The 144,179-nt window shown below is 34.4% G+C and overlaps 1 long non-coding RNA gene and 1 pseudogene across 1 annotated transcript; both read left to right on the forward strand.

Moving 5' to 3' along the window:
- Positions 1-11,450: 11,450 nt before the first annotated feature.
- LOC119239040 (60S ribosomal protein L9-like) lies at positions 11,451-12,111 on the forward strand (annotated as a pseudogene).
- An 11,000-nt stretch (positions 12,112-23,111) lies between these two features.
- LOC119239041 (uncharacterized) lies at positions 23,112-118,726 on the forward strand. Its single transcript, XR_005123728.2, has 3 exons — positions 23,112-23,183; positions 56,916-56,984; positions 118,568-118,726. It is a non-coding gene; the product is annotated as an uncharacterized LOC119239041 (long non-coding RNA).
- The last annotated feature ends 25,453 nt before the right edge of the window (positions 118,727-144,179 follow it).

Consider the following 144,179-nt stretch of genomic DNA (forward strand, 5'->3'; position numbering starts at 1 on the left):
GAAACCTGTTAATGTTGGAAACTGAGAGCTCTCCTGGGTATGGTTTTGAAGGAGACTGATGGCCTAACTAACTGGTTACTTGATGGTAAGAGTGAACTTGAAATAAAAAGAGACGTTCGTATCGGATGGTTTCACTTATAGGAGGTATATTGGGGAACCACATAAGACATTGGGGAAAAATAATAATACAAAGCACAATAAAACAAAAACAAACAGACAATTATAAACCAGAGATACCCTGCAGGGGAGGAGGAGGGAGAGGGATCAGAGGAAGGGAGGGAGGAGCACAGGGGATTGAGGTGATGGTGCATGGGTGCCTTGGTGAAGGAAACTCTATGGGGACTACACTGGGGCGGCGGGGGGGGGGATAGCAAATGTTGTTTAAAAATGAACAATAATGCAAAAAAAAGTTCAGAAACGCAATAGCAAGTGAGAGACAGTAGAGAAACATCAAGAATGGGAAAATCCTAGGAAAGGGATAGTTAAAGGACATTCCACACTCAGGTTTTTTTTTTTTTTTTTTTTTATTGTGAGCTGTATTCAGCACCATCTTGCTCCATTGCACACACCTTCAGAGTTTCTGTTGTATACAAAAATTACTTAACTGAATGGTGTTTTGATAAATCACAGAAAAAGATCCCATGCATGTCTGAGATACTAAGCAGAGAGAAGAAATATGTTGAGTTCAAAGTAAGTAATTGTTAGCTCCATGACTGGGGGCTACCCAGGGGCCCCAAACAAACAGGATGCATGATCTCAAAGGGGGTCTGCCATCTGCAATATAAAGACAAAGCATAATCTTATTGTGATAGAATTTTAAAAGAATTAATGTATAATGGGAGAGCAACATTTCTAATAAGAGTTTTCCAATTAAGCATCCCAAATTACCTATCCCCTCATGAGCAAATGCCCAACCAAACAGGATCAGCCCAAATTCGTGCCTCTGAGGCCTGAAAGCTTGATAGAAGTCTGGCAGGACCTTCTGGCGGGAGCCATAGGGGTGGGTTTCTGAAGCAGGTTCTAGAAAACTGGGACAAAAGGAGCAACATTAAAGTACAAATCAAGAGACAGGCTGCCATTTTCAGCCTCCCCTTGTCTTCTCACTCACACACCTTTTTCAAGTTTCTCTATAGGCAACTCCTCCATGTGTCTCCTTCTGTGTCTCCTTCCTAGCAGTACCAGGGTGCAAGTCAGGCAGTAGAAGAAAGAGGTTGGCCTCCCCAGTTACATAGCTGTACCTGGTAACTCAACTCTTCCTCCATTGTTCCCAGTAGATAGTCCAAGGGGGTTGCATCTAAGTTGGGGCATGGAACATGGTACCTAACATAACAATGAGAATTTAGTAGGAGAGAATGTCAGATTTAGAGGTGATTAAATGCAAGCTTGGCAAAATTCTGAGTTTGTTTTTCTCTTGCATGTGAGATAAAGATTAGAGAAAAATCATCAAGTAGAGGTATCTCATCAGATACCTGGGTTAGACTTGCTTTGGTTGTCTTTTTGAATCTTCACACAAATGTCTCTTTCATATTCAAAATGCATAAATTACAATTTACACAGAGAAGGATTTGTTATAGTTCTGTTAGTGGATGCACCTTGGCATTCCTGGGTTCCTTGGAGTTTGGGGATATAATAGGGAATCTGAGACATTTCAAATATCTAAAAAGTCTAACAAAAATTGAATAGTTTCTCGTGATAAGGTGTCATGATCTAACTACTCTGTCAAATATCTACTCTGTAATAGAATTATATCCAGTCAGTTGATAATTCTTTAATGGTATCTCATGCCTATTAGAAGCTCTGATTAGCAGTTAGATATCTTTGATGGAAAAAGAAAGGGAAAACAATGATTAAAAATTCAATGTCTATTTTTTTCTCCTCCCTCTTGGGCTGAAGCCAGCTTTCTATTTTGAAGTCATTTGTGTTCCCTGAGCAGACAATGAGACTGCAGAACTCTAGCAAAGACAGGGGCCTGTTGACTTCTAATGTCAATCCTCTCCCAGAAGTCTACTTCACTGTGAAATGTGTCGAAATGACTCAGTTGTCTTGCCACTGTAGAGAGCTTCTCATGAGAGCCAGTAAAATTTTTCATATGGCCGTCTACAAATGTATGATTGTAACTTTTGACCCAGAGCCCTTGAAAGTTCTCTCACATCTCCTGTTGTGGCTTGAAGATAAGAGTGTGCTTTGCAGAGCATCTGAGATATAATCAATCATTAGCAAAGAATATTTACAGCAGAAACACAACACAGGATTCAGTCTACCTGCAGTTACCTAAACGAATCTTAATTTAAAGCAGGCTTTTTAACCATGTCTACTAATTTCTCCCTCTGGAGAACTGTGCAATATATGTTCTTTTTTGTTGGTCTGTATTTTCTTTCAAGTGTTATTATTGAAAACTATGGTCTAGAATCTGACTTCTTGATTGTATTTTTAATAAAATTTTCACATAGTTACTTTAAATACAAAGAAAGAGCTACAAGTGAGTTGAATAACCAAGAGAAGATATCTAGTCCCCATTCTCATTGATCAACTCTTATTGAATACCTGTTTGTGCAGTAATGCTCAGTGGAACTTTTTGACTATTATCAAAATGTGAAACCTCTAAATGTGACCCTCTAAAATGTGACACCCTTGAATATAAACATTTTGTACCCTTCCCTAGTAGAGGAAGTGTTCAATACATGGGAATTGAGTGAAAGAGACTACGTTTCTCTAAGGACTTGAGACCTAAAGAAAATGACATGTAAGGTGTTCAAATGGTGGATTTGAGGGATAATATAGCCCTTGACTGGAGGCAATGACTGAGATCTTGAATGTGCAGAGATGTCTTCTCTTTGTTGTAAATAATTTATCACCTTAATTGGGACCTTTGAGCCAGCTCTGAGAGCTCTTAGCAGTTAATCCTGCCAAAGTATAGATGCTTTACTGAGTCAGAACTACAGTACTAAATTCCTCTTTATTCTTATTGTGAGCACCCTATTAAGAATTGTTTTAATTCTATTTTTTTGCTATCAATGATTATATTTTTCAGAACATGTTTATGGAGTTTTTGGGGGAAATTCATAAAAATGGTATTTGAAGTCACAAATATGATTTCATCACTCATTAGCTAGCATTGTATACTCTGACAACACACTTGTGGTATTTAGAGGACCATAGCATGCCAATGTTTTGTTGTAAATTGTAAGGTGCTATATAGTTTAGATCTTGCTCCTGAACCTTAAAGTCAGATCCTAGATTAGAGTCCTGTTTGTGCATGTACTAATTGCACATCTTTGGGTATGTCACTTAACCTCCTGAGATCCAGTAACCTCACTGGCTGGCACCTACTAAGTAGTCAACAGATATTATTTATAATTACAGTATTGATTTGTCGTATTATACTGCAATTGATTTTCAGGTAATTCTAGTCCATAAAATAATAAAAATAATCCTTTGGCAAGCATTTAGATTATCTTGGGGATGCATTATCAGGTAATGAATAGAATCTTGTCAAGAAGAGTAGACCGTCTTCTCTATTAGAAAAAAAAGTTATATTTAATTTTTCTTAGTAAGGAATAAGATAAAGTTCTAATGTGTTACATAAACTGTTCAAACAATCAACACAAATTAACATATTTTTGGCACTTAGGAACCTTAAAATGTTTAGAGTAGCAGCCATGTTATTTATTCCCTTACAGATAAAACATTGAAAATCAATTAAATACAATTTTTTCCTAAATTCTGACTAAAGTATACAGAACAGCACTATTTCATATACTCCCAATTGTGGCAAGTAATGATATTGTAAAGGTAGTAGACTGTGTGTAGCATATTATTGCACCTGTCTGGTTTTATAAAATGGCTGGCAGGCAAGAAAACATCTGTGCTTAGGGACAGGTCTTGGATATGAGGATGGCTGGAGTCAGAAATACCCTTTTTAACTAAGAAGCCATATTATTGATTATATTTAAAGACAGTTATGATGAGAACTTGATAAATCAGTTCCTAATATTTAATAAAGTTTTCTGATTTTGATCTCACCTATCTTCTAAACATTACCAAAGACAAATATTATTGTATTTAAAAAATGAGAGATTTTAAAGCAACATGAAGTTGGTCATTGAAATTTTCCCTTTCATATATTATCCCATGCACACAATTGCACATAATTTCCTCCAGAAATATGGATCTCACTAAGTAATTCCCATGCTCAAAAGACTTTATGGTTACTCACTTATTATAGAATAAGCTATATTCCTTAGGACTGCATTCAAGGCCCATGAACATCATCATCTGTGTTCTTAAATAAAAAAAAAAAAGAAGACCTTTACTTTTCCTTGTTTTTGTGCAATCTCCTTCCTACTACTCCTTGTCAGATATCCTCATTCTTTGTGCCACTATAGTGCTGTTTTATAAAAACTCTTAACACAACCTATATTAAATTTAACTTTATTCTTTTAAAAGCTTATGTATTTTTAGAAGACAGAGTAGATCTAGTTAGCTATTGCTATGTAATGAATTAGCCCCTACATTTCTCAGCTTAAATAACACATTTATTATCTCACTGTGTTATGGGGTTAGGAATCCAGGTGCATTTTAACTAGCTCGTCCTGTTCGTGGTGTGTTACAGGTTTGCATTCAAAGTGGGAGCTGGGACTATGATTATTTCAAGATTCAGTTGGGCTTGGATCAACTTTTGAGCACACTCATAATTATCACAGAATTTTAGATAAAATCTCTTGAAAGTTATATAATCTTAAATATATTCTGCATAGCTTTTTCATGAGGATGGCACAAAAAGCAAAGAAGGAAGGTTTTGCCCCTCCCAAAGCTGAAACCAAAGAAAAAGCATTGAAAGCCAAGGAAAAAGTGCTTGACAGGCATCCACACACATAAAAAGAAAACAAGTTCCACACACCCACCTTCTTATAGCAAGATACTGTAGCTCTGAAAGCAACCAAATATCCTCAGAAGAGAACCCACCAGGAGAAACAAGCTTTTCCACTCTGCCATCATCAATTCTCCCTGACCACAGAGTCAGCCATGACAAAAGTAGAAGACAACAACACACTTGTGTTCATTGCGGATGTCAAGGCCAAATAGGCACCAGATTGGACAGGCTGTGAAGCAGCTATCTGACATTGACATTGACATGGCTCTGATCACATCTGATGGAGAGAGAGGCATATGTTTGACTGGTTCCTGGCTATGATGCACTGTTGTTGTTGTCAACAAAATTGGGATAATATAAACTGAGTACAGCTGGCTAAATCTAAATATAAAATTTTTCACCATAAAAGACAAACCAAAACCAAAACACTTCTCATTTATGCTATCTACATTACAACTAAGTGAATGAATGAAAAATCAGAGTCCAAAAATTAAAAAATCTCCAAAGAATATGATGTACTCCAACGAACAGAATAAAAGTGGTGTTTATATCAAATATGAACTGAAAGAAATGTTTTCATATAACATTTATAGATAAAATTAAGTAATGGAAAGATATTTAAGGACAGTGGTATAATTGAAAAGGGGGAAAATTGTAACATAAATTTCTAAGTGGAAAAAAAAAATCATAAAGATCCTAAATATGATCACATATTAATCTGATCACAGAAAAATAAGCAAGAGGATATTGAGAGTAGAACCAGTATTGTACCTCATCAATGCTTGAACCTAATTGTAGTTTGGGATAAAAATTCAGCCATCTCCTGACTGATTTGCATTTTTAGGAACCAGTTTAATCTAATCTAGCAGGAGATGTGAAGATCTTGCTGTAATGGATATTGAGATTTGGAAATAAGTATTTGTTCTTTCATAACCAAGGGCTAAAACTTCTGGAAATCTGTCCCAGAAATGCTTTCAGATGATAGCTCCCCAAATGCTATCCTGTAGAGATTCCTTTGTCTGACTTCCTTAGGCCGGGATCTGTGGAATAACTGGGGCTTTACAATTCTTTATTCTGTATGTCTTTACCTACTTTTGAAGAATGAGGAAAGGTATGAGGTTTTTGTTTACTTTCTTACTAGTGCCAACTTTTGCTCAGGGTCCCATAGCCTCTGGTTACTGTGGTTGATGCTTTCATTATATTGGATTAACTTTTTATGCCTGTATGGAATTGGCTTCGTGTTTTGGGACTCCTCCACCTCCTCATTGGTCTTTCCTCAGCTTTTAATGGCTTTTCTTGACAAGGGTGCTTTCTTAGTTCATTTCCTTTTACTCCCAAATGTCTTGTGGGTGACCAGTGCTGTGTAGTAATAAGTTCTTACTAGGTTCACATCTTTTGGTTCATCAAAACACAAGGAAAGTCTTATAATAAGCTTTTGATTCTATGGAATCTCTTTTTTTTAGCACCTTGGACTATGAGCCCGATGGTTATAATTTGAAAATCAGTAAACCTGGCACTAGAAATAGTATATATCCCAATAATTTTCCTAAGTAAAAAGCTCAGAACTGGTTCTCCTGTAGGCATTTTTGCTGTGTAGTACTTTTTCTCTCTAAACTTTAATAAATGCATATTGACTATTACTGAGATAAGAACTCTGTACTCAGTAACTTACTGCTCCTGTTATTTTCTGGAATGTCCTGTCCTCATACTTTTACTTCTTCCAGAACACACACCCCCCTCCCCCCATACACCCCACACACCCCTCTCACTTCTTTCTCCTGAGGTGCCACCTGTTCTTTAAGGAACAGTGCATTTTCTAATTTGTCCAGAAAGCCTTTCCTGATTTCCCTTACATAAATATTTCTCTACCTTTATTTCAGCCTTCATAGTTCAATTTGGTCTTACACTACTTCTTTTAATCTTCCCGTATACTGCTTGTTTCTTATCTTCTTTATCAGATCATAAGCTATGTGAAGGCAGAGACTGGTCTGTTGGGATCCTTATGTTATTTAGAATCTGGATCAATGCCTTGCACATAATAGGTAGCCAGTACTTGGTTATTGGATTAAAATGAATGAACTCCTTTTAGTCTTGGTCTAGGCCCTGCCAACAATAAATTGATGTTATCTCAGAAATACTTGGCCACAGAGGAGTTTTCCCTTATATGTGGAAAAATGAGAAAATAAAGGTAAGATAATAAGTTCTCCATGAAGTGGAATTCAATTTAAAGGAAGTTTTAAATTTTGGATTGCTGTCATTACTGCCTGTTAAAAATGATAATGGGAGGTGCTTATTTATTAGAAGAATTTAGTCTCTCCAATATTTAATTGCTTTTAAAATTTTTTACTGGTTTGGGAAATACAAAGTTTTGAGAATTTCTCATCTACAGTGAATGTTCTTTTTCTTTTTAAAAAATTTATTTATTTATGCATACAAGAACTGGGGTACAGGCCAGAGGTGCAGGGGGTGGGTGATAGTATTCACCAGAGACAGTGTTGGGAACAGATCAGTCAGATTAACTGAAATACACTGCTGAGGAGAGCAACAGGCAAAACAGGAGAGGTCTCCTGGGCCATGTGGGTAGCTCCCTAACCAGGGATTGGATTTGTGCTGCATTGGCCTCGGATAGCTTCATAGTGTTATGACATAGCCCTTTGTGCTACCAGGGAAGACCTACAGTGAGTATTCTAATATCACCAGTGAGACGCTGGTTCAACTAAGCATTATGAAAAGAATGGTGGGCTCGAATATGGAAAAACTAATGCCATCCCTACCTTACTTAATAACTGCCTGTTCAACACTGGTCTTGGTCCTGTGCAATTAAGATAAATATACATGTCTTCCTTACTTTTCAAGGTAGTTCTGAGATCTAAGTAGGTAACCAAGTTGTGAAATGCTTTTGTTTTTAGTGATGTTTAAAAGCAATAGATTGTGTATTAGTTATTGGCAGTGCTTCTCAGTATCTTTAGTGTCAGTAGTTACTTCTCTTACAGTCCTCTATACTATAGGAATAGCCCACATAGTTCCTAGGATCTGAATTGCAAATTGTTCCTCATATTTTTATGACATTGATTTGATTACTTATCCTAAACTGTCTGTAGGATTTTTATTTTTAGTTTAAAATGAAATGAGAGCATTAGCATGGTAGATATTATATAAATGATTCCAGCTGAGAGGATATACTGAAACTAGTTATTGGTGGGCTCTGGTAGGGTGAGAAGTTAGCTTTAAATATGAAACAACTTTATGAAGATTTTCTATATGAAGGATTATTTCTGTAATGTAAAATTGCATTTCACTTGCATGAATCACATCAAAATAAATGAAAGTGATTGCATTAATTCCCTAAGTGATTGAAGATATATTGCCAAAATAGTACATTGTAGGAGTACTTATAGAATCCCAAAGTAAAGTAGCACTAGGGCTGGAGGGGTAAAACTGACTGCTTATTTCTCACTACTCTGTCATTAAAGAAAAAAATGATATTGTGTAAGACAGGTCACATACATTTTAGAGTTGATGAATTTTGCCTTTTGTCCCTTATATCTCCCCTTAGAGCTCATACATTCCTACAAGCAATAAGTATGTCCATTTTTTATTTCACATGCCTATGGCCTCTCTTGCTCTCTGACTTTGTACAAGCTGCTAATGACTTTGTACTACCTCTTTCCTCCCCATTAAGGAAGTGAGTGCCAAAGGCTCCTGAATGTACTATTTTTTTTAAGGTTTATTTATTTATTTATACAAACACTGGGTACAGTCAGAAGCGCGGGAGGGTGAGAGAATTCACCAGAGCCAGAGCAGGGAACAGAACAGGCAGAATGACGAAGTACACTAATGAGGGGAGCAGCGGGCGACAGGAGAGGTCTGCGCGCCATGTGGGACCTTCACCTGGTGGCGGGGGATCGAACCGGTGCTGCAGAGGTTATGGGCAGCTTCACAACCCAGCGCTCAACCGCTGCGCCACCGGGGAGGTCCGCCTGAATGTACTTTTTATCCTTTAAATATGGTCTAGTAAAACATCACTCTTTAGGGCTAGGGCAGTTAATCTCATTTTATTTATTTATTTTTTAAAAAAGATTTATTTATTTATTTTTACAAGCACTAGGTACAGTCAGAAGCGCGGGAGGGTGAGAGAATTCACCAGAGCCAGAGCGGGGAGCAGAGCAGGCAGAAGGACCGAAGCACACTGCTGAGGGGAGCAGCGGGCGGCAGGAGAGGTCTGCGCGCCATGTGGGACCCTCCTCCAGTGGCCGGGGAGCAGCCGGGGATGGAACCTGCTCCGCAGAGGCTGCGGGCAGCTTCAAAACCCAACGCTCAACCGCTGTGCCACCGGGGAGGCCCGCAGTTAATCTCATTTAGATGTTATGAGAAGATAAGTAAAACAGATTCACACTAAGATGTCATTACTAATAGCTGACAATGGGCTAGGTGTCCCAAGTTTTATTTGTAAAACCAAAAAATGAACTAGTCAATCTTGGGCTCACAGGAAAGAGCTTCTGAGAGAGATCTTTCTCTCAGAAATCATCTACTAGAGCTCCTTGAAATCATCTACCAGAGATCAGTTTAATCCTATGTGAGATGTGACCTCTCTTCCTAAATGAAATTTGAATAGGTCACTGCATAATAAAGAGAGATTGCCCAGGATCTTAAGAGCATTTTTGTTTAAAGAGAAGATTCTTAAACTGGAAGATGAATGGTATTCCAATCTAATCCATCAAGTAAAACCAAATCCATCATCACTTAGCTGGAATTGAAGATAATAGTTTGAAATCAATTCCTGGTTCACATCTCTTTAAAACTAGTCATAAAAGAGCAAAGAAACAAAAGTGGAATGGGCCAGGGAGTTAAGAGTTTTTGAATGCATGAAGTTTTTATTAATTATTATTTAGTAGACTTATATTAGACACCAGATAAAGCACTAAGGATTCAGAAATGGAAGGCATAGTTCCCAATCTAAAGAAGCCTATTCTCTAGGAAGTAGATCTGCAGCATTTACCTTATGTAATGTCACAAAAGCTATGACAGAAGCAAGTACAGATATTCTGAGAGCTCAAAGTAGCACCTAATCTAGACTGGTAGTTTTAGACACAGAGAAAGCTTTTATTTGTTGAAGTCACATCAACTGAGTTTTGGGGTCTGAATAAAGTTGAACTAGAAGAATAAGAAAAGGACATCTCCTACTGTCTTGCTCTGTATCTTCATTGAAAGTCAATTTAATCCTGAATTAGTCCATTTTTTTTCCATAAAATATTTCATAAACACTTGCACAGTAGAGGATAAATCAAAGGTTTAAAAACAAACTGCAATAAAAGATAAAAAGCTTCCAGGCTCCTTTTAAATGCCCAACTGTATGGACATTTTGGTAATTATAGTCTCAATTACTCATGTGAACATTTCTACTAATCTCACAAATGATGGCTAAAGAAGAGCATAGTAAATTCAGCCAGATACTATTTAAAGTGGTTCAGCATCCATTAACTACCAAACTTCTAAATGTAGATAAGTGAGGCACATTATGAACATGGATTCTAGACACAGGACTAGGTGTGTAATAAAATATGGAGTTTGGGTTCTCATAATGTATTTGGTCCATAGTAGTGTGCCAGGAGGTTATAGAAGTTCTAGGATACAATCATATATCTATCTAGAGAATCAATTTTGTTGAAAGATTTAGGAAAATAAAATTAATAGTAAAACATGCACAGAGGTACGAAGCCATCCATGATGGGCTACACTGTGTAATCTCAATACCTGTCTATTTATAAGATTCTAATAACAAGTATACAAATATCTCCTTTTCTTCTTTGGTTTACTTAGGTAAAACCATTTGAAAAAAATCTAAGACTAAAGAACAGAAATATTAAATTATCACATATTTGCGGTATTCGATACTTTTTTAATCTTTATTGAACCTCCTTTTTTTTCATTGTTTATAAGTATGGTCAAAGTACTATTAGATTCAGAGTACAAATCCTGATTTATAATTCATTTCTAACTCCTTGTAATCTCCACACTTTTAAAGGTCTTTAGAAAAAAAACGTTTGACTTCACTCAACTCTCTTTTGGCTGACATTTGCTTTTCCTCTATCTTTTGTCATTTTTAGTCATCACAAAAGCTTATGGAAAAGGCATGAAAAGATAAGGGGTGACTGTGCTGCTGGTATCACTCAGAGGACTAACTCATAGCCTAAATTCTTCATTTTGGGATGGATTATGAGTGCAGAACTTTGACATGACCCTAAATACATCTGGGGAATTTTAAGGAACAAAATAGCAAAGTGGGGTTAGCCACTCCATAATCCTTGACCCAGATGTGACATAATTCTATTAGGCAGATTGACACAAGCTTTAAGTGAGAATAGAGTTGAGAACACAGAATCATCATACAGTCTTGCTTCTCTATACATTTGTGTTTCCAACTACATTCCATTTGAATCTGGTTGATAAACAGTATCAAGTAAATTTCCTATCTTATTTTATGTTTTGGAAAGAATAAAATGAAAGAGTATGTAAATATCTGCTTAATCACTGACAAAGAAAATCTCCCTCTCTCTTTGCCCCAGCTACTGCGAGAATGGTCTTCATTCTCAGCAATCAGACTGTCCACATTCCAGAAAATGTTGATATATCCCTGATGGGTCGCACTGTTATTGTGAAGGGCCCCAGAGGCACCCTGTGGAGGGACTTCAATCACATCAATGTCGAACTCAGTTTGCTTGGGAAGAAAAAGAAGAGGCTCTGGGTTGACAAATGGTGGGGAAATAGAAAGGAACTGGCTACTGTTAGCACTATCTGTAGTCATGTACAGAACATGATCAAGGGTGTTACACTGGGCTTCCGTTATGAGGTCTGTGTATGCTCACTTCCCTATCAACGTTGTTATTCAGGAGAATGGGTCTCTTGTTGAAATCTGAAATTTCTTGGGTGAAAAATACATTCGCAGGGTTCGGATGAGACAAGGTGTTGCTTGTTCAGTATCTCAAGCCCAGAAAGATGAGTTGATTCTTGAAGGAAACGACACTGAACTTGTATCAAATTCAGCTGCTTTGATTCAGCAAGCCACCACAGTTAAAAACAAGGATATCAGGAAATTTTTGGATGGTATCTATGTTTCTGAAAGGGAACAGTTCAGCAAGCTGATGAGTAAGATTTAAGTTGTCCAGTTACAGAGCAGCAAGATAATGGATGATTTCTTAGACCTATTTGTGATACATCTTTGAGATGCAATAATAAAAGTCGTCATTGAAAAAAAAAAGAAAGAAAATCTCCCTCTCTCTTCCCCATGTCAAATATCTGTAATACAAATTCAAGTACACAAAGATGAAAATAACACTGTACTTATAATGATTGTTTGAAATTACATTATATTGAATGTTATGAACATAAGATTGAATGAAATTAAGAGAAGAATTCCTTTTTTTTTTTTAAATAGAGGCATGTATTTATTTATTTGTTTGTTTGTTTGTTTTGTTTATACATGCACTGGGTACAGTCAGAAGCGCGGGAGGGTGAGAAAATTCACCAGAGCCAGAGCAGGGAGAAGAGCAGGCAGAAGGACTGAAGTACACTGCTGAGGGGAGCAGCGGGTGGCAGGAGAGGTCTGCGCGCCATGTGGGACCCTCCTCTGGTGGCCGGGGAGCTGCTGGGGATCGAACCGGCTCTGCAGAGGCTGTGGGCAGCTTCGCAACCCAGCGCTCAACCGCTGCGCCACCGGGGAGGCCCGAGAAGAATTCCTTTTAATATAATATGAAATAGCAAAATATTTAGGATTAAATTTAAGAGATGTAAAACTTGTACTGAAAACTACAAAAATTTGTTGAAAGAAATGTAGGAACATCTACATAAATGAAAATATATCCAAGAATTTAATAAAATAGCTGTGACTTGCTAAAGTTTTTTAAAATTGGGTTGTAACTATGTGATAATCATAATTATTGCTTGTAAAGGACAGTTTCTTGAATACTCGTAAATTTTCTTCAGATTAAAAATCAATGTGAAATTGTTTTATCCTTTATTCATTTCATGTGAAAAATACATACAATACCAGTGACTTTAGCAAACTAGATAGAGTCCGTTATGTTTATAGTAATATTTGCACAGTATTTAAGTTAATTCATTAGATTTATTTGACCCTAGCTTTTCCTCCTTTTTATCATAAAGTATTGATTAGAGGCTATCAATAAATTTAATATGAATGTCTTTATAACACAATGAATGTTTTTTACTTCAAAAAGTCAAGTGAGGGCCTCCCTGGTGTCACAGGGGTTAAAGACAGCGCTATCAAGCTAGTGCCAGCCACTACAGCATGAGTTCGATCTCCAGCTGGACAGGGAGCAACCCACATAGTGCAGCAAAGCTCTCCTGTCTTGCCTGCTGCTCCCCTCAGCAGTGTATTTCAGTAGATCCAGCTGTTCTGCTCCCCACTTTCTCTGGTGAATCCTCTCACCTCCTGCACCTCTGGCTTATACCCCAGTTCTTGTATGCATACATAAATAAATCTTTAAAATAAAGTCACGCAAGATAGTTTAGGCTATATATGTGTATATATGTATATATATTTGTATAATTTTAATAGACACCTAAAAAAATTCAAACCAGTTAATGAAGAGAAAACTTTCACACATAAAGAAACTAGCTGTCTAATCTATATACTCTTATTTCATTCTTCTGAAATTGGGAGACAGTTAGCTGCTGATTTGTAAAACACCCAGTGCATTTAGAATGCTGTTATATTTGCTGTTACATGCACATGTGTGTTGTGTGCCATTATCTTCATCCGTATATAATGAATGTTTTCTTTCAATGAAGTATTTAGACTATTTCATGTAAGTTTATGTTATAAAGAATAAAAATATGACAAAATGCACATACATACACATGTAACTATACATGTAAACTAAGCATACCAGAACTTAACAGAATTAAGAAGGCAGAACAATAACAGTAATTTCTACAACTTGAAGTGTACTATCTATTATTATACTCTTGAATAATAGGGCTCTACATATGAAAACTTCACATGATGTATCAGGGAGTAGAAAATACAGGCTTTGTTTTGGCTGATGTGATGAAAACCATTGGTAAGAGTACTTTCAAACAGATTTTGTCCTCTTGTTACTTTTCTACTACTTACTTCTCCATTATATATGTTTCTTATATTTTTTATTTATTATTTTTTAAAATTATTTTATTTATATATATTTTACATCATTGTTCATTTTTGTACAATGTTTCCTTTTTTTTTTTAAAGATTTATTTTTATTTATTTATACAAGCACTGGGTACAGTCAGAAGCGTGGGAGGGTGAGAGAATTCACCAGAGCCAGAGCGGGGAGCAGAGCAGGCAGAAGGACCGAAGTACACTGCTGAGGGGAGCAGCGGGTGGCAGGAGAGGTCTGTGCGCCATGCGGGACCCTCCTCCAGTGGCCGGGAGCAGCTGGGGATCGAACTGGCGCTGCTGAGGCTGCGGGCAGCTTCGCAACCCAGCACTCAACTGCTGTGCCATTTTGTCATATAAATTTTTTTCAGCCAGAAAACTTTGTTTGCTGGTGTGAAAGAGATACCTGTGATTGAAGTAGTGCATTAAAATGGATCATCATAATCTGTTTGCTTTATTATAGTTGGTTATATGTTAGCAAATAGAAATAAAAGGGTTTAGCACTTGTAGAAATCAAATATCTGAAATGACAAGTTCTACTGTTTACAAACTTGCACTAAAGCTGAAACCATTTTTTTTTGGTCCAACAATTCCTTTTTTATACTTAAAAATTTTTTGCATTCTGCTTTCATTGGTTGATACTAGTTATCATTAAAATTCTTCAACTGTAAATCAATACTTTTCCTGTGGTATTTGTAGTGAAATCAGATTTATCTCATTTACATGCATTTATACTTTGTGAACCAATTCAGAGAAAAACCCACTAAAGTCATAGAGACTAAGCATACAGAGTAGAATTTATTGTTGTAATCAACTAAACAGGTTTCTTTGACATTTAACAATATATAATACTTTCCTAAAAGTATTTAGATAGAAATAGCATGTGGTTTAAGAACAAGACTTGATTGATATTCTTTTTGAAAAACTGAATCAATCTAGAATTAATTCTGTATTGTTGTCTAGGTCATTTTTATCTAAAAATAATACTATGTTAAAAATTTTGCTTTTATCCAGTGCCCTGCTAATTAATTGATATTCTTCTCTCTCTTTTCTCTGTGGCTCTTTGGACTCACATTTTTGCATTCTCAGGTCCTTCTGGTTTTCCTTTCCTTTGTTTTCCCACCTTACTGACCTTCCTCCTTTTCTTCCGTCAAGGGAGGTTTCTGAGTATTGTTCAAATTGCTTTCAACCTTGCATCCAGTATATCAAACAGGCATCAGATGTGTTCTGTGAGTGAGGCTTATGACTGTAGAAAAGCCAGCATTGTGGTCAGTTGGCTGTGCATGAATCAACATAAGGATGCTAGCATAACTGGCATAGTTCGTGACAGAAGCAGCAAAGACTGACAAGGTGGTAAAACCTGAGCCAGATTTAGGGACAGGACAACCGAATAGCTACTGTTCAGGACACCACCATCTAGAAGAGAATTTGATATATTACTAAAATGAAGGAGAACTTTTTAAACTAGATTTCCACACATAATTCCTTATATAAGTGGAAAAATTTTATAGTAGATTTTGGCCACACTCATCACATATTAGCCACATTCCTGCTGAAGTACGTGGTGCCCTTAAATGAAAAGGAGAAGAATAAAATGACAGCCTCTCACTGATAGAAAGGCTAAACATTTTTTTGCAACCTACTTGCAGTAACAGTTTGCTGAAGTCGGAAGCTATAGATTGCTTAAACGCTGAGCTTGAATAACACCTGGTCTACTGTAGTTTATTTAGAGTGAGTGAATTTCATAAGATTTAATCTAAATTTAATTCCTCTAATATGCTTCCCAGGAAGCAGTCTGGTTCAGACATCTGCAAAAGAAACTGAAAAGAGAACAAGAACTACAGAAATGCAGGGAATGCTTTGTAGAATTCTTTCATAACATGTACTCTATTTAACCACTGGATAAGATGTAGAAAGTGAATTTGTTTTCACATACTGTTTTTGTCAATACAAAATTCAGTGCTCTTCCACCCTCTAAAATGCGAGATATTTAAGGAATAAAATTTTAAAGTGGTGATATGGCATTAGCGTTCAAAGGTGTCTATGTACGTTTATGAAACTGGGTATAGTAATCAAGTGTTTGTGAGAGCTAGGAGGAGTGGAGTCTTTGGAGCCCTGAGATCCAGGTGTTCTTTGCAATAGGCAGGGGATAAATGAGTGCAGGTGCATAAAAAAGGAATTCTTTCCCTCTGTTCTTGTTTTCTATAACATCCAGATGTTGCAAGTTATGTGTAATGTGGAGACAAGAGACATTGTGGTTGGACCGAGATAAAGAAACTATTTAGGGAAGGAGCGATGCTGGACCTATATCTATGTTCAACTGGCAAACAAATAGAGGAGAACAAAAATTGCATAAATATTTTAAGTATGATGTTTCATAAAAAAACAAGCATATCATCAATTCACCAACTTGCAAATAACAGTCCATAATGGTAGATTTGGTGACTGTTGAAATAAAGCAAACTATATTAGATTTGTGGGAAAGTGCTTCATTGGTGGCACAGGTGGTTGAGTGCAGTGCTGTGAAGCTGTCTGCAGCCTCTGCAGTGTGGGTGCAATCCCAGCTGGCTGGGTAGATACCCACATGGCATAGCAGACCTCTCTTGTCTTGCTTGCTGCTCCCCTCAGCAGTGTATTTCAATAGATCTGCCTGTTCTGTTCCTTGCTCTGTCTCTGGTGAATCCTGAACATTTGGCCTGTACCCTGGTTCTTGTATGCATGAATAAATATATCTTAAAAAATTCATCTTATTAAAAAAAAGATTTTTGGGAAAAATAGAAACTTGAACAGGAGAATGAACAAATAGTTCATAATCGAGGTTGACTGAAAATAAAAATATGGGACAATATGCAAAGACCACAGTTTTGAAATATGGTGTTTCAATGAATTTTAGTTATACTTTCCAGAATAACATTATCTTTATTTGTTAGGCAATAACTATTTAATAAATAATAGGTACCAGGTACTGCGTTAAATAGCCATAATTCAGAGCTCCTACATTTAAGGGGTTATAATAACCCAGATTTTCTGATATTGACAAATGATATATCGATACAGTGAGACAGGACCTACAAGGAAGAGAAGAGCTTTAGCTAACACAGTGAAGAGAGATATCTCTGAGAAAGCTGAGTAATTTGGAGTCAAATATGCAAAAATTCTGGAGAATAGCATTGGTAACAGGAGAAATAGCAAGCTCAAATGCCCCACAGATTGGAATGAACTTTGCTTATTAAAAGGAAAGAAAGAAAGAGACTGATTGCTAGGTGGTAGCAAATGCAGAGGGATGTTAAATCGTGATAACAAGGTCCAGATTTTGCAGGCTGTTAGAGGCCATGTGTAGGGTAAGGTAAAAAATGTCAGGCTTTTCTGCCCTCCCGCCATCAGGATAGATGATGGATCCTTGCGGTCCTGAATGCATGCCTGATGGCGGGCACCTGGAGTAGGGTGTGGGCATAGGTAGATGGGATTCACCTGGGCTGAGACTGGGCTTTTAAGGGCGGCGTCACGGGGATGCCAGCAGAAGCCGACAGAGAAGCCAAGAACGAGCAGAAGCTGAGAGAAGCAGAGAAGGCCGGAGAGCCCAGAAGAGTGAGTGAAGACTTTCTGGGGGCTGGGAGGCCTGCCAGCCTCCCTTCCCCCCAGCACCCCTGCCTGCTGTGTACTGGGTAAATCCCAATAAAAGACCTGCAAAAACCCACTGAGGGCTCCAGGACTCTGACTCCTCCCTTACCCGGTCTGCTGGATCATAGAAAACCTGCTCAGTGCCCTGTTTCTGCCCATACACCATGATTTTAAGTTTTCTTCTGTTTGCAATGGAATGATTTAGGAAGTTTTAAGAAAGGGGGTAAATAGTGCATAAGCCCAGAAAAATGCTGTGAGATGGATCCCTGGGATTAAGAATAGAAGTCTGTTAGAAACTTAATGCAATATTCTAGGTGCAAGATAATCAGTTTGGGCAAGACATGTTTCAATTAGAAAAGGTGAGAAACTATCCAGTTAAGCATACCAAGCAGATATAAATGGAGAGTTGCTGATGGGTTTGTTGATGCACAGAAGAAAAAATAAAGAATACTCAAGGATTGCTGAGTGCATTTCTCAGGGTAGTCTTTGTGGTGTCGTTGGGCTTATTTAGTTTGCAATGGTGTTTAGTTTATGAAGTTGTAACAAGGATGGATGGAAAGACTAGGGAGACAACTTGGGAGATCATAGCGTGCTATTTAAAGCCACTTAATGAGAAGAGATGTCATCTAAGGACAGATAGCACCAAGAGAAGGGTCAAGGAGAGTCCTCAGAAAGTAATCTTGTAAAAGTGTAACAGGGGACGGGTGAGGCAACAAAGGCAAGTGGAATGAGTGGAAGCAAGGAGTAGGAAAATCTGATTGTGTGATTACCCAATATTACATGGAAATTTTCCACAGAGTGAAATAAATCAAACTTGTCAAAAATTATTGAGAAATAAAAGATGAAGACAGTACTAATAACTGGTGAACTGTCCTGTCTTCTAATGTGATAACCTTCCCAGCTTGGGCTACCTAACTTTCATCTGTTCGTAGAGTTCTGAGTATCAGGGAAGCAATTCTATCTTTCAGTCTGTGATTCACATTTTCAGGATTTCATTTAACCTTACTAACCTAATTCTAGTTGTTGTCTTGCTTCTCGGTTACTAGGGTGTATATATGTCCCAGTTTGCTCAGGAAAGTCTCAGATAATAGTACTCCATTTTGTGATCAAAAGTGCATGATAAGTGATATGGTTACGCTCTCATCCTGTGCATCTGAAGCAAGGAAGGCAGGAATTGGTTATAGAGAAAATATATTCTTTTTATAGAAAGTGTGTAACAGTATTTGCTGACTTTTTGACTTGCAAAATAGCTGATTCCTCTGAATACTGTAGAGATTGGAAGTTCCAGATATAAGTTGATAGTGACAGGTCTGCTTAGGTGAGGTGAGCTGCTCCAAACTGAATTTCACTGTGTATGGCATTGAATGTTAAGAAAAAATATTGCATTCCTGTCGCTTATGCATAATAGGCTCAAGAGATTGCTCATTAGTTTTTTTTCAACTTGGCTCTGGATTGGTTTCAGGACTTCCCAATCTTAAACCATTGCACATATTGAACATGATAATATATTTGTGTGCACAGGAATAACTGTATCAGGTAATCGCTTAGCTGGAAGACAAGGGAACTTAGCACATGAGTAACCTATTTTACAGGATAGTAGTGTGTCAGAAGGGAAACCTGGGTGAAGAAAAGTGCTCCTTAGGAAGAAGGGAGGGTGATCTGAACCATTTTACAAAAGGCACGGTGATAAAATAACCACTGTGATGAAAGAGTCAAAGTAGCAGCTCAGGAGTGAAACATGTTTCCTAGTGAAGCCCCACTTAAATCAGTAAAGAAGGGAAGGTGCTTGAGAAGGACATTTCAATTACAAGTTAGTATCCTCTATCACCGCTATAAGAAAAAAATGGTGATGTTCCCAAGGCCACTCTTTAGGAGAATGAATAATACATGTTGATGGATATTTAGCCCTTCTAAGATAAAGTTAACAGATTAGCGTAAATCAAAAATATTTATGGGCTAGGTCTTCCATGAGTTCTTGTTCATAGTTCTAAGATTCTAAAAAGAAAGGGAAAAAAGCTGTTATAAACAGTGCAACCTACTTTCGAACTTCTCAACATTAGGTTCTATGAACTATTACCTGTGATAATGCTTGTATGAGGTGGAATTGGCTTATCTTCTAATTTTGGAGGGTATGGGTATAGAGCTGCAAAAATCATCTGTCTTACTAACACTTGGAATTCTTCAAAGTAAGACTAGAGAAACTTACTACTGAATAATTCAGTAACTCAATTCCTACAAGACTACACTGATTCCAGGGAAAGAGTCAAAGCTTCAACTACTAATAATAACAGCTGATTCTGAGTATAACTGGAATGTTGGGAGGGAAGTCATTTTTGAATGTTAAGTAACTCATAAAAACAAGGTACCTAGAGTTTATACTTTAGTTTGGGACTTTAAAGTTGCTCTTTAGCTTCTAAAAGCTTTAACTTTGAGATTCAGTCTCTAACATAATTTCATAATGGAAAGAATTTTATATTCAAATCTGGGGCATCACTTAAAATGGTGATATTTTATTGTTGGAATATCTTGTTAGTGTTATTTGATCTCACTGCAGAACACATAGTTGGCCTTATTGGATAATATGATTGGATGTAATTCAGGATGGAAAATATGATAGGCAATGAAAGCTTATGACTTTGAGTGTAAAGTAGATATGTTGGGGTTGGGGATACTGATTAATCTTTTGCTCAGTGAGATGACAGTTTTTTACTAAACCCATCTCCTGTGTAGGCTTCACATTGCTTGTTCTTTGATTCCTAGCAGATGACTGTTGTGCTGCTATTTAAAGAGACACTCTGGATTCAGTGTGAACTTATGGTTAATGGTCTTTTCACCCAAATACTTGCAAGAACTCACTTTGATTTTCTTTAATGTCGTCACTGGAAAGTGCTTAGCCTAGCATTAACTTATGCATTTAATTACATGATATAGATTTTACTTCAGTCTAGTCCTGGACTAAACTTTGCTTCTTTTCATTCAAATATCTCAGTGCCATCCAAGACTTGGCCCTGATCACACAGTGGTCTTGCCATGGCCTGAGTCTTTCAGTGTGACTCGAACTATAGCAGACAGTTGAGTGTTTGTGTCCTATCTGAATTTCTTGAAGAGGGTAGTTTGACTTGATTTATAAAATGATGTTAGCTATGGAAATATATAGAGTAAAAAGATGAAAATAAAAAGTAAGTTTATTATTCAGAAGAACAACATTTTATATCCCCAGGAGTAAGGTAGTGGGGGTATGATGTTCCCCACCTCGACATGCCTGCAGCTGGGAGTGAGGGGCAGAGCTTGGTGACCAGTGGTGAAGCTATGTAACTTGGAAATTTGTTGGCCTGGTAAAGCTACGTAACTATGGAGACAGGTGGGCTCGGAGAAAAGGGGGAGAGCTTTTGTTTCTGCAATCTGACTTGAACCCTGGCACTTCTGGGAAAGAGACATGCGAGGACACATGTGGAGGAGAGACATGTAGAGACATTTGAAAGAAACATATGAGTGGGAGGACATGGGGAAATGGATGACAGCGGCGACTATTGTCTTGATTTGTACTTTGATTTTGCCCCCTTTGTCCCAGCTTTCTGGCTTTTGCTTCCCAGTCCCCTTTCCTATGGTTCCCTGCCTGAAGGTGCCTTAGGGTTGTGGCAAGATTTTGGACATTTGGTGGCCAAGATTTTGGACCTTGGTTGCTTCGGGCTGACCCTGTTTGACTGGGTGTACAGGCAGGATGGGCACGGAGCAGGATTTCCTATGATCCAAGCAGACTGGGTAAAGGAGAGTCCTGGAGCCCTTGGTGGCTTTCTTAGGCTTTTATTGAGCTTTACATGTAGTGTGGCAAACAGGTACACGGCAGGCAGGGGGGCCGGGGGACCAGGAGGCCAATAGGCCTCCAAGCCCCAGACAAGTCTTCACTCTGGGCTTCTCTGGCTTCTTTCTCCCCTTCTTTCTCCTGCCTCTTCTGCTTCTCTTGGTGACTATCTCAATACCCTTCCCATGGCCCACAGAAGTAAATAAGATAGCTTGCAACAATGTAACAACTGCAGGTACCCCATCAGGCTGGGCAATCCTAATGGTGGGAGGGTAGAAAAGCCTGAAACCTATTTACCCTACACTGGGCTTTTGCCCACAAGGGGATGCATAGTTTTGGGAAAAATGTTTTCTCTTGCCTCCCTATGCACATCAATTCTGTTTTGGTTCCTTCATACTAAGAGTCTCCTTTGCCTTTGTGTGCATGGATGGCCAGATCACTTTAGAGCATGCAAGTTTGGGGGGCCCTGGGTAGCCCATGGTTGCACACTAATAGTAAGTACTGAGAACATTTTTTAAAATTGTGGAATTTCAGATTTTTGAGATCAACTCATCTCATAGTTTTGCAGATGTTATAATAAAACACCTGCACTATAACCTGGGCCCAAATCTTTCTGATTCACTGCCTCTCACTATACTATTCTTAATTCCACATGGCCTGCCTCCTCCTTCCACATCTGTGTATTTATTTCCAAGGTTGGGAGTTTGGTTTTATTGAATCAAATAATAATGGTGAATACTGTGCAAATAATATCAGTACATATAATACATGCTAGGTGTCATGGACCACAACTTTGAATTGAATTGTGGAGTCAGGCAAATACTAGCTACTTAAAATTACTATTGTTATTATTAACTTTGGTTCCTATTCTGGTTACAGGCAAACTATAGAATCACAAGATCTAGGTTTCCTTCTCAGAGGCATCACTCACTGTATAAACTGTAGGAAGCTACTTAAAACTTCTAAAACTCTAAATATGTAAAATAAGGAGCTAAACCAACTTCTGAGTAGGATTTTGTGAGAATTAAATAAATTAATGCTTAGCACAATGCCAGACGATAGTAAGAGTTCAATGAGTGGAAAGCGTAAGAGTGACACTACTTTATGTTGGGAGAAAAGTCTTGGTATGAAATCCACTGTGAAGAATTTCCTTCTCTTCATCCTGGAGTGGTTTTGGTAGAGAAAACCGTGTCACATGGAGAATTTGTCTCCTTAGGGGGAGCAGTGTGCTGTCACCAGTGCTTACTAATATTAATCACTTGCTAGACTTTATTGAGGGATTAACATAAAAAAGAGAGGCAAAGAAATCTTCCCTCTGGACCAGATCCAAACTAAAGGTTTCTAACTTAAGAGGCAGCAGGTGCTCATTTCTTGCTTTGAATTTTTTTATTCCCTCTCTCTCCCTCCATTCCTTCCTTCTTTGTTTTCTTGTAGTGTGATACATGATAGACACACAGAATTATGATTTGATGATCTAATTCACTTTATATTGTCTATATCTATCTGTTCATTTAGGGGAGCTGGACAACTATGAATATTATGAAAATAAGACTTTTTATAGCAATAGACTTTATAAACATATAGGAGTAAAGTTCTAGAATGGAGAAGTTTCAGACAAATGAAAGTTCTATAAGAGGGAGTTAAGGAATCAGAGAGAGTGTGTCACTAACCAGGTCCTTCCTGAAACAGTTTTGTGAGTGGCAACACTTGAGGGGAAAACCAAAAAGGTAAACATTTTCAAGTGTCAAAGCAGGACCATGAGGAGGTATTTGTGGAGAGGTTTTTATATTAGAAAAGATCCAATATTTGGATGGAGCAGGGTGATGGCAAGTGGGACCCATTTTGTCATGTTTTCCTGACCTTAGTGATTTGAGAATAATGGCAGTTGCTTTGCTCCTTCTTCCATATCTTACAAAGGTCCTTTCTTTGGCCTACTCTTGCATGGAACTTATTTGAAGGGAAGAGGATTCTGGAAAATGTAGTCTCTAGTTAAAGTAAACTGACATTACCCAAACTATTACATGATACGTAGTTTTTTTGCAATTGTGGTAAATAGACTAATGGTGCCTCAAATACATCCTAAATGTTAACAAATAGATTTTGGGACTTTGAAGATGTGAACAAATTAAGTTCCTTGTGATGAGATTATTATCGTATGGATTGGTTTAACCAATCTCATTATTCCTTAAAAGGGAAGAACATATTCAGGCTGAGGTCAGAGACTGAGTATGTGACTGAAGAATGATCAAAGATTCTTAGTGTTGCTGTTTTTGAAGGTGGTAGAAGGCCATAAATCAGGGAAAATGGAGGGCTTATCAAAATTGGAAAACACAAGGACCAGAATTCTCCCTAGGGTCTTCAGAAATGATGCAGTGAAACTCCAGAATCAAACCTTGAATTCATATTTTCCAATTAGAAACAGATTTAAAATAACTATGATATTTATTTCTTGGATATGTATATATGTGTATGTATATATGTGTCTATAAAATGAACACAGATATAATGAACTTTATATACATGAGTGTATAAATATAACAGGAGTTTAACTGCATCATTTGCAGCTAATAGTAACCGATAAAGTCCCCTCTAACAAATTTTAAAAGCTGTGTCATTGTGTTGTAATCTAGAAAACCACATATCCAGGTTGAGTCTCATTCAGGGGTTTCTGTTTTATACTTCTGAAACATACGATACAATAATAATCTTGCACTTGCAATAGTAATCTTGAGTATGCACATTAAACCTTTATGATATTAGGTGAAATTAGTCTACAAGAGAACTTTCAAAAAAAGGGTAAGAGTCATAGAAGTCAATTCCTTTAGAGAAAATGAGGCGCCTCAGAGTTTTTATGTGACTTTCATGTTTACTCAGAATAAGGGCTACAATTTTAGCAACTATGCAGACTTTGCTTCCAGCAGAGAATTAGATTTGAACAGGACTCAGTAGATTAGATTTATAGCCAACTAAATAGCCTTCTTGATTGGCTATTAAATAGAAGGTCAGTCTAGAAGAAAAATGGTGGGATTTTTTTTAGTCCAGAGTGACGTATAAATAGTCTGATGAGTCATGAGATAAAGTAGATATTTTAAAACTAACTCAACAGAATATTCAGTTGGCTGCTGTCACCACTGCACAACACAAGAAGTAGGAAGGCCAATTTTTGCTGAGTTCAGTGAGAGACTATGATAAGTAATGGATTTTTTTTTTTATTCTTGTGTGTAGAGTTAGCAATCTAAACTTGACCTGGTTTTCCACATAAAAATAGAAAAAAAAATATTTTTAGGGATTGGAAAGTCAACTTCAGTATTATCCTTAATAGAGGTTTTTTTAAAAGGGAATTCTTTAAATAATAAAAAGATAATCTAGCATCTATCCATGGAAAATTCTTAGCTGTGTTAGAGTTCACCAGTTCTGCAAAAATTAGAACCCAAATAGTTAGAGAGTCTTATGGGAACAAAAAATCTTTCTAGTCATTAGCCAGGTAAAGCCATGAACAACTTGCAATCTTTGGGGGGAAAGAGACTTTCCATTTTGTGTGATGTTATGGCCAAGATAATGCGCTTGGGACTGACAAAATTGGAGTTTATAGATAACACTTTTTGTTTTTCTTATGGTAATGCTATTCTCAAGTGAAGAGAATTATGTAAGATTCTCAGAAAGCATAATAAAAGATCGTTAGCACATTGCTATGAGTGGATTCTTGGGAATAGAATGTCTCTGGTTTATGATTAAGTATTTTCAAGCAGCAAGAGGGTGTTTTTGTAAACCCTGAGGCCTAACTATTCAAGTGATTTTCCCATGTGAATGCAAATAGACACTATAAGTGTATACTAAAGAATTTGAAAATAGAGCTAACACCATGAGGTAAGTAAGTCAGTGATTAAGGATGATACTGAAGTTGGAGAACATAGGAAAGTAGACATGCATACTCATTTAATGAACAGTAAAACTTGCATAAAGCTGTGGCTGCACCTATTTTTGTTTTGTTTGTTTTTGATGGCCATAATGGGTAATACCAGGGATAATGAAGGGACTAATGAGTTGTGTCAAGACATATAATGGACCAAAGCTCTTCAGCAGTCTCTCCTTTTAGTGGGTATTGGGTTAATTCACTAAGGACTTAACCAGATCAATTGAGGCCAGGAAGAGTTCAGCCTCATTTACGTGTCCCAAATCTGAAATATTTCTAACTCAGAAGCTCTTGGAGACAGGCAGATTAAGAACTTGAGATATCAATATAGGAGGTTTCAGGTAATAAAATCTGTGCTATCATTAAACCATTGACTGTGGATTTTTGTCCCAAAGTGGCTGTCTGATCCAAATTTAATAGGGCATTCTATTTTTAAAGTAGGTTTTGTCTCAGCAAAAATCCCTACACAGAAAAATGTGTTGACCAGTACGATATCCCACTAAGACAGGAAGTAATTGAAGTGAAGGCAAAAGTTCAAGGAGCATTTGAGATTCTTACCCTTGAAATATTTTTATTATTTCAAGAAAGGAATAAAACGTCATAGGGCCAACTAGATATTGAGTGTAGTTGCTCCACATGTCCCCCTTTTTGTGGTAAGGACAATTTTGGGTAAAATTGAAATGTTGCAATCCTTACAGAATTAAGTTAGGGTTAATGTTCTTCTGGTGTCCATTTCTTTTAGTAATATGAATATGATTAGATTAATAGTGAGATCTCCTTGCTACTTTACCTGAAGATATATTAATTTGGTCTGCATTTTTTTTTTTTTTTGTAGCTAAAGATTTTTTTGGTCAGCTCTTGCAATTTAGACAGGAAACAAAGACAACATCTTTTGTTACTTTATCCACCTCAGTTTTAAAAATCATCAACACAAAGGTTGCATAGGGTAAATATAATGTTCTCTTTGAGATTGGTATAGGTAAAAGTGACAGTGCCAAGGTCCTTAAAATCTGAGTAAACGCAATATTTTCCCCTGTTTATAAGACTAAATTTTTTACTGAAATTTTCATTAAAAAATAACAGGGATAGCAGCTAAGAGATCATCTACTAATTCATGCACTGTTGTACATTTCTGTTTAAATTTTGCTTCATATGTTTGATGGGATTTTATAATTTTTCTATTCATTTTTTTAACAAACGAGATTAAAAAAAATCTTTGGGTCCAAAACAAGTGTGCATATTAATTGGTAAATTCAGGGAGTCAGGCTGTAAGACCCAAAGACAATTCTCAATTATTCATTGAATGTTTGTTTTTAAGTGTGAGAGAAAAGTGAGTTGTGTAGATCTGATCTTGACCGATATTTGAAGATATAATCACTGATTTGAGGTAAGGTTTTTTCCTACTTATAGAAGCCATTGTGAGGTGTTACTATTCAGTAAGAGGGTTACTTTTAGAAAGGGACAGTAGAAGAAAGACAAAAGCGCTCAGTGATGGTACAAGAAAAGGAACAGGTCAAGGAAGAGGAAATCATCAGCATATTGGGGTCCAGGAGGCAGAGCAGCCCTGAATTAGATCAGGTAAATGAAAAGAGAGTTTACTATTGGATTTTAGATCCTTGCTTTCATTATTAGCCATTTAAAAGCACTCCTTAGGAGAAGAAATGTATAATTTTTATTGAGGTAACAAAAATGGTTTGCAACATTGTATATAATTTGGGGGTTTCACACCTCTTCAGATGTAAAATTTTCCTATATCTTAGTAGGCATTTAGTAGCATTTTAAAAAATACTAAGTATGGATTTCAAGGCACTGCACATTAGATTATCACCTTTACATCTAACATTCTGCAGGGTGGCCACTGAAGTTCTGTTCTTGGGGAAGTACCACTAAATTTCATACATTGTTATGGAGTATTATTTAACCCCATGATATTTGTACTTACGGGAAAATGGACAATGACCCCATAGGATCATTGAATGAGTAGAAATTGCTCATTTTCAAATAATAATAGCAAGAAACACTCAGATCCTGAGAATCTCTGTTTCCAAATTCATTCAAGAGAACTCTGGGTTGTGAAACAAATCAAATAAAGTATTTTCAAAAAGGACAATTACATGGTAGAGTAAAGGTTTAGATAATGTGCATGCATGGGATGAAGCCCTTGTCAGAAGAGAGATGGATTTCTCTATCCAATCACTGGGATTCAGAGAAGCAATGAATGAGGCAAGCATCTGTATTCAGTATGTGTAATGTAATTGGAGATTCATTTCTTTTCCACTGCCACAGAACTTTTCAACCATTGCTACCCATTAGAATAATCAAAAGAGCTTTAAAAATATCAATGCTAAGCACCACACTAACCCCAGAATGATTAATTTAGAATTAATGTATTTTTAAAGCTCTTTGAGTGATTCTAATACCCATCAAAAATTGTGGTAATTCGGGCCTCCCCTGCTGGCGCAGCAGTTTCACGCTGAGCTGTGAAGCTGCCCGCAGCCTCTGCAGCACTGGTTCGATCCCCGGCCACTGGTGAGGGTCCAACATGGCGCGCAGACCTCTCCTGCTGCCCACTGCTCCCTTAAGCAGTGTACTTCCGTCAACCTGCCTGTTCTACTCTCTGCTCTGGCTCTGGTGAATTCTCTCACCCTCCTGTGCCTCTGACTGTACCCAGTGCTTGTATAAATAAATAAATAAATCTGTAAAAAAAAATAGTGATAATTCACCATGTTACTGCAAGAATCACACAACTCTTCCCTCAAACAAGGAAAACTTGATACACACACACATACACACACACACACACAAAATCTTGTCTGTTTTACCCCACTGTTTTAATCTGTCAGTTCTTTGACAAGTGAATTATCTTTGTATGGTTCACCCAGAGTCTGTGAAAACACTGTGAAGATTTCCTGTTGATGAAAAGCTAAGAATAAGTTTGGCGATTGAACATTTGAACCATTTAGTGTTAGAGTAACTCAGCAAGATCATGGAAGTACACTTTATGTTATTTAGTTCTTTCTTTCCCTATCTGCTGGATCTGTATTTAAGATCAGCATATGCTCTAATCTGTTCAAAGGTTTGCTTTTTGGTCCTGCAACAGAACATCTCTAGACATTAATTTGATGCTGATTTTAGCTATACGCAAGATTGTGCTTCTAGTTTTTATTAAATAAGCTAGTCTGACAAGTGAATTCTCTAAATTTTTTTAGGAGACACTTTCAAATATTAACTGACTTTAGTTCCCATAACTACTATAGATGTGAAAATACCAGACTAATGGAAAATAATATAAGGGATTTTTCTCCAACTTATTTCCTCTATAGAGATCAGGAGATACGTTCCCTCTGCTTTATGTTTCCCTTTTAAAAATCAGGTATAAAGTACCCAAATGTACAAGACATTTTATGATACAAAGATCACTGCCCTGAGGTGCTGAAATAGCCATTATATAAAGCTATACAGATATGGGCTAGTGTGAACTTAGTATATTTCATTCCTTTATATTCATTTTGCTGTTTTATCGGGGCTTGCAATGAAATATTTTATAGTAGATTTGATGCAAAAAAGGACTATTGTGCAGGTGATACAGATACCCAAAATATATGGGTGTGTAGACCCTCTAAGAGAAAGAATTCACTTGAGTTTCGGATAAACCATACAAGGCTTTTGTTAAAGCTTATGCATGAGAGAAACCAGAGCTGAGAAAAGTTTTGGCCTTTTTGGAGGGAGCTAAGGGAAAATGTTTTAAAGGGACAGGCTCACATGGCACATGGAATAGCTTCATAGTTTGTTATAGGTTAGGCTATGTCCTGGCATGTGGGGATCTCAGCTTCCTCCCTTCAGTCAATTGTAAGGCAATTATTAATCAGCATTTGATTTTTTTTTTTTTTGTTCCAGTATGGAACCTTTGGTTACTGGTACATTTTGTTGGTACATTTGTTTGGAAAGATGGTTTAGATATTGGCATAAGTCTTGCCAGTCCACCTGATCAAGCAGGACTTTGGGGTACCTTAGCCCAAGATTCATTTTCACAGTTTAATCATAGGTGGGTCAACCTAGCCAGTGGTCCTATTCACTTGTTGAAATATGAGCTAGGCAACTTAATGATCTAGTTTCCTTTGTTCAGATAGGCAACTATATCTTACCAACTTGAAATTTCTTTTTCTCCCTGAACTGCCTCACAAGGATTTTTGAGATTTTTTTATAGGAGGGATTAATAAATACTAAAACTTTTATTTAGGCATATTGACCAAAGAAATAACATGGGTATATTAAATCCATCATTTTCTTCTTAAACAAATTTAATGCAAAGTCAAAGCATGAATAAAGTATGTTTATTCCTTAGTTAATGACAAATGTACTATAGTGTAGTAACATAAAATATTAGTAATAAAGAATCTTGGGAGGGATATACAAGAATTCTATACTATCTTGGCAAATTTTCTATTAATCTGAAACTATTCTAAAATAAAAAGTTTATTGAAGTTTTTAAATTCAAAGCAAAGATGGCTAAAAACAGAATTGTATTTAAATCAATTTCAAGCATAAATCCAATTGTCAAATAGACCATAATTCCCAGACCAAAATGTATAAGATGGTGTTAAGAAGTGTCTAGGTTTTTCTGAGACTATCTTTCCCAACAGATATCTTAGATACTTCCATGATATACAACTTTCCTTTCTATAGCCAAGGCCTTTAGATAATGGATCTCCTTTCTCAATGTTTCCATGGCAGACTGTCTGCCTTCTGTTCACAAAGTAAGTCTCTTTCCAAACAGAGTGGTTAAAATAATTGAGCTCTTTATTAAAACATCATATTTCTCCCAGTCCTATTTCCCTACAGTTATTCCCAAACTAATATTTTCAAGTTTGGGTTGTTTCCATCCATTTTCTTTTTTTCCTCCAATGTTTTTGAAAAGTTTCTTTGTATTTATAGATCTATATACCTTCCAACTAATTTTAACAAGAAAATTTCCTAGATTTAGATGAAGAAATGCTCATTTAAGGATTTCAATGCATTTTGTTAATATGCTCTATAGAGCATTTCTACCATTTTGTGTTCCCAAAAAGAATAGGCAGGAATTCCCTTTTTCTGATATACTTGATGATTTGTTTTTGCCATCAATTATATTTTTAAAAGTTAATGTGCAAGTCAACAATATTAAAATTGTTATCAAATAAAAATAATGTGTTAATCACTTGTGAGGATGTATATATTTGACATATATTTCAATGGTATATATATATATATATATATATATAATTTTTACTTATCCCTTGCAAATTGCCTTTTTTCCTTTGCCTAAACCTTCTGATTTTCAGATTAATTTGTGGGCAAACTCCTGCTTTAGTTTTGAGAAAAATATGCTTTCTGAGCCAAATCACCTGCACAGTGATGCATTCACCTAGAGGATCATCCTGAACTCCTGATTCCTTCAGGCAACAACCCTGGATCCTTAATCCAGGGTTCTTGACATTTAAAAGTGGAAGAGATATGGTTGATTCTTTTTTTTTTTTTTAAAGATTTATTTATTTTTATAGAAGATGTGGGGTATAGGCCAGAGATGCGGGGGATGAGAGGACTTGCCAGAGACAGAGCAGGGAACAAAACAGGCAGACCGACTGAAATATACTGCTGAAGAGAGCAGTGGGTGAGACAGGAGAGGTCTGCTGCGCCATGTGGGAATCTCCCTGGCGGGCAGGAATCAAACCGTGCTGCAGAGGCTGTGGACAGCTTCACAGTGCTGCACTCAACCCACTGTGCCAGCGGGGAGGCCCTTGATTCTTGCATTTATGTTGTGCTTTCCACCCATGACTTTTCCAAACTTCTTAGTCCCCCCTCCCTTTTTCTTCACCAATTCTAGAAATATATTATACTAACAACTAGCTACCTGCCAACCCTGTATTTTCCGCCACTCACCACTGTAAATGTGGCTGTTTCATGCTTCATTTTAATCTTCAATCTTTATGTACCAAATACTCCATTCTTTTCCAACCCTCATTCAAGAAACATGGTATATTTTGGTTCTCACTCTAAAATATATATTTTAAAAAGTTTCTAAGAAACTAAGTAGTTAATTCAAGCTGTCTGTGCCTTAAGAGCATATGTGCTGCAGTAGGATTTTTTTTTTTTAGTCCTTTAACAGAAAGACTGGACTAGAATACTGGATGCTGCTGATTCTTTTACTCTCAATAAAAATAAAGTATGTGTTCAAAAAGCTGTCTTCAAAGCTGTTTCTTTTAGGTCTTTCTTGTTACATACACTGTGTGTGTGTGTGTGTGTGTGTATATGTATGTATGTATTTCTCTACTTGTCCATATTTTCCATATGGGTTTTGAAGCCTTACGAAATTCCCCTTGATATTTATTTTTGCCTTCCCTCTCCACTCTATGTGCTTGAGAAATAATTCTTAGAATTTCAAAAGTTTCTCAGTTACCCTTGAAGCAGAATTCTATTTAAATATATTTTAGAAGAACTGTTTGTGAAATGAAAATGAATGTCATACTAGGCTTTATGGTTATTCTGTATAGAAAACAGTTTTAGCCTTAGAGACTGTAGTGTTATCTTTTCAGATATTGACTGAACTGTGGCAAATCTTCTGAATCCAAAAGAGATCATGTAAATCTAACAAAGCAAGTCAAGCTTTCTGTTTGCTAAAAGATAAGGTATTTTTTTTTTTTTTTTTGGCTGAACCTGAACCAGAAGACCAAGATAAAGCAAGGTGTAGTTATCATTCATTTACTGTATCCTCTTCTCTGTTACTACAAATGTTTGAAGAATCCCTTCGCAAGCATTAACCCTAATAAATTTTCGAGAGAGAGTCTTTGTTCCAGCATGCTAGTCAAGTTTCATATAATTTTTATTTGTTCCTGTTTGTCTTCTCCTGAGGTAGTTACTTTGGCCATCGTTAATCTTAACACAGAACACAATATGATTACATCCTTAATTATCCTGGATGACATTCTTAGCTTAAGCATTTTTAGAAACTCAATGAATTGTACTGGAAGGATTAGACTTGGGATCCTTGAAACTTCATTGTTTCCTCCTGTACTTAGAAACAATTATTTTCCTGAGTCTATTTCAAAGCCTCCCCTGTCCTTTAGAGTTTTTGGCATACAATATAATTTTCATGTCTTTTCTTAAGACCTTATCCTCTTAGTTTTTATTAGAAATGTTATGTTGGTTTACTTTTTATGGAGTTATTACATACAGCTTATTACAGTTAGTTGTTTTAAGCCTATAAAAGCCAATCACTAAGGTATCACAAAGGTTATGTCAAAGAGGAATGCAAGTTATTATCTAAGACCAATTCTCTATTTTTTATTCTTTGTATCTCTATTGTACATTATATGCTTCCAGCTATTTGCAAATATAGATGAGTGGAAGGTGAGATGCCAGCAAAGAAGTTGGAAAATGGGACGATGTCTTCCAGTAGTCTTTATAAAGGGTCCAATTAAATAAAAATAATATTCAACCTTTCAAAAATTATTTATGCTTTAAACATTAGCCCAGATTACATCTAGAATTTTTTTCCTTTTGCTCCTTGATTATACAAAGACCTTTATAAAACTTTGCGTATTTTTATCACAAATAATATAATTATTTGTTTCTATTTTCTTGACTGGGCTAAGTTTATTGAGTATAGGATTGTATTGGTCATTATAATATTTCCAAGTTCTAACACTTTTATATAGTAAGTATAAAGCAAGAGTTACATAATTAAAAGTAATGGCTTTTATGACCTAGTTGAGGTACTGTGTGTATGGTATTTTCATTTAATCCTCTTAAAAAGTTTATATGTGAGAGTCTAATATTTTCCCCACCTTTATGATGATGCCCTGAAGCATGGAGAGGAAACTTAAGCATCTTACTTAAGGTGCTATAGTAAATATTGGAACAAGGGTTCAAATAAATAGATATTCTAACACCTAACTGCTCTTCTGCACTGTTCTTCAGCATGAATAAATGAATGGACAAATGAATCACTCTTCCTGATTTTCAACTTGAATGCTTAGATGCCTCAAAAATATAAATTTGAGGGCCTCCCCGGTGGTGCAGCGGTAGAGTGCTGGGTTGCGAAGCTGCCCGCGGCCTCTGTGGCGCCGGTTCAATCCCCGGCTGCTCCCCGGCCACCGGAGGAGGGTCCCACATGGCGCGCAGACCTCTCCTGCCGCCCGCTGCTCCCCTCAGCAGTGTACTTCGGTCCTTCTGCCTGCTCTGCTCCCTGCTCTGGCTCTGGTGAATTCTCTCACCCTCCCGTGCTTCTGACTGTACCCAGTGCATGTATAAACAAACAAACAAAAAACAAACAAATAAATAAATAAAAACATGCCTCTTTAAAAAAAAAATATATATATATATAAATTTGAACATTAAGTTCAATTTTAAATATATAGACCTTATATCAGATTAATATGGCTATAGCAGTATTGAGATATCACTCTTAATTTTGTTAGACAAGCTGATCTGTAATTAAATATTTCAAATTTGAACAACCAGGAAACCAGAGGTAGAGAAATATGAAAAGATACATAGTTATCTAATATACTTAATAATTAGTCCTAAATGCTTCAACTTTTCTGGTCATCTACTTTGTCCTGTATTCTTCAGCTTGTGTACACAGTTTGCATGCTTATAAACTGCACACCTAGGGCCTTATTACTATTCTCTGCATTAGTGTAGTGATGATTGTGTTCATCTTGACCTTTTCCTAGGCTTTCAGCTTAAGTGCAATCTATATCTGGTAAGAAATTTAAGTGGAAATCACTTGGAATTGTAATACCTGTAATGCCTTTGAAATACGTTAAAAAGAACAATGGCTATGATAAACTATTCACAGCTTCTAAAAAATGTATTCATTTATGTCTTCTTAGAGTTGCTGAGCAGTAGTTTATTTAAAGTTAAATTACCTTTATATTCCCTTGCTTCTGTTAATTTCAAAGCAGTAGGACACTATAACCAGACTTCCCTTGAGCAACCAAAAAAATGAGAAACCTATATAAAACTCAGGTATTTAACTGATTGCTTCAAACAATTGCTTTGAAAATGCATTGGTATTTTTGATGAGAGGCCAACAAGTAAAATTTTCTTATCAAATCCATTCTTAGAGGAACGACTTTTTCAATTGTTCATCTAATTGAAGGATATGAATATATTCAGAATAACCTCAAATGAATTTATTATTCTGTCTTAAAGCACAAACAGCATATTACAAAAATTATATCAAATAGGGTTAAGAAGGATGTCAGCACCAAAGTGTCACAGGAGTTTTGCCTTAGCTTCCTAATTAACTCTTTCATTGTATTGTGTCCTTTGTGACTGCTCAGGAGATGGCAGAAGACTTCGTGACATGCAGCTTGGAGATAACTTATAAGCTCTTTTGAATCACTCTCTAGACTGCTGCTTCTTTAAATTGGGCTGCAATCTGGCAACTGTGAACTCAGCTCTGCAATATTTTAAAACTGACGACTGGAGAAATAGGTGATTAGAGCTTAACATTTAAGGTACCTTATTTGCGGAGGCATTTTTGCAGAATTTTCTTTTTATCAGTAGTAGATATAAGAAAGTCTCTTTTATTATTTGAAAACAAGCAAGTGATCTATTATTTCTTTGTTATTAATTTAACTCTAATTTTTATATTTCACTCTGGTGTGTTCAAATCCAGTTGTAGTGAGGATGGCAATAGTAATCAATTTGGAAAATTGGGTCAACTATTTTTAAAATGGACATGTAAATATAGCTATTTGATTAGATAATAGCCCTTTCTTTGGAATTCTATTTTGTCCTAAGGTAGTGGGAAAAATCATTTTTGGAGTATGTCTAGAAAATTGCTGAAACTTACCTGTTCTAATGAAATCTTACATCTAATATCGGTAATTGAGAAGGTTTAATATCTAGGTCAAAATAGCTTAAGAGCCTGAAAGTGTTGTTTCCCTATTTTATATCCCAAAATGAAATGGCATTTATAAGGTTATCAGCAGAGAAATTGAATATATATCTTCATTTGAATTCTGCAGTCATGATGAAATTTGAGATAGATTAATGAAAACAGTCCAAGATAATGTATCTTTAATCTAGCAGAGAAGATAACATATAAAAAGTGATTCATGTTAACACTGAATATACATAAAATTGCTAAAGAAAATGCTCATTTCCTGTCTGTCTGCAAGGATTAGTGTTTAATACCAAACTATAAACACCTCTTGCTCATGTTATAACAGACATGATTGTTAATTTATATACAAGAATGACTAATAAATCTTTGAATATCCATCTTGACTGAGGATATTTCAACATTAATTCTAAAATTATATTGAAAATTTGTAACATTATTATATTTACAAGTCTCATATAGCAAACTATACATACAAATTTGTCGAGACAAGTATCATATAAAAATAAAAATAAATTTTATTATTTGATATTTTTAAGTTAGTATCTTAGATTATTTACCTTTTATTAGTGAGGAAACCATATAAGCTAATGTTTACTGGGCTATGAGGTTTTCCTTTATCAAGTCTATTATGAGTAAAGATTAAATTGGTCACAGGGTAATTGTTTTGCACTGAATCAAGCGTGGGCAGGTGGTGATGGGGGTGGTGGTGACTATATTGACCAATCAAAGAACATGATTTCAAAGTTCTGTTTCCATTTTCCTTTCCTCATCCCTGGCCCCTGTGGCCACAGAGCCCTGACTGTCCAGCTGACTGTCCGGATTGTTAGATACTAGTATTGCCGGGATATTTACTCTTCAATTCTCTCTCTGTGGAGGAGACATATAAGTCCTCTATTTCTCTTTTCCAAATAAGTAAACAGGACACAATAAATCATTGTAATTTGTAATGAATGAAAATTATAAGGAAGATATATACAGTAATTTTTAATAGCTTTGGATTGGGAGCTAAAATATAGGACAACTACGCTGTATGACCTTAGCCATGTTATATACCATTTTTTGTGACTATTTTATCACCTATCAAGTAAGGATAATCACAGGACTTGAAAGGACTGTTGTAAGGATGAAATAAGGCAATATTATAAAATTCCTTAGCACTTTGTCTAGCATGTTAAGTGTTCAATAAATTCTTAAGATTTATATTATGTAATAATTGAAAGTAAATAAAAGTAAAATCTGACTTTATAGATAAGATGTATTTTTCATCATCATAAGGTTATATATAATTTCCACAGAATGCTGTAGAGGGAAATAACTAAAATGTTTTAAAATCCTGAAATGTTGCACTTCTCATAAAATGGATTTTTTTTAAAAAAATTTAAGAACAATTTATTTATTTTTGCATAGAAGAACTGGGGTGTAGGCAAGAGGAGCAGGGGGTGAGAGAATTTACCAGAGACAGAGATGGGAGCAGAACAGGCAGATCTAATGAAATGCATTGCTGAGGGGAGCAGCTGGTGAGACAGAAGAGGTCTGCTTTGTCATGTGGGTTAGCTCCCTGGGCAGAATCATAGTCAGCCCATAGTCATGAGAGCTCTGAGACTTGACCCCTTGGCCACCAGGGAGGCCCCTCATAAAAAAGATATAAAAACTTTTTCCAGATCAAAAAATCATCCTTTTTTTTCTTGATCCAAAGAGCTTGCTATCTAATGCACATAGAAACCAATCTTATAATACCTGCATTTGAGAGAAAGATAGGGCTTATTTGCAAAGATGATTGGCAATGATGATGATGATGAACGAATATGAACTCATCTGAAGTTAGTTGGTTAGTTACAAACTGGTCCATATAGGGGGAGGTTTCTGGATAATCCTGGTGGATGGGACGTTTTCCTTCTGAATGTGGTCCAGATTATGCTTTCTCATATCTTCTTGACTCCATGTCAATGGTATCTTGGTTGTAGACAACTTGGAGTTTATATACTTCTATACATACTTGGCTCTTGGCTATATGACTCATAGAGAAGTGTCAATCTCTATTGATGCTGTGAAAACAAACTCATAATATAGCAAAACATGCTTTTCTGTTCCTGCTGATGTGGTGGCAGTGACTTTCACTTTAACCATATTTTCCTTTGGATACACAATTTCTACTACAAATACAGAATATTTCAGGAGATATTTTTCCTTTTACCATGGTTATCCCAAAGATATCATATATTCCTCCTGAGGAGTTAACATCTTAGCAATGAAGAATATTTGCATTTATTAGTAACCATATACATATATATACACATATGTATATATCATGTGTATGTTTGTGTGTGACTTTGTGAGGTTTTCTAGGACTTGCTGTAGGAAATAATTTTCACGAGTAATTTGCTTTTCCTGAAATAATGTCTATACTGTAGTTGTAAAATATTTTTACTCTCTGTAACTAGTTAGCAATATATGGTTTAATTTCTATTTTCATTTCTTTGCATTCTTGGGCAAAGAATTTCCTTTCCAAATTAGATAAGAATTTTCTAATGTGCCAGTACTTTACTTAATTGACAGCATATGGTGGTTTAATTCACCTATTCATCTCTTGCCCCATTGTCAGACATGTCCTAATAACAATCATTGTTTTCTCTATCTTGTAAACTAAATATCCAGAGTGTCTCTCTCTTCTCTTACTCTCCATATATGTGGAGTGAGTACACACACACACACGCACACGCACACACACTTTAAACGGTAATATATTCAGACTGCCACAAGAAAGGATTAAAAGGCTGTAAACAAAATAAGGACATGTCCTTTTGTATAATCTTTGATATTTAAATAGCTACTGCTAGTGAATAGGATAATTTCCTTCTGTTTGCCTCCAAAGATTAGTATACTGTATTTCAAAAGTCAAAGAGAAAGATTCTTACTTTCCTATTTTTGGTTAGGTGAGAAAAGCCTCTACAAATATTCTTTCTTCAGAGGTAATAGAACTTTGGAACTCTGAACCAATTAAAGATGTTATCATTGTAAATATCTACTTCTTGAGTGTTGAATAAAAATTTAAACCTGGATTGAAAATGAAGGATATCCACAAATTTCAGACTGGCTCAAGCAGGTCCAAGTATTCCAGCTCAGGGCCTCCCCGGTGGCGCAGCGGTTGAGCGCTGGGTTGCGAAGCTGCCCGCAGCCTCTGCAGCGCCAGTTCGATCCCCGGCTGCTCCCGGCTGCTCCCTGGCCACCAGAGGAGGATCCCACATGGCACGAAGACCTCTCTTGCCACCCGCTGCTCCCCTCAGCAGTGTACTTGGATCCTTCTGCCTGCTCTGCTCCCTGCTCTGGCTCTGGTGAATTCTATCACCCTCCCGCGCTTCTGACTCTACCCAGTGCTTGTGTAAAATAAATAAATAAATAATTAATTAAAAAAAAAAAAAAAAAGAAGTACCTGCAAAATATTCCAGCTCATTGAGGCTTTGAGAGTATGGGGAAGGAACAATTATTTTCCTTCTAGCCTTTTTGTTCTTGTCTGAAATACTCCTCATAACAAAAGAAACTAACAAAAGAAAAACAAACAAAAGTTTAATAATGTGTATATTTCCTGTAAAACATGTATACATGGGAAATAACCAAGAAAATGTAACTACCATCATCAGCTAAAGATAGAAGAAAATGTGGGTGGGTGAGTGGTGGAACCTGTAAAGAGTGGTTATAACACCAAGTTCAATAAAGGAAGTTATGGTTGTTAAACAGGTTTAGGTCACTGAGTTCTCCACTGAAAATTTTCCATAGATTTTTTTCATCCTCCTCTTCAAAGAGAGAGAGAGAGAGAGAGAGAGAGAGAGAGAGAGAGAGAGAGAGAGAAAGAAGAGACAAGACCTATGAAGATTCTTCCTTATAAATGTAAATGTTTATTGCAAAAGGGTAACCTCTACCATATTTTCAGAGCTTTTCCTATATCTACTATTTCTTAAAAATAATCTCAATGCCAAAGAGCCCTATTTTAGGGTTACAAATTTAGCTTCTCTTTAAAAGCCATGTATTTATCTCAGGCTAAGATTTTTAAGCTTCCAAGAAACTAGAAAGGATATTTTATCCTGAGATGTCATTCATAACACAGATGCCAGAGTCAGCTACTGGCACCCTGGATGCCTTATGGAACTCTGCTTGGATTGCTTGGGCTGCTAAAAAAAACCCACAATATTTTGAGCTCCTGTTTTACTTCTGGCTTTCAGGCTTTGCAGAGAGATGGGTAACAACTAGTTACTCAATTTCCACTGTTATAAAAAATAAAAAAACAACAGAAGATGCTAGTTAAATATGACTTGCAGCTTGTAGAAAGGAAGATAAGCTTTCAGTGATGTAGTCATGGATATTACTAGTCTGGAAATTAACTGTAAGAAAATAAGAGGCGTCTCCCTCTTGTAGGATGTAGGATCTTAAGAGCAAGTCTACATGATCAGATATCACTATGTGCCTTCTTCCATAGGCAGAGATAGCTTTGCATATCCTCACTCACCTTGTATATTGTGAACCTGGCCATAGACCTTTAGGTCCCAGTTAAACTTCTGGCACAGGAAAGATAAATACAACAATTATTGTACCTTTGTCTTCTTAACTTATTCACCCAGATTTATTTTCATCATAATTACTCAGACATTCACTTTTTGGGGGAGGAGAGGAAAATTTCCTGTATCTTCTAGTTTCTTCTCAGACTGAGCAATCAAATTAATATCGGAAAGATTAGTAGGATAAAAGCTAATTACATAAATGGAGAATGCACATTGACATATAGGTTCCAATTATAATGAGGCAAAATAAGGGCATATATCCTGAGCTAAGGAATGGGCTAGGGGCTTAGCATGTTATGCAGAGAGAAGGTGAGTTCACATGACAAGGAAAGGGAAAGTGTCTCTTATGATGAAGAGCAGGTGATCTATAATTAGATGCTGGCCCAGCCATATACATAGGTTTTTCATACAGAAAGATTATTTCTGGTTATAACCCTAATACTAGGTAAGACCCAAATTTCTTTTTTTTGGAAGATAAAGGAGTAGTAAAAATTTTTCATGAACCTGCTGGATCTCAGTTGATCTAAGGATGAAAATAATCTACATGCCTTGGGAAGGCCTGTTCTAAATATATTTGGGAGGCCTATCCTGCAACTTTTGAGTATCAGAAGGAAAAGGCTCATCAATATATAGCACATTCTTACTTAAAGTCATTGATAAGTTCTTGGAAGCAGAAGTTTTAGCCAAAACATAAGTGACATATAACAAAACCAGATCCATGAAATAACATTGTTTCATTGTTTTGTTCAATGTTGGTTGATATTTTACCTTATCAACTTTATAATGATATGACATTGAGTAAAATGATGTTATTTGAAGGTCTGTTATATGTGGGTCTGCCCTAAATAGTATAGATTTGAAATATCAGGTATAGGATTCCGACATGATCTCATGTGGATTTTAATCATAGGATTTATCATACTTTTAACTTCAGTTTAAAAGTGTAATGACTTTTTAAAAAAGATTTATACACAAAAGAACTGGGGTGTAGGCCAGAGGTGTGGGGGGTGAGAGGATGCACCAGAGACAGAGTGGGGAGTAGAACAGACAGATCTACTGAAATACACTGCTGAGGGGAGCAGCGGGTGAGACAGGAGAGGTCCACTGCACGATGTAGATTAGTTCCCTGGCTGGGGATCGAACTCAGGCCTCAGTGGTGGTGATAACTTGATAGCACTGAGACTTTAACCCCTGCACCACCAGGGAGGTCCCCAAAGTGTAATGAGTTTGTAAGAAACAAAGCATTGGGCCTCCCTGGTGGCGCAAGGGGTTAAGCACAGCACTGTGAAGCTGACTGCAGCCTCTGCAGCAGGAGTTCAATCCCCGGACGGCCAGGGAGATACCCATATGGCACAGCAGACCTCTCCTGTCTTGCCCGCTGTTCCCCTCAGCAGTGTATTTCAGTCTGTCTGTTCTGTTCCCTGCTCTGTCTCTGGTGAATCCTCTCACCCACCGTACCTCTGACCTTTACCCCAGTTCTTGTATGCATAAATAAATCTTTTTTTAAAAAAAGAAACAAAGCATTCCAAAACTATACCACAACACTTAAAAATATTCAACACATCACATCACAATAGTCTATAAGGTGAATGAGAGAGCTTATTTTAGTTCTAGTTATATCATCAGTAACTATTGTATTATTGGTATAAAATCAATGTTCAATAAATATTTATTTGCCAGAAGGTTGGAGGAGAAGAAGAAAGAAGACGACCAGAAGGAAAAGAGAAAGGTGAAAAAACATGAAAGGTTTTTAAAAATGTGTTAACATTTAGAAATTAAAGTTAAATATATTTTCAAAACTTGTAATTTAACTGCTTACTTGTAGAAGATATATTTAGTTTTTACCTGCGGAAGATTTAAAGTTAATTTTATTACAAAAGATAAAGATCACAATTTTTGATCCACATGTTTCTATTTAAATAATTATTCTACTCAAAGAAAAACAAATGCATGTAAAGCAGTAAAATGTCATATGAGCATACTGAGCAAGACATATTATGGGGTAATGACTAATAATTTAAAGGTCACGTGGCTTGTAACATGAAAGATAAAATAGTTATTATAGGGATTAAAAAAACTCAACATGACTTTATATACCAAAACCCAAAGATTTATAGTAGCAATACATATTAAAGGAGAAATTTTAATTTTAAAAATGTTGAAAGCTTAGGATTCCAAATTAGTCTCCACTTTATTTAATTTCTAAATAATCTATGTCCTTCAAAATTTTACTTTAAATAAATCAATTTATTGATTTCCTATTGACATATCATGAACCCTGTTAAAAAAATGTGATTGCAACTACAAGTATTTCAAAAGAATTGATTGGAACTCAGAAGAAGTAGAGTAAGAATTTAATTAATTTAATTGACCACTTTGACACAGACAAGATCCAAGCTGCAGCAAGTTTTGTAGGATGCCTTGGGATATGATTTAATGCATGAAGAAAATGTACTTTGGAGAGAAAATGGAAAACTAATCTCAAGAGGAATTTTATCTATAATTGCATTTTATGTGTCAGAATTAGAAAACAAAGGCAAGGACATGGACTAAGTGTAGAGTGAGTTAAAGACAAAAATCATCCTGCGACCAGAGTGACCTCAGGAAACCAAATCTTACCAAAACCACACAGTATATAGTATGCTGCCAACTTACTAGTGTTTATTAATGATGTAGTTGGGCAGTTGTGAGTGTTCAATGCATTTTCAATATCATAACTGGATCAATGTGAGGTGCTATGTGGAAACAATTATGACAGCGAATACTACTGTATTTGAAATAGAAAATTTTAAAAGTATTTGTTGTCTGCACAGATTAAAGTAGAAGTAATAGCAGGAGTGTGGAAGAGTGTGCATATGTGAAGTTTGCTTTATAGAAAGGCTAGCTGGTAACAAATTTCAACCAGAGTGTTTAAACCTAGTAAAAGATTGGTTTCCACAGAGAAATGTTTTTCAATGCCAGGTCCTTGAAAATATTTTTTTTTTTCAATTGAGGTAACATTGTTTTATAGCTCTTAATGATTTAGGGGACTAGGTTCACACCTTCTCAGATGTATGTACCACACTGCACCTACAACCAAGGCACCCATATAGTCCAGTGACAAAATTCTTCACCTTAGGCCCAAAGTTTCCTATGTACTACTGTATAAGCTTCCTTCCTCTGTGACTGAGATCCTAATACTTTAATTTACTGAGTACATATTTGACAACACTATAAAAATAAAACACATTATGGAAGCCTTAAAGACACGATAGACTGTTGGTAGATATCTAGCTCTTATATAAAAGTCCCTCAAAATAGAAATTATTGGGGGTGTTCTTCAGTGGGAGATGATTTGTTTTACTTCCTGCTGGAGCTGTCTACTTACATGAGATTATCAGCCTATTTCTGTAGGTTTGTATGGAAAGGTGTATCACTTCATTTCAACTGACATTTTTTCCTCTGTGGCAGTGATGACCTGTAATTATCACAAAACAAGAAGCATTTGAGAGCGTAGCAATAGGGACATGCCACATATTTTATATTTATGCCATGGAGTATTTTGTATGCCATTTGTATTTTTGAGTTAGCACTGCACTGTGGTAGTGTTAGATTCTTTGAAGACATCAAAGGAATATAAGAGATTATTCTTGTCCCCAAGGCATGAGCAGTTTTAATGCACTTTTCTCAAATGAATATGTAATGTAGCCCTGGAATTGGTTAGCTTTCAAGGGAAAATAAATGTTTTCCTTTAAGATCTCATGAAAGATTTCAAATTAGATTGCCCCACCAGATGGAAAGATTGAATGGCTAGTCACATGGATTGAGTGGAATGGGGAGGAAGGCTCTTTGAGAAAGAGAGCAGAAACGCCAGAATCTCAGCACTTCATTGAGAAGAATAAACTGATGCTAAGTTGTAGATCGAGAGCTTATAAAACTGGCTTATTAACAAGACAAGGACTCATTTATTTGTGATTTCTGTTGTACAGTTCTGTGGCACAAATTCATGATGCATTTTTATAAATTTCATTGACTACTTTTAAACATTGATTTGAGAATTCATAGTCATCCCTTCCTGTTCTTTTATAGTTTGTTCAAATTGTCAGACTGGGGGTGGGGGAGATTTACACTTCTTTTTTTGTTTGTTCATTTTATTTTTTTAATTTTATTTTTATATTCCCCATACAATTGCAACCTCCTTATTTTGACCCCAATCCCTCCTTCCCCCCCACCCCCATAGTGTGTCTCTGGTTCATAGTTGTTTGTTGATTTTGATTTTTTCTTTCTTATAGTTATTCTTTTATACCTGCTGAACCAAGTTAACTAGAGATTTTTAGACAGCTACTGACACATGTCAAGATAATGACTCTGGGTACCTCATAATGGAAAAGAACAGATAAGCTACCTGTATATTAGCATAGAATGAACTGTAAAATCCATTTCTAGAATGGATTTTACAAAAATATCTTGTGGATATGCATATCAGTAAGGTGTTAGAAATATATAAAAACATTAGAAGGAGTTTAAAGGCAGGACATGTAATAGGTATTTATTCCCTAAATTATCATCAGTGTTGAACAAAGGAGAGTAAAGGAGAATGTCTCTGGAAGTACAGATGGGAAAAAATGAGGGATTTTACTAAGTTTTACAAAAATTATTTTTAGTATTACTAGAAGTGGTCAGGAACAAAGAACAAAGTTAGCAATCAAGTATGTTTAGATTTTTTAGGAAGATGTCCTTTTTTAGTTTTAATTTTTTTATTGAAGTGTCATTGTTTTACAATACTGTATATGACTTAGGAGAATAGTTACTCACTTCTTCAGATTTAGGTCAACACACCACACCCACCACTAAAATACCCACTGTACTCTACCACAGACCATTAGCTCCGTCCCTTAGTTCCCACACCATGTACATTCTTAGGAGAGCGTGTAAACATAGAGCATTTACCTTAATGGCATTCTCTTAATTTTATAATTCAAAACTGTCACCTGAATATGTTGAAAGATTTTAGTTTATATCTTCTGTCAGTCACATTCTGATTTTTAAAAACTGTAATGATTGAAGCGCAACTTAAAAAAATGGTTTCCTAAAATTATGCATCCAGATTGAAGTAATGAGCATCTGTATCTCCAATAATTTTGTTCTAAACACTTGGTAATATGAGCTCTTCATTTGGATTAAAGATGGAGACATTTCTGGGTATAAAGAGCTACTTGTTAATTGGTCTCCTGACCAAAATAAAATCAAGTGGACTGTGTGTGAAATGATTGTGTTCATAGAAAGGCATGCAAAGAGGCCAGTGTGGGTATAATGGAAAATTTTCACTATGTAACCAGTAAAAACTGTAAAATAAAATTGTTATGTTAATGAATCTGTTATACCGGATTGTTTTTAAACTCAGTATGCTTCAAATGACCATGTTATTGAAGCTTTAGTCCTGAAGTTAAAAGTGAGCTCTGCATTAATGTCTTATTTCTGAAAATAAAATGAGAACTCTGACTCTTAGAAATGCTTTTAGCTCATATGTATGAATTAGATTTTTATAATATTTCATTCTTTCCTGCCCAGAGCTTTTATTCAGGAAACAGTAATATTATAAGCTTAAGATAATCATGTATTGGGTGATTTAGTTGAGGACAATCTGCAGGTATGGCACTTTAAAATAGTAAATGATTCCCAACTTATTTGCTCACCTCATTAGACTGCAGAAAAAGAGAGAACTATAAATTATCCAGATTTCACAGACACACATTAAAAAAATTTCATACTGTGGCTTCTTTACAACATTAGGAAGTATTTTCCCAGAAAGAGTGATTGGAATGAATTTTTGAAAGTCAAAAGGTCTAGAACACACACTTAATAATGTCACAATTCATAGTGGAGTGAGGTAATGAATGCTTTGAGGGTCAGGAGTATACATAAATTTAGAGATTGTTGCCTTTTCGCCGTATTACATTGTGAGAAAGTGAAATGGCTGTTTTAGAGTTCATGTTGGACAAATGATTAGGTCAGTGCCGTATAGCTTTTTAATTATTAGGATCACCAGGCCGACTTTATCTTTTTTATTAGCTGCATTTCATTTCATCATCAACACCCAATCATTCTACTCCAAACCCATCCAAAGGCTTTAAACAAATTCTTAATGTATTATTTCATTGCATAGTATTCCATTGTTTTCTGGAGATTTTTAAAGACAAATTGATTTAGACATTCTGATTCATATTTTTAGAACTATACACTCTATTCACAGATGAAGTGAAGTTAAAATAGTGCTTAAACTTCAGATTTCTTTCCTTCCTGTGGGAGAGGGCCTAGTAATATATTTATATGGTTTAATATTTTTACAATTTCTCAAAAATAATATTCTGACTACAAATTAGTTATCATCAACCATCTTTTTTTCATACCAAGTTTATGTTCATTATGCTTTCCTTTACTCAGATTGTGTTGGAATGACATGCTTGGCTTGCATGTAGGGCATATGTTATCCTAGATATTGATAAGTTCACTGCCTGAGTTGAATGATTTTAGGTATTACCAGCAACCTGAGAATTCTGTTTCCCATCAACCACACCAATAAAGTGTCTTGCCATGTTTGACTATCGAGTAGATAAGAATTTGTATGTCAGGGTAGTTTTATGCATTTCTCTTATGAGTAAGGTTGATTATCTTTTTTATTGTCATAAATATATATATATATATATATATATACAGGTATTTCATTTTTTTGATAACTGTATATTTATCTCTTGCACATTTTTATGTGAGTTACTATTTTTTCCTCATTTTTATAAATTATTTAGTAGAAGTAAATCCTTTTATAATGCAAAATGCAATATTTTCCACCTATTTGTCTTTTCTTTATATATTACCTTGTACATGGTGTTTTTGCCAAGCAAAACATTTTTTTTTAGGTAGTTACATTTAACTTTTATTTCTCTTATTGCTTTTGGATGTTGAGATATAATTAAGGCTATTTTCCTTACTCAAGATTGTAGAGACATTGATCTATATATTCTTTTAGTACTTGTATTGCTATTTAAGATTTAATATCATGTATTTGGAATTTATCCTGGTTTATGAGATGAGAAATGGAATAATTAAAAAGATTCCATGGTTACGTAGTTATCATCAAACCATTTATTTAAAAAAAAAATCTATCTTTTCCTAATAATTTGGAAGCTGCCTTTATCATTTGCATATACAATTTGGTCTTATTTCCAGGATTTTTTATTTTGTTATATTTTTTTTTTCTGTATTCATACACCAAGAACACACTGTTTTGATTAGAGATACTTTATATTATATTTAATGTTTGATGAGGTTACCCTGTCATTTTCTTATTTTTCAAAGACATGGAAACTCTATTCATTTCTTTGTTCCCCGAAACCCCTGTTCAGGAAGTCAGGGGGTGGGGCCTGGAAAACACTTAACTTCTACCATCTAGTTGCCTCTTACAATGTTAAATTTGTAGCAACTGAAGCAAAATCAAAATAATGGTTAAAATCTATCCATTTGTAAACTCAGCAGCAGTGATGCCAAATGGTGGCAGAAGTAGATAGTTTTGCTTTTGCCTTCTAGAACTACTTTAGTGTCTACTATTTTTGGTCTCTTTTTTACTTAGTAGATTATATAGGTAAGCAGCAAGTTATATAGTTGGTTCCTACTTCATAGAATCAGTAATCCCATTGGATGAAAAACTTCACATAATCTGTCCCCATCCTTTTTTTTTTTAAGATATATTTATTTATACAAGCACTGGGTATAGTCAGAAGCGCAGGAGGGTGAGAGAATTCACCAGAGCCAGAGCAGGGAGCAGAACAGGCAGAAGGACCGAAGTATACTGCTGAGGGGAGCAGCGGGCGGCAGGAGAGGTCTACGCACCATGTGGGACCCTCGCCCAGCGGCCGGGGATCGACTGGTGCTGCAGAGGCAGCGGGCAGCTTCGCAGCCCAGCGCTCAACCGCTGCGCCACCAGGGGAGGCCCTGGCCCCATCCTTTCTGACTACTTCATCACCTCACCTGACACTCCTGCTAAAATACTATGTGCCATAGCCACACCGAATTTCTGGTTATTTAATACATAATAAGGTTATAGTTTTCAGTACTATTGTCATTACACGCTATACCAAACTGATTCAGGTATCGCTACATAAAGTAAGGGTGTCAACAGCTTTCTTTTTTCTTTTTGTTGGTGCTGAGGAAATATCTGTTTCCTTGTTCATTTGAATTGTTGGGAAAATTCAGTCCCTTGTGTTTGTAGGACTGAGATATCTATTTTCTTGCTGGACTTAAACTTAGGGTCATTTTTTTTCTTCCATAGATCATAGGATTCTTTGGGTAGTGGTTCCTACATCCATTTTCAGAATCTTTAATAGCAGATCAAGTACTCAACATGTGTCATCTTTCTGAGTCCTCTTCCATCTTCGTATTTCTAAATGACCATAGCCAGGAAAGGTATTCTATTTCTAAGGAATCAAATGAAAAAATATATATGGGTTGTCTCAGCATATCAAAGTTTGCATTCTTAATCACTTCTGTAAAGTCTCTTTTGTCATTTATGGTAACATTCTATAAACTCCAGGCATTAGAATATGGGCATCTTGAAAGACCATTATTTTATCTACTACCGTCTTTTCTCAGACTCCAAAAAATTCACATTCACCCCGTCCCACATGCAATTCATTGCAATAGCCCCAAAATTCTTAACACATTACAGCATAGAAAAAGTCTCAAACATCATTTGTATCACCCAAATTTGGTATGTGAGGCTTTGTGATAATCTATCCTAGGCATATTTCTTCATTATCTGTGGGCATGAAAACCTAAACAAATTTTCTGCTCCCATAATACATAGTGATACAGGCATAATGCATTATTTATTTATATTTTGATTCAAAGAAAGAGAAATTGGAAGGAAAAAAGGAATCAGCAAAAAGAAATTTTGAAATCTAGTGTGAAAACTCATTAGATTTTAAGAGCTGGGGATAATCTGTGTTTTGTGGTCCTACTTTCTAGACTTTCACCTCCTTTCATCCTTTCTTTTTCATGAAATATAGCAAGTATTTACAGCTCAACAGTTTTATCAACCTGTTTCCTGTTATTAATATTTGGAGGGATAATCATTTTATAATCTCTTTGTCCTTTTCAGTCCAAGTTGGTGGTGTATTTAAAGGTATAAATTTATTGTATCTTCTCATCTAAATAATCTTTTTTTTTTGAAGATTTTTTTTTTTTATTTATACAAGAACTGGGTACAGGCCAGATGTGCAGGAGGGTGAGAGGATTCACCAGAGACAGAGCGGGGAACAGAACAGGCAGACTGACTAAACACACTGCTGAGGGGAGCAGCGGCTGAGACAAGAGAGGTCTGTTCACCATGTGGGTTTCTCTGAGGCCGGCGGGGATTGAACCGGCACTGTAGAGGTTACTGACAGCTTCACAGCACTGCGCTCAACCGTCTGTGCCACCAGGGACACCCCTGATCTAAGTAATCTTTTAGTTACCTGATACGTCAAAGCGATTCATGCCATTAGCAAAAGACTTGTTTATAGAATTTTCCTAGGAAATCTCATTCCAAATTTTGACTTTTACTGATGTGATTGAAGGGCAATGTCCTTAAACTTCCTGTATACTTTTTGGTGTAAATACCATCTGTGGTCCACTGAATACTCTGACTTTTTGTTCTTTCTGAGGTGCAAGCCGAATTTTGTACAGCCCCACTCGTAGCTTCTGCCTAGACCATGCTTCTTTACAGAGAATCTTATAATTTTACCATCTTTTGCAATCTGATAGTCTGATAATTTCTCTAGTCATCATGTCCTGGCTTCTATTCATTTAACAATTCTTCCCTAATTTTTTTTTAACTTCTCACATTTCATAATAAGCTTCAAGAAGATCATCTAACACTTGCTTAGAAATCTTGTCAGCAAAATATCCAAGTTTGTCACTTACAAAATCTGCTTTCCATATAACTGCAAAACACAATTACACTAAGCTTTCTGCCACTGTATAACAAAGTATCACCTTTCCCAAGTTTCCAGTAACATGTTTTCTCATTTCCTTCAGAGGCCTCATTGGCAGTACCTTTCATGTCTGTATTTCTAATAGTTTGTTCATGATAATTTAGGTATTCTCTGAGGCAATTTAGATTTTCTGTGCAATGTTCCTCACTTCATTTTGCATCTGCAGTAACAGCCATCAATATCCATATTTCTTGCAACAGTCTGTTCAAGCAATCTAGGCATTTTCTGTGATGTTCCTCACTACAGGAGAATGAAAAGGAAATATTAACAGGATATAAATTTTAAAAATTGACAAAATCTTTAAACTTCTCAAAATTCAAAATGTTAGCATACTACTTTTATTTATTTATTTATTTTTATTTATTTATTATTTAAATTTTATTTTTATATTCCCCATACAATTACAACCCCCATATTTTGACCCCGTCTCTCCTTTCCCCACCCCCCAACCCCATAGAGTATCTCTGGTTCATAGTTGTTTGTTGATTTTGATATTTTCTTTCTTATAGTTATTCTTTTTCCTGGTTCCTTATTTAAGTTTTCTAGATTCCTGCTATGAGTGAGACCATCCGGTATTTTTCTTTTTCTTTCTGGCTTATTTCGCTGAGCATGATCCCTTCCATGTTGCTGCATGTGCCATCCATGTTGCTGCAAATTGCATGTGTTTATCTTTTTTGAATGCTGAGTAATATTCCATGGTATATATATACCACATCTTCTTGATCCAGTCATCTATTTTTGGGCATTTGGGCTGTTTCCAAAGCTTAGCTATTGTAAATAGTGCTGCTATAAATATAGGGGTGCAGGTGCTCTTTGGAATGGATGTTTCTGTGTCCTTTGGGTAAATACCTAGGAGTGGAATTGCTGGATCATATGTTAGCTTTATGTTTAGTAGGTCAAGAAATCTCCACACAGCTCTCCATGCTGGTTGGACCAGTTTGCACTCCCACCAACAGTGCAGGAGAGTTTCTTTTTCTCCACATCCTCGCCAGCATTTGTTGTTGCTAGTTTTTTTTTTAATATGTGCCATTCTCACTGGTGTAAGATGGTATCTCATGGTAGTTTTGATTTGCATTTCCTTGATTACAAGTGATGTTGAACATTTTTTCATATGCCTGTTGGCCATTTGCATTTCCTCTTCAGAGAAGTTTCTTTTTAGCTCTTCTGCCCATTTTTTGACTGGATTATTTTCTTTGTTTTTGTTGAGTCTCATCAGCTCTTTGTGGATTTTTGTGATCAGTCCTTTATTATTAGTGTTGGGTGCAAAAATGTTCTCCCAGTTGGTGGGGTTTCTCTTTGTTTTTGTTATTGTCTCTTTTGCTGGGCAGAAGCTCTTTAGTTTGATGTAGTCCCAGCTGTTTATCTTTGCCTTCACTATCACTGCTTTGGGTGATGTGTCTGTAAAGATGTCTTTGATGTGCATATCATGGAGTGTTTTGCCTATATTTCCTTCTATGTATTTTATGGTTTCAGGTCTTATGTCTAGTTCTTTAATCCATTTTGAGTTGGTTTTTGTGCATGGTGTTAGGCAGTAGTCAAGCTTCATTCTTTTGCATGTAGTGACCCAGTTTTCCCAGCACCATTTATTGAACAAACTTTCTTTGCTCCAATGCATATTCTTTGCTCCTTTGTCAAAGATTAGTTGACCATAAATCTGTGGGTTTATTTCTGGATTTTCTATTCGATTCCATTGGTCTGTGTGTCTGTTCTTGTTCCAATACCATGCAGTTCTGATGATTATGGCTTTGTAGTATAGTTTGAAGTCTGGGAGTGTGATGCCACCATTCCCTTCTTTTTTTTCAGGAGAGCTTTGGCTATTCGGGGTTTTTGGTGATTCCATATGAATTTCATCAATAATTGTTCTATTTCTTTGAAGAATGACTTTGAAATTTTTATTGGAATAGAATTGAATCTCTATATTGCTTTTGGTAGGATGGTCATTTTAATAATGTTTATTCTTCCAATCCATGAGCAGGGGATGTCTTTCCATTTCTTTGTGTCTTCTTCTATTTCTTTTAACAGTGTTTTATAGTTTTCTTTGTAAAGGTCCTTGACCTCTTTTGTTAGATTTATTCCCAAGTATTTGATTTTTTTTGTTTCGATAATAAAAGGATGTTTTTTTTTTATTTCTTCTTCAGATTTATTGTTTGTGTATAGGAAAGCTACTGACTTTTGTGTGTTGATTTTGTATCCTGCCACTTTACTGAACTGATTGATGAGTTGAATTAGTTTTTCTGTGAAGTTTTTGGGGTTCTCTATGTATATTATGTGATTAGGTTGTGTTTGTATTATTTTAACATCCTGCTAACTCATATCTTTTTTTTGCCCTTCCTCTTCTTTAATCTATTCTCAGTATGGCAACCAGAGTGCTGTGTTTAACATTCAGTTAAATGTAAGTCAAATTATGGTACTTGTCTACTCAACAACTTTCCATAGTTTGTCTTCTTGCTTAAGTAAAAGCCTACTGTGACCTATGTGACTTCCTCCCTAGGTCAAATTTCTTTTTTTTTTTTTTTTGTGGGACCCTCACCTGTGGCTGGGGAACGAACTGACCCTGCAGAGGCTGTGGGTAGCCTCGCAGCCCAGCGCTCAACCGCAGCACCACCAAGGGAGGCCCCGTAGGTCAAATTTTTGATCTAGGGAGTAAAGTCTTTTTTACTTTCTTCTTCCACTTTGCTGCTACATTGGCCTCTTTACTTCCTCACACATGCCAGGAACTTGTTGCCCTCAGGATTTCTGCTGCCTACAGGACCATGTCCAGTTGTTTCCAGGGCTTCTTTTCAAACTTCCTTTCAGGTTTTATCCAGTCACTTCAGTGCTTTTCCTTGCCACCTCGTGATTAACCTTATCATTGTCAGCTAATACAGAGTATACAGATTACCTTTCTTGTCTAATTTTTTTTTTGTAACTACTATTTTCTAAATGAATATGTGCTCAGCTTATTCATGGATTTATTTTCTCATGTACAATTTATATGTATCTATATCTATAAAATAAACGATGTGAGGGCCTCCCCTGGTGGCGCCGGTGGTTGAGCGCAGTGCTGTGAAGCTTTGCGCAGCCTCTGCAGCACCAGTTCGATCCCTGCCGGCCAGCGAGGGTCCCACATGGCGCTGCAGACCTCTCCTGTCACGCCCGCTGTTCCCCTCAGCAGTGTATTTCAGTCAGTCTGCCTGTTCTGTTCCCACCTTGTCTCTGGTGAATGCTCTCACCCTCCCGCGCATCAGGCCTATACCCTGGTTCTTGTGTAAAATAAATAAAAAATAAATCTTCAAAAAAAATTAAATAAATGATGGGAGGCAGATATATTTGTTTCTTTTGTTCATGGTGTCCTCATAATGCCTGAAAGGGTACCTGTCACAAAGTAGGTACTTAGTAAATACCTATTCATGAACAGAAAATGAACAGTTTTTTTTAAAGATTTATTTATGCGTACAAGAGCTGGGGCTCAGACCAGAGATTCGGGGGAGTAAGATTATTCACCAGAGACCTAGTGGGGAGCAGAACAGGCAGATTGACCAAAGTACACTGTTGAGGGGAGCAGCAGGCCAGTCAGGAGAGGTCTGCTGTGCCATGTGGGTTGCTCCCTGGCGGGGCAGGGATTGAACTTGGACTACCCTACAGTGTGGTGCTTATCCCCTTGAGCTACCAGGGAGGCCCAAAAATGAACAAATTTTTGACCTATGGAATGAAGTCTTTTCGATTTCTTGACTTGGTCCCAAGTTTTTCAAAGCAGAATTAATACTTACTAGTGTTTGACTGTAGTATTTTCTAATGACCAGCAATATATCATGATCCCAATGTTATTTTATTTAGTTGCTTAGATTTCTTCTTTAATCTTTATATTATGAATTCTCCTAGTTCAGGGTTCCTGTCATGATTCCTTTTGTATTCTGAATGTATAGTGTATTAGCATGGGAGGCCTTTCATAGATATTATAAAATACAGCTAAATGTACATTTTGGCTAAATGCCAATAGTAAATTTCATCTGAAACATAGAAATAAGAGTTGTCTTTTCTTTAAAGAAATGCAGATAAAAAAGAAATGCAGTTAACAGCAGCCAAATCCTTTAATCAGTAAGAAAACCCAAGTCAGAGAACCTTTGAATTTCTGATTCAGCAAAAATGTAGCATTTTAAGTAACTATAGAAATTACAATCAGAGTAGAGTCCATAATGGATTACTCGATTAAGCCAGGTGTTTGCAAATCCTGAAGCATGTAATAAAGGAACTCTTGATCCTAAAAGATCTTTTAGTACTTTTCTGTGTCAATGAAAGAGAATATTAATTTGAAATGTTCAGCATATCCTCTTTACCGAAGGATTACATTCCAGAGAAGCATCTCCTTAAGTGTGAAGAAAATTTTGTCCACGGATATTGATAAGGCTAAGTGAAAAGAACAAGATGAAACTACTAAATGAAATAATGTTAAATGATTTCTTTACTTTAGGATATCTTCCAGCCTCTATGACATGGTGTGGTTTGCCAAGGAGTAGATACAGAAGCCCATATTCTCCAAAAAAATTTTCATTTTTTTTTTCTCCCTTGGTCACCTTTACTTTGAGAAATATTTTAGGGCTATCTCCACAAACAGCAAATTTTGATATAAAATACGGTTCTATCTAACCTGTCAAGGACCGAGACCAGTCCGTTAGGAAATGTTCTTGGGTTGACACCATGTGCTGTGGCAATGGGGCAGCAAGAGCCATCTGCAAAGCACACAGCACATGAACAGATACTCAACCTATACTAGACACATTTTTCATTGGCATTGTCAATATTTTATTTTCTGTGTAGGAAGATACATCAACTGCTAGTTCACAGGATCTTCAAGACCCAACTTAAGGTGAATTATTTTGACAAACTACTTTACTTTTGTTTATACCAGAGTAATTCCTCCATGGATTCTAATGGTCTGAAGCTAATGTGATCTTTTTGGCAACCACTGTAGGGATTTTCTGGCACTGTGATATGATCAAAATACTTTGCAAGTGTGAAACATCTTTCTTCTAACCCTGTTTGGGACTGTAAATTTCCAATACATCATTTTGTGGAGGCTGCTTTTTCTAACGGAATGTTCTCCATATCTGCAGTGTTGCAGGGGACAGTACAGCAGCTGTGTGAAAAGCTGGTTGATTTCAAAGTGATCTCCAGCCTTGTGATTGTCAGAGTTCCAAAATAGAAATGAGAGTGATTATAGCCTACATAAAGGTTATAGGCTATGGAAGGGCTGGCTCCAAACCAAATGCCAAATAATGCCACCATGTATTACACTTTAGAGTGGCCTATAAGCTGCACATTTAGAAAACACTTGATTTAATTCAGCAAATATTTATTAAGTACTCATTATATGCAAAACACTTTATTTTATGTTAATCCTGAGAGTAAAATAACAGTCTCAGAGTTTAATCAGCAAAGTGTTTATTGGACACCCAGCAGGAGGGTTCCCTTTAATATCACTGTAATTCTATGCAGTGGACATTTATCCAAGCCATATGAGCAATGAGTGAATATAATCGAATGACTACAATTGAGAGAGAATCAAATACTGTTAGCAGTCTAGCCACCCAGATTCCACAATTCCCCTTTTTGATGAGCCTACATAAGGCAAGACAGACATGTGGTTTTTGAGAGGATTGGATCATGACAGAGGAATATACCAATTATTTCACCCATTAGAGATTAATTTCCAATGAATTGGAAACTGAGTGATTGAAACCTAACAGAGTAAAGAGTTTTTCTAAGTGCAGGTTATCATTTTCAAGATCCACGAGAGAGAAATCTAATGTCTGCAATGTGAATGCTTTAGGTGAATTCTGTGTGACACTGCTAGAACTGAGACTAGGAATCCCCACTGAGCATCTCTTCACTGCCTGTATTTTGGTGTGTGTTTGACCACATTTCCCCCATGTTGTCTACTGTAGTGGAAAGGGTGGTTGCTCTGTGGTAAGGTAGACAGATGCTTGTGGGAGAGTAACATGGATAATCTCAGGTTAATTTCAACTTGGTGCTCTACTATCAAAGAAAAATTAAAACTATTTTGGGGGAAAAGCTTATTTTGTTGCCAAAATACAAATATTGTATCACCAACATGTATAATATTCTAAGTATTTTTAATAGTCAAGATTTCACGTGATCTCTTTATTCAGAGAAAGCTGAGGGGTGAAAATTTTTGTGAATTATTTAGATGGTTAAGATATATTAATACAATTTAAAAAACCAATAGATAGACTGGAAATTTCCCTAAGTCATGAAGCTACAGTTTAGCATAAATACATATATAACAGGTATCAACCAGGAAATTGCTCTGAAACACTTATATTCAGATCTCTTGCACTGAGGAACTCATCTATTCCCCCTCCTATCTCCTTTCCCCCCATCCTTGACTCATGGCTTCATCCATTAACCCTTCCTTGGTGGATTTGATAGCTAATTTGTGCTGGTGGCAAAGTGTTGCATTGAGATGATTTCTGATACTCAACAGGTTGTCTTCCTTTATCTGTTTTTTCTGCTGCATGATAATTTTGGTATTAGCCTGACTCTTTGCCCAGTAGATGATAGTTCTGCTGATGTTTGTTTAAGGGAACATATCTTCTTTAAGAGTTTTTTGAATACTTGTCAAGCACTGTGCTTGACAGTAAGTTTTCTTTATATATAACTAAGTTTTCTTTATAGCCCTTTAGAATTATTCCTAATAAAATGATAAAACATGTTTAAAAAAAACCCAAAAGAACGGTAAGTGTTACAAAGAAGGCACATTGAGAGTTTCTTTCAAGGTGCTCAACCTTTTGTAGGCAGTTAAAGAATGCTTTTCTGAGTAACTGGTAGTTGCTCTGAAATTTTAGAAGCCTGATCATTTGGTAATGAGCAAGCTGTGGTAGAATGCACTCTTTAGCACATTGATGACCTCCATCTTCACACATTAACTGATCAAGCTGAGCAAAGAAAACTTTGCATCAAATAACCACCGTAATAGTGAATAAAAATAAGTGTGATGTTATCACTGTGGGGGGAGGGAGAGTCTATAGTACCTAGCACCCGTGGACACTCAGGTGTTTCTAATACCTTAATTTGTTTAATCCTGCCCATAGCCCAAGAAGATGGAAGCAGTCTGCCCTTGGGATGACATGGATTTTCCTCATGCTGAGCATCTAAATCAGGTAGGAACTGCTTTTAAATACAGGTTTGATATCAAAGCTCATAATATATTTTATATAAATCTTTTACTCTAATGTTTTACTGTTGTTTAAATATACATATAAGGGGATAGATGGATTTTATAGATGTAGGAGATGCCCTTTGAGTCCTGTATTCTATCCCTTGGCCACCTCTGACTTAAGCTCAGTTGGGTACTTGGTCATTGTACCCCAGTAGCGCCCTTCAAGCACTTGTACCATAGCAAGTTTTTCTGCCTCAGGACTTTTCTGCAAGCTGTGAAGCTCGGAGGATTTGCTGAACCTGTGTAAGTTTGTGGAAATTTTCACACTTCCTGAAGTAACCCTTATCCAAAGGAGGAGGAAATCTGGTTGATAAAGGTCCAGCCTTCTCCACTTTAGAGGGACAATTCTGAGGAATTTTTCGAACTATTTTCTCAGAGGACCCGGGGGATTGAGAGCCAATTGTTCATGGAGCTAGTCAGCTCCATAAGGCACACTTCAATTTTCTTGCTTCCTTCTTTTATTTTATGCTCCTACCATCTTGGTTACTGAGAATATGTCCCAAATAAATCGCTTGCACCCCAGTCTTTTTGTCAGGCTTTGCTGTTAGGGAAATTCAAACTATGGTTTTAAGTATTAATTTTTTTAGTGATAATTTGACACTGCTTCCTCTTTTAATCTGTTAGATCATCAGCCGTAATGAATTCATTATGACATTCTTGTATTTCACTACCTGTGGGAGTCCTTAGATACTTGATTAAAAAAAAAAAAAACAATAAGAGCTAAACCTGCATAAAATGTGGCGTGAAATCTGAAGGAAATCCAACTACTAAGAAAAGTATCTTTGGATATGTCTATTATATGAACTGAACTGCAGTATTGAAAATGGTGAAGGTCAAATTCTAAGTTTATTTTTGAAGTTGCCATTATACCTGGAAAAATAATCTGTGACAATTCCATTGAGTTTGTATTATTGCATTATTTATGTGATCATCTCACTGATGTTATGAAATAAAGAGTAATTTCCTTTAGTTAATTTTTTTTAACTGACGCTTCTTGTAAGTGATCTTTAAAAAGGAATTTGTGCTATTTAATTCCTTGTATGGTATAGATGGTACCAGTGATTTAGAATTTACCTTAGGTGAGTGAAACACCTCATCATTTAGTTTCCTTATAAAACACCACACATTTTTCAGAAAATAGTCTTCAAAGCTTGCTTTCTGTCACTCACATATATTTCACAAGCAATTTCTGTAGTAAAAGGTTAGACTTTGAAGGGTTTCTATGTTTTTCGTCTCTTTTAAGTGTCAAATATGGGAGCATAGGAAAAGCAAACATCATGTATTGAATGATCTATCATTCATTGGAAGGTGATGGATGGGGTCAGACTCATTCAGGCAGTAAATTCATATCCATTTTCTCAAAAGCTTTTTGACATAGTATTGGAAGTCCTCCCTTGATGTAAAATATCTCTTTCTCCATGTTGTTCTTCTTTTCTGCATTCCTCTTCTCTAGTTTAGATGGCTTTCTAGAAATTTCAATTACTTTGAAGATAAACAAAAATCAGTCACTTCTGATATATTCAATGAATGTCAATGCCTTGATAATCTAGAACTTTCCAAAGAAAATGATTTACTTTATGAGTCTCCTAAAATTCATTAAAAGGAGTTGTAGGCAAAGGTAATTATTTGTCTCACACACTGAGAAACAGGTGTAAATGCTATTTGAAGATCTAAATGAACATGCCAATTAGTGTATTAGGTTTATGTGCAAATGCAGTTTCATTTAATTGCTGTGTCTGTGAAAATTTTTTGTTTTTTTTTATAAAGTTTTGGAAAATATCACTGCTAGTCATTCATGAGCTATAATGATAGAATGCTAATGGGCAAGTAGAGAATGTTCACATACTGCATATGCATCTGGACCTTTTAGAGATGCCAAATTTGCAATGTTCTGGGTCCTGCCCCCTCTATTAACACTTGGCATCATTGCATGTGCCACCAGGGTCATGATACTGCTAGGAATACAGAAATACGGAAAGTCATTTCTCATAGAGAATATATGTTTAGGTTGATTGGGAAGTACAGAAAAATATGTGATAATTTGGAGTTATTTAACGAGGCAGGAAAAGGCAAGAAAGCCTTTGGGATGCCTGATTTCATTTTTCTTTTTCTTATGTTTTTACAATTTTGATCTAATAAAAGAGAGTGAAAAGATGGAAGCTAGCTTTGTGAATACTCTTGAGTCTGGTTTGTGATATCGTTAGGGCAGGAAAAATAAGCTCAACAGAACAGATTTTTATAAAACCAAGCAATATATTTAACAATTGATTATTTGGAAAGATCATTTTTGCCACACAGGCAAAATGTGGTGACAGGTTGGCAATATAGAAATAGTACCCCTTATGAAAAATGTTGGTGCTCTCATAATCCAGCCACTTATTTGAGCATCTCTATGCTTTGTGAGAACACCAAGAGGCTGTAAGGCTCTCCAAGGACTGTCCTGGCAGTGACAGGAAAAGACATGTCATTCTTTCCTAAACAAATTATATCAGTTTTTGGTTTGCTCAGAGATCTGTTCATTTTGTAGCAAATAATATCAAGTAATAATTTTTATGTGAGTTTTGACAATACAGTTATTTTGAGGAAACTAGTGATAAAAGCATAGAAGAATAGAATCTATTGGAAGAAGTTAATGTAATATAATTCCTCCTGCTCAGGGAGTTAGTGGCTGGCACATTTGCATGGTGTGACTCAGCCTGTACGTGAAACAATCAATTGATGTCTTTGAAAGAGTTACTTATCAAAAGACTTAACTGGTTTTTCATTAAAAAATTAAAACATAGTATTAAGATGCTTAATATTAAATTAAATTATTAAATTGAGATGATTTTAAAGTTAAATACTGAAATATCTCTTTTATTACATTTTGGGAGAAATGAAATTAAGTTCATATTTATAATTGTTTCACCATCCCTCAATCTAGTTGCTGGGGACAAGGCATAGTCATGTGATTAAAAAAAAGAAAGCATGAACCAGTGATAGACAAACTTTGCAACCCACACATCTAAGAAATAACTTTTATATGCAACAGATATTTTTTCCACGACAACATTTTTCTTATTACTTCTTGACTGAAATGATGATCTCTCATTTTCCACTGTCCTTTGATCAGCTTTTTGACATTTCCTAAAAAAAAGTAAGAGGTCTTTGCTTTACTGCAAAAGCTTGGCTGCTGTACTCCTTTGGTTTAATTAACTGCACATAGGATGAGAAGAGCTTAAAAAACTGTTATAATAAACAAGTGCTTAAGCCCAGTAGAAACCAAATATAAATCTCTCCTGTTTAACATCTCTAAGGAGTGTATTTTTGTTTCCTTCTTCTAATATTCTGTCTTAATCTTCTTCATGTGACAGGCATGCTTTTGTTTATTTGTGTCTGTTGCCTTAGAATTAAGCCCTTGCTCCATATAAAGGAAATATTTATTGAGAGACTACAAGAACAATGAGCTAAATTTACAGTGGGTTTTAAAGTTTATAACAGTGATGAACTTCATTACTGACAACAGGTCAGAATTAAATAGCCAATCAGGCTATATTAAGACCCTATATAAGGTCTGAATATCTATAACATTTCTTTCGTATTCTGGCATCAAAAACAAGCATTTTTGAAACAAAACTTTGTTCTGATGGCATAATAGTCCATTTTGTTAGTCATAGGCTCCCAGCTGCTACTTAATGAGATACAAGCATAATTCAGAGAAAAATAGACTAAGAAACCAAGACTATTAGTAGCAAACGATGTAATAAGAGTTAGAGAGGAAGGAATATGAGCCACAGAAGGATTTTAAACCAGGCTGCCCTGTGGTACACTCTGATTGAGGGAAGTCACATATTGAGACTCAACATTACATTCAAAAGTTGCCAACTGTTAAATTGGCAACTTTATGATGGAAAGAAGAGATACTTAAAAATCTTGCTGCTCTGAATAATAGACATCTTTAGATTGATATTTGTGGCATTTCAACTTTTTCTGGATAATTAAAAAGATTTTGGGTGTGACATCTCTGAATGGTGATTATTGTCGAGAGTGCTTAAGCCCAGTAGAAAGTTTGGAAATCATGTAATTTTTCAAATATTATGAATTGATCATTTATCATTTTATCTGGTGTTTTCTGGATCCTTTGAGTATATAATCACTTAAAGGTCAGATTTAACACCTAGCCAATGCCAGATATATCTTAGATGTGTATACAAACTGCCGAGTAGACAAGCAGAATTATCATACGTAGGTAAAAGAATGTCTACTCACCTAAAATATGCTAGAATAATTTATCTCATTTTTTTTAAAAGAATGTCTTATGATAAGCATCCAGTGCATTTAGTGTGCTGAATAGCAGCTCTTGGAGGAATTCACTGAGCACAAGCCTTTGGTGCATGATTAGTGCATTACTTCTGAACGGTCATATGAAATACTATAGATATGTAGTCACCAAAACGTCTGCCTTTCGAATTATAATGTTTAATGGAATTGTGATAAGAAATAACTTCAACTGTAGTGAAATGCTACGTATACAATGAACTAAAATTATTTTTTGACGATATATATATATATATATATGTTTAAGATTTATTTATACATACAAGAGCTGGGGTGTAGCCAGAGGTATGTGGGGGGGTGAGTGGTTGTGAGAGGATTCATGAGAGACAGAGTGGGGAGCAGAATAGGCAGATCTACTGAAATACACTGGTGCGGGGAGCAGGGGGCAAGACAGGAGAGGTCTGCTGTGCCATATGTGGGTTAGCTCCCTGGTCGGGGATTGAACTCATGATGCAGTGGTTGACAATAGCTTGATTGCACTGAGACTTTTAACCCCTGTGCCACCAGGGAGGCCAACAAGATATTTCTTAAATTAAGAAAACAAAACCGTCTAGATCTACTATTTCCTTGAGAGGCTATGTGTTTTCTGTGAAAAAATATGTGAGTAACCAATTAGAAATACCCTAAATTATTAAAGTAAGAAAAAATTGTCACTCATTTAAAATAAATGTGTATAAGTAAAAGTCATTTCACTATATCTGTCATATACAAGATCTAAGATCTCCCCTTTCTGACAGTGTCAACATCAACTGAAGTAAAAATATTCTGTTTCGCTTGCCATTCTCATATATCCCTAAACATTAATTAGTGTTCTTTATAATTTCAGTGAGTCCTTTGACATTTCTGCTGCCCATTCTATTTTGTCAAAGAAAGAGCATTTATCATGAGATGTCGTCCAGTTTACCCTGTGGCAATATGGAGAGTTCTATGTTCAATTTCCAAAACAGATGATTGCTTTTCTTTCAAGATTTATAGGGTAGAAACTTTGTGATCTTTTTCTATGGCAATTTCATTACTAAGTGACCTTTATATTTTCCATATTTGCATCTCATATAAAAAAATCTGTTTTAAATTAAACTGTTATCCTTTAATTTTTTTTTCTTTCAAAGAGTTTTTATTCCAACTCTGGGAGATAAGGTTTTTTTTTTTTAATTTAATTTATTTTTCTTACATTGTCAATCATTTTTGGGTAATAAATGAATACACCTCCATAAATCTCCTACCACCTCATCATCGGTGAAACATCACCATAGTCCCTTGTGCTCTTCCCTCCCTTTTTTTGACCCCTTTCCTTCCCTCCTTCATGCCTCAGTCTACAGTTTGCCTGCAAATTTAATCTTTTTTGTTTTTTGACCCTTTGTTCGGCTTCCTTATATTTCTACTATGAGTGAAACCATCCAATATTTTTCTTTTTCCTTTTGACTTATTTCACTGAGCATAATCCTTTCTGGCTCCATCCATGTTGCTGTGAATGGCATGAGTATATCTTTTCTGATTGCTGAATAGTACTCCATTGTGTATATATACCACATCTTGTTGGTCTATTCATCTTAAATTGTTTCCTTTAACTCTGAGCTTGATGGGTACAGGGATTTGCACTATAGTCCCCTTGAAATTATTCTCTTAGCAAGTGCAGACAGTTTTGATTCCCCTCAAGTGAAATGCTTCCTCATTCTGACTTATTTTTTTTAAGATGTTTGTAGATGTTGTATTTTTTTTAAGTGTATTTAAGTAATTAATTCAAGGGGTATCTCTGGTTCTGAAAAATATTTCCTTAATACAACAGTCGTTTTTCTTCAAGTAATGGGTCACTTTATTTGAAACAAGCAGGAGAAAGTATGATACATGGACATTGAGATGTTTGTCCAGAAAATTGGGTGTATAAAACCATGAATTATTTAACTTGAAATCCTTATTCTGTAACCTGACTATGAGATGTATTCTGATTAATCCAGTAGCTCATTAAAATTGATGTACATGATTCTGTAATTTGTTGGAAATTAGTCAGTTTACTGTATAGAGAATTTCTGAGATCCCAGTTTACTTAAGACTGGCAATTGAGTGACCTTGAGTTAATTTTGAGATATATGACCTTAGTAAATAATTTCATGTTTAATGGCCTATTTCCATATCTTTAATGAAAAATGTGAGGCTCTGTAAATTTATATATGGCCTTAAAAGTGGTTTTCCATGATAAAGGACTGATCACAAAAATCTGCAAAGAGCTGATGAGACTCAGCAACAACAAAGAAAATAATCTAGTCAAAAAATGGGCAGAAGAGCTAAAAAGAAACTTCTCTGAAGAGGAAATGCAAATGGCCAACAGACATATGAAAAAATGTTCAACATCACTTGTAATCAGGGAAATGCAAATCAAAACTACCATGAGATACCATCTCACACCAGTGAGAATGGCACATATTAAAAAAACTAGCAACAACAAATGTTGGCGAGGATGTGGAGAAAAAGGAACTCTTGTGCACTGTTGGTGGGAGTGCAAACTGGTCCAACCACTATGGAGAGCTGTGTGGAGATTTCTGGACCTACTAAACATAGAGCTTCCATATGATCCAGCAATTCCACTCCTAGGTATTTACCCAAAGGACACAGAAACATCCATTCCAAAGAGCACCTGCACTCCTATGTTTATAGCAGCACTGTTTACAATAGCTAAGCTTTGGAAACAACCCAAATGCCCAAAAATAGATGACTGGATCAAGAAGATGTGGTACATATATACCATGGAATATTACTCAGCATTCAAAAAAGATAAACACATGCAATTTGCAGCAACATGGATGGCACTGGAAGGGATCATGCTCAGCGAAATAAGCCAAAAAGAAAAAGAAAAATACCGGATGGTCTCACTCATAGCAGGAATCTAGAAAACTTAAATAAGGGACCAGGAAAATGAATATAAGAAAGTGAAAATCAAAATCAACAAAAAACTATGAACCAGAGACACTTTTGGGGGGTGGGGGCGGGAGGGGAAGGATTGGGGTCAGAATGGGGCGTTTGCAATTGTATGGGGGAATATAAAAATAAAATTTAATATTTAAAAAAAAAAAAAAAAAAGTGGTTTTCCAAGTAAAAATTAGTAGGTAGAAATTTATTTCCATTTAAGAAATTAATCTGTAATTATTGGAGTTCTAAACAAAAAGTTAATACTTAATATTTAAGTTTGGACATTTTTATTATTCTACCAGTTTTACTAAGTACTGACAAAGGTGGCTGAAAAATGTTTTGTATCATTCAAAAACTTAGTATGAGCTTTTTAGAATTTTAATAATTTAAATATAATGTATAAATACAGTATTTTGAATTTCTCTTTTAAATATTTCAGTTTTTGAAAAACTAAAGCAATGCATAATTATTATAAATTAACATATGAAGCCTATGAACAGGGGAAAAGGTAAATTCAATTAGTAATGAAATAGATGAAAATGGTTTAATTTCAATTTAAAATCAAAAGTTTAAAGTAGTGATTCAATTACACATTTTAAGTTATACTTATTAAAGCAATTAATCTAATATTACAAATCCTCTTAAACATTGTAAATGCACAAAAGAAATATTAACATACCTCTTAAATAAGATATTAATATAATTGCTTTAATGTTAGAAATATTTTACGTTTAATTATAAATCTTTCTTTGAAAGATGCTTAACTACTATAGAAATGTATATTATTTCAATCAATTTTGGAAGTACCTCCCCTTCTAGGGATAAGGCAGAGATTTAAAGGGCAAAGACTTGATTTTTATTAAAATTACTCTAATTTGCATGTATTTGCATTCAACTTACAGATAAATTACATATTTTTTTGTCTACTTATAGACACATTTAAATAGTTCCAATGATTTAATTTTTTGCTTCTTTGACACTTTAAGTAAATGTGTTTTCTAGATCTCTATACAAATTTATATTTGATGGAATCTTTGATATTTTTCTATTTCTAGAACCACACTATTTTTTGAAATTTTGTAGTAATAAATTACTGAATTTTAGATATTTCATTGTTTTAAAGTCATTGGTTATTACTTCCAAGGTCATCCTAATCACAAAAAAGATCATTTAGCAACATTTTCAGCATTTATATTCAATTTACTTGAATATTACTGTATAAGAGATATTCTCAAGAATTTTGAGAAATAAAAGGTCATCAAGGTCTTGTGTCTTTCAGGGAGGTTAAAGAGAACAAAAACAAACTTCTTAAAGTAGAATTCAGATATAATAAAACACAGTGTTTCCACAGATATAAAAATGAGTTATATGAAAGAAGCATTAATTAATCAAGAGTTTAATAATTAATAAGTAGTCAATGCTAAGGTAACCAAGACAGACTTTATAGGAAAAAAGCTTATGGCTGAGTTTTGAACTGACAGATAAGAGGATGAGGGGTGGATGTTGTGGAAAACTTTATTTTTTTTAATATTTTATTTTATATAATTTTTACATCATTTTTCATCTTTGCACAATGTATGCATTTTCATTATGGTTATATTCCCCATACAATTGCACCCCCCTAATTTTGACTCTAGTCCTTCCTCTCCCCACACCTCCCTCTCCCTCCCCCCACCCCCGTATTGTGTCTCTGGTTTATAGTTGCTTGTTGATTTTGATTTTTACTTTGTATTGATTAGTGTTATGGAAAACTTTAAAAGGATCTTAAACAAGGCCAAAAAGTCGGATCACTAGATGTGTTGTAAGAATGGCTGTATGGAGAAAGAGGGATGAGAGCATGGTAATAGTGAAGCATGTCGATACATCTGCTCAAAATAATATTGAATCCTAGGTGTGTGAATATCAATCTATGCATAAGAAAAATGACTCTAATAAAAATGAATTTGGTAGATTTTGAAAGAACTGTGTAATCAGAAACTAAATGTTCAGAAAAGAAGATGTCAGTGAATGTATAAAGGGGGGGGGTTGGGAGGGGGCTATTCACATAGGTTTTGCATCTAAATAATGGAGCTTGGTGATTTTTTGAGAAAGGAGAAGAGACATTTGATTGGAAATAATCAAGCAGAAATAGCCAGTGCTTTAAATTGGATTCATTTTGACACATGAATTCATTTTGATTTCTGCAATGTTATTATTGTATGCAGTTTAAACAATTTCAATGCATTTTGAGATTCTTTCTTATGTATTGGTAGAAATAGGAGAATTCATTAAAATACTATTGGTAAAGGTTTAATATTTATAATATGCTAATAATTAAAATTTTATCAATAGCAAAATTGAGAAATTTCACAAATAGATTATTCACAAAAGATGAAATATAAATGTCCTGTTAACAAATGAAAATTCAATCTCAATGGTGAGAAAATTGGAAAGTGAGTATATTATCTATTAAGACAAATTAAAAAAAAAAACTGGCAGTGCTCTGTTTTGGTGAGGATAAAAACAAAACTTTATCCTGTAAATAAGAATGTCATTTGAACTGTGGGCACATTAAGAAATTCTAGGACCTTTGGTTTATAAGTTCAGTTAACTTGAGTTTAAGTTTTATTTGTCCTGTTTATCTTACCTGAAGACTGAGGATAACTGGGCAATGTATAGTTTGAGTAATGAATTGTATTTTACAAATATCTTTAGTATCATCTTCAGGAAAGTAAGATTCTCCATCGCTAGAATCATGTTTCTGCTTCCTTACATTTTTCAGAATATTGGGTCATATCCAAGTCATTGTGACTTTTTATATTAATTCTGGTATGCAGTTAAATTACTTGGATCAGTAATGTTCTTTATTAAAGATTTACTCCTGGCTCTTAGTATAATTAAATCCCACTATTAAAAAATAGCCCCTGTGAGCATAAGTCAATGCTCCATGTTTATAAAGCCTTCCCAATCAGGCTGTTAAGATACAAACTATGAAGGGGTAGATGCACTCCTATGTTCATTGCAGCATCGTTTACAATAGCCAACTTATGGAAACATTAAATGCCCAATAATAGATGAGTGATTATGTAGATGGGCTACATACACACAATGGAGTATTACTCAGCTATAAAGAAGACAAACTCCTGAATTTTTCAACATAGATTGGAGTTGGACAGGACTATGTTAAGCAAGATATCAGCAGCAGAAAGAAAAATACCAAATTGCTTCACTTATAGATGGAATATAGAAAAATAAAACAGAGATAAACCAAACCAATAACAAACCTTAGAAATCTGACTGTGACATTGAGGCTGTCAGAGGGGCAGGGAGAGAGGGCAGAGTAAAGCATGGAGGGGGCACAATGGAATATGGTGGATGATTATGGGTTTCTTGTTGGTGGGTGTAGTGTGGTGAAATACATATTTAGGTTTTGATCCTATACCTCCAAATTATATACAATGTTGTAAACCGATGTTACCTCTACAAACAAATAAATAAATGATTTTAAAAAGAACACAAACACTCCCATGCTTGTGTTAGCCTTGGGAATTATGTCTCATCATTTCAGTGGCTATTTCCCAGACTATGTGGTTTCCACTTATAGATGTGCAGTTATGTACTCAGCCAGACTTGAGGGAGTCCTGAGGGTCTCCAGAATTCCTTCTCTGCACCTCCTCTGCAGCTCCATAAATAACTTGATCTGATCTTTGTTCTCTAAGCTCAATGAGACCTCCGGGCTCCACGTGGTCTCCTCCCTTTGTTGGGACCTGAAAATGACTCTGGCAATAAATAGTTTTAATTTAAGGATTCCAAAATCCCTTTTAATTGTGCTATTATCTTTCATTTTTCTTTAAACTTTCTTTTTGTCTGTTCCCTGGCTGAATGTGTTAAAAGGAAAAAAAAAAACAAGTCTTTGCTTTGAATATTCGTGTCTTGCTTAGTGCTTTGCACTCACCCTGATGCACTAACCCTGATTTAAAAAAAAATAATCAGTCAAGAACGCAGCTCTATCAGTGATTCTTATTCTGGAATCGTCCATGGATATACATGGGTACTTGAAGCCTTGCAAATTGATGGAATATTTTGTATTTATATGGACACATATATTAGCTATATCTCTTTAGTGTTATAGGGCCTGCCCAATGATACTAAAAAGTTTAAGAGTTGCAAATGAGATTATTACCTAGCTATTTTATATATGCATATGTATATATTTATGCTCTGAATGAATCACTAAAAATTGTTTTGAAATTATTGATTTTTTTTATTCACTGCTTGATTTTTTATATTATTTTCTGTATATTTAGAACTTGTAATTATAAGGAAATAATTTGCTGCTTTCAGGAGCAAATTATTACTCAAGGCTTCAGAGATGAAGATGGTAAATTTTTAACCTCCATTAGCAAAGCAATTGCTGCTATTATTTTAAAGGATGATTGAAATTGGCAAGAAAAAAACAAGAAATCTTTATTTTCCAGTGGAATTTATAAACCTGATAAAAAATGTGTTACTTTTCTAAAAATTTCTGCTACTACTTAATATTACTTAGGGGGAGTTAACAAGTAATAAAAAACTTTTATTCTTCAATATGCTTTTCTCCTGTAATGATGATATAGTAGTGATTTTGTTAGTATGCAGGGCATATCGATTCAAAGGAATAATTTATTAACTGCAAAATGGTTGTAGTAAAGAATACTAAATGTAATTTTGACTGTGTTTCATAGAACATGCCTTTTTATTAAAGATATCCTTTTATAAAAGCTTTTTCCACAAATTGGCACAAGAGAATTTGACTTTTGTACCATATTGCTGTAATTAAAATATGGATGTTTTATATATCTTAACAGATTTATTAAGACATAATTTAACTTACTATAAAATTCATGCATTTTAGTTGCACAATGGTTTTTAGTTACTTTTAGAATTGTGAATCTATCATTGTATCAGTACTCGAACTCTATCAACCCCAGAATTCTCTCATGCCAGTTGGTAGTTAACTAGATAACTTAACCTGCTTTCTGTCTCCAGAAAGCAGGAGACTTTTTTTTTTTGAAATTTCATAAAAACATAACAATAAAATATGTAATTTTCTGTATTTGAATTCTTTCTAATCCATATAGTAACATGTTTGATAATCTGTTCTTTTTTGTTACTGTGGGTTGTATTTTAAATCAACATAAAGATAATAATTGGCAATTATTAAAAATAATTATATTTTTTATCAAATTATTTTGAAGGCATTACATGATAATATGATGGTTTGCTTTTTATAAATACAAAATATTTTAGAGAATATCTTTGAAAATAATTAAGGGGATTTTGAAATGTAATCAAGTCATGTTTAATTATTAAAGGGAAATACAGGTAAAAAATATTTATGGGGCCTCCCCGGTGGCTCAGTGGTTTGAGCGCAGTGCTGTGAAGCTGTTCGCAGCCTCTGCAGTTCAGGTTCGATTCCTGGCTGGCCAGGGAGAAACCCACATGGTGCGGCAGACCTCTCCTGTCTTGTCTGCTGCTCCCCTAAGCAGTGTCTTCAGTCTCTATCTGTTCTGCTCCCCCTGTGTCTCTGGTGAATTTTCTCACCCTCCCGTGCCTCTGGTTTGTACCCCAGTTCTTGTATAAATAAATAAATCTTTAAAAAAATTTATGGCATACCCATTTTGCTATAGATAATGGGGATACATATAGTTAAAACACTGTGTCTATTTCCCAGAAGCCAACACTATGGCAAAGCATGTACTCATTCTTTTGCGGAACATTTCATATCCATCTATCTCTTGTGAAACACAACACTTTATATTAGTAGATTAAAGCAGGTCCTGGTTCCCCAATCTGTGTGGCCATGATGACAATAAGCTTTATATTTTGAAATAACTTTTTATTAAAAAAATAAGGCAAAGAGAATGTGTGAGAGACCATATATAGCTTGCAAAGAATAAACAATTTTTTAGATGACCCTTAAACAAAAATGTGTTCTGTTCCTCGCCTCGCACAGCAATTATTATTAACTCGCAAGAGTTCTGCCGTTTGAATCATATCAGACTAGTGACTTCTGCTTTGAGTCTTTCATATGGTAGCAGTCAGCTCTTGACTGGGGCTGCAAACCATTTGAGCTTGACTGATCATTTATCCACATGGCTGGCAGATGATACTTCCTGTCACTTGGGAACACAGCTGGTACTGTTTACTAGAAACCTACACTTGACTTTTTAAATCTGGCTTGCTCTTCATATTCCCACAGCAAGGTATCTGGATTCTTAAATAGAACATCCTGATGGTAAACATTCTAAGAAATCTTAGAATGTAGACTCTTACAGGTTTTTGGTTTTTTTTTTAAGTCTTGGAGTATAATTTCTGCTGCAGTCTCTTAAAATATACAGCATCAATTAAGTGAAATTTACTGCGACAGATCTGTCCCTCTGAGGAGTAAATGCTAGGAGGTGTGAGTCTTTGGGGAGGAGGCATTTTAAACAAGTAACTTCCTCAGTGCCCCCTGGATTCTTAATGATTCTCTTCTCTCTCAAGACTCCCAAAGTTTTATCTCACTATGTTATTGGGATCAGTTTTTACAAATTGAGATATAGTTGACATTACATTATTATATATGATAAATGCAATATACCATTACAATATAATTAAATATTTGTATACATTGTAAATTGATCACCATAAGTTGACTTAAAATGTATCACCTACTACTACTACTTTTTTCCTTGTGATGAGAACTTTTAAGATCTACTGTCTTAGCAACTTTCAAATACACACTATTCATTGTTGTTAACTGTAGTTACCATGCTGTACATTTCATCCCCATGAATTATTTTCTTTATAACTGTAAGTTTTTACCTTTTGGATCAGTTCAAAGAATGATCTCAACTAGATCTAGGTGTGACTGGGACTCCTCAACTAAGATGTTTCTTAATCTGAAGATCTGTAAATCAAAGAGACAATTTATCTGCCTCTCACATACTCATTATAGAATGGGGGGGTATAGGAAAAATGATTGATGCCATAGACATGTCCATCTAAAGAGTGAAATAGTAGGTTACATAGAAGTCTTGTACTGCAGGAGTGTGAAATCCAGATAGACTCAGAGATAATTCACTGTGCTTTGGGCAAGGAAGCATATTAGCGCCCAGTTTGCTTCCTAGGATTTGTTTACTTCTGGTATCTGCTCTATCCTTTGGGATCTGGACTCCAAGTTGAGTCATTCCATCTTTTCCATTAGAAATGCCTTAGGCTATATAAGCTAAGTGGCTTTCATAGCTGACTTCCTACTCACAGAATTTTTAAGGGTCTGAGATATCTTTTCATTTTAATTTCAGAACAAGTTGTTAGGATTATTTTAAAATGCTGTTTATTTTTATGTACCAAATTTATGTACCCAAACCCACATTTCTTCCTGAGATTGTTCATTTTCTAGCTTGGATCACCCTCTTGATTTTTATGTGTCCCTGTCTAATAAAGAAACCTAAAAGATACTAGATTCATAGCAGACCTTTTTTTTCTATACAAGAAATCTGAGACACATAGTCTTAATATCTTTAGAAAACATTTATCTAGCTGATAGGGTCTAGAAGGCATATCCTGATTATATTTAGAAGTCATTTTTCCCCCTAGTTGAGGTGGTATAAAGGAACTGCCTTAAATCTGTCTAAGTCTTAACAAAGGGTTTTAAAGATGTTCTCAATCTGAAATTTACCCTGAGGCTACCTTTTATGGAAAAAAAAAGCTCTGAATTTGATCTTTGTCCAGATGCCATTTCTTACTTTAAGAAACTTCTGTTGACTGGAAAGACTGAGTATATAAGAAGCAGTTCTGTATTTTAAGCAAGTACTTCCTTGTTCACTGTATTTTTAAATTCTGATAAAAAATGAAAAGTATTTTCTGAATCTCCATTCTCCTTCTATTTTTTAATAAGCAACTAAAAAAGTAAACAAGTTGACACTTTTGATATTTTGCCAGAAAAAAAATTTCCTGAGCTATAAAAAATACCTTATTTGAAAAATATTTTGATACTTAGGTAGTAATATGCCAAGGGGAAAATGCAGCCTTCAGAGAGTGCAGGCAGTGAGAGAGTGCATTATCTATAGAGAATGAAAATATAATAGCGAAGCTAAGTAAAAGTCATTCTTTGTAATATCACCATGAAACAGTGATTTTCAACAAGAAGGAAATGCTCCTATCTGCTGATGCATACTACTCCACTACTCTCCTTTGGTTATATTGGTATATTATTTCCATGATTTTGCTTTGTTATGTGGCAAAAGGTATTTTCCAGATATTTTTAAGTTCCCTACTTAGTTGAGTTCATCAGCGGTTGTATCCTGGGTGGGTCTGACCTAATTAGATGAACATTTAAAAGGGAATCTAGAGGTAAAAGAGAGAAATCAGAGAGCTGTAATCCTCTGGCTTTGAGGCAATATATCCACATGGGAACTGCCTTCAAGGACCATGTAATATTGTCTTCATGCTACCCTGAAAGGACAGCCTGACATTCAGATATTGTGAAAAAATGGGTGGTGTTTTATGGTAGTTTGTTACACATTAATAAAAAATAAATACATTTCACGTATTTGTTATACTATGATTTCCTGCAGGATAGTTGTTAAGAAATGTGGAATATTGTTAAGTTATAAAATTCATTGCATTTTCACATAGTTACCAACTATTTAAATGGTAAAAGTTATGAAAGGAGAACAAGTGTTCTTGGAGAGAAACATTTTTTTGAAATATAGATGATGATGCAATTATTTAACTCTGAAGGTTTTTTAGGCAAGTTGCATCATGTTGACATTTGAAGTAAGGATTTTCAGGATGAATAATAGCCTGCCAGTCTGGCAAGAAAGGAAAGGATTCTAGAATGAACAGCATGAATTGTTCCCCTGAATAAAACCAAGATGCTTAGGATCTTAGAACTCCTAGAAACAGATTGAGCATTAAGTTAATCTTAATGTACATTTAAATTTACTGCTGGGCCCTCCCTGGTGGCACAAAGGGTTAAGATGCAGCGCTATGAAGCTATCTGCAGACACTGTAGCATGAGTTCAATCCCCAGCCAGGGACCCGCATGGCTCAGCAGACCTCCTGTTGCGCCCACTGCTTCCCTCAGCAGTGTGTTTCAGTAGATCTCCCTGTTCTCCCCACTCTGTCTCTCACACCCCTGCATTTCTGGCCTGTACCCCAGCTATATGCATAAATAAATAAATGTTTAAAAAAATAAATTTACTGCCACAAATATAATTTCACAGGATACAATATTTTGAGTTTACAGATAAAAAATACTTTTTATACTATGTATGCCTTTCAGAAGGAAAGCACTGGGAAAAATTAAGAAGATAAATTCTTTGTGCTTCTGAACTTTTTTATTGGTAAATGTCATCTGAAGTGTAAAGGTGGGATAGGTCAGAGAATTTGGAACTTGAAGTAGTAAACATTTACCCAGATATGACAATAATCTTTACACAAATGGTATTTTATCCAGATTTAGGGGTTGCATGTTTTATATAAATATATGTGGTGTTCTAATTAAAAGTTTTATAAGAAATTCTGTGATTTATGGTTATGAGATATTATTTCACATATAAGATATTGTTATTATTAATACATCCTCTATTTTAAAAAGTCATGACCCATTATAAAATTATTCTACATTTGAACATCTCATATCAGTTATAATGGAATACACTATTGACTCATAATTGTATAAAGAAAGCCATTTCAGCTTAAATAGGAAGTTTGAAATACTTCTATTATTTTGTTGTGCATCATTTTTATGTGAAACTGTAGAAAAGCACAGCAAAAGTGACAAAAAAATTTTACAAATTCTGGACCAATGGCAATATTGAGATACAATGCTAATGTAACAATTACTGTGCTTTTCCTCCCTTCCATTTTGACAGTGCTGCAGAGATAAGCCCAGGTACTTATTCAATTAGCTTAAGGAAGGCATGAGTTAGCAAGAGCTAAACACGGAGGTTAAGTTTTTATCATGCTGCTGGTAGCTATAGAACAGGGCCCATATACCTTTTAGTCCTTTCATTCCATTGTATCAATTTTAAACTTAACTCTTTAATCCTTAACTGTTATGGCTTCTTTTATATAAGGAAACTGAGGCTCCGAAACCTTGTAGAATCACACACAGGATTCCTAACACATTCCCCCTTGGCTTACATATCCAAGTCACAAGAACCTTGGGATGACATCATGTCATATGTCTTTGAGTAGCATTTTTAGGCTTGACATCTTCATCTTGAATTAAAAGCCCTTTGGAGGTTCATATTAAGACTAATATCTTTTTATATATGACAACCTGTTGACTATTTAAATATATCTCCAATCATTGAAGTCTCCTAGCCACTGTCTTTATTTGACATTAAAAAAATGTAGCTGCCTTTTACATTTGAACTGGTATCGATAAACAACTATTTATAGTATAGTATGCTATTGTGTGCTATGATGTGAAAGTTTATATTTCCTCCCCCCCAAATTGTATGTTGAAAATAAGCTACTTCTTTGAGTAGTTTAATGGTTGCATGAAGGTTAAAGTTTAGTTCTCAGTTTTCATTCTTCCTATATATATGTTTACTTCCAAATTGTATCAGTAGGATATGGAGAGTCATCATTGCCTTCCATGAAAATAATCTCACAAATATTTACTGACATTTTTATGTAGTTAAATTAAAAAAAAATTCTAGACAAATGTTATATTCAGAAAGTGCAATAGAAATTATGTGTGGTGGAAGTTATTTTTATTTATACAATTTCTGAAATGTTCAAATGAAGAAATTTACGACTTATGAAGAGTGTCAAAGCTAGTTGAGACAACTTTCTGGGATAATTGGACAGAACCTTCCTAGGAAGGAAGGAATGAATATGTTTCATTCAAACCTGTTTCCTATATGACCTATTATAGGAGCCATGCAGAATGGACAGATTGGCTCATGCATCTTGTAACTTTTCTTTAATGGTCAGTTATGAAACAATTTAAAGCTACTAGATAGTAAAATATCACAACTATGCTTTTATAAACTGCCCAGGGAATAGAATAACACTTGGAAAGGCATTTTTAGCCAGAACATTATGACAGTCCTAACAGTTGACAGATGTGGCTTGCTCCTATCTTGTCATGGTTATTTTGAATAAGGAAATATGTGCCATTTTAGATGAGAAGGTCGGCTAGCTAATTAGCGCATTAGAGATTTTGTCAGCCTTGCTGGCTTCCTGCAAAGAGTATAGTTCAGTATATTTAAGTTTGACATAAAGCAATGAAATTGCCTTTTGTATTTGAACTGGTGGTATCAGTGAAATCTTACACTATAGTATGCTATCATCTAAATGTGTGTATCCCTATCTCTACCCCCACAAATTCATATGTTGAAAATAATGCCCAGTGTGATGGTATTAGGTGGAGGGGTCTTTGGGAAAGGATTAGGACATGAGGGAAGAGCCTTCATGGACAGGCTTAGTTCTCTTATAAAAGGGACCTCAGATAGCTCACTTTTTGCTTCCACCATGGGAAGAACATAAGAGTCGACAACCTGGAAATCGTCCCTCACAAGACAGTGCTGCCCACTTGACCTCAGCTCCAGAGTTGTGAGATACAAATTTCCGTTTTTTTATAAGCTACCTAGTCTGTTGTATAGCAGCCTGCATAGACTAAGGCAGTGCCAAAGAAAGTGTGAATTATGTTTAAGGTGGATTTATATTGCTTTACTTTCATTTGTATTTCATTCATTTTTATATAGTTCATATTCTAGTTTACTTCTCAAAATCCATTTGTAAATGCTACAAAGTATGGCATGTATGACTACCAAAAAAGATCAATTTAAGTTTAGAAAATAATTTCACATAATTATGTTCTCTTACTCATTTTCAATAAAGAGAAGCAAAATGCCTTATTCTTGCGTGATAAAAATATAGTAAGAAGGGCACTGAAGAACTAATGTTTCTAAATAATTTCATGTGCAACAGTAAAGTAGATTGATAGTAAGTCAACAGTTCAGTTACTAGAAGAATGTAATTTTTCTATGTTCTTGTTAGAGAAGAAGTTGTAAAGGATTATAAAAAAAAAAAATCACTGTATATCCCCATGTCTAGGTTTCCAGGATTATAGTTTCAGTGCTATAGACAAAAATAAACCTGAACGAGGATTATGAATTTGAACTTTTTTTTAATGTTTAGTTTGCCAAATAAGTAAATTTAAATATGGTAATATTGGTCTCTGTTGTAAACTTGGTAGATAAGATATACAGAAAACCAAAAACAGAAGAAAAACCTTCAGTGAGTTTATGCAGTTTCTTAGTAGTCCTTTCTCTTTTATATCTTCTTCATTGCTTATTTTACTCTACAGAGTACTGATTATGGGGACTGCATATCTCCTCCATCTGTCTCTATCTTGGACTCATTTCTCCTACTTTGAAATGTTGTGGTCTCCTTTATCTTAAATGAGGGAACTTTACCTGATTTTACCTATCACAATGTCTGTCATTAAATGAGACTTACATATTCACATGCCACACAGGCCTATAAGTGTCTTAAACAGCTTTGGCTATAAAATGTCTTATAACCAACATCAAGTCCTACATCAGTGTTTTCTGTTTCATTTCTCCTATTCGATTTTAGGAATTGTTACTATCCTTTGTCTTAAATGTTCAACTTTTCTTTTTCAAGTGGAATTCTTCCCCACCCATTGAAAAACACATTCCTCTTTGTTTCCTTTTCTTTATATATCTCTGTCCATCTCTTTCTTCTTTGCCTGGATTTCCTTGTTGTACATGCTGTACTTTGTGGTGTTTATATTGGACCCTGAAGTGTAAACAGGAATATGAAATACATTAAAATAAGTGACATACAAAAGAAAGAAAAGCAATATAAATGTACCTTGAACATAATTCACAATTTCTTTTGCATTGTCTTTCTTACCCTATGTTGTCTCATGAAACAGTCGTAAGGTGCCTTACCTTCTCATTCTTCATTTACTATTGTCTTGGTGATTTAATTTATATACAGTGCTCTGATCACCACCTATATGGAGATGAAAGCCAAATTCATTATCCTTTTCTTTCATTTCTACCCCTCTCATCATTACTTATCAATGATATGAAGCAAGTGTAGGAACACCCCTGCCACTATTTTCTCTTTCTTGTCTGCTAGAATTTTCACTTAAATATCACTTGAACTTGGCCATTTATTTTCTATTTCTACCATAAACAACCCTATTCAAGCCATTATGATTTTTTGCCTGGATGATCCCATAGTAGCTCCTTGATTATTTGCATTTACCACTGAATCTTTCTTCAGTTAGTTCTTTATATTGTAAATATTAAATGTGATCATGTCACCTTGCCCCCCATTCTTAAGGCCCTATAATAATTTCCCATTATTCTTTGGATTAAGATAATCTCACTGATATGACTTCTAAGACACTGCATGGACTGTAACCACCAAAGAAACTTCTGATTTCTTTGGTCCACTCACACTAGACTCTAATTCTTTCAGTTCAACATACCTTCCCCAAATACTCTTTTTTTAACTCTTATTTATTTTTTCAAATTGTAATTTAAGCACTGCTTTTTCTAGCTCCATGATAGAATAGATCACTCCATAGTAGTCTTTCAGATTCCTTATAACTTTTGCTTTTAGCACTTCTTCCAGTTAAAAACTTTGCATTATTATCAGTGATTATTATTAAATATTTACCTTTGCTTGCTTCATCAGGGAAGACATTAAGATTTCTGTTCTTGATGTTCAAGAAATAATTCATTGTGACTTAGTGAATGCCTCCTTGTATTCATTTCCAGTTGCTTTCTGGAGAGTTCATAACTCTGTACTCTATTTCAACTTTATTTAACATCATAGGATCTGGGCCCAAGTCCTAATTTCATAACTTTCATGTTATATGATTATGGATAGGTTAGTTGAACTTTTAAGTCACATTCCTTATCTATAAACAGGGAGAGATAACATTAAAAAGTCAGAAAATTTAAAAAGTTGTACTACCAATATCACAGGTATTCACAAGCACTACTGGAAAAAATATTGAAACATGATTGTGTATTTTAAAATACTCTCTAATTAAAAATATTAACTTATTAATTTGGTTAATCCTGCTTTAAATACCAAGAGAAAAAATACTCAAGATCTAAACCATTTTCTAGGACAAGAAATTTTTTAACCTGGGCTTAATACAAATTTGGATGGTACACTTTTATTATAATAAAGTGGCTTAAAAGGGAAACAATTCTATGTTTCAAATGTTGGACTATATTTTTCAGTGTGTCTGGAAAAGATTGATGCATTACTGATATTTGTACAGCCTGGCCTTGAAGCTAGACTAGTAATTTTTTAGAATGCTCCCATGAATTGAGAGTGTTTCTAGCCATTTAAGATAGCAGGACCCTGGACTGTGTTGCTGTTTCTACACCTACTGAGGCCCTCTGGCAGATGAGTTGTTTCTCTTCTATGGGGTCAATGAAGACCCTTGGCCACTTGTAGATAGCCAGAATCACTGTTCCCACCCTGCAAGCAGGCTCCTTTGTGAGCAGCAGAAACTGTAACACATGGGGAATCATGAGCTATGGAAATTCTATTGGGCCAGGTTTCCCTTCTTTTCCCTAAAAAGGATGACAGGGCTTATAAATATGCACTAACTGTGCAAGAAATCACTCGTCTTAAAGACAAGAAATTGCACTGGAAATAAGATTATTTATTTTTTTTTTTGTGGGACCCTTGCCGGCAGCCGGGGGGAACGAACTGGCGCTGCAGAGGCTGTGGGCAGCCTCGCAGCCCAGCGCTTAATCCCTGCGCCACCAGAGGAGGCCCAATTAGAATTTAATTTTAATCAGATTAACAAATTGCTAAATTATTGACATAAGAGCTCCCTATAATGAGGTTTTCTAATCTGGCCATTATTAATTTTTGTAATTGAAATTTCCATTTTATCTTGATGTTAGCCATCAGATCCAGCAAAAGTCATTGTTTCAGTGACTCCCAGGCATGACTTTTTTCCTTGCCTTTTGAATTTTTTTTAAAAAATCCACTTCTGTATGTTGGGAATATTTTTTACATTGCTTTGAAATTTTCTGTCACTATGGAGAGCTACAATCATCTCTTTTTATGAATCTCTACAGAATTATATTTAACTTCATCCTTTTAATACTGATTTGCTTTCTCACTGAGAATATAAAATTATCAATAGTTTTTATACCTGTTTGTCTTCACCAGTGTTTAACATGTAATAAACATAAACTGCAGTCAATATATATTTTTGAATGGATAAACAGAAATTTGCTATTACCTGAGAAACAGATGCCATGAGGAGAAAACTTTCTTGGAAGGTTGATTTGAGCAATTTTAGTAAAAATTATAGAACAAAGACTTAATTTTAAGACCAGAGACAGAAAAAACATCTTAAAGAACAATGAAACAGTTTATCAGTTAATTGAATTCTGAAATTAATCATTTTTATATGCATGCAATGTCCCTGTTCCTGCTCTAAGTTCAAGTATGAATGCCAGTGTTGAATTCAAATAGGACTTTGGTGAATGAGTAACTAGCTCAAGGTCAGCAATAGGCTAAACATGATGCTTGTATGCTTCTCAGTCAATATCATAGAAGTCATAGTTGTAGCTAAAAGGTCACTGCAACACCCCACAATTTGCATTATTAAGACTTCTGGGAATATGATTCTACATGATGGTACTATCTCCTAGACTGCTTAAGTTTTTAAAGCAATGAGATTTTTTGACCTTGAGAAATGATATCCTTTCTCCAAACCACCTTCTGAAACATAGAAGAATGACAATAATACCAATGACATAGAAGACACTTGTATAATACTGAGAGGTTGAATATTGTATGTAGGTGATAGAAACCTATGCATGAATAGACATGACTTTCATTTAATGGGAGGTCAAAGTCAAATTCATATTGATTAACTGGTCTGCATCCTATTAAGTGCTTTTGTTGTCACCCAAGTAATATCATTGAATGTGTGTATGTGTGTGTGTGTATGATAACAAAGTTGAGACTTGTGCTCTTTGCTCACTAATTAATAGGTTTTAGAAAAATAGGAATTTTGGTTTCTTCCTCTTCTGGGAACACAAGACACTAAACCTCATTTGAGACCTTTTCTTAACCCAGTGAATGAATCCAAGACTACTTTCTTTAAATCAATATTATAAAATATTGATATGACTACTGTTCAGTTCTTCAACTTATTTTTATTAATTTGATACTGATAATGCATGCAGTCATTCTGAATTAGAACCACATTAGTATCTACTTAAATGCAAAAAAAATGACCAAGTCATTCCACCCCATACTCTGATTCTTAACCCAGATGACTTGGTGATGGCCAGATCAAATGTTCTGTGCATCCAATTTTCAAACCTAACAGAAAACATTGTATTTTTTGTTTCTTTATAGGGAAGAGTCAGCTTAACCCTCAGATGACATGGAAAGAATCCTAGGCTTTCACTTTAACCTTTTGAAGCAAAATATATCTTTCCAATGAGTACCCCCTACTTTTTATCACAAAGATAAAGAGATCTCTGAGTTCTACATTCAGAGCATTTGAAATGTGAAAATCTAGAGAGAGAGTGCTCCTGTATTCCTGGCACCTTGGAGCTTATCTGGGGCCTATTCCAAAGCATTTGGCACTCTTGGACCTGAGCAACTAACTGCATTTGGCACTCTTGGACCAGAACAACTAACTGCATGAGTAGCTGCAGATTTAACTCTCATGGTATATGAAGAGTGAAATGCCTCTAGGGCAATTGAGAGCTTATCCTCCCTCTCTTATATAGCATACATATCCATGTCTCAGGAAATTAGGGCTTTTAACAGGAGCACTGAAAAATCAAGAGATATTTTTATAAACCCCCACCCACAGGTTAGATTCAGAGATAGGTGACTTCCAGCATAGTATTTGTCACAACAAGTCTGCACAAGAGCTATCACTGTGATAGTAAAGTTGAGGAAAATGAGACCCACTGAGTTTAAACAATTGACCTAAAATTATATATAGAATAGTTATTGGTTTCATAAAAGTAATTCTTCCTGATTCCAAGTCTATTTTCTTTCCACTATGTCAACTAAAGTGAATGAGAACAATTTGAAGGAATCTCTTGTCTAAAGATTTCTTTGACATTTAAAACAGATATTATTGTATTTATTGCTTTTGCTTTATAGAAAGATAAAAACCTAAAGAAAGATATATGAATCACATTGGGGCCTGGCATGCAGGCCAAACGTAGGAAGCAAAAAACAAACAAACGAACAGAAAAACAACAACAGCAGCAACATCATAATACTCTTTTCTTGCAATTTTTCAAAGCAAAATTTTTAAGTATTTAATGTTAGAGAAAGGGAACTTTCGAAAAAGCAAAATTGCCAAAAAATGTGTTATTTTCAGTCAGGAGTGTTATATTTTTGTCCTCTCGCAGACAAATCATTTTCTTTTCAATGGCTTTCTATTTTTCCAGGTTAACATAAAGAAACCTGATCAGAAAGTCAGATAAATACTGCTAAGAAATTGTACAATAGCACATCATGGATCTGAGAGTTTTCCACCTCTCTAGAGACTAAGGATAGAATTTAAATAAAAGAGACATGATAAAGCTGGAAAGCTTGGTGTTATTACTATACTAAGGGCCTCTTTCATCCTGAAGTTGAATGCAAGGCATGAGACAATATCTTTCTTTTCCTGAAATAAAGATCTCATGTGACCTGATCTTAGTAGATCAACAAGCAAACTCCTTATTTTCTTAGTACACATGCCTCTTTCTATGACAAAGGAAAGTAATCAAAGAAAACCAGAACACAATTCAACAACACAAAATGGCTTTATAAGATATGATTAAATTTTATTTTGCCTTGAAAGTGAACAAAAAGGAATCAAATATTCATAAACTAATAACTTTTCCATTTTAATTTAGAGAATCCTAAAAATATTTTAGGCAATAGGTAATATATATTTTAAAATATGTCCTCAAATATACAGCTTTATATTTTAATACTTGGAAAATATTGTGGATGGTCAAATGGCTAATAGTAGATAGAAGAAAGGAAAGGATGAAGGATGAAGGATTCTTCACATTGGAGCTAGGATCTTATTCTTTTTGATTTAATTTGACACGATTTTGGGGGGATATAGGTGAGAACATATGGATATTTGTATAGTTTCTAAATGTCCTCTAAACATATTATACATGGTAGGAATGAAATTTAAAAACTCATAAATCTGAGGTTCTAATGCATTTATTTGTAAAGTACTCATCAAGATAGGTTTATTTTTAGAAAAGGCTACAAATTATAAAGACAGAGAATTGTGTGAACAGAAACATGGAGAATATATTTCTCCACCAGCTGTGCTAATATTTAGTCATTTTCCAAATCTACTTTATTATGAAATTTTCTGTATTTTAAAATCTTCTCAGGCTGATGTTACATGCCTCAGAACTTCTCAGTACCTCAAGTCTGCCCACACTCAGATGCATAGACACATATCCACTTGTATTTATCAAAGATTTATTTTGTTCATATTTTTTACAATTTTAACTTTTCTTTTAGGTTGAAAATCCCTTGAAATGGTGTTTTTTCTCTTACATGATATGTGGCCCTAAGATGTTATTTGCAGAAAAAAATTATGGGAAAAGATTTTAGATATACAAATATAAGTCAGCAGGCCTGAATGAAACGTGGTTAATATCTCTCTAAGAGATATTCTAAAGAAGTGTACATAAAATGGAGGGTGACTTTCATGAAATGTTAAATATATACTGACCCATTTTCTTTTGATCTAGGCAAAATTAATGTTATATTGACAGGTAGTCATTTTCTCATAGCTAGTGTTAATATTAGGAGACTTACAAACAATACTACTATGCAGATATGCATATCAATAGAATCATTTTTAAATTAACATATATGATAGAGGTCAGTTAATGTAGAGTATAAAAAATGCTTAAAATTCTATAGTAGAATCTCTAAATGATTTATTCACAAACTCAGTAAATAATGAATTTGAAAAGGATTTTTCTTTTCCCAAATGAACAATATCACTACAAGGCACTAAATTACCCCAATTACAACTTGTTTAACTTGGCAAGTTAGAGGCAAATGGAATGGGAGAGTAAGAGAAAGGAGCAGTCCCTGAAAGTAGGAGTTAAAACAGATACAACACACACTAGGGAACCTCATGTAGGTGCTTTTACAGTAGTTACATAAATTGCTTCTCATATATCATGAGATTTAATTCCTTTCTTCCAAGGAGCTAAAGCTACTTTCTTTCTTTGAAATGTATAATAAAATATCATGCATATAAAGCCTCTTAAAGACTCAATAAGATTAAAAATAGATCAGGATTAAATAGGGTATCAAGATTTCTACTCCCAGTGTAAAGTATAATTCATTGTGTTATAGCCATGGGAAAGATTTTATGGATGGATTTTTCCTTCCTAATATGCACAGAAAGTCACACTGAATTTACTGAAGAGTCTGCACTACATATAAAGCAGCTGCATTAATTCTTAGCATCCTAAGGTTATTGCACCATGGATAAAATTTTTCTTTTTCGTGCTATCTACTACCTCCCCTCTTAAAAAAGGTGTTACTAACCTTTAGAAACTTTGATCTTTATTCTATGTTTCGTCATATTCTTTCTCCAATGAGTAATGTTCTGTGGTTCATTCATCTTTTCATCCTTTCAAAAGCCTAATAATTCTTTGAAGCTAGCTCAAGTTAATGCTTCCTTTCCTAGGTTATGTTATGACTAATTCCAATTCATCTTGCCCCCATTCAGGAGGACAGTTCCTTTGAGAGTCAGGTGAGTAGGGCAGCAAGAAAGTCAGTTGTTAGATAATCTTTTTTTAATTTAAATTTTATTTTTATATTCCCCATACAATTACAACCCCCTTATTTTAACCCCAATCCCTCCTTTCCCCACCCCCACCACCCATAGAGTGTCTTTAGTTCATAGTTGTTTGTTGATTTTGATATTTTCTTTCTTATAGTTATTCTTTTTCCTGGTCCCTTATTTAAGTTTTCTAGATTCCTGCTATGAGTTGTTAGATAATCTTTAGTTGGTGGCCTACTTGCTGGAAAAATCCTTCTAGAGTTCAGTCATTTCTGCTCTGTCTCTCTTGTTTCCTTCCACACTGACAGACTAGCTGAGCTAGTCCAAACTACAAAGGGCTGGACTGACTGTGCAGCTTTGAAAGAAAGACTACTTGTCACTTTTTAAGATTGCTTTCCCTTTGGGTTAGTATGCGAAGCAAACCTTCAGAATAGCACATACTGTATAAGAATATAAATGAACTGACACAAAATGAATGATCAACTTCCCTTCCATCTCTTGGTTCCTCTTTATCTTCCCTAGTTTTCACAGAAGTTATTACTATTCTTAATCAGAAAACAACTATAACCCATACCTCATAAGATAAAAACAGAAGTTAAATTGGAGGCACAAAGAAACCAGAACTCCTTGTCCTTTATGTCAATAGTAAGAATGTGTACCTATTATTCTCGAGTCGCTTACTACCTAGAAGGCTTTGCTGCTGAGCCACAGTCCCTGATGTTTCTGATGCACGTCCGCAGGCCATTACCCTTTGCAACAGTGGTGTTCTGGTATAAGACAGAGTGGATTCTTGAGAGAAATATCTTAAGAATGAATGCTTGTATAAAATAACTCATCTATCTGGAAAGGAAGAGCAGATAACATTGCAGAGTCACAGGCATGTTTGTGTTTAGCAAATTAAAAAAAAGTAAGGTGAGTCTGAATTTTGTTCATTAAATATAGTCTTTTACTCTTTCACAGCCTTGCCTTATCATGTGAATTAGATTCCCTTTTCATTTCATATTCTTCTAGAACATTCTTTGCTTCTGGTCAAGTTGCCAAATTTCCATCTACCATGTTGTACTTTGTTTTTCATTTTTTGTTCTCTTATTCCTCCAGGATATTCCTACTTTTAGATAGTTATGGAAAGTGGTATACTGAATTGAATTATTTATATACATTTTTAACTTGGTTAAGTTGCACATGGTTCACTGTACTCGTTTTTTGCAATACCTAACCATTTGGGAATCCTCATACTGTTCAAAGGTAGATATATAGGGCCCTTAACCCCTCTTAATATGACTTATAAGCCTTTCCCAAGCTTATGTTGTTAGAAAACTGCTCCTTTTCTAATGTAAAAACCTTCATTGATTATTTATTTATTTGTTTGTTTATTGCACTACATGTAGTGCAAATACCTTTATTTCTGTTTCAAATCCTCCATAACCTTGTTCTAATTTGACATTAACTCTTCCACAAGCATACATGTACATTACCCATGACTTACTTTATATTCTGTTACTTTCTTGTGAAACTCTTCTTTTTTGCTTTGATATAAATTATAAACATTCTTTGTATTAATTCAAATTTTGCCTATTTTATATTTTAACTTTCTCTTTAACTCATATGTGATTTGAATCTTCTATCATTTTAATGCTTTTCATAGCTTTGTGTATAAGATATATCCATACATAAAATCCTTTTTTTTCCAACTAGATTGGAAATGCCATAAGAGGTCATAGGTCATTTTTTTTTTTAATTACTACTACAGTATAACTTTTCTAATTGTAATTGCTTAGGAAATATTTATTAAACAATTATTTTCTAGATTAACATAGCAGATTATACAGTTTTAGGTACACTTTTGAATAGAAGGTTGCTAGTGGTTTTTAGTCAAAGAGTGGCTCAGGTAAACAGGTTAATGCTGATGCTATCCATGAGGGCACAGAATGCAGTGGGAGTATTCATATGAGGAGATTATTATTTATATTTTAGATTCTTATGTCTAACATTACACCCATTCCTTTTTTGTTTTGAGTTGGTGTATTGATTGGGGGTGGGGGTGACATTAAAAAGACAAAGATTTATTTGCCGCAGTAATTAGTGACTTCTTATTAAATCGTATGTATTAATAATCGGATACCCAAGACTTTATGAAACATCTATATTTTTTACTAGGATTATATAGCTCATTAACCATTCCTCTCCTAATACCACATTAAACAATGTTCCTCTCACACTCACCTTTGTACAGTATACTCTGGTTCTACCAGTATTGTGTGAAAAAGCATGTAGAAGGAATAATAACAAGAGAAAGCATAACTCTTTGCCTTTTGCCTTGGATTTCATTTTCTTTTTGGCAGGTCTCATCATCATATTCAACATCCATCACAAAACTTTAAAAATGTGAAAAATGACAATTGTGTATGATGTATTGAAGTTAAGGTCATTCTCTCACATTTAATACATAAGCAAGTTACATGGCAGCCTAAGAGATGTAAGTCATTCAAAGACAATATGGCTATTGGAAAGTATAATTATCACTGAATTGTTCAGGATAATGGATAAAGAAAATAATATGATTGAATAAGTATAACATTTCTCTATCCTGTTTCAACTCTAAAACACTGAGAACTTTGAGAGAGGCCAGACTATCATCCACTTTGACTGATGTCTTCATAACAAGTTTGAGCTTACATGAACATGTGTTTTGAATTTGAGTGAAACATAGTAAATTAACCTGTATTAAAAGCTTACTATGAGGTCAACAGAATTGTAAACTGTTTGCAAATATGAAACATGTAAATCCTCACAATGGAGGCTACTGAAAAATTAAAAATAGTGCTACCATATTACTCAAGAATCCCACTCTATGATATATATTTGAGGGAAAAATTAGAATCTTGAAAGCTTATCTGTACTCTTATTATTGCATCATAGATCACAATAATCAAGATATGAAAGCAAGAAAGAAAATGTGGCACCATATGTATTATATATATATGAATAATATTCAGTCATAAAAAGGTAAAGATTCCTGTCATTTACAACATTGAGGAAGTTGGAGCACATTGTGCTAAGTCAAATAAGTCAGTGAGAAAAAATGCTGAATGCTGTCACCTACACATAGAATATGAATAAATAATGAATGAATAAATGAGTGATTTTATAGAAATGGCAAATAGGTTGCCAGGGACCAGGGAAAGAGGAAGTGGAGAGATGTATTATAGATCAAAGGATGTAAACTTTTAGTTATAAGATGCATACATTCTGAAGTTCTAATTCACAGTTTAGTACTTAGAGTTAATAATATATACATATTTTTAAAGATTTATTTATTAATACAAGCACTGGGTACAGTCAGAAGCATGGGAGGGTGAGAGAATTCACCAGAGCCAGAGGCAGGGAACAGAACAGGCAGAATGATGAAGTACTCTTCTGAGGGGAGCAGGTGGAGTGGCAGGAGAGGTCTGCGCACCATGTGGGACCCTCGCCAGCAGTCGGGGATCGAACCGGTGCTGCAGAGGCTGCGAAACTGAGGCACAGAGCTCAACTGCTGTGCCACCAGGGGAGGCCCTAATAATATATTTTATGTTTGAAACTTCCTGAGAAAAGATCCCCACAAAAAGAGCTAACTATGTACAGTGAAGGAGGTATCTGTTAATTATCTTGATCTTGATAATCATACCACAATGTACATTGTCATATTATTGAATTGCACACTTTAAATATATCATTTATACTATTATATTTGTCATTATTTTCCAAAATATTTAGGGACAAATTTTATTTCTCACTCATGAAAGGTCCAAGAAGTAATTCAGGGCTCTAGACACTATGATCCTCAACATGTGGTTTCCAAAGTCAGTCTACACTGTCAGTCAGAAGTTCAAGGTCACCCATCAGAGATGCAGGACTTTATAGTACTGTTTAGGCATCATGTGTTCTTACATTATGTTGGTTAGGGCTTCATCCTATAGACAACCTAAATGCAACTAACTAAAGTCTGGGAAATTTAGTCTAACTCTGAACCAGGAAATAAGAAGTTACAAAAATAATTTTCAGGTGATTGCCACATTCACTAAAAAAAAATTTTTATGGGCTTCAAAACAACATAATTCTAGGTCACATTCCAGCTAAAACTGCATGAATCCTAAAATTTTGAACAGACATTTAAGATAATCTTATAATAGCTTAACACATTAAACTTTTAAAAAATAAAATGTTTTATACCACATTGAAATAGTTAAACACCCTCACTTTTTAAAATTATATATGAAAACTTTTTGTTGTATAAATAGTACAGTAAAATAAACCTCTTGCAAGCAACTTAATCTTAGTTCATAATTTGGTTTTGGTGTTGAAAAGTTGAGAAATTAGTACTTATGGTTGTTGAAGTGCTGTAAATGATGGCAAGTAGATGTAAAGCATATTGCTATGTTCTTATGAACTTATTTTCATAAGTAATAAATCTAGTTTTCCTATACAGAATAGAGGACAAATATGCTTTGTATAAAGCAAGCATAAATAAGATATTCACATTGATACTTAATATTCCTAAAACAGAGAAAATTTTAAGAGAGGTCTATTTTCCAAATATTACTCCTAAAATGCTAATTAAATAAGGGGACAGGACTCATTAGGTAATCAAAAACTTGCATTTTTTCATTGATTAAAGTAGGAGAAAAACATCAAAACATTTTTCCTGTTTTCTCTCTGACTCAACTCTCTTTATCTTGCTCCTGAATCCCCCAGCCTCTAATACATATAAGACAATAACCTAAGAAGAAAATCTTGCACATACAGTAATTTTTTTTAAAAATTTATTTTTATTTATTTATACAAGCACTGGGTACAGCCAGAAGCGTGGGAGGGTGAGAAAATTCACCAGAGCCAGAGCGGGGAACAGAACAGGCAGACTGATGAAATATACTGCTGAGGGGAGCAGCGGGCAGCAGGAGAGGTCTGTGCACCATGTGGGACCCTCGCCGGTGGCCGGGGATTGAACTGGCGCTACAGAGGCTGTGGGCAGCTTTGCAGCCCAGCGCTCAACCTCTGCGCCACCAGGGGAGGCCCATATACAGTAATTTTGTTTCCATCCACACAGAAACAAAATATAATGAAATTTGAACCTTAAATGAAACAGCAAAAGAAGAGTAAATGTTCCCTTCATTCTATGACATAAGTATGCTAATTATTTTCTCTTGAAAAATCAATTTACATTTTTCTAGTGACACTGGCTATATAAAATTACTAGTCATTATAGTTGTGATTCACCTTGATTTTCAAAAATAACATGTAGTTGTCTTTCCTTTTAATAAGTTATTCTAAAAAGAGTGGTTTTAGAAACTGGGGCATCCTACTTGAACTTTTAATATTCAAATGTGATTATCCTATTTATACACATACAAATGAATAGCTATGGGGACTAAAATTTTGTGGAGGAAGGAAAGTAACTGAAAAAAATAAGTTTCAGTGCATTATTGTGAAAAATTTAGCATTAGTAACTTTATATATTAAATAAGGAAAAACTTTAAATGCTGTTTAGAGATTTAAAATGTCACTGTACTTAACCATCCCCAAGATCTATAAACAGAATCCCCAAGAACTAAAAAACAGAATGCCCAATAGATATTAATAATTGGACACTGTATTTCATTCTTTCTATAGTTTTAATTTCAGATTTACTTTTGAAAGCTGAATCTTTGGCTTGCATCATTCTAAATACCACAATGTACCTTGGTGTGAAGCTGCATAATGCAATTATAAGTTCCTTGTATTTCACCATGAAACTGTGTACTTGGAAGGAGAGCAAAAGAAGGGGAAGGTGAGGATAAAATTAAATAATGCAGGAAATTCTGCCTGATGTTGTATGCCAGGTACTTATACCCTAAGTTTAACCAAAAGAAAAAAAAGGGATCTTTGCAGTTTGGAGTGGGGACTGGGCACGGGGGGAGGACAGAGTCAGCTTTAGCATCTGGTAGCCTGAGTGTAATTTTCATTTTTGAGGATTTATAATTGAGTTACTAATGGTTCTAAGTGCCACTCAAAACTTCCATCTGTTGCCAGCTGACATAACATCTGTTTGATCCATTGTTGGAAGAAAGGCTAGCTTTGGTAGCATTATTAAGATATAAAGATCTCTGTGATACAGAATTTTATGGATTGATTGAAGGGTTACTCATAGTAATATGATAATATACAATCTAAGAATTAAGACTTATTTTAGAACATTTACCCAGCATTAAGAGGGGATTCCACTGGATAGGATATTGATGATGTGGTAGTTTTTCCTTCTCCATTTTATGTTTACCTTAATCCCCATATTGAATGGGCTAACTCTGTGTTCTTTCAAACTAAAATTATTATCATGTTTTCTGTATCGTATGTCCTGCTCCTCACTTCATTACTTGACTCACTTATGATTTCTAGAACCCAATATTTAAGAATCACAAGGCAATGAGATGTTGAACTTAGGGCCATTGTTTTTTCTTAGATTAGAAAAAAATTATAATCCTTAAGTAGTACTGGAGAAGGATGAATAAACACATGGGGGAACTTATGAAATATTTTTATTTCCAAAGATGTGGAAAATAATAGAGTGAACCAACTAGTGCAAAAAATGCCAAGGCATGGGAAGAATTGATAAAGATTTGAGTTTTCAAGAAGATTCCTCTAATAGGTGGGTTAGAACCATGGGAAAATAACCTGGGAAACTCAATAGAAAGCTTTATAATAATGATAACAGTGGTCACCAAAGCATCTGTAATAACTCTAGCTTGAGCTGGTCTATATTGCATTTTATGTCATATTGCATTAAAATGTCATTGAATGTTTTAAAATAAGATTACTACATTAATATCCTATTAAGTAAATATAAATTGAGATCTTTGAGTTAATGCTAAGGTTTTTTTTATTCTTTGTAGTGTATTTTCAGCAATTGCCAGCATATTGATACTCATAATAAAAAGTATGTCTAAAGAAGAATTTATAGACTTATTAAAATAAAACCTTTATTTTCTTATAAGGTTTTAGTACTGCTTTTAATAGGACTGTTCTCTCATAGTCTAAAACTATATACAATTTCAGAACTGATTTTTTTAGCAAGTTACTGTAATACTAAAAGATTTATCTGAAGTGTGCTCTAGTGTCTAAATCCTTTTTGGGCTGAGACTGCAAATTATAGTTTGTCTTGTTACACATAATGTATTCATGCAGTTGAGTAGGAAAACCCACTTCTATTTATTTCTTCTTACTTTCATAGTACTGCTTCCCCATAACACTTGTGACTCCAGAAATGTGGGCTTTAACTTGGTGTCCTGTAATGTAAGTCAGTTCTGACACCGTCTACCTGGAGATAGTGTCAGATTCCACAAGGGCTCAGTCTCATCAGAGTGCCTCCCACTTCAGATGTCAGGTAGTAAGTCTAGTCTTTAGGTTATCCACAGTTTCGTTTAAACTTGGCTACAAATTGTAGGTTCCCTCGATGACTTCTCTCTTGGGTTTAATAATTTGCTAGAAGAGCTCACAGAACTCAGAGAAACACTTACTTTTCCAATTTTATGTATAATAAAAGATATAAAGGAGGCAAATGAACAGCTAGATGAAGAGATGCATAAGGTGAGGTCCTGGATGGTCCCAAGTGCAGGAACTTCTGTCCCCATGAAATTGGAGTACACTACCCACCTGCACCTGGATGTGTTCACTAATCTGGAAACTCTCAACCCCATACTATTGGAATTTTTATGCAGTGGTTGTCATGTCAGTTTGATCAATCATTAACTCAATTTTCAAACACCTCTGTTTCTGAAGTGTGTGTGTGTGTGTGTGTGTGTGTGTGTGACACCAGGATGAGAAACCCAAATTTGGGTTTCTGGTGACCAGTCCCCATCAAGAAACCCACCCACAGTTGCCTTATTAGAAGACAAGATACAATAATAGCCCAAGAAAATTACAAGAGTTTTGTGAGCTTTGTGTCAAGAGCAAGGTCAAAAACCAAATGTTAGGGGGAAAAGGTGCTTTTAGTGCTTTCAGTGTTTAGGAAATTACAAGGTTTTTAGAAGCTCTACCGGTAACTGAAGATCTCTCTCTCTCTCTCTCTCTCTCTCTCTCTCTCTCTTTCTCTCTCTCTCTCTCTCTCTCTCTCTATCTATATATCTTTTCTATTTCACACTCATGAGCTATAATCACAGTTCATCAACTTGAACTTTGCGCTCTTGCAGTTGTATTCTTGTCAGCCTTATTCTAGTGGCAGGAATTATACAGGGCATATACCTGTAACCAAAAGAAGTAGGCAATGGCTTGCAAATGTGGAGAAAGAATTAACAGTGCTTCTCAACTCTTGAATTTCGAAAAATGAAGTGATAATCCTACCCTGAGTATGTGTGATAATGGATGAGAATCACGAGAAGGATACCTGTTAGTTGCAGCAGATAATATTGTTAAGTTAGTCAAATATGTCTTCTTGATCATTTATTATACATTATTTAAAGATTTATTTTTTTTTTAAAAATAGGTGAGACTTTATCTGAGTAAAATAGGTACATTTTCACTTTTTAATAAAGTGATACAGTAAGAGTTTGGCATCTTTTATGACTTAGAAGACTAATGAAGAGAAAAGGAAGCTCCTTTTCATTTCTATGCCATAATATGTGTTGTTGAGTCAAAGAGCCAATCATACACAAATGCAAGAATTTCAGTGTCCCATTTATAATTCTGTTTTATTTAATACTACACTTTTGAAAAATGTCAGCTCCTTGTTAGTTGTATTTTCAGTTATATGACTATTTGAATTGTTTGCTCTTTGGTATATATAATTATGAACAAATTCTAATTTGGTTTCACAGATTGAAACTAGTCAATGAACAATGACCCACTCTTGGGGATATTGTCACAATTCCTCTTAATGCTAATGAGAATTCAAGTTTTCTGCTTATTTCAGGATTATATTTTGAAGAGACAATATTTATGAATATAGGCTGAGTCCTTTTTCAAAACATGGCTCATGATCATGTGACTTGCTTGTTAAAGGGCAGGCTTAAAGATCTAACTGCTGAATGAGTCTATCTGCATGTGGAATATATGGATATGTGTTATAACAGACAGCATCAAATATTTCTTATGTACAGAAAAGTGGGAAAATCTCTCTTTTAAAGTGTACAAAATTTTCTGGAAAATGTATTTTAGGAGGCTGTATTATTTCCATGTATAGTTTTCTAAAAAACATAATGTAAAATTTTATTTGTGTGTGCGTATGTGATACACATATTTATATTTGGAATGTTCATTATTTTGTTTCAGTATTTTAAAGATGTCACTTTTTAAATACTATTTTTTTCTCAGTATAGTAAAGACGTATTGGATATTTATTGGATACCTCCTTATTTGTTGAATGGTAATGTGAAAAAAACTTAAAGAAAAAGCCTCTGTGGTATAGGTCATGAATATTTGTGTATTAAGTTTGTGAGAAAGGCATTAGCTAACAATTACTACAAGATGTGTGTGTGTGAGTATATAATAGCTAACAATTACTGCAAGATATGTGTGTGACATATATATATATATATATATATATGTTGAATGTCCATTAAGTACAACATTATAAGATTTTTTCAGCTGTAGCATAACCTATGAAATTGTGATATAACCCCTGTAGTGTTGTAACAGCCTTTCATTTCATCACTGAACCATATTATTGTGGAATCAAAGTTTCTGTACAAGTGAAGGACTTGTAATGAAAAGCAATCAAACTAGACATGCAGAACATGGATATTTCCTCTGTATCAGATGAATGTTTGTCTAAAATATAGAAGGGAACAAATAGATATTACTAACATTCTGTGAATTTCATTGTATTTTAGTAATATTTAAGTGTTGGAAAATGCTTCTTTATTTCTATATCTGTAAATCTCATTATTTGGCATAATTTCAAAGCATTATTTTTATTAAAATATGTTCAGTTTTTTTAAACACATTTTTACATGTACCCTTTTGATAGTCAGTGTTGCTCTTTGATATTAGAATTAGGCATGCCACGATCTTTCTACTTAGTAAATAAGGCAATCTTCTCTGGCAAGAGAAGGAATATGTAAAGAACACATTTTGAAAACCAACACATTTTCAATTGTTAAGCATTCTAACCTGTCTGGATGAATATTTCCATAAAGTTTATTGGAATTTTATATGGAAGATTATTTAGCCTTAGAAACAGGATATTCTGACACATGCTACAACATGCATGAACATTAAGGACATTCTGCTGAGTGAAACAAACTGGCCACAACTGGGCAAATATTATATAATTCCAAATATATAAGGAACTTATATAAGGACTATACCTTACTCACTTCTTAACTTTTGTATGTCATCAACTTGTGAGGTTATGTTGTATTTTTTGAATGAGTCTCATTTCTTAAATAAGAACATAAAATTACATTGTATTTTATGTAAATTGTCAAGTGTATTTCTGAATTTCACTTGTTTTAATGATTGAAAATAAATTATTTTTTCCAATTTGCCCCCAAGTTGTAGAACAAATCTTTCCCAGAAATGTACTCTTTTTTTCAATTTGCTGCATTTTTCTGCAATGTTCATGCAGCCAGAGAATTCCTAATATGAACTTTAAGGTGAAGGCATGTCATCATTGATCTCCTGCTCAACAATCCTCGAAGCATTAATAACTCAAAATGGTTGCAAAACTTCATTACCGTGGAAATTGGTAGTGATGGCTATGTATGTATGTATGAGTTGCTGACCCAAAACATGTAGTGTATGCAGAGTCTTGAAGTGCTTAACAATTATACTTGTATAACATTTTAGGATCAAAGTGTTTTGATCCTGGAAAGAATCCATTTACATTTGCTTGTAAGTTGCATATTTAAAAATACTGTTACTCTGCTGTTTCTTTTCCTCTATGAATTATAGATACAAATTAATTATATGGCTATATTTGTTGGATCAAAAACTATAAAAGCATTTTGAAATAATGCTATTTTTCAAAGAAATATTTGGATAAAATCTTTAAAATAGAAATAGTAACAGCAATGCTTATTGGTTCATTTGCAATGTATACCTTTTTTCAAGTCATCTATTTTTCATTTTATTATAATATTTTGAGCTTTTACTTTAAAATAATTATTGTACAAATCATTTGTGGTAGAGACTGACCTTGTGATCACCACATCCATTTTCTTTTCCTAGCCTCTCTTGTTGTTGTAGAGAGGAAGTGTCATTGATAATGGTCAATCATGGCTATTATTTTATTGGCAGGATTGATAGTCATCATTTGGAGTCCCAGATATCCCAGGAGATCTTCCACAGTCTCTCTATTTCTTTTGTCTCCCAACTGGATATGGAAGATGCAGCATAGGATCTTATATACTGGAGTAAAATAGCACACAAGGCTTAAGCATCCTTGATTTTTGCTATTGTTATTAATATATTTACTCTTATTATTACTATTTACTGTGAGTGAGAGAGCCAGTCAGCCAGCACTATTCATACTTTACATCCTTTACCTAAGAGATAGACACTTCTATTGTCTTAATCCTCTGAGATTTTAGTTTCTTTTTAAAAAAGTTTGCATGCCCTGACTAATACAGTTTCTTATTTTATATTTTTAAATAATGTGTATATCCCTAAAATTGTCATATTTGTGATATGAATTTTGGTCTGACAGGACTTCATTGATTAACATTTTGTAAATTATGTCATTTTAAAACATGGGTGCACTTACAACAAATGTAAAGATGTAAGGTGCATATGTTCTGATTTTATTGCTTTATATCTGGGAAGATAGAGTGAATTAGAGTCAAGATAATATCTTACTATGCTTACTTTTAGAATTTATGACTAAATTTTTAATACAAAGTATTTTGTTATCAAAACAATTGAAATCTTTTAAACAAGGTGATCCTAAATTTTCATGTTATCCCTAATCACTTCAAAAATCCAACCTCAAATCTCTTATTTCAATGTACATTCTTAGGCTCGTCTATTTCCTCCTGTGCATTAAATCCATGTTTTACTTTGTTTTTGAAAAACAATATAAAGTGATGTACAATTTCACTCAGTATTTATTCATTACAAATTTATGGATGACCTACTATCTGCCAGAAAATATATTAACTGCCGTTTGTACAGCAATGAACAAACCACACTTAAAATCTTGCTCTAATAAATTTGAGATCTAGTAGGAAAAAAGATCCTTAATAATTAATTATACAAATAATCTCTAACTATAATTATGATAAATAATGATCTGGAAGGAGTTATGACAGTCTTCTTCAAGGACCCTTTTTTAATTTAGGGTCATGGGGAATATTTACTGTGAATATTTACTGTGAAAATATTTACTGTGAATATTTACTGTGAATATTTATATAAGGACATTACAAAAAGAAGGAAAGAAAAAGAAAAAAAAGTACTGTCCTAGTTTGTTTAATTTTGTAATCAGATGTCCTCTCATTTTAATGAGGTTAGGTGTCTATAATCCTGATCATAGAACATAGATCTAGATTATCCATAATTTTAACTCAGAATATTTATGATGAAGAATGTTATTTGAAAAACCATGTTTATCTTATTATATTCTGAACTCTACAATTAGTTAAGATGGACTTTCTCTCCAAGTTTCACAGCCCTAGATAAAACTTAATAGCAATTGATATCAATCTGATGGGGAATTGAGCCTTTCTTTTATCAGAGGGTGAATTGAAGTGATTTACATTGTAATTTAAAGTTTTAGGTTCAGAGATAAGAATGATTTTTTTTCACATTCAATTGGACTTTCACTCAAACTAATACTAAAATCTGTCCATTGGATTGCCTTAGCCGACTGAAGGATTAGGAAATAAGCAGGCCATTTCACATTGGGAGACCTGAGCATGCTGTTTTCAATTCAGACTGTATTGGGTACCTCATGTGCACCACCTCCTCTATGCTCATTTTCTCTTTAACCTCAGCCATTGTTAAGACAAAAAGCTTTGTGTTATGTATTTAATTCCACTCTAAATCCTCATCGGTGACTGTTTCATGCTTTATTAAATTAAAATACATTGATCTTTCCTGCACTGTGAATAATTATATAATATTATATATTGTTCTTTGGAAAAATAATTATTCATTGACTTTACATGTCTTCAAAATTAGTATCCCACTTTATCATACAGTATTTTAAAATGTTACATTTATGAATATAATTTATCAATGCCACCACCATCCCATCAGGAAAACTTTTAAGTATGGGAAATTACCAAGCAGGCAGATAAAAGTTTTCCAAAATTCTATTGATAATTTTCAAGGGAAAGCTTAGGTTTTATAATTAGCAGCAAATACCCATCAATTTTTCAAATAGTGACATACTCATTTTGCTTATTTTTTGAAAATGGCTACCAAATTTCCAGATCTGGATTCCTGTGTTTTTCTGCCATTTATTCTAGTGAAAAATGGGGTTCAATCGAAAATTTACTGGTTCATCTTACAACACAATTAACAAATACGTTTCCTGAGATAATTATGCTTCATTATGTTGTAAAAGTGGTTTATTCTTCCAATTTACTCACACAGAATATTAAAAACCTATGACCTGACGAGTTAACATCTAAAAATATTTATTTTGTTTTATTAAGGGAATCCTTAAGTGAAACTAGCTTTTTTTTTTTTTTTAAGGGAAAGTGTGACAGTGAAGAATATAATAACCACTAGTATAGTTCAGCATTGCTGCTTGATTTGTGCAAAGGTGCTGACATCTTTTCATTACTTGCTCTTTCAATATAGTTGAAAAAAAAAGGCAAAAAAAAAATCTCTGCTGTCATAATGACAATGGGTTTAATCTTATGGAACTCCTGAAAAATTCTTGGGGGTCATGACTTGCTCATTTGGTTTAGGAGTAACATATTATCCAGTTCTAATCACTGAAACATAGTGGAGAGTCTGCCAGAGGGTTTCTGGCAAAAGTACAAGTTTCCTACCTCTGAAGTAGACGTATTGAAAAACATAGCTCCTTTCTTCCACAAGATACATGGTAGTCTGGATTAAAGGCACAGAACTAGTTCACCAACCTGAAACCATGATGGTTTCAGTATCAAAGAAAAACTGACACTGAGCGCATTAAAAAAAAATAATAATAAACAACTGAATGCTCAAAGATGTCATTGAAATGTTTTGAATTAACTAACAATAAAGTCAGCCAGCTAGCCACCAACTGTTGCTACGTGAGATGGTAGCCGTATTTAAGTACATTAAAGTTGGGACTCTGTTAGTTTTATTTTTAAATTGAATTATATTTATGAGATAATGTTAGTTTACAGTACTGTATATGAGTTGGAAGTATAGGTTCACACCCCTTCAGGCATATATTACCATACCACTAAAGCACCTTTTTAATCCTCTGCCATAGTCAATTGAGACCTCTTCCCCCCTTCTGTAACTCCTACTCTCCCACTCTGTCAGTCTCAATTTTATAATCAGCTTTCTAGGGTTGGTTTTGGTTTCTTTATGTTTGTTCTTTTGTTTCTTTAAATTCCATATATGAGTGAAATCATCCATTGTTTATCTTTTTCCTTCTGACTGATTTTGCATAGCATAAGCCCTTTCAGTTCCATTCATGTTGTTGCAGATAAAAAATTTTCATCTTTTCTTTTATATCTGAATAATATTTCAGTCTGTGTGCGTATCTTAATTCACTCACTGTCATTGGGTACTTAGGTTGTTCCATACTTAGTTATTGTAAATAGTGCTGCAATGTACATAAGCATGCATAGATCCCTTTGAATTAGTGATTTTGCATTTGCCAGATAATAACTAGTAGTGAAATTGCTGGCTCATATAATAGATATGATATAATGTTTTGAGAAATGAGAAGACACAAAATAGCCAGAGCAGTAATGAACAAGAAGAACCAAATCACACTCCTAGACTACAAACTATACTACAGAGATATAATGGTCAGAACAGTATGCTATTGGAATAAAAATAGACACACAGGCCAGTGGAATAGAATTGAGAGCCAGGAAATAAACCTACACTTATACAGACTATTCATCTATGACAAAGAAACCCAGAACATATAATGAAGATTGGAAAGTTTATTCAACAAATGATGGGAAAACTGGAAAGACACATGAGAAGAAATGAAACTAGACCACTTTCTTGGTCTTGTGTTTGGATGTAAAAAATTTGAATGTAAAACCTGAAATCATAAAATACATAGAAGAAAACATAGAAAACTCGGAGACATTGGCTTCAGGGTGTCTTTGGGAACTCAACTCCAACAGCGAGGAATGTAAAAACAAAAGTAAACAAATGGGACTACATCAACCAAAAAAGTTCTTCATAGTGACATAAGCTGTCATTAAAATGAAAAGACACCCTACTAAATGGGAGACAATATTTGCAATCAAACATCCAACAGGACTAATACCAAGATCTAGAAAAAACTCATACAACTCAACATGAAGAAAACAAATAACCCCATCAAAAAAGGGAAGAAAAGGGCAGAAATGCTAAATAGACATTTACCCAAAGAAGACATACAAAATGGCAACAAGCCCATGAAAAAAATATTCATTATCACTTATCCGGGAAATGCAAATCAAAGCCACAATGAGATACCACTTCACACCTGTGAGAGTGGTCCATATCACAAAAACCAGAAATAAGTATTGCTGAGTATGTAGAGGAAAAGTAATCCTTTATACTGTTGGTGGGAATGTAGCCTGTTCCAACCCGTATGAGATTCTGTCACTTTTGGTAAAAGACATCCTGAGGGATAAGTTGGATATTCTTCCCAGATAGTTTATTATACAAGGAGAAAACAAACTCATAGGAAAATCTTTAAGACTAAAAGATGGAAATAGTGTCAATATTGTTGTGAAACAAGTGTGCTGGATAGTGGGAGGCTAATCAGATCCCTTACTTTACCTACACTAGTGTAATGGTTATTTTTAAATTATGGGGTAGAATTAAATCTCTAGGAATAAGAAGAAATTTCAAATTATAAAATAATTATTAGGTATAATGTTAGAGAACTTGTAAAAATCCACAAAGAACTACTAGATCAATTGTTACCCATGTACTTGGATGTTTTGTAGCTTAAGTATTCATTCACCAGCTTCTACAATATCATGAGACAGAGATTATCTTAAAACTTGCATGTTGTGAAAAAAATGAAATGTCTTGTAAACAAATTAGATAACATCTTTTATAAAGTTTCTCTGTGGAACAGCATTGATTTTAATTCAAGTAATACTCATTGCACTCACTCTTGCCTGGAGGTAAAGTACCTTAATGAAACTTGTCAAGTGAATTGATGATCAAAATGGGAAAAAGAAAAATACCTACACTGTGATAATCCTTTGGTCTACATATGGGAAAGTTACTCAAATACCAGTATTGGTAGTAAATGTTGAAATTGTTTTAAATAAGCACACTCAGTACCACATAAAATGATTAAAAAATACATTTTTTCTCCCTTTTAACCTTGTTTTCATCATAAAAATAACATGTCCATGATAACAATTTAGTAAGTAAAGTTTACTTACTGTAAATTAAATTAAAGTTTACTTAATAATCCATAATAATCCATAATAGTTTTCCTACATTCTCACTTAACCTTTGAATTAATAATTTTTTACATTGTTAAAATCATACAATTGTATATGTAATTTATATTTTATATCATCCATATTATAGTGTTATTGATCTTAACAAAGTAAAATAATTGGGAAATGTAACAGTAAATGAATGTTGCATAGGTTACTAAGCTACATATCTCCCTTTGAATATTCAAATTGATTCACAATATTTGTTGTGACACATAATACTGAGATGAAGTCCCTGTTATAGTTTTTATATTTAATAAACATGCAGGGCTTCTATTTTATTATAGTTTTCAGAGCATGATTAACAAATCAAATGATATGAAAAACAATAGGTATATATAACCTAATGCATTCCTAATATCCCATCGTCATTTGCAAAGTAAATTTACAGTATATGTAAAAGTGACCACTTTATCAATTCCTTGTGAAGGCATTACAGTTTTAATATTTGATAGTATAAATGGAGCAGTAAATAATATAGCATTAACAACTTCTATAATTTTTATAAACGTCTAGACTTGTGTTTGATATGGGAAAATCATTGAGCTTTTTAAAGATCTAGTACATTTCATTATTTCTATATTAATATTTGTTCAATGTTTAAAATTTGGACAAACATGAAAGAAGAAATAATAAAATAACAGGGTACAACCGACCCATGAGTGACTTGAGTATGCAAGTAAGGTTTGAATCTTTTTTTAATCTAAAATGATATTTTGATCACCATGGATATTTTGCAGTTATTTTTATATTGTCTTTTTTTAATATTGCATTGAATATTTCTTATTGGTATCATTAAGGTTTTTGTCACTTACTTTAAGTTTTGTGTCTGAAATGAGTGGCTCACTTTCCTCATCCTTCTTGAATAATAATTAGCCTAAAATATTTTGTATAAATTTTCTTAATTTAAATCATTTCCTTGAACATCTTAAACTTAATTTTTAAAGTTATTCCTAAGAATAATTCATGTTTCATTGCACTTTTTTAGAACGATCATATGACATACTATCACCTCAATTAATTAGAGATGCCCTGGTCATATGGGCATAGGTATTTTATGTCATGATTTATATAGGAAAATAAAAAGTAACATATAAAATATATAGAAATCTGATATAACTAATGCAAACATTCTAACTTTTAGAAAAGTAAAAATAAATTACAAAATTATTATAAACAATAAGACCAGTTCATATATAAACTATGCAGAGTAGCGATATCCAATAGAACTTTCTGAAGTGATGAAAATGTTCTAAATCTGTGCTGTTTGTTATGGGGATAATTAACTGATGTGACCATTGAACAGCTATAATGAGGCACTTAATTTTATATTTTATTGATTTTTAAATTAATTTAAATTTAAACTTAATTGGTTTCATATATCTCCTGGCTGTAGATGTGGAACCTATGCTATGTCTTAAATGATGAACTAAAATATAAAGTGCTTATTTCAATATATGTTTGATCTAAATTTTTACCTTGGCCTGTGGGTTATTTCCACACCCAGTGTCTACAGCTCAGGAATGGAACCATATACATACACACACACACACACACACACACATATTAATAGTAAGCAATTTGGAAATTGAATGTGGGTAATTTGGCAAATAAGTCCCATACCTTCTTATTCACAAATGCTTTATGGCTTCTAGATATGTTGCAAATTCCTCTCATTCATAAGTATTTTAGGAGCATATTTGCCTCTAGATGATCCTCCTTAAAAGTGGTTGATAAAATGATATCGCCATTTTAAGATGATTTTTTTTAAGATTTATTTATTTATACAAGCACTGGGTACAGTCAGAAGCATGGGAGGGTGAGAGAACTCACCCTCATGTGAATGTGGGACCCTCACCTGGGGTGGCTGGGAATCAAACCGGTGCTGCAGAGGCTGCAGGCAGCTTTGCAGCCCAGCGTTCAACCGCTGCACCACCAGGGAGGCCCTTAAGATGACAATTCTGAGACAAGATAGCTACAAACAAACAAAAAGTCAAACAAAAAATACTCCACACACACAAAACAACAATGTATAATTTGCATAGAAGAAACAGTCCAGATAAAAAGTTTGCTTTTGGTCATCTGCTTGAGAATTTTTCATTATCAGCTCAGCGTACGTTTGATGAGTCTGTGAGCTTCTATGATCACAGAGCTAACACTGCTGTGATCACATGAAACACCTTGTTAGTATCTACCCCAGGATGTAATGGAAAAACCTGTAGGTACACAGAAAGAAAGATCTTAGGGGAAATATGGTCATCTTCTTTTGAGGCATATAATTGTATTTAACAGTGTTGACTAATGATGTCGGATAGTGACAGTTAATTATCTGAAGTGATTTTAAGGAGCTTGCTTTATATGATGAGTTTCTTTAAGTGACAAACAAGATTCAAAGTTTCCTCTTTGAAATGAAACCTGGAATTTTAAAGAATAATCTCTTAATAGACAATAGATGTTTGTATTTAGATGTGTGAACTAAATACAATGTTAGATTTGTTTGCATGTGTTTTTGTTTCTCCTTGTGTTTTGAACAGATGTCAGAGTAATTATTTACATACTAAATTATACCACTATGATTTCCATCTTAAATTAAGAAAAATAGTTCATTTTAAAAAAGCAGAAAGTGTGTGAAAAGCAAAACAGTTTTAGAAGAAAACACAAAAATATTTTTTCAAAAGTTCAAATTGAGTATTGTTTCTTAAATCATCAAAGTGAAAACCATTAAAAATAAGCATAATAAATTCTATTATGTATATTAAGAGTACTGCATATTAAAAGACATGATAGAGCAAGTAAAAAGACAAGCCACAATCTGAGAGAAGATCCTTATAGCGTATAAAATGTAACTTTCAGTGAACTGTATTATTGTAAATATTATAATAACAAAGTTATAATATATAAAAACAAATCAACTACAAAATAAACTAGTAGAAAAATGAGCAAAATAGAGTATAATAAGCATTTTATAAGAGAGAAAATAAGAATAGACAATAAACATAAGAAATTATTTTCAACTTCATTAGTAATTAGGAAAATGCTAATTTAAGCCATAGTGACATAATATTTTACAGATTCTAGAATGGCAAAAATTGGAAAGAGCTTCTGAGCATACAAATGGGAGAAAACTCACAGACTGATGTTGGCATGTAATTGGTACAGCTCCAGTGGAAATTTAAATTCCATCTCCACTGGAAAGCTCACAGTCTTGTGACATTAAATACCATCATCTGTATGTTCCAACCATTTTGCTCCTAGGATTATAGTGTGGATAGATTCTTGCATAGGTATACCAGGGCATATATACAAAAATATTCACAGCTAATAGCAACTGTATTAGTAAAAGATAGGAAATGTCTCAAATTATTTTGACAGCAGAATGTACTCATTGGGATGTTATACAACAACACTAATTCAGTGAAGAATTGCCTGTAGTAATTTGAATATAGCTTAAAAAATGTTGAATGAGCTTTTTGTAAAGATATACATTTTTTAAAAAAAGACTATAACCTCCACAAATTAAGTAACATGTTTTTAGTGATGAGTATACGCCTAAAAATAATAGGAAGATGATTTCTAAAATCACAGAAATGGTTGTAACTAAGATGTAGTGAAAAGTGCTGAGTAGTGCCATTATTGATACTTTTAAAAAATTCTTTTGTTGGGATTTGAGGTTATAGATTTGTATTTAATTACTGAAGATATGTGAATTTTTTTTTAATTTTGCAAGCATTACATTAAAAATTAAGGTTAGTAAACTTTGGTATATTTAAAAATCTCCCATAATTGGAACTAGGACTGGTCTGTTTTACAAATAGATATGTTAGAAGATACACAAGAAGCCACTGCTTCCTAAAGAAGAACCATTATCTTCCCTTTATCTTAATTGATTATTTTGTTAGAAAAACTCATCATTCCTTATTTTTCATCAAGGACTCTGAAGTTTTAATATGTATGTGATGCTAACATTAAATATTTGTGGTAGTTTTCTGACACATAGTTTTATTTTACCATTTATATTTGGTTTTATTCACTGTATAATTTCAATATCTCAGAAAAAAATATTCCTAGCATATTTAACTTCATTTTAACTGTCCACTGACTTCAAAGAAATGATAAAAAGCCATCACTGCAACTTTTGTAGTTAAGAAATATCTATGATATAATTAAGTTCTACAATAAGTGCATGAATCTTATACAAAAATACAGGTGGTGCATTATTTTGTGGTGAAGTGATGGAAGCTTTGCATTTTTTTCTCATGATTTTAAATAGCTTGCTGATCCAATCCATGCTTGCAAAGGTCTATATTATGTCCTACTATCTAGCTGAGAATTCTAGAATAGTGTTAAGTGAAAGGCTAAAGTATTATCAACACAAGCTATTTTGCTTTAATCCTATTTAGCTATTAAAATTATCACATTTTTACGTAAAGAGTCATTACATGGTTTACAAAGATACCAAGTATACTCTCAAAGAATTTTTCTATCATTTTTTAAGTTTCTTCATAGTCATAGTTTTTGAGAATAGTTTCTTTTCAAAATGGAGACGTATTTGGGATAGTAAACAAGTAGGAAAAGAATTATTGTGATGGAATTATGCATGAGACTGCACATTTAAGTTAAAAAAGTCTCCTGTCTTAAAAATATTAAGTAACTAAGAGTTAGATAAAGACTGGCTTTAAAACTAACCCTTGATACCAGACTATACAACTGAGGCACTGAGGCAGGCATGGAAGGGTGGGGTAAGAATGAAAATGGAAGGAAGCAGAATGGACTGTGATGGTGGACTGTGAGTGATTTGGTGGTGGGAGCACTGCAGTGGTGACACCTGTTGAGGGTATCCAAATATTACTTCAGTTAACAATTAAAAACAATAAGACACCTGCCCTCTTTAAAAAGACCATTTGGTTAAAACTAGAAAGCAACGGTGAATTTATTTCATGTAATTTTCACAGTGTTACTTTACTAATTAGATTTATTTAAAAGAAAACAATTTAAACAAGATTTCCTAACTAGATTTCTACTAGTTTCATAACTATAAGTCTTTACAATTGATTTAAATAATTTGACATTTCTGCTTTGCATAAATATTTTTAAATATTAGGCTGTATCCAGGCAATAGGAAGCTGCCTGTTCTCGTATTCTTTGTCCTTATGTTTTATGGTTTGAATTTTAGTTAGTTAAATATTTTTTTTGAGATGAATATTGCATACAATAAAATGATCCTTGTAGGCTAAACCAACTAGATTAGTTATAGCTCAAGGGAGAGCTTGCAAAATAATATTGCTATTGTTGTTTTGTGCTTCCCTATTTGCTGTTTTTATTTTTATATCAGCGAAAGTACATTCCACACCAGAGCTTTATAAAAAATAAAAATCATGCCTGCAGCAAAAGTACACCTTGTGTACTTTAGCATCAAGCAAAATATTCTGCAAATAAAATATGATGTTACTGTTCCGCTATTAAAAGGACTTGATATTCAGAGTTCAGTAGAAAATGCATGAATCCACATAGGTGAACCCAAAACTTCATCTAAATCAAATCTATTTCATCTTCATATATTAATATTTATTGAATTAGTATATCATATTAAATACACTAAATCACTGATGTTGATATGCTATTCCAACATTTGTTATAATTTAAATACCTATGTGTTTATTACCATGTTCGGTATCTTACCTGATGTTATTTATCAAAAATGTTATTGAATTAATATTATTTTAAAGTTTTATAGATTTGTTTTATATACCTCAGACCCGATAATCATAAAAAAACTGATGCCAATATTTTATCAGGTGATCTTGTAGGTTGTAACTTTATTAGATACATTATTAGCCAAGGGGAGTTTCTTCTTTTTTAAAATTGTATCATTTTTTATTGAGCTGTAGTTGGTTTATAACATTGTATATAATTTAGGAGTATAGTTTCACATATCACAAATATATGTTACCACCACACAGTACTACCAAAGTACCCGTAATCCTCTCCCGTAAAATTCTCATTTCTTTGTAATTTCTGCCTTCTTGTTATTAGCTACTCTTTTTCTCCCAGCAAACTTGTGAGGTAGGCATAATTGTCAGCAAAGTTGAAAGCTTTAGGCCAAAGAAATCAAACTATTTATGAATTTAAAGAAACTAAAGGAGAATTCACAGCAAAATGATTTACTTACTAAGTTTTGTGACCTTTTTAATATAGGATTTTTATTTGACTTATAAATTTCACAAGCATTTGAGAAGAAATAGAATTGAATGTATAATTAAATGGACTTAAATGTCATATTATTTTGAAAGTTTACAATTTGTTGCATTTTTTATGGTAAATATAATATGGCACTCATCTGGCAAATAAGGTAGTATAGAGTTGTCATCTTTGTTAGTCTGCTAGGTCTGCCAGTACAGCACCTGGACAGTGTGGCATCAACTGAAAGTTATTTCCTTGATGATTCTGGAGGTTGGGAGTCCAAAATCAAGTGTCAACAGGGTTGGAAATCCTTTCTCCTTGTCTTGTACGTGATCTCCCTGTGTCTTTAGATGGACTCCCCCTTGTGCATATCTGCATCCTAATTTTGTCTTCTTACTAGAACACCAGCCATTTTGTATTAGGGTTCACCCTCCTGACTGCATTTAATCTTAATTAACTTGAGGTACTGGGCCTTCAACTTGAATTTTGGGGGTACAAATTCAGCTCTTAAGATGGTTGAAGATTCTGACTTTTGTTTTCTACATTGCATTTGCTCTACAGAGTGTTAAATATAATGAAAATATATTATTACTTGCAATCTGAAAAATATATTTTGAAAAGAATTAAATAAAGATATACTGACTAGCAAATATTAGCAGATATTTAATATAAAATAAGATTATAAAATGAGACTACATTTACTGAGAAACATTGTAAGGTTTAAGACATGTAAACCTTAGATATTTTGGATGTTTACTATTTCTTATAAAATAAAACTATATTTATTGAGAAATGCTAAGGTTAAATGTACATATTAATTCTTTATTATGTTAAAATATTTTGTATTCAAGATAGCCACACTTGATCCAGCATTTTTTTTTCAAGTTTCTAGATTGATTTGCTAATATTTTGGGAAGATTTAGTATCTATGTACATAAGTGAGTTTGATAGTATGACTCCCTTTGCATAATTCTTTTAAGGCATCATAACCTTATGTTTAGTATATCATAGAGTAATTTGGAGAATGTTTCCTCATTTTACATGTCCTGTAAGATTACCAGATTTCTTTCTTGCAAGATTACTGGAATTTTCCTTTTAATTTTCTGAACCTGGGATTTTCTTTGTTTTAAAGATAATGATAAATTTTTTTTAAGAGTATAATTAACTTTTTGATTTGATCATATTTTTTAATGTGAATGATTACTATGAAATGGCAAGTTACCATAAAACCTAGTGGTTAAAAATAAACATTTATATTTCACTTCATGGTGCTGAAATTGACACTGGAATCAGCTGATCATTCTGGTCCCATCTGAATTTCCTCAAGTGTCCACAATCATCTGTATTCAGCTAGGTATCTCTATACTTGGGGTTGACTAGCTGTTAGCTAGCCTTGACTTGTTCACGTGAAATGGGTAGAGTATGTTACCACACCACAAATTCCTTGAAGTCCAAGCTTGCAACAGGCAAAGCACTTCTGCTATATTCTCTTGGCTAAAGCAAATCACACAGACATATCTGATTCAGGGAACTAGAAATTAGCCTCCCTCTTAATAGGAGGAAGTTGAAAATCACATTACAAAGGGCATAGATGTTACAGGGCAGGGTGAAGGGCTTCCCGGAATCCCCAAAACCTACTGTAAATGAGTTCTGCCTTCTGCTGCATAAAGACAACATACTCTAGTGCATAAGACCTTCAATGGAAAGGAATTTAAATACACTTAATGTGCAATAAAGGGAAGAGAAGGCAAAGAATAGAAAAAATAGTTTCCAATTAAACATCCCAAATTACCCATTCCCTTGTGGGTAAATGCCTAGCCAAACAGAGTTAGCCTACAGTGTGACCACTAAGGACTGAAAGCTTGCCACAAGTCTAAGGCATTTCCTGGGGGCTGGCAAGTTTGGGACAAAAGTAGTAAAATCAAAATATAAGTCAAGATAAAGTTTTGCCAACTTCCCCATGGATCTCTCATCCATGTCTCTGTCTCTTTCTAATATCTCCTTCCATGCCTCTCAAGTCCATGGTACAAATCCAAGGCCGAGATGCAAGCACAGCTTCTTCACATGTCTCTGTTCCATTTGCCTCCTTCATGTCCTCTCCTGCTTCTCCCAGTCTTGTCTAGCTTCTCCCTGCCTAGCTCCACCTTTCCTTAGTGTGGGTCAGTGAACCTGGAGCCTCCCCTTTCCCTGGAGATTATCCTATTACACAGATACAGAGAGGAATAAAGAACTCTAACCATTTAAGCAATTCATCTAACATTATTGAAAATATCAAACATTTCTATATATTTATCTGCATTTTTACCAATTCCTTTTCTTACCACTTATTCTTTCATCTCATCTCATTCTCTAAGATCAACATCCTTTACTTCCTAAAACATCAATTAGAATATTCTTTAGTGGTATTTTTGTTGTTGGTCTGTGTGATCTTTGATGTTTATCGGAAATTTCTTCATTTTGCAGTTTTTTCAAGAGACATTTTCTGGGAATCCATTTCATACTATCAGTTAGAATTTTTTTCTTTGCTTTTTTTTTTTAACTTTGTTTAAATTGAGATAACATTTGTTTACCACATTGTAAATGATTCAGAAGTATAAGATCACACCCCTTCAGAGTATGTCACCCCACCACAAATATCTTCAAATACCCATATTCCTACAAGGTAATTTTCATTAACATTTCTAAGATAATTTTCAATGTAATCTGGATTGCAGTACTGAAATGTCTAATTGTCATTCCACTGTAAGTCTTTTCTCTGGGACTGTTTTTAAGATCTCATCATTGCTTTTGTGGTGTGGCTTCAGTGGATTATGTAAGAAATTAATGTTGTCAGTGCTAGAGAATTTCAAGTCTGCCTTTTCATTCCTATCACTTCCTCTACACGCCAACTGACAAGCTATTCTCAATGCCCAATAGATGTGTTTACTTCTTAAATATATCTGTGAATAAGATATGTGAACTTATTAAATCACAACATGTTATTATAAAAATCTTTTAAATTTGTGATCCCAACAAATGTTGTCTTTTAAAGTTTCATTTTAAAATGACGTAAACAAATGAGCCCCGTTCAACTTTGTCAAAAATTGCTTTGGGCAATTTTTCTAGTGGAAAGTGAGAAATGAGATGGGACACATTAATGAGCCAAAATAAAACTTAAAAATTAAAGAGAGCCTATGGGATTTCTTTCATTTATTTATAAACTATAAACATATTCCATCAAATGAAATATAGCAGAATTAAAAGGCAGAAAAATAAGATGCTTTCTGGAGACTTGAGGGGATATTAATTTGGATTTTAACTGGAATAAGATGTATTTAAATTTCCACATTGTACGTATTACCCACTGCATTTCAATCTAAGGAGATTGCATTGCCTCCCCTCCAGAGAGGAGAATTTATTTGATTTCTTGTGTTCTCTTAAGACCGTTAACTTCATGCAACTTCAGAGTATTTTTGTGTATGTGTTTGTAAAAGATGCATATAAAATATTTTAAATGTGTCCGGTAACTAATGAGTAGTTATCCTTGAACACCATTGATAAAGTGCATATAGGATGGTGGTGGTGGCTCATTGTGGTGGGTTGGGGAGTACAGAGGAGTGGAATAAAGTATCTCTTTTGGAAAGAAGGGAATTCTTTTATGTAGTTACCTTGTATTACCTCTTGTATTTTATATTTTTAATTTGTGGTGAGACTATCATATGTGATATCCTTTTTTTTTTCCAGGTTACCAGTGATAAAATCTACTAAATAGAGTGATACTCTGTCTGTACAGAACCATTCTGTCTGTACAGGAACAAAGATGCACTACGAAAAACATGGAGTCAGTGGCAAAAACATAAGGAGAGAGGGAAAGGAATTTTATAATATATTGAGAAAAAATAGTTGTATTTTATTTTAAAATTGACGTTCTTGATATATAACTGATATATCATAAACTCACTTTAAGTGTACAATTTAATTTTTGTTAGTCTTTGTTCAGACTTGTACAGTCATCATATTCTAATTTTAAACATTTTTGTCATCCTCAAAAGAAATCTTATACCCATTCGAAATCATTTCTTACTCTTCTTTCCTCCTTCTCTAAATAAGTACTAATCTATTTCTATTTTTAAATTATATATGTTCTAGAACTTTCTCATAATCATGCAATAATAATTAAACTTTTGCAATTTAGTTCTTAGCACAATGCTTTTTGAGGACATGTTATATAGCATGGATCTTTGCTGAATACTATTCCATTGTATGATTGTATCAAATTGCCATCAGTTGATGGATGTTTGGATTGGATCCTCTTTGTCTCTATTATTAATAATGCTACTATAAACATTTGAATTCAAATCTGTGTGGATACATGTTTTCATTTTACTTGAGTAGATAACCAAGAGTACATTTTCTGGGTGTATGTTTAACTTCTCTAAATTTTTTATTGAGGCAACACTGGTTTATACAGTTGTTTGTATTTCAAAAGTCTAGGGTCCCCTCTTCCAGTGCTGTTACCATAGCAGCAATTTTCTAATATGGCTGTATCATTTACATTCCTATCAGAAATATATGAAAATTATTCTGTATTCTTCATAGTATTTTTTATTGTCTGTTTTTGTTATTTTTAATCATGGCCATCCTTTTGAATATGGAATGCTATCTCATTGTGGTTTTTTGCATTTTACTAATGTTTAATAATTTTGATTATAATTTAATGGACTTAATGGTCATTTGTACATTTTACTTGGAGAAATGTTTATTGAAATCCTTTTTTCATTTTAACTTGGTGGTTAGTGTTCTATCATTGTGAGTTTTTTATATATTATGGCTATCAATCCATTATCAGCTATGTAATTTTGCAGATGATATTTAAATAGCTAAAATTTTCTCCCTGTGTGGATTATTTTTCTATTTTCTTGATAGGAGTTTTAAAGATTTTGATTTTATGAAGTCTAATTTATCATTTTTGTTTTATTACTGCACTTTTGATATCTACTAATTGATTGCCTAAACCAAGTTCATGAAGATTTACTCTTTTGTTCCTAAGAGTTGTATTCTTTTAACTTTTATACTTAGACCTATGACCTATTTTTAGTTCAATTTTGTATATGGTGTGAAGTTGAAGTTCAACTTCATTCCTTTGTATATGAATATCCAATTGTCCTGACACCATGTACTGTAAAGAGTACTTTACTGATACTTATCAAAACGTTAACCTTCTTCCCCAAAACACATTATTTACCTTTGAAGGCTCTGTGACCCTTACTGCTATTATGATGGAACAACCACTAGTGTCTTATAAACATCCCGTTTTTCTTGAATCTGAAATATTTACTACATAAAAGTGAACTTCATTTTTTTTCTCTCTCCACAGAAATATAATATTTTACAGTACTCTAGGATAACCTCATACATGGTGTTAAAATGTTTTGTAACAAATAAATTGTTAATAAAAGAAGTCAATGTGGTCCTCAGGCTGTCTCTGACCTATCATCAGGAGGGCATGTGATTTTCTATTTTCCTTCTCCTAACCAATTGAGAAAGGAATACCATGCAAAAGAAGTTGTCTTGAAAAAAAAAAAAATCCAAGCCTACTGCAAGCTTTTGTGAAGAATGGAGATTATGAGTAGATGCTTTTGTTTAGGGACAGAGTTTAATGACTTCAGCTTATGAGGATATAAACACTAGGGCTTAGTCCAGGAAGCCAAACTACTCTACAAAAATGCTAAAAAGTCTATACTGTGACTGGGGTAACTTTCCACATTATGTTCCTTTATTACAATTTTAGATTATGTTATTTCAGAAAGTCCTTGGTAGGTGATATAATGTATTTAAATGAATGTGAACTATGTTTCATGTTTACACAGTAGAGATCAGAAGATGGCAGAAATAGGGAGGAATCTCTTTTCTCTCATCCTTAAGTGGAGATCTGGAAAAGCACCCAACATCCATGTTGAGGTGATTTGCTGAATCACCTTTGTGGTGATATTCTCCCAGAAAGAGTGATTAGGACTCAAATAAACATATTGTGTATATTCACGTACTGTGCATATTCAGGCTGAGAGGAAGTAGCTTTAAGAAAAACTTGTAAATCAGTAGGAATGAGGGCTTTCTACAGAGGAAAGTGGAGGAATAAAAAGGGGTATAGCACTCCATGGAGAAAACACAGAGGAATGTAGACCTCACCAAAGGAAAGCCAAACTAGGAACTGGAATTATTGGACCATTGCTATTCTTATAAGAATGATGGAAGAAACTATTTTCTGAAAATTCAAACTAATTTTCAATCTTCACGTTTATTGTTAGAATTTACATTAAATTTTTGAAATCAGTTTTGTCTGTTTCATTAATGGATTAATGTTTGAAAAAATTTATTTGATACCAAAAACATATTAAAATTGTTTTGAACTTGGTATTTCAAAATATAATATTCAAAAATTTTGTCTAATGTTTTCACATTAGTGGATATAAGGAAGTATAAAATAAGTTCTCCAATCCCAAAGTCAGTCTTTTTCTTATTCATTATGTTAGTCCAAATTCTAGCTCCATGTCCAGCATATAGTAGGCACTTTTTAAATAGTCATTGTATTAATAAAGGAAAGAGTGAATAAATAGGAATGGAGGATAAGGTCATTGCCAAAATACAGACAAGATGATTAAAAGATTAATTACTAAATAATGAATACAAGTTACTAAATTTGAATATAAAAAAGTTAAATAATGAAACGAGAATATGTGTTAGAGTATATTTAATCAATGTTGAAATTTTATGGCATAAATTGCTAATGAGACTAGAGTTTTCCTTTCTGGAGTACTATATAACAAGTTGTCATTAGTTAATTACAATTGAGTTCCAAAAAAAGAAATGGTACCTGAAAAACATTGTACTCTATACTTAAATGGCATGTATGTTTTCAGTTTTCTAATAAGTTGGATTTAAATAATTCTTTTATGCCATGATTGAAATATTGAAACTTAATTGAAATTAATGCCAGTGAGATTGTATGAAGTCATAAGCTTTATCAATAGAATTTCCTTCTGAATCAAAAATTTCAGTGATATTTTGGTCTTCAATTGGTTTTGATGATTTCTAGAGTAACTTGAAAAAAATATTTTAATTCTATAATGTTGATGGGCATATCAGCAAAATCCATTTCTCACGTGTTTAAAATAATAAAGGCAACCAAACAGGAAATTAGTTTCTAGTGAAAAGTCTGTTTGGCATATTCTCTGGCTTTTCCTTTTTTTTAAACTTGTCTAGATTCAGTTGGAAACTACAGTTAGAAATACCCTAAGCATGTTTAAATATGCTTCTAATAAGCTAGACTCTCCTGCTTCAATGAATAAAGAAAACAGTTCATTGTTTTTTTAACTTTGCTAAAAGACAAATTCTATACTTTGGCTTTCTGTTTAACTGTTATATATAGTATGCTATTTTTAAAATGCTATTGTTACAGTGCAGTTTGTAAAATGAAGACACCATATTATATAGGTTCAAAAAATAAGAGTTTTCACTTATATGATAAGATCAAAACTGGCTTTCAACTATTAATTTTTCATTACATGTTTTTCTAAGTTTTAATGTATAGGTAAATTGAAAAACATTGTATAGGTAAATTGAAAAACATTGAAAGTGATGGTTATAGAACTATAGTAACATCATATCAAAATTTACTGGGAAATCTTGTGTTTGATGACAGGCATGTGGCTAATCTTGTATTCTCACTATCTAGAACAAAACAGTCAACTTTCTGGTGATAAAAAGTTTAATTTTTTCTCTCTTCAGGATAGTAGTAGACAAGAGCAATTTTCAAGGTGTATTGATGGATAATTTCAACACTAAGTAATTAAATATGGTCTTTATCATGAATTCTAAATACAGAGTATACTCATGTATTTTCTGATTCATGTAATTAATGTTTCACCTGCCTTGATACTGGATTGTGTCAAGACACTCTGATGTTGGGTATATAGATAAAAACAAACAGATAAACTAAATAAAAATATAATTTTTGACCACCAGATGAATTAGTGTAAGCTTACAGAATTAATTTTAGGGTCAGCTAAATTTTATGCCTATTGAGTGAAAAAAATGGAGATTTAGTTTCTATTCCTCCTCTCTATTCTTCCTTTTCCCCTCTTCCCTCCATCTTTGCTTCCTTTTTTCTTAAAATGTGCTGGCTAAGCCCTCTAATACAAAGTACAGTGTTGAAGGAAAATGTTCATAACCTTTCATTCTCAATCTCAGTGGTGGTGAAACATGTCTAATATTTTACCAATAAATTTTATATCAGCCAAAAGTTTTTTTTTTATATTAAGGGGGTTTTCTTCTATTTCTACATCCTTGAGAGGTTTTTAACATTAAATGTTAGGTTTTGTCTAATGCTTTTATTTTTGCCTCTAATAAGCTCTATCTGCAAATACAATCACATTGGTGGTTAGGACTTCATACATGAATTGGGGCAGAATAGGTGGCAAAATTTAGTCCATAGCAATTTTTGGTTGATATTTTTAGCAACTGTTTGCATTTTCAAAAATAACAGCTCTTGGCATGACCATACAAACAAAAAAGCACACCAAAGCCACATAGAAACCATAAACTTAGAAACTCTGGCTTCTACCCACAGGACATTAGCATTCTGATTCAGCTTAGGAGTGTGGGTGTCTTTGGGAACATCTTCGGTGTGAGTCATATTTTTCTGTACATCATGTTACAGACTCTTGAGGACAACTCTTCTTCATAAAACCTAAACCCAGCTTATAGGAACCTCCTAGACTGATTGTCAATGCAGGTTGTGTTTACAGAAGAAACAAAGAAAAATTACACTCTAAATTCAGAAAGAAAAAAGTGAAATCAATAACACATATTTTCACTACAATCATTCATCTTTCCTGAGAATTTTGTCATGGCATTATATTTATTTGGATTTTAACAGTAAATAAGAACCAGGTGCTTTACTTATCTATACCTAAAGAGGATATCCTACACATGCAATAATATTGTATATTTAGGGAAATATTTAGATGATTTTGAAACCCTGATATACTGTTCTAACGAATCTGATAAATGTAACTTTTCTGTGTTACTTTAGAAACACAGAAGCAATTAATTCTGGCTAAAATGGCAATTTGAATGCAGGGAGATGACTACTTTTTGCAATCTAAGTAATTAAGTAGATGTAAATATACTTGAATTTATTCTGGAACTCCTAATGTTTCAATATTTACTGCAGTAGTGAATTCATAAAAACACGGTACATAATCTAGAAGTAAAATAGATACTTATATCTCCCCAAGTCCACTAAAGACTAATTAATAACTTGACAGTATAAATTTGTTAACTCCTCTGACCTTTTCTCTCCAAGTTTCCTATAGTCTTAAATTCAAGGGCTCACTCTGAAACTCTCACTCTTGTCTCCTTACCAAAACACTCATCTTGCTTGGCTCTCATGTCTTCCAGTCAGTCTTTCCAGTTCCACACTCTAGGCGTCAATGTCTTTAATATAATTGATAGTATGTGAGCATTGGAGAGGAACTGGGATTCCTCTGATTCCAATGACCCCTTTAAACTCAGAGGAACTGAGGAGGGATGAAGGCTTTCTGAAAAAGAAGTCTGCTTCCTGTGGGGAAGAATTAAGCAATGGAATGTTTCACATTCAGCAGCATGTGTACAGTTTAGTTTCCAGGCTTTTTCCTTATCATCTACAGTGTCAAATATTCTCTGTCTTACGCCACTCAATGATTTTCCTGTTCTCAAGAAACACTACAGTTCTTGGTGATTGTAAATAGCCCATGGGGATGTGTAGATATACATATATGTATTTGAATTAGTGTTTCTGTGGGTTTTTTTTTAATATTGATTGATGAATGGATATACATACACACACACACACAATGGAATACTACTCAGTTATAGAAATAGATGAAGAGAATTAGGCTTAGTGAAATAAGCCAGATTGAGAATGACAAACACTGTGATTTCACACATGTGTGGGGTATATAGATAAACAGATAAACTAAATAAAAATATGATTTTTGACCACCAGATGAATTAGTGTTTCTGGAGAGGGATTAGGAAGTGGGTGGGTACATCAGGTCAAAGGGGACAACTGTATAGTGAAAGATAGAATTGGACTTTTGATGATGAGCTTAATGTATTATATATGTGTTGTCTTTTTGATGAATACCTAAAACATATATAATGTTACAGTACAATGTTACTTCAATAAAAAATAATTAAAAAAAGATGGCTCTGTCCCTCAACCCATAGGCAACTATGATTTGACATATTTACTTGCATTTTGTTTATGTAATTATACCAGTCACATATACAACTTTATATATTATTGATCTGATGGGTATATGAAATAATCCGAATATATTATTTTTAATAAACACTGCATCCTGTTCAAAGGCTAAGGGAACAAGACTCTTTGAATGGTTTGCTAAATCACAAAGTTGCACATACATAGTAACATTTCCATTATAATATTCTACTTGAAATGATATTTCTGTGTTCTTTTCTAATATGATAACTTCCTAAAATCTTCAGTTCCAATCAACCTTGCTCCTATAAAATAGCTCTTTTTAAAACCATCTAGGTCATCTGTTGACAAAACACAAAGAAAATGTAAAGTAGTAGAAGGGACATAGGAGATTACCTTAGAGATTCTGATGCCTTGTGTTCCCCAAATTGCAAGAGCAAAATCATGCATTTGCTTTTGTTTAATGCAAACTGTGTTTAGAAACTACTCATTTGTGATAGTCTTAATCACATATTTCAAAATTGAGCTTATGAAACTTCTTGTTTTGAGATAATACATTTTTAATTGAAGTTTAATCAATTAGGTATGAACTGCACTAAATCGTTCTGTCTTAGCAATATGTACAATAAAAGACAAATATCTCTTTTGGTGTTTATTGACATCTATATAATTAATCCAAGCAGGTTTATAAGAAAGTGGTGTTTACTTTTTGAAAACCTTCAAATTTATAGATTGACAAAATATTCCATAACAATGTTTCAAATGCCTGATGCGCCACCATCCTTAATATATTTCCCTTGCCGATGTTCTTAGAGCACCTCCAAACTTAGATTTTTCTGGCTAAAGGAGTTCAACTTTCTGTGGAAAAAAAAAGGCAAATTTTTAGGACATTTTTTAATTCATAGTAAATAGTGGGGACTGAGAGCAATCAGACTAGTAGAAGCTAATCAGATAAGAGTAGTTGAAGAATGGAATTAGCCAATTGATTCTAAAATCAATCCTCTAGTCCTATGATCACATACATTACTCATGTAAATTAATCATGCAGAAGATAAAATGACAACATTTTTGACATTATTTTAAAGTTTTTGTTGAATATTTAGTGATACAATAGGTTATATATTGAGATTTGGTCATCTCACACCTAAATCCCAAAATTCTTTTTATTGTTTGCTTTTGAAGGTTAATCTTCCTCTAACTCTCTTTAAAGAATTCAGATGCCTCATCCTCACTTCTTGTAAATTTCTCTCTCTGTAGAAGTGAGCTTTATATGGCTTAACAAATCTTTGCCTGTTTTAGACTCTCTGAGGTTCCAGTCCTCTGAAGGGCTAAGGTATATCTTTCTGATAAAACCATATCTCTATGTGTCATATAAACATATGCATGTGTGCACATATATGAATGTTAGGAAAATATTTTTATTATTTTAATATTAAGTATTATATATTTTGATATTTCAGAGTGAAAGCACAAACAAAATGCCTAAGGAACTGTAACAAGTGGTATGCTTCCAAAGAAACAAATAGTGAGTTTTGCCTCTCTTAGGGCAATCTAGGTGTAATTCTTCAATTACACCTATGAAAAATGGGGGAAAAGTCAAAAACAAATAAATACAAATTCTGTCAATTACATATACAACACAGCGACTTGTTTGATTCCATATTATTTTGGTTTGGTTTGATTATCCGGATTAGTATTTTTTTTTTTTTTTTTTTTTTTTAAAGAAATTTCTTTTTTTTTTTTTTTTAAGATTTATTTATTTATTTATACAAGCACTGGGACAGTCAGAAGCACGGGAGGGTGAGAGAATTCACCAGAGCCAGAGTGGGAGCAGAGCAGGCAGAAGGACCAAAGTACACTGCTGAGGGGAGCAGCGGGCGGCAGAGAGGTCTGCGCGCCATGTGGGACCCTCCTCTGGTGGCCGGGAGCAGCGGGGATTGAACCGGCGCTGCAGAGGCTGCGGGCAGCTTCACAACCCAGCGCTCAACCGCTGCGCCACCGGGGAGGCCCCGGATTAGTATTTTGGTTTGTTTTGATGATCTGGATTAGTATTAGTAATACTGATAAAAAATGAAAAAAAAAATCTAAAAACCAGTGCTGCTGGGGTTGTTAATCAACAGTTCTTTGTACAAAAGTTCTTCTTTTTCCATCATAATCAGGATGACTTATGAGTTTCTATAATGTATAGGCTCAAGGAGAAGTTGTGTGTCTTATCAGTGTGACTGAGTTATGGGAGGAACCATTTAGAAAAACAACTTTGCTGCAGACTTAGGAACTGCTTTAGTGATCTATGCGCATTGTCTTTTTATCGCCAGTGACTTTTCTACCATGGCGCAAGCTGCTGTTCTTACCATTGTGTGATTTCAAGCTCACCTTCAGGCAATTTCTTTTTTTTTTTTTTTCTACTATGCAAGTGGAAAGATTTTGCTTCTAAAGTATATTTTTAAATCTACTTTCATTTTTGCTGTGGTTTAAGTGACTAAACATTCTTTGTCTTACCAAATAAATGTTCAGTACTATTGTCATTCTATATTGAAATGCTTTACAAAGCATGGTGCAGTTAAAACCTGTTACTATGGCATTTTGGAAGAAGTATTCCACCCTCTGATATTTAATTCATTTCTAACTGTGTGATGGGAGTACACTATTTATGCACTAGAACTATTCACTCAGGTCATTAAAGTGCAGTGAGAAAATTGTTACATCCAGTAAAATTTATGACAATGTAGCACCTTGAAATGGTTGATAAACCTCAAAAAGAACCATTTCCTGCTGGATGAAAAGCTAATGTACATACCTACAAATTTTTAAAAAAATCATTCATTTTTAATGAAAATTATAGTATAGTCATAAAATTCTATTTGCATATAATGGAATGGAAGTACTTGTTTGTCCTAAAATAACATTCACATATAACCATTGTAACTAGAAAATAGTTATTTACAGTTATTGCTAATAAGATAGAATAATTTTATACCATTCCTGCTATTTATCTTTTGTTCTTATAATTATATTACTATGTAAAAATGTTGCTTATACAAATTTTGGGGAATTTTAGAATACAAATCAAGAAAAGGTAAAGTATTAATAATTTTATGCACACATAAAATTGTTTTATATATTGTGAGTCTCATCATTTTATTTTGTGTGAAGCAATATAGAATAAACATTCGGTCTTTCGATTCTGGAACAAGACTGCCCAGATTTCAATCATAATTCTGTGATATTGAGCTGGTTTCTTAACCTGTGATTCTCAGGCTCTTCATGTATAAAGTGGGAATAATGATAGTACATAATTAATAATGGTTGTGTTGCAAGAGAAGAAAGTATTATTGAATAAGAAGATGAAAGAACAGAGGAAAAAGTAATGGAAAGTAGAAAATTATGTGAAGCAGTGGACATAATTCAAAAGGACTAGAACATATGAAATTGACGCCAACATAGTACATAGATTAGGATATTCATAAAATGAATTAAATGTAAGTTGAAGGGACTGTAAACCTCACAAGAATCCAGTATCTGAAAATAATGATTCAATACAGACTATATCAAATTTATGTAACTTTCATTGAACCTCTTGTAACTAATATTTATTGACATGCCTGATATTTTTTTCATAAATTCCTGTTATGGCATATGAAAATTGTAGTGGTTCTGATGTGAACTTTGTTACTGTTAAAGGACTGGATTTTCTTCTGACAAAGGGAGAGAGTCCATGCAGATACATTCTGATCCCCTTACTTATCTTTTGGCAGATAGACTGCCAAAACTCATCAGCCTCTGTAAAGGTCATTCTTCCTAATACCCTCATCAATTATAGCCTTTGGAATGCAATATGTGAAACAGTTATTCTTAGAACATAGTACAAGGGATTGCCAGACTCTCTAATCAAGAAAATTTCTTCACTGATGAGGCAGGGGATTCATACTTTTTTCCCATTAGGACTTTACAGTTGCTAGAGACAGTGAGGGTTGTGAATTTCACATTATCCTTCATTCTTAATGGTAGTTTAATTTCAGGTTTCTTTTTCTGACAATGTTCAAATATATCAGCCACAGTTATATTCTCATTTAGTTTGCACATCCTTAAATCACAGGGTCCTATCCAGACCTGATGGAAAGGATTATACATTACTCAGAGATCATATATTTTGACATGAATGCCAGATCTATAAAGCTTTATGGCTGTGTTCCTTGAGGAGATAAGGGATATGACTTTATGCATGGGAAGATATGTATGAATGTTGGGTATGACTGTTGGGGAGTCAAAGTGTAAACTTTAGGAGAGATTGCTATTGCTTACATGGTAAGATAGCCTTATCCTCTTCCTTACTAATCAAACTCCAATTTGTTGTAATTTCCAAGAACCTCTAAAATTTTATATATCTCAACATTCCATAGATATAGAAATAACCACATGGCTCAGTTCTACCAAATGACATAGAAGTAGAAGTCATTGACTAGATCTTCTAGGAAAGGACTCCAAAAAAAGGTTGGGGAATAGAATCAGCTTGTGTAATTCTTTATTTTTGTTCATTTGCCCTTCTTTTCCTACTGCTTGAAATATGAGGATTGGAATTATAACATCTTTCCTCACTATTTTCCCATTATGATGGTAAATCCAAAATGATCTCAGTCCTGGACCCTGACTGTCATGACCTATTGATATAAATATCACCAATATACTTTCCAGTTTTTTTATAATATGGGAAAATAAAGTTCTGAGTTGTTTAAAGCACTATGCCATGATCTTCTTTCCATATAGGTAAATTCTAGAGCATCAAATCTGCATTATATGAGTAGAAAGCACTGTACAATATTCTCTTTTTCTCAACGGCCAATCCAGTCTACATTATATAAAACTGGGTGTCAATGAAATGCATGTTTTTTATTATATATTTTAAAGATTTATTTATTTATGCATACAAGAACTGGAGAGTAGGCCAGAGATGTGGGATGGTCAGAGTAGATCTACTGAAATACACTGCTGAGGGGAACAGCAGGTGAGACAGGACAGATCTGCTGTGCCATGTGGGTTAGCTCCCTAGCTGGAAATCGAGCTCATGTTGCAGTGGTTGCAACTATTAAAAAGAGACTTGACATAGACTACTATAATTTGTGGTTTTGGGATTGAACACATTGTTCAGTAATTTTTCTAAGATGTGTCTCCAGGAGTTTAAGTACAGAAATTAGAATAAGGGTAGAATAAAATGAGATTATTTAAACAAATACATTTCTCTATTTATTTTTTAAGATTTATTTTTTCATGCATACAAGAACCAGGGTACAGGCCAGATGTGCAGGAGGATGAGAGAGGATTCACCAGAGACAGAGTGGGGAACAGAACAGGCAGACTGACAGAAATGCACTTCTGCGGGGAGCAGTAGGTGAGACAGGAGAGGTCTGCTGCACCATGTGGGATTCTCGCTGGCCAGCAGGGATTGAACCCATGCTGCAGAAGCTGCGGACAGTTTCACAGCGCTGTGCTCAACTGCCTGCATCACCAGGGGAGGCCCTTAAACAAACATATTTCTTTACAAGTTGTGTTCTAAATAGATGTATACGTAATTGACCATTCATGCATATACAACTCTTAAGTCATTGACACCAATGTACCACAACTTTCTTTGGTAGTGTTTAATGCTAATGCTGTATTTATATGCCTGCAACAAATAGTTCATTGTACAGTTATTAGAAATCACTCAGCCATATATTTAAATCCCTGGATATTTGTGTGTAAATCTCAGATGAGAATTTTCACTATTTTCCCTCAAATGTTCAATTGTGTGCACGTATCACATCACTAGTCTATCTGATGTTTTTGAAAGCACTCAGATTACTGGGTATACAAGAGCATGGGGATAGTTACAGAGGAGAGGAAAAGGACTGGAGTGGTTAAAAGAAAAAAGGAAGAAAATATCAAGAAGAAAAAAGGAGAAGAGTGGTATTATTTTTTCTCTATTTGCTTTTTACCAGATACTGGCATAATAGATAACATTATAACCATTTTAAAATGAGAAAAATCAAGATTTAGTGACTTATGAGATTTACCCAAATTCAGACAAGCAGTAATAGAAAAAGGACTTAATCCATGGAACCTGTTAGAGGGATCAACAAGCCCTAGCCAACCACAGACTGTATTGCATCAACCCTTTCTTTATTATCCAAAGCCCAAAGGTAGCAGAAGGGGAAACTGTGAGAGACAGAGGCAATGTTATTTTTATCACATACTCTTTATTTCATTCTACTGCTAACTTTTTAGGATTTAATGCACTACTGCCTGGGAACTCTGTCACTATCTGATATTTCCCAAGGATGTCTTTTCTCCCTAAAGAATATGGAAATTAGTAAAAAAAATCTAAGATGGTTGGTATTGGGAATGGGCTTGGAAACTTCAAAATTCATTTCCTGCTTGACTGAAGTATATATGTACTCTAACTAGTCTGTGAATACTTTATTTTTCTGAAATAGATATATCAGCTCACATATTTTACATACAGTAACATTCCTCAGGGAATCTGCTTACTCCAAAGTATTCCATATTTGGAAGGTATTCTTGGATTTTTTTTTTAAAGAGCAATAACTCATTTTATCACTCTAGGCCTTGGGTAAATCATACAATTATAGTTCTATTACTCTCAGGTCCAGTTGTGTTAGCAACACATGCACGCATGTAAGTCAAAATATCCAACACAGCATTCTAAGGTTCCATGTTACTCTATTGACATTGCATTATTATGTTACTTTAGCACCATTCACTACTATTTTCTTTGTCCACTGGTGAATGATCATGTGCCTCCAGACTCCATGAGATGCTGACATCACTGCCAGGCCAGCAATGGATCTCACAGTTACAACTGCAAATCAAGCCACATCTTTTAGAGCAGATACAGTAGCAAGAAAAATGAGAAGAGATATTTTGAAATATGTTTTATATATATATATTTTTTTTATAGAGGCATGTTTATTTATTTATTTATCTGTTTGTTTGTTTGTTTTCGTTTTTACATGCACTGGGTACAGTCAGAAGCGCGGGAGGGCGAGAGAATTCACCAGAGCCAGAGCGGGGAGCAGAGCAGGCAGAAGGACCGAAGTACACTGCTGAGGGGAGCAGCGGGCGGGCGGCAGGAGAGGTCTGCACGCCATGCGGGACCCTCCTCCGGTGGCCGGGGAGCAGCCGGGGATCGAGCCGGTGCCGCAGAGGCCGCGGGCAGGTTCGCAACCCAGCGCTCAACCGCTGCGCCACCGGGGAGGCCCTATGTTTTATATTATTAAGAGAAAGATTTGGTTTCTGCCTGACATCCAAACAACTGATGATCATTGGATGAATTGTGACTTACAACATTGACAGCTGTCACTGCCAGATTAAGAGGAAAAATCCTACTCCTCAAAATCCAGGTCCTTACATTAGTGATGCCTTCAAGATTTATTTTTCAGCATGAATAAAATGGTGCATAAGAATGACACTAGCAGATCTTATGCACTTCTTACCTCTGCTTGCCAGTACTGTAAAAAGAATTTGACATCATCAATAAACTGGCTGCAATGGCACCATCTTTTGTGTGAATTTCACACAGAGCTAACACTTCACAGTCCATAAAGTATTTGTGTCCACTACTACCCATACATTGAGCTGAACAGTGTTTGAACATCTACATATACAGTTAGGACTATACTACAAGAAAAAGCTGTTCTACTCTTTTCAACCTTCAGAAGGGTTTGTTGTGAAAATCAAACTAATTTTACATTATGTAACATAAATTTTGTTCTTTCCATAAAAGTTACTGCTTAGATCATGGCCACCTCACACACATGTGACTTAAAGCCCTTTACAATCAAAGGTTCTTGCAATTGAGCACATGATTGGCATGATCAACACTTACAGGCAAAGTAAAAAAAAGCTTCCCCAATGAGATGAGAGTTTGACATAATATTTGAACTATTGCTGGTAGAGAGGCACCTGCTCATGGTGTTTTTCAAAGAATGCCAGCCCAGTCCCTATGTCCATCAGGGCAGCTTACTTGCCACTGTGACATGATCATACTAAAATTCCCCAATGATTTTTAGAAGGGAGTAGAAATATCTGAAAGTCTGTGATATGATTTCTCTATATTTTTCTAGACTGATTAGCAGCAGCCCACATATGGCAAAAGAATCAAGGCCTTACTATAAATGTCACCATGGGTGAACACTGTAGAATTGCTGATGAAATAAGCAAAGCAAGCCTGATACTTCTTTACTAAGAATATTGTGGGAAGGACAAGGAAGATGCAAACTTGCTATAACATAGAAAACTTTGGGCTCCAGTCCTTCATCCCTCCTTGTATCTGCATTTTTTCCATATGAATTGGACATCGTAACACTCAGGGTATATCTGCCTCTTGATTTTAAGTTCAACTGTGTAATTTGTTTTGGTGATGGAATGTTAAACAGTTGTTACTCAAGTCAAATATTGAAATATGCTTGAGTGGCTGAATTTTCTGTTTTACGTCTATAGCCATCATTTGAACAAAGGCCCCCAGAAGACCACTGGTTTCAGAAGGTAATGAGAAAGAAGCAGAACAAACCAAATCAAACAGGCTATTGGGAAGTAAAACTAATTAAGTTTGCAGGTATCACAGAGACACCCCTAAATGACTTCCAGACACATACATAAAAACAAATGATTGTTATTGTAAACCACTGAGTTTTGAAGTACAATAGCATGCAGCTTCATTATGGCTAATAGGTGATCATTACAGAAGTTAGTACCAGGAAATGAGGTGCCATTGCAGCAAAAACCTAAAATATGATTTTGATCAAGGCTGTATGCAGCAAGAAAATGGCTATAAATGGCCAGAAAAACTTTGAGGAGACTATTATGGAAGACTAGTAAAATTGTGACCCATGGTATGTAGTTACTGAAATATTTACTATAGTTGTTGCCTGAATCTGCAAGGAAGATTATGTACATGGTAAACATTTAGAGGTACTACAAGAAAATGATAAGCTCTGAAAATAAATGGCCACTATTCAAGCACTATTTTGAAGTAGTCCAGAGTTGAAGGGTAATAAATGGGATTATTTTTCATTGAAGTGAAGATGTGGCTATTAAGATACAGTCTCAGGGAAAAAAGGCCTAAATTAGAGGTTACCATTAACAATCATCTCAGGGCAGAGATCCAATGAGGGTGTTGCTATCAAACATTTAGTTAAAATTTCCAAAATAATGATGCCTTATTGAGGTGCTATAGCATGCAGCTTCATTATGGCTAATAAAATATTTTTCAGAAAAGCATGATACATCCAAAACACACATAATTGAATCTAGAAGGAGAGGCTTGTGGATAAAATTATGGACATAGATTTTGGCAAGTAGAGTTGACCTGAAAAATACATGGAAAACCGATAACTGTGACAAAGAGCAAAAAACACCACCACATTGGGCCTCCCCGGTGGTGCAGCGGTTGAGCGCTGGGTTGCGAAGCTGCCTGCAGCCTCTGCAGCGCTGGTTCGATCCCCAGCTGCTCCCCGGCCACCAGAGGAGGGTCCCACATGGCGTGCAGACCTCTCCTGCCGCCCGCTGCTCCCCTCAGCAGTGTACTTCGGTCCTTCTGCCTGCTCTGCTCCCTGCTCTGGCTCTGGTGAATTCTCTCACCCTCCCGTGCTTCTGACTGTACCCAGTGCTTGTATAAATAAATAAATAAATACATCTTTAAAAAAAAAAAAAAAAAAAAAAAAAACACCACCACATTACACTAGAAGAGATTGAGAATTCTTGAGATGATAAATACTTCTTGGTCTCTAAATTTGTACAAGTCGTTAACAAAAATGACATACTCTCCAAATATGTCCTCACAGCTGGCCAAGTAGGATAATGAAAAGGGAATGATCCCCCAGAAGGCTTAGTTAAGAACAATGTTCTGTGGAACTTATCAATGAACTTAAGTCAGGAATTATATCCTCCCCTCCCCAGGAAAATCCAAATCAGATTTCAGACTTGCTATGAACCAGTGACTGCTAAATATTTGCTGCTGATGTCTTGTCTCTCTTCCACCATTATATGACACATGATTAAGTGTTTTAGTTCACAGGTCTTTAGATCAAAAGATAGTAAGGTCCTGCACTTTGTACCTGATGCCATTATTAGGTCAAACTTTTGCAAGTCCTCTGATGAGATAAAGGAGAAAAAAAATCAGATGTTTATAGGAAGATAAAATCCCAAACCCTAAATAATGTCTAATCACGAAATCATAGCTTAGTGGTTAAGATATTCAGTTGCTAACCCAGGTTTTAGATACTAACTTTTGGTCATACTTTAAAATGGTAATAATATTATGTACCTAATCTTGTTGTAATGAGTACGTAATATGCTAAATGCAGATTTTCAAGGCAGGTTTGTCATACTATAGTGGCTCGGTAGATTGTGGTCCATGTTGTTCTCAGTTAAATTGCTAGTTTTCACTCATTTATCCCTATTTTTGTCATATTAAAAAACTGCATTTTCATTGATGCAACAAATAGGCATGATGCCACACATGTTTTGAAAGCTAATGAAATAGTCCAACTATAATTTTGTTCTCATATATAATTCCACTATTAACAGAGAACTTTAAACCATTAAAATGTGCTATTTTTAATCACATAATAATCTTATATATCTATATAAGTGATATCTGTTAATTTAAGCTATAAATTCTGGTTATAAACATTTGTATTACCAACTATAAGAAGAGTCTTATTAATTGCTAAGAAAAAGTTATTTAATAAAATCATTTTAGGTCAGATTTTCCTCTTTGAAATAATGGTTATATTTATTATTAAAAGAAGCAAATATGGATTTTAACAGGTTGATATTATGAGCACTTATAGCAAACAGAAGAACCTTATACTGCATTGTCTCACTCTCTAAGATATGTGTTCAGAGATTTAGCAGTGATATATTGGAAAATCTATTGTCAAGTGTTCCTATCCACACCATGGCAAAAGAGAGACTTGAATTGCTGTCTTTTATGAATGGATGAGCAACTGGACTTGTTCTAAATCTTCTCTTGCAGCTTCATTCCTAAGCAGACTTTCCCTGGATAGTAAAGTCTAATACTCTTGAAATATGCTTGTAAAGTAGTAGGTATGGGGATACATAAGTATCAGTCTCTTGGGGGAAAGTAGTTATGGTTTATCTTATCTATTTTGCTCAGTTCTCGTTTATAATCCTTTCATCTAAAGTAAAAACTCCTCTCCTCTAGAATAAATGTAGTCCTTGACCCAACTGCTATTTCTTAGTCTGCTGTAACTATGGAAATTATCTCTGATCTTGAGTTCTTCCTGTTTAATGCTGAGTAGAGTATCTTCTGAGCTATATAAGCTATATATAGCTTATTGCTTAATTTAATCATGAATTATGTTCTGTATATAACAGACAGGACAAGTCACAGACACATACACTTTTCAAATGTATTCCAGACTTTATCATACATCTATAATTATGGCATTTTTCCCTTTTGCTCATATAAAGGCAACTGATATCGGTATCTATATTTATCTAAAGGAATGGTATTCATATTTTATATGTTATTACGGTTAACTAGCAGTTATTTTTCTGCCTGTTTCCTTAGGCCCTTCACTACCAAATGAAGTATTTCTATTGCCATTAGTACAATTGCAGCATATGGAACATATAAATCATTTTACTCTCTTCTTTATGTTTGCTGTGACAAAGTTTTACTCAAGGGTGAGAAAATGAGATGAAAAATTCTTAGCTCAACAAATTTCAACTCTTCAGTAATTAGTCAACCATCAAATCTGTAATGCATGGTGTTTTATATTAATGGAAAAGTGAGATGTTTTGTAGCTCTGATGTCACTTAAATTTCCTGGTCTCAATACTGTGTTTATTTAAGGGAACCATTTGGTCCATTTTACCCCCCTAGAGACAACTGAGTAGACAGCCAGCATGAGGTTTAGATAACATGTAGATTAATAAGATCTAACCAGTCATTGGAAATGTTGAATTTAAAGGCATTTAGTAAGATTAGATTTCCAACATTATTTGGTGCATTGATTCAAATATGCAAATTGGCATAACTCAGAAGCCCTGGCTTAAAAAACAAGAGGGTAGATAGGAATAAAATTAAGTTTTTGGAAAGCATTAAAATAAAAATGTACTTGCATTCTGAAATTGAGAATTTGAATTAGAGTTCTTCAGCCCATTAAAACTCATTTTCTGCTAGTATATGGGGCCACTAAGGTAGTAGGTGAGTAAATTTGCAAGCAGCTATATATTTCAAATTATAAATTGTCATTTCTTTAGGCATCAATTTAAATCTTTAATATAGTCTATTTAGGAAATTGATGCCAGCACTAGTGCATTTTTATCTTAAAGGATTCTTAATAGTACAGATTTCTATGAATTATAATTAAAGATTTTTGCTTAATAAGTGGGTTGGTATTTCTGACTCATCATGCTAATAGCTACATGTTTATTTCTGCTGCCTGAAGTTATTAATTAAGAATTCAGATTTAGGATAGTGTGAGAATCATTGCAAGAAAATAGTAAACTTTTGCTCTGAGAACTCAGTGCCATTGAAATAAATTTTGAAAGGGAAATTAAAAGTGATTAGAAGCATTGGTGCCCTTATGAACTACATATTTGTATATATTGTAGTTAGTAAATTAAAACTATAAAATGAAAGCTATAAAATGTAATAAAACTGAACCTTTACCAACATGCTATGAATTAGTTATTATAACTTGATATCAGACATGAATCAGTTAATTCTACCTTATTCAAAGTTCTGATATTTCAGAGAACAGCAGATGTTACCCTTTCTACTGCCCCATTAATATACCTCATCAGTTTTTCCACTATTTTCCCTAGAGCAGAGAATAAAGGCATATTTTCTGTTCTGTTCTTTAAGCAAACCTACTTGCTCCCCGAAGCACAAGATTTAATTATCCTTATTGCATTATATTTGCTTGAATAGCTACAGAAGTTATTAATGGCCATAACATTTTCTGATCTCTTTTTCATGAAATTCAGCTATGATATTTATGCTGATTTAATTACCTCTAGCACATTAATTAGTCTAACAATAAGAATTAAGGACATAGCAAAATCTATTTGTATTGATTATTATGATATGTGACAGTTTGGCTAGTGGTAGAGTTTAGACAAAATACACATATGTATATGTGTGTTTGGAAAGAAAGAAGTGGTGGTACACTAAATGTATTAACTAGCTGTTTATGGGACTATATATCAAGGAAGGACCTTGGGTCCACAGTGGGTGCTAGATCAACCACCAAGTGGCTGTGTGGTTTTAGGAAATAATTGGATTTCTCTATGTCTCATTTCCATCATTTGCAAATGGTAAAGAATTATAATGAAATGTTCTATCTATGTTATAGGGTTCCTTTTAGGAATAAATAAATGCTGAGAGCAATATTGGGCATGTCATATGCTCTGCATAAATATCAGTTATTGTTGTAATTATACTTGAAAAATGAGAAAAGACAGACATTGAGAAACAGTGAATTTATGTTCAATCATTTTACTAGATAAAAATTAATATTTATTTAAAGATTGATTTATTTATGCATACAAGGACTGGGGTATAAGCCAGAGGTTGGGGGTCGGGAGGGTAAGAGGATTCACCAGAGAGTGTAAGTGTGGGGAGCAGAACAGGCAGATCTACTGAAATACACTGCAGAGGGGAGCAGTGGGCAAGGCAGGAGAGGTCTGGTGCACCATGTGGGTTGCTCCCTGGCGGGTCAGAGATTGAACTTGTGCTGAAGTGGCTGGCAATAGCTTGATAGCATTGTCTTTAACTCCTGTGCCACCAGGGAGGCACCTAGAAAATTAATATTTGAATACACAAAATTATCGATATGGATCTGTAGTATAGAATACATCAGGATTATTGAAGATGATAGTTTTGGGTAACGTCAAATTGTTAGTATTTGAAAACAAGAAATTAAGGGGAGAAAACATAGAAAAAATTTAATAGGAATATTGGTATCTCCCACTTTATTCATTTATTTGAAGTAACACTAGTTTACATGCTATATATGATTCAGAGGAATAGGTTCACATATCACAGAAGTGCATCACTCCACTCCACCCATTTCCCTTTATTTTATGTCATTGCTATCCTCCCCATGTTGTCCCTGCTCTCACCCTCTCCATTTAGTGACCTCATTTCTGAAGTCATTTCTAGTCTTTGTTTTGTTTCTCTAATTTATACTTATGAGTAAAATCATTCATTTATCTTTCTCCCTCTGGATTATTTCACTTAACATAATCCACTCCAGTTCTATGTATGTTGTTACAAATAGAGAAATTAATCCTTTTTTTTTAATAGCCAAATAGTATTCTGTTGTAAACATGTACCATGTATCTTCTTAATCCACTCATTAGCCATTGGTCACTGAAATTGTTTTCCAGACTTGGCTATCACAAACAATACTGCAAGGTACATAAAAGGGCATATGTCCCTTTAAATTAGTGTTTTTCTATTCTTTGAATGAATGCCTAAGAGTTGAATTACTGGCTTAAAAGTAGGTCTAATTTTTAATAGTGTGAGAAACCTCCATACTGTTTTCCATAGACCTGAACCAGTCTGCATTTCTACCAACAGTGATTGAAGGTTCCTTTTCTTTACACTGTCACCAACATTTATTGTTTCTGTTTTTTTTTGCTTGTTTTGTTTTATATTGATATAGGTATTCTCTCTGAAATGAGGTGGTATCTCATTGTGGTTTTGATGTGCATTTTCCTATATGATAAGTGATACTGAACATTTTTTCATGTGCCCGTAGGCCATTTGTATGTCTCTGTTGAAGAAGTGTCTATTTAGCAACTCTGCCCATTTTTTTATTGGCGCCTTACCTCGTGGCATCAGGATACTTCCCCCTTCCGTGATTGGCTGTGCTCCTTTCGGCCCAGTGCGCATGAAGACCTCCAGCGCACCAAATAAGGGCATGTGCCCTTCCGGGATTAGCTGTGCTTCTTTTGGCCCAGTGCGCATGACGGCCTCTGGCGCACCAAATAAGGTTATGTGTTTAATCATTGGCTAGGCACTGTTGGCCTGCTTCTTCCTCTTCCGGTCCCCAGCTATAAAGCCCCGCCGAAACCGAAAGTAAAAGAGACCTGCGATAGCTGAACGAAGAGTGCACGTGTCTCCCTCCGTGGTGTACCCCTGTTCTTTAGGTCGCTGCTCTCCCCTCGAGAACCTCGTTGACCAGTCTGCAGGCTCGGGCATTTTTTTGATTGGGTTCTTTGTTCTCTTTTTATTGAGTTGTATAAGATATTTGTAGATCTTGGTATTAGGTCCTTATTACATTCATGATGTGGAAATATTCTCTCCCATTCAGTAGGGTATCTTTTGTTCAGTCTGTGCAGAAGCTTTAGTTCCATTTTTTTGTTTATGCTTTTAATTTCCTTGTCATTGGAGTCAAATTTCCGAAGACATCCCTGAAGGCACTGTTATAAAGTGTTTTGGCTATGTTTTCTTCTATGTATTTAATGGATTCTGGCCTTAAATACAAGTGTTTAATCCATTTTTATTTATTTTTGTGTATGGTGTCAGAGGGTAATAGAGTTTCATTTTTCTGCAAGTGGCTATCCAATTTTCATAATACCACTTTAAAAAAAGTACTTTCCTTTCTCCATTGTATACTTTTGGCTCCTGTGTCATAGATTAACTGTCCATATAAATTTGGGTTTATTTCTTGGCTCTCTATCCTATTCCATTGATCTGTGTATCTCTTTTTACTCAAATACCATACTATTTTGATTTCTATGGCCTTGTATCATAGTTTGAAGTATGAAAGTGTGATACCTTTATTCCCCTTCTTTTTGTTTTTGTTTTTTTGTTGTTTTTTTTTTTTTAGTCAGAATTGCTTTGTCTATTCCGGGCCTTTTGTGCTTATGTAAATTCCAATATTGTTTATTCTATTTCTGTGAAAAACTCTGTTGGAGTTTTGATCAGGATTACACTGAATCTGTAAATTGTTTTGAGTAAGATGGACATTTTGATTATGTTATTTCTTCCAATCCATGGAAAATATACAAATAAACAATGGCTGAGATATCTGTAGAACTAATAAAAGTCTGTCAAGAACTTTGATGGGTGTGAAGTTTTTACTTGTTTGCAAGCTAAGATGTCTTCCACAGTTTATAGAAATTTGCCAGAAATCACAAGATGTCTGGTCAGAGAAATAGGACTTTTCCTTATGAACAGTAAGAATCTTGAGATTCATCTTGCTTAAGTTCTTCTTGACTTCCAAATCCAACAAGGTTGGTGCAGAGGGAAGTCCATGACGATAGTAGGCATGATGAACTATATGACAGATGAGGAATTGAGGAATTCAGCACTCAGGGAACACAAAAATGTAAGGGTAATGTTAACAAATCTGCCCAATGTATCCCTTGAGGGACGCAATGTGATCCTGATTCTTCAGGAAGCTAATTTGTCCTTAGACCTAGAGGAAGATACTCTATTCTAAGGCTGTTTTCTATGCAGAGATTTTTAAAAGGAGAATTTAAACAAGGTTGCCAACATTTGCAGAAATATAAGAGACCCATGGCAAATAGCCTTCCAACAAAGACCATATTCAGCAAAGTCAGCAATGAATATATTCAGGGAATCCTTTAGATTTCACCCTAGAAAAAGTTAAAGAAATTCTCATCCTCACATATATTTAAAACAAACAAACTAGTAAACATCAAAGGCAAAGGGGAATCTCAGAAGCAGTCTGTAAGAAAAGATAGTTCACCTCCAAAGGATGGCAATAACAAATTGCATCAACAAATTAAAATGCTCATAGTAAAAATACCACTGAACATAGAACTGACTAGCCAGTTCCAAACAAAATGATTGAACTGAGTTTACTACCAAGAGAACCTCACTAAATAAAACTCTAAAGGATATTATTTAAGGGGAGGAAAAATGATCCCAACCAGAAGGTCTGAGATGATGATATGGTGAGAAGAGAAAGGAAGAAAAGGAAAGGAGTAAACATGGAGATATAAATCTATGTAGATACTGACTCTTAAAAGCAATAATAATTTTAATATGTGCCATTCTCACTAGTGTAAGATGGTATCTCATGGTAGTTTTGATTTGCATTTCCCTGATTACAAGTGATGTTGAACATTTTTTCATATGCCTGTTGGCCATTTACATTTCCTCTTCAGGGAAGTTTCTTTTTAGCTCTTCTGCCCATTTTTTGACTGGATTATTTTCTTTGTTGTTGTTGAGTCTCATCAGCTCTTTGCAGATTTTTGTTATCAGTCCTTTATCATTAGTATTGTGTGCAAAAATGTTCTCCCAGTTGGTGGGGTTTCTCTTTGTTTTTGTTATTGTCTCTTTTGCTGTGCAGAAGCTCTTTAGTTTGATGTAGTCCCAGCTGTTTATCTTTGCCTTCACTATCACTGCTTTGGGTGATGTGTCTGTAAAGATGTCTTTGATGTGCATATCCCATAGTGTTTTGCCTATATTTCCTTCTATGTATTTTATGGTTTCAGGTCTTATGTCTAGTTCTTTAATCCATTTTGAGTTGATTTTTGTGTATGGTGTGAGGTAGTGGTCAAGCTTCATTCTTTTGCATGTAGCAACCCAGTTTTCCCCAGCAACATTTATTGAACAAACTTTCTTTGCACATATTAAAAAAACTAGCAACAACAAATGTTGGCAAGGTTGTGGAGAAAAAGGAACTCTTCTGCACTTTGGTGGGAGTGCAAACTGGTCCAACCACTATGGAGAGCTGTGTGGAGATTTCTGGACCTACTAAACATAGAGCTTCCATATGATCCAGCAATTCCACTCCTAGGTATTTACCCAAAGGACACAGAAACATCCATTCCAAAGAACACCTGCGCCCCCATGTTTATAGCAGCACTATTTATAATAGCTAAGCATTGGAAACAGCCCAAATGCCCAAAAATAGATGACTGGATCAAGAAGATGTGGTGCATATATACCATGGAATATTACTCAGCATTCAAAAAAGATAAACACATGCAATTTGCAGCAACATGGATGGCACTGGAAGGGATCATGCTCAGCGAAATAAGCCAGAAAGAAAAAGAAAAATACCGGATGGTCTCACTCATAGCAGGAATCTAGAAAACTTAAATAAGGGACCAGGAAAATGATTAACTATAAGAAAGTGAAAATCAAAATCAACAAAAAAATATGAACCAGAGACACTTTTTAGGGGGTGGGGGGTGGGAGGGGAGGGATTGGGTCAGAATGGGGGGGTTGCAATTGTATGGGGAATATAAAAATAAAATTTATTATTTAAAAAAAACCTTCCCAAACATAAATTTTTGGAAATAAGATAATTTATCCAGTAATAAAAAGTACATAAATTTCTAAAAAAAAAAAGCAATAATAATTTTTCTGTAGGTTAACAGAAGATAGAACTCAAATACACAAAAATAACAGCATGTTAAACACTGACATGAAAGGAGTTAAAATCTCAATAGAAGCATAAACTTGCAACTTTGAGTGATTTTAGATATTGATAATTGTACAATATTTGTGTGGAAATTGCTAACATTAGAAATAGATTATGTATTGGGGGCCTCCCCAGTGGTGCAGCAGTTGAGTGTTGGGCTGAAAAGCTGCCCGCAGCCTCTGCAGAGCTGGTTCCATCCCGGGCCGCTGGCGAGGGTCCCACATGGCATACAGACCTCGCCTGCCATGCCCGCTGCTCCCATCAGCAGTGTATTTCGTCAGTCTGCCTGTTCTGTTCCCTGCTCTGGCTCTGGTGAATTCTCTCACCTTCCCGCGCTTCTGACTGTACCCAGTGCTTGTATAAAAATAAATAAAGAAATATTAAAAAAAAAGAAATAGATTACATGTCTTTCAGATTTGTAGAGGAAAATAAACGGACTATCAATGATACTATGATCTTCCTAACAAAATGTTTGTATAATGAAAAGTGTTTCTCCAGAACAAAAGGCTACAAATTCCTTTGCTGAAAGTGCCTTGTTCAAGATTGCTGATGTAAAAATTGTTCAAACAAGATGTTTTCTCCAGATTAATTTAATTTTATTGATTACAAGAAATAGAATTTAGAAACAGCATCAAAATCATTATGTTTATACTTTTCTGTGTCAGTCTCTATTCACTTTAAGCTTTGTTTCTCATTGGGCAAGTTGACTGATCATTTCTGTGAATTAATTTATCAGTCAGATTATATATTTTTCCAGATGTTTTCTTTCAGTTTACTCACAAATCTATTTAAAAACACCTATTATTTGAGTTAATTACCTCGGTGTCATAGACTAAACTTCAAAATAATGCAAACATTTAGGTATTCCATATTATGTAAATTTATGTATAGGTATTTTGAAAAAAAATTAGAAGACATGTTCTTTACCTGAAAATCTATCCAAAAACTGTATAAATTAATCAGAAAATATAGAAAACAGTGTTTTGTGGTTTTAATCATTTGACTTACTTAATCCTAATAGATATTAATTTACATCTGCACTGAAAACAGAAAAATGTAAAATTTCTTTTAATGTAGAAAGGATTTACATGAATTCTAGTGATTCTAATGCCGTTTATCAATACATTTAAAAATATGATCAAAAAAAGAGGAGAATAAATGAAACACACAATTTCAATTGCTGTATATAAAAATGTTTTAAAAATGAGTATGTGGCTGTGACATCTAATTAATCAATTTCATACATTGATAGCATTTGTCATGGCAGCCTGTAATTACATCCTTCACATGTGAGAAATTAGAGAGAACGTATGTATCACAAATAAAAAAAATGTGAGAGGACTTTCTTTCTAAAATGGAACCAAATTGCAAATGTGGAAACTATCCTTAATTTTAAAATTAATATAAACTTATCTCCGTGTCTAATTTAATGTGTTCTCTGTAACACTTGGCATTATTCATAATGGTATTCTCCCCACACCCTGAACACCTTGACCTCATTTAAGGACAGTTGTAAAGATTTAAGAAGTTAACTTGAAAAAAGGTCTAATTATTGACAGAAAGTATTTTCTCTTTGTTTTATGATACATGGAGTATAAGGATGTTAATTATGGAACAGGAATTGCTTCACAAATTTGATTTTTTGGGCTGAAAAAAATCTATTCTCTGAAAAATCAGTGCAGATGCAGGTATTATATAATTTCATGCAGCTGTATCTCTCTGACCCATCTCCTAGCTAATCATACATTGAATGGAAAGGAGGCCAAAGTGCTGACAAGGGATCAAGTGGTGTCTTCTGGTGACAGGAGAAAATGAATAGGCACACCATTATGTAATGATATGCCTAGCAGCAATTTTCTGCTATTAAAAAACTTGAAACTAATGGACAAAATGTATTCCTTCTGTCCTGATAGGAGGCTTGCTGCAATTCATGAAAGTTTCACAAATAAAAACAGTTTCTCAATTTGAGATGTTCTATAACATTGAAAAGTTTTAGAGTAGTTTTTGTATAACTGAAAAAGACAATTCTGCCCAGATTATCTCCAAAGTTTAATATTTAAAATAATATCTTTCAGTGTTCTCTTTAGAATCTGAGTGATCATTTAAAGTTTTGTTTGAACAGATTTCAAATCTAAATATTCAGAAAATCTCTCAATGAAAGACACCTATGATGAATACTTAGAGTCCACTAATAATTATCAATTATATCTTCCCTGTTTTTTAGTGATATATAACCCTGTGGAAAAATGTTACCTTGTAATGGCTACATGCAGAAAATTCATGACATTCAATACTTTAAAGGAAAAAGTCTGTGGGTATAGTGAAACAAAAGGAACGCTGAAGTAAGAAACCGGAGATATGGAGATATGTCATTGTCTTTAAATAATAGTGAGGTCTTGGGATCTTCATTGAGAAAAATCACCTAACCCATTTGTTTTTTATTTCTTTTAAAGATTTATTTATTTATTCATATTTATGTATTTATTCATACAAGCCAGAGGTGTGGGGGTTGAAAGGATTCACCAGAGACAGAGTGGGGAACAGAACAGGCAGATTGACTGAAATACACTGCTAAGGGGAGCAGCGGGCGAGTCAGGAGAGATCTGCAGCACCATGTGGATGGCTCCCTGGTGGGGATCCAACTCATGCTGCAGTGGCTTTGGTCAGTTTCATAGGTTGCATCTTAAACCCTTGCGCAACCAGGGAGGCCCACCTAACCCATTGTCCGTAGGTTTTTTTTAATCTAGAAAATGCACATACTAAATTGACTGATCTCTTCCATCTGAAAATAATTTTGCTTTTCAGTCAGTAAATTCCAATAAATTTATTTCCTACTGGCAGAATTTTTCTATAATTTAAAAAATCATTGAGGTTCAAAAACTTAGGAAATTTAAGTGAAAATATACTTGGTATACTTATTCAATATAGTTTAAATTTTTGCATTGTAGTTATTTAAGTGTGTATTAACAGATTTAAATTTTTCATGAACTCCTTGTTTATTTTGTCTTAAAGAATAAGCATGAGTTTTTAGCTTTGTCACTGAAAATGCCTAAGTGACCAACAGTAGCAATAAGCACAATTGAACCATGTATGCAATAAGCACCAGTTGAAGACAGATCAAAATTTCATTGATCTCTAAAACCAATTAAAAAAATTTAAGGAACAGCCAGAATTCTTTGGAATATCATAAAACAACATCAAAAACCAAAATTAAGGAGATTCCATTGCCCAAATAGGAGACAATTTGACCAACAATAATGAAAGTTATAGTCCTTGAATAAAAACAAATATTTTAAAATTTCCTAAGTTCTATAGTTTATAGTATACATCACTCTAGGTAATTTGAAACATTTTATTGACACTACCAGTAAGTTCACTAATTCCTCAGCTGTATTGTCTACTGATGAGCCTATCCAAGGCATTCTTTATTTCTGTTACCATGATTTGATTTCTAGCATTCCCTTTGGTTCTTACTTGTAGCTTCTATCTCTCTGGAGATATTTATTATCCATATGTTACTGCATGTTGTGTACTATTTTCATTAGCACCTTTAATATTTATCATTTCTTTTTTAAATCTTCTAAATCCAACGTCCTTGAAATAGCAGATTCTCATTCTGTTAATTGTGTCTTTTCAGATGAAATTCTTGCCTTTTGGCATGTCTTTTACCTTTTTATTGCAGACTAGACAGATTATATCAAGTAATAAGAACTGAAGTAAACAGATATTTAGTGAGGATTTATGTTAATCTAGCTAGGAGTTGGACTGTTTGATGTCTGATGAATGATACGACTATAGATGCCAGAGATTTCAAATTCCTCTAGTGTACTTATTTGTGTCTCCCCTCTTGACTTTGAAACGTTATATTGCTACTCTTTATATTACTACTCAGAGAGTGTGCTTTTACAACTCTTTTCACTTATAATCAATAGCCTTAGCATGGTGTTACAAGGAGAGGGAACATTAAGTTGAAACGTGTAAGCACAGCCATATCAACCAATTTTAATTCGAGGACCAAGTGTACCCTAGAAATCTAATTTTTGCAATAAATATTTTTGGGCATTTGAATAGAATCTTAGAAATACATGCTAAAATGTTCAAGTATATATATTGAATGTTTTTAAATCTTCCACAAACACAATAAATATATATGTAGAAGCCTGTTTGGCCTTGTGAATCAAACCTCCTTTTATGATATGTGCTAGAACAGTCAGCTATAATATATTTGAATACAGATTTATTAAATATTTGAGGACATTCTCTATAACCGACATTGCTACAATGTTATTACCCCCTTTTTCCAAATAATCACTAAGTGAATTGGGTTTGAAAAGCCGGTAATCTAAGATATTAAAGACATTTGAAGTTTGCTGGCTCTGCTGTTTTGGAGAGAACATCTAGATGTCCTATTAATATTCTGTTGACCACTAAGAAAAGATAGCTTAGTTTTTCTCACTGAAAAAAATTTTGCTCACATTAAAAGAATAAATTTCACGTTAAAAAGGAAAATAAATCATTGTGACATTACAACCGAATATGTAGCAAATTACACTCATTCTGCTACTATAAAGTTGGACACCTACTAGGATGAATTAAAGATGCTGATTTTATTCATTTCAAAAGTAAATGAGAGCCAAAAGCACTGCTAGAATCAGACACAAATTTGAAGGATTATAACAGTATCTCATGATGGTGATTTATTAAGTATTTTATTAATTAAGTTTTAAATAATATTAATGATTTGAGAGATTATACAGTTACTATAATCAATCTTATGCCCACACATATTTATAAAAGAGAAAATATTAAAATATGTACTAAAATTACATTATCAATTAATGTTTTTCCTGCTCTTATATGTTACTTTGTCTACACTTTGATTTCATTTTCCTATGAATTTAGTTTAGAGATATGGTAATTCAAATGTATTTTTCAAAATGATTCTGCTTTAAAAAAATCCAATTTTCTTTTGATAGCATATTATGCACTATGTCTGACAAGTTTCCAATACAATTCAGAACCCAAATGGTTGGTTTTCTTCAGTTTAAATTGTCAATTTGTTCATAAAATTAAATGACAAATAAGTACCTTAAGTTAAAAAGTCCTTGTTGAAACCTAATTACTATTAGAATAATAGACATTTTTATTAATAAATATTAAATTAACCCAAGAGGAAATCTCTAGCCATTATTTTGACAGAAATTTTAAATTTCTTAGATTGTATCAGTTTTAGTAATGCCATGGAAATTTTATACAGAAGCAATGGTGATTTGATTTAGGACTTAAATTGTAGATATATTTAAGAAACCACTCAGATTAAAATAAATACAGGAAAAGGCACAATAAGTTTAATGTCCTGTAGTAATGAGAAAATTATGACTAAGTTGATGTATAAACATGGATACTTTCCTCCTAAAAACTCAAGATGCATGAGCCTCTTTTTACAGAGACCAATACTTCATCATTTTCAGGCTTGGCAATGAGAGTCTCCCCAAAGAAACAAGAAGTGTCTTGTTTGCCCAGTTCTAGAATTATGTTTGACTGGTGCTATTTCTCAAAGTCACATCTTAATTTGTTTCCTGGGTTTCACTGGAAATTGCTTGATGCATCCTAGCTTTCATGTTTGCAATCTTGAAAGTGAATCTTTCCAGAACAAGAAGAATGGAGAGGGCTTTTAAAATAAGGCTTAAAAGAGAAAATATATGACAAAGATAAAAATTATGGAGGAAAATAATCTTCAATTCAATAAATTTGAACTCACATGAAGTGTTTAATGTGTTGTTTACGCTGTGATATGTTCAGTGGAGGTTCATATTCAAATTATTTTAGTTTAAGGCTAAGAATAGTAATGTTTTTATACAATTAGCCAAAGTGAATTTTTAATAAAATAGAAGCACAGTAGAAGAAGTTATTTCTATCTATATGATGAAATGGCAGCTACATCCTGAATTAAAGTTTCATGTAGGCAGGGATAAAGGACAGCACAAGAGATTGTAAGAGCACTATGAGAAAATAGTACAGAGCATGGGAATATGAAAAATATTTCCCATAATAGAGACTCCCTCATGTTTTGTTTTGTTTTTTACTTGAGTGGATGATACAAAGCCACTAGAATTTAGAAATGGAACATGGGTATGGTCAACTAGTTGAAGACATGGTTTCAGGATTTAGAAAGAATATTCTGGAAGCTTTTATGTCCTGAGAACAGTAAGGAGGTAATTAGAGCTCTCCAGTCAATAGGAAAACATTTTTTTTTTTTTGGCAATATAATAAAAACTAGAAAACTCTGATAGGTACTTTAGAGAGAATATTAATATTATTTGATAATTAACTTAAAATGATGAGAAAAGAAAGATAACTGGCTTCAAACTTAGGTCACGTAGGGCTATTATTCCTTAATAAAATAAGGGGAAAATTGAGAGTGGGAGAATTTGTGGTCTGTTTTGGATAGCTTGATTTTCAAATGTTGGTGTCTATTGGAGAATCTGTACTCACACAATAATATGCCTATATTATATATAGATAAGTGAAGTCTCAAAGACTTAATCCAGTGCAACACATGTCACCACTTTTGTGATTAATGTCCAGTCCTGTTCCCTGAGAGTGATGCTCAGGGAATCTTGGCTCTGCTTTTTAAGTTATCTTTCATTGTCCATATGACCCTTGTTTATAGTGGATATATGAGACCCAGAGACTTTTTTCATAATGAACTAGTATTTTCAGTTCAAGCTGGCATAATTCCTTTTAAAACTTTGAGGCATTCTTACATATTAAAGAACAATGAATTGTATTAGAATGCATATTTACAGGTATTTCCCAAGTCAATCCCCCTTCCTTGACCTGACTCTGAATTTTACCCTTAAAATTCTTAGAAAAAATATTTTAAGATACTTAGAAAAAATTTTTTTTTGTCTAGTTCAAAGCATCTATGAAGTACCACCTTAAATTTCCAGTCTAAACATAGGGTCTAAAATATATGCTGTTATTTTTACATTGAGACTATGTTTTGCTGTCAACCTCCCTATATTTTATATTATCCCTGAGTCCATTTCTTACTTGGAGTACTTTTTGCAAGTTGGAAATACTGGGGATGAAAAACTTCTATTATTAGACATTATGTTAGTTAAGACATTAATGTTAAGACATTAAAATCTAAACAATTCCCTCTTTAACTTCTATATAAGTTTTCATATGAAACTGAAAGAAATAAGGTCCCTGAAAATTGCCTTTGCTAGTCATCAATATTTACAAACATTTTCTTTTCTCCAATTTACTGCAGAGAACAATTTCATTAAACCCACCCCTACATACATGTTTCATCTTTATCATAAAGAATCAGTTTCAGTCTTGTGAGTAGTCTTCCTGTGGACTTGCAAGCCTCTGCTTGCTGTCCAGTCCCAAAGTCAATACCAGTATTTTCCATTTTTTTGAGGAACTACTACATTTCTAGGTACCACATTATATTCTAGTTATACCCTGGTGGGTAATAAACTACTACAAAACAGTGTTTTCAAACAAGAATTTATTATCAACCACAACTGTGATTTGACTAAATTGTACTGGGTGTTTTTCTTTGGGATCTTGCACATCTTTGCAGTCAGATTAGTGGTGGCTGAAGCCACCTGAGGCGTGGACTGTGCTGCACATCCCAGTGACTACTCACATGGCCGGTAGTTGAAGCTGGATGAATGCTAAGTCGGGGCTCTTGATCAAAGCGTAGACTCTCCCTGTGACTGGCTTTTCATTACATCATCACTGGATTCTGAGAGGGAGAATCCCAAGAGCTGACAAGCAGGAACTTCAAGCTGTTGTTGCTGGTGTCAGCTGAGTTCTTGTCTTGTGCCATGAAAATTGAGGACACAGACTGTGAGGAGTGAATTTTAGAAAGTTTATTCAGTGATGGGAAAGCAGGAAAGCTCCCCATGGCAACAGAGAAGATGCACCCAAGCAGATCACCCCTGAAATGTTCATATCTAAGGTCTTTTAAGCCAAATATAGCTTGTTAGGGGTCCTCTGTGTGGGGAGGTAGCTTGCTAAAGATTAGCACACACAGCTATAAACTTGGAAAGCTTGCTAGAGATTAACACTCACAGCTCAAAATGCAGGGCCATCACCCCCTTCCCTCCTGCTCCCTTCTTATTGATCGGTTTAGACTATCTACTGCTTGTGGGTGCCGGGCCTGTAATTTTCCATTCTCCTGTAACCTAACCAGAATCTGTCTCACTGTTAGGTGTCCCTTCACCATTTTCCATTAGTTAAAGCAGTGACAATACCTACCCAAGTTCAAGATTTTGGAGAAACAGACCAGATATTTGGAAAATAGCAATGTCACATGGGTTAACATCATGCAGATTGAGTGATTTTGTTGCTCCTCCCTTTGGAAAATAAAATTTCTATGAGTGGTGAGCAGGCCAGTATGGCTTATTAATGTGAGTCTTCACTCTTTAATTCTTTTTCACTTCATTGCCCACTTTCTTTGTGTCTACTTTTGTTGGTTCCTCTTTTGTCATCTTGTTCCCACATAATAACCAGATAAAAGTCGCTGCTACAGTTTAGGCATGGCTGGATGGGAGATTCTAAACATTGAAAATATGAATTCTGTTTCTTAGTCTATCTCTCTAAATATTTTTTCT

Source organism: Talpa occidentalis, unplaced genomic scaffold, assembly GCF_014898055.3.
Source record: "Talpa occidentalis isolate TD23 unplaced genomic scaffold, MPIMG_talOcc4v2.1 talOcc4.11, whole genome shotgun sequence".
Classification (NCBI taxonomy): domain Eukaryota; kingdom Metazoa; phylum Chordata; class Mammalia; order Eulipotyphla; family Talpidae; genus Talpa; species Talpa occidentalis.